At 46.7% G+C, this 144,179-nt stretch overlaps 2 protein-coding genes and 2 long non-coding RNA genes across 9 annotated transcripts; 2 read left to right on the top strand and 2 right to left on the bottom strand.

Annotated features, from left to right (window-relative positions):
• Positions 1–50,116: 50,116 nt before the first annotated feature.
• LOC112871736 (uncharacterized) lies at positions 50,117–52,189 on the bottom strand. The gene is made up of 2 exons (XR_003224625.2): positions 51,426–52,189; positions 50,117–50,483 (listed from the first exon to the last, which is right to left on the bottom strand). It is a non-coding gene; the product is annotated as an uncharacterized LOC112871736 (long non-coding RNA).
• Positions 52,190–52,391: 202 nt separating this feature from the next.
• Positions 52,392–81,076, top strand: KCNA3 (potassium voltage-gated channel subfamily A member 3). Of its 2 annotated transcripts, XM_086717800.1 has the most exons (3): positions 52,392–55,958; positions 75,889–76,070; positions 79,426–81,076. In XM_086717800.1, the coding sequence occupies exon 1, from the start codon at positions 52,577–52,579 to the stop codon at positions 54,320–54,322; it is 1,746 nt and encodes a 581-aa protein (XP_086573926.1). In that variant the 5' UTR covers positions 52,392–52,576; the 3' UTR covers positions 54,323–55,958; positions 75,889–76,070; positions 79,426–81,076. The 2 variants fall into 2 exon arrangements, with proteins under 2 accessions (XP_086573926.1, XP_025783619.2); XM_025927834.2 differs by lacking the exons at positions 75,889–76,070; positions 79,426–81,076 and adding an exon at positions 68,788–74,768.
• Positions 81,077–84,752: 3,676 nt separating this feature from the next.
• LOC147578234 (uncharacterized) lies at positions 84,753–86,893 on the bottom strand. Its single transcript, XR_015254975.1, has 3 exons — positions 86,730–86,893; positions 85,379–85,559; positions 84,753–85,296 (listed from the first exon to the last, which is right to left on the bottom strand). It is a non-coding gene; the product is annotated as an uncharacterized LOC147578234 (long non-coding RNA).
• A 31,236-nt stretch (positions 86,894–118,129) lies between these two features.
• KCNA2 (potassium voltage-gated channel subfamily A member 2) lies at positions 118,130–132,355 on the top strand. 5 transcript variants are annotated; one of them, XM_086717797.1, is made up of 3 exons: positions 118,130–118,254; positions 120,315–120,653; positions 121,105–132,355. In XM_086717797.1, exon 3 carries the CDS (start codon positions 121,267–121,269, stop codon positions 122,764–122,766), a length of 1,500 nt encoding a protein of 499 aa, XP_086573923.1. In that variant the 5' UTR covers positions 118,130–118,254; positions 120,315–120,653; positions 121,105–121,266; the 3' UTR covers positions 122,767–132,355. The 5 variants fall into 5 exon arrangements, with proteins under 5 accessions (XP_086573923.1, XP_086573924.1, XP_086573921.1 ...); XM_086717798.1 differs by lacking the exon at positions 118,130–118,254 and adding an exon at positions 118,376–118,520; XM_086717795.1 differs by lacking the exon at positions 118,130–118,254 and adding an exon at positions 118,708–118,866.
• The last annotated feature ends 11,824 nt before the right edge of the window (positions 132,356–144,179 follow it).

Below are 144,179 nucleotides of genomic sequence, written 5' to 3'. Positions count from 1 at the left end.
AATTTAAAAAAAAATAAAAAATAAAAAAAAAGTACACACTAGGTATACAGTAGGCTTCCTGGTAGGAAGGTTTTGTCATTGTCCCTATCACTGCCACCCATGTCTGACTACTTCCCAAGAGGTCCTCCTGGACGTTTGCAGGGACTCTAGCTCCTTCCTCTACAGGTTCCCATCTTCTAGTGCCAACAGCCGTGCCCCCCAGGTCCCAGCCACCCTGCCACTCAGTGTGCCCTGGAACACATGCCCATACACCCTCTGAAAGTGGTTCCAAAACTCCCACCCCCACCCCAGCTCTGAGCCACTTGGGCCAGAGCACAAACCACCCTTTTGCATGGCCAGTACCCGTTCTCTGTTTTCCCTGCCACTGTCTCACCATCTCTGTGGCCCATCTTTGCAGCTGCAGACAAAAAGTACCTAAAAGCATATCTTGATTGAGAAGAAATGAGGAACTAAGGACATCAGGAAGGAGAGCTTGCAGGATGCTGACCAGAGAACCCTAGGTCACCGCACAGGGATGTAGACTCAGGAAGAGCATCAACACACCGTTATGAGCTCTGGGCCGTGGGGAAGGGCAGGTGAAAGATGGCTTAAGGGCTGGCTTTGGCTGAGCAGGCCTGGACTCCCTTCTAAAAGGGGCTGGAGAGGACAGGGGGCTGGGGCATCCCTCCCTGGAGCCAGTGTCCTCCACAGTCTAAAACCAACTGCTTGGTGCTGCCATCCCACTCAGTGTCCTTTCCTGCTCTTTTTGGATATGACCTGGGGTGTCAAGATGGACAGTAAGCAAGTGATCAAAGGGTCTTTCTACTCTTTTCAGTGGTGATGGAGATGGATGAGGGGAAACTGAGGCGGAGAGAAGGAGAACTTTGACCCTGGACCCCCCCCCCCCCCCCCGACAAGACTGTGGCTGGGCATTCTTGTCCTGATTTACATCATGGAACTCAGGCAGCCTCAGGAGGTAGAGAACTTGGCTCCCATGGCCTTGGTCTATGAATCTAGCCTTGATTTCAGAACTGACCAACCCTTGCCCTGTGGGGTGGTAGTTTCCTGTAGGAGCATCCGGTGGGGCTATTGCTGCACCAATCACAGTCTAACCCTGGCAGCCCTTTAGCCTGAGCCGGGTTTCTCTGAGTGTCCCTGATCCTTCCTGGGCCTCTGAGCTTGGCCAGACCTTGGGAAATCAAGGGACCAATGACCAGGACCCAGTCTTGGCCCTCCCCATCCAACTACCCATGCCTAGCAGTGAACAACAAGGTACATGGAAGGTAGATTTCACACTTACAAACAGTCTTTCTGGCCCCAGGCGAGCTTCTAAGTCTTGGCTGAGCTAACTACTTGTCTGCTATCTGGGATGTATCTGCCTTGGGAAGAAAACGGAAGGAAAGGGGCCGAAGTCTTGCTGGGAGTCATAACTCCCCATTTTAAAAGCCCTCAAGCACATTTATATAAAGATCCACAGAAGAACTATTTTGAGGCTTTTTCTCCATTTCCTTTCAAAGAGAGGCTGTTTGGGGCACAGAAACTGAAGCTACCCCAAAAGGCCAGAGATGCCATGAAGGGTCTCACCCTAGGGGGTGATGCAGCAGCTGAATAAAATATTTGGGAAGAACTGCTTGAGGTGAGCATGGAGACTGAAAGTAAAATTAACCATCTCTCCCCACCCTCATCCCTCCCTTCAACCTATGCTAGTTATTCCCAAGATCCTGGGATGATGAAGGAGCAACACCTATCACCCCGCATTGTATGGGTCAAACCGGAAAGAGGAGGAGAGAAGTAGGAAGAGGTAGGAGGTGTCTAGAGAATGACTGGAGGAAGAATCGGAAGAACCTTGTGAAAGGGAGCCTTGTTAGTGATTCAGGCTCTGAAGTTAGAGAGATGTGGGTTCAAATCCTGGCTGTGAAGTAGTAAGCTTCCCTTTCCGCATCTGTGAAATGGATTATCTACCTTATAGAATGCCTGGAGGGGTCATCTGAGATCACATACTTAAAACATCAGGTGCCAACAGCGAGTATTTGCCGTTGTTATTACCTGAGACATAAAACCTGCTCTAGACCTGAAACCACATAAAGTATACAGACGGAGCACTGAGGAAGAAGGCCCCGCATTAAGATCACCAGTAGGTTTGCTGGTCTTGAGGTCTTAGGCCCTGGGGAGGCAGTGCTCAGAACTGTCACACGGAGAAAAGCCAGAGGATCTGAGACTTTTCTTGCTTTTCCATTTCCCATCAAAACTTGCTTTGATGACAGCTGTTTACATGTAAGTCAAAATTTAAGCGAATGCGTTATGCCCCTGGGGCCACATGCATGTGAACTCCTTGGTGTTTTGTTTTATTTTGGGGTGGAAATAAAGGGCTGGTCAATTATTAGAGAAACATAAGGTAGGGAAATCCTAAGTTGGGAAGAATAAGTAGGGAAGATATTTGAAGGCAAGGAGCATTCCTTCACTGAATGCTGTGCTGCCTGTAGGAGGCAGGGTTTGTAGGACCTGAGACCAAAAGAAGGTAGACCCAGATGCCCCAGATCAGGAACGGCACCTCTCTGGCCTCATTAAAGGTTTTAAAGATGGGGAATAGTGAGATGGGGAAATCAGACAGACTCCGTCCCCATTACTACATATCACTTTTCCTCTCTTAACCTGGTATCATCCCCCCTTTCATTGTGTTCCTTTTTTTTTTTTTTAATTTTTTAATGTTTTACTTATTTTTGAGAGACAGAGCACGAGCAGGGGAGTGGCAGAGAGAGATAGAAACACAGAATTCATAGCAGGCTCCAGGCTCTGAGCTGTCAGCACAGAGCCCAATAAGGGGCTCAAATCACGAGTCGAGAGATCATGACCTGAGCCGAAGTCAGACTCAGTGGGAACCCAGTGACCGACTGAGCCACCCAGGTGCCCCCATTGTGTTTCTTATCTAATTTTCTAACCAGTGGCTTTAAAGTTACTTTGAAAATATTTTTCAAATCTCATTAGGCAGCAAATCCTTCTCTCTGCCCACTGAGTGAGCATTGGGCTGACATTTCTCAGTGCTTTCGATGCCCTCATCCGTCCTCCTCGCCCCTGAGCTCAGAGAATAAGCATCTGCCTGCAGCAAACACAGACCTGGCCTCTGTGGACTCAGGCCTGTGGACTGCGGGACAGCCCTATGTGAGGCAGAAAGAAAGGAGGCTTCTAGGTTCCTTTTAGGGTTTCCTACCTAATTAGTAAACACTTTGGGCAGGCCGGAGAATCATAGGAGATTGAAGGAAAAATCACAACAGGAAAAAATTTCACTACCTTGTATTTAAATAGCATGTTCTACCTTGTACATTTCTTATCTATGTTGCTTTCATATCTGTACGCTGCCATAACAAAGCACCACAAACCGGGTGGCTTCATACAACAGGAATGTATTCTCTCACAGTTCTAGAGGCCAGAAATCTGAAACCGAGGTGTCAGCAGGGCCAGGCTCCCTCTGAGACTCTGGGTAGAGCCCTTCCTCCCTTCTTCCTGGTTTCTCATGGCCACCAACAATCCTTGGCATCCTCGACTTGTAGCTTCATTGCTTCAGTCTCTGACCCAGTCATCGCATGGCCTTCTTCCCTGGGTGTATCTCTGTGTGTTTTTTCTTATAAAATCACCAGTTGTTGGATTTAGGGCCCTTCCCAATCCAGAATGACCTCATCGTGGCTTGTTATATCTGCAAAGACACTGTTTCCAAATAAGGTCACATTCTGAAGTTCTAGATGGACATATGTTTTTGGGGAGACACTACAATATTAGATTGCAATACTACCCCCAGAGCTCTTGTCTTTAACTATCTCCTTTTAGGCAGGTGTTTAGCTGTGGATCATTAGAATGTACCAATCCCTCACTTCCCTTCTACGACCTCTGCCTCCAGCTGCTCGGTGGTGGAAACTTCCTCCTTGGTCTTGCAGGTCCCATTCAAATGTACTTGCTGCAGACTGCATCTTTTAAGTTTGCTTCCCCTCGAAACAGACCCTGAAACAAAGATTTGATGACGAGCAGTTTATTTGGAAGACCACCCCAGGAAGTACCTGTATGGGAGTGGGGGACAGGAAGTCAACGTAGGGATCACTATTACCCAGGAAGCTGTGGGCGACTGGAATTCTCTTCCTCTGGGAACCTCTGGAAGACCATGTAAAGCAACCCAGAATTGTTCCAACTGAGGGGTGAGGAAGTTGAGGTGTCTATAATGCCCTGACTTCCGTCTGTCATTAGTTGAAGACTGCCCCCAGGAACACTGGCTCACCATACTGCAAGCCTGCCCTGTGCACAGGCTGAGCATGCCTCTGCCACCAGAGAAAACCCTAAGGCAGAGAGTCACAAATGCTGCCAGGAAGGAGCCCGTGGCTTGCTCAGGAAGCAGGCATTCAAGGGCGTGTGGACATAGGCACCAATTGTATCTGCTACAACTAGGAAGACGTCGATTTCTTCCTAGGACTTTCCAGGTTCCTGTTTCATAGTAGGTGCTTAGTAAATATTTGTTGGATTGAACTGGCACAGGTCATTTGAATAAAAGAATAAAGAACAAAGAGCATTCACTCAGTTACTAAGCAATAATTCATTAAGCATTTACCACATTCCATGCACTGCGCTAGACCTTGAGCATGCCAGCCTTGTGTCATTCTGAGCTTGGTACAGAATTATTACCCTTAACAACCAACCACCCAGACCTGGCCTTCGTCCATTACCATCAGCCAACAACCTTGAGGTCTTCCAGAAGAACTGACCTTGGCTGAATCAGCAAATACAAGCTCTGTGTGTCTCTGATGGTGAAAATTCTTTGTAGAACCTGGGGATAAAGCTATCCTTCTTTATGCTCCCTCATTAAACTCTTCTTCTTCCCAATCCTCAGACTCACAGAGCAGAAAAGTCCCATCTGGACTGGGCCATCTCGACCAGCTGTGACAAACAAGTCCCAAACATTTGCTGGCCTCTGTCCCAGATTTTCACCAGTTTAGGAAGTGAATTTGGTGAATCTGAACCTCACTATTGGGTAGACAGCAAAAGAAAATTTTGGTACTATTGACATCGGGATCTTATCCATCCATCTTCTCTATGCCCCAAATCATTCCAGACCGATGGGACTTAATGCTCTTCTTAATGAGATGTTACAAAAACTCTTCCTGTCACCCCACTCCCTTACTCTCGAGAACCAATTATTCTCTCAGGGTCTCCCTAATACAGTTTCACTCTGCTGTCATTTTAGAGTGAGCCAAGCCCACCGTTCAGACAATCCCAGAAACACCCCCTCTCCCACCAGCAGAACAGTCTAGTGAGCAACATTCCCCAAGGGCAGGCTTGTCAGAGACCAGAGCCGACTCAGGCTGTGGATCCTGTCTCATGTCAAAGCCTGCCCTGTCCCTGCCTCCCTCGGTCCCTTGATGTGTGCTTTTAATATTCATCTCCTTCTCCCTCTCTTGATGTGAATTAAAAGAGCAACTTGCCAGGCAAACAAGAGGAAAATAACAGATTGCTGCTGTTCATTAAAGCTCCAGCTCAATAGAGTCTGATAAGAGCTTTGAGATTGGTTCTTCTCCCAGTCAGGGGAGGGGTGTGGGGGGCACGATGATTACAGTTCCTCGGATCTGCTGTGAGCTCCAGGGATTCTGTGGATGGAAATGCATGTTTCTTCCTGGAGCTTTCCTGTCTGGTGGAACCCCAGAGTTTAGGCTTATCTCTCTCATTTTCCTGACAGAGAATCTTAGAGAATTCACTTTACCTTTTTGGGTTTCATGTTGTTTCTCCTAGAAATGGAGGGGGAAGAAAAAAAGACAGATAGCCTCCTATAAGTGGTAAGGCTAAATAAATGAATAAATCTGAAAGTATTTTGGAAGACTCATTTTCTGTATTCTGTCCATCTCTTTTCCATCAGCATTTAAACGTACTTAACTATCATCTTAAACAAATAAAGCCCTCCTGGAACCACAGGCCCCACATTAGCTACCACCTATTTCTCTCCTCCCCTTTGAAATCCAATGTCACGAAATGTCTACATTTATCTTTATTTCCCCACCTCCCACCCCCGCCTCTCAGCACCCTGCAATCTGGCTTCTACTCGTCACTCCCCCGAAACCGTTCTCACCACAACCAACAATGACCATGTCACTAAATCCAATGAATACATTTTAATTGGATTAAGATGCTAATATATTAGTCATTACTTAATTTGACCTTTTTTTTTTTCTTCCAGCTGTTTGATTCTTTCCTGGAGTACTTAACTCTCTTTTCCTGGCATCCAAGCATTACCACATCTGGGCTTTTCCTCCTCTGTCTCCACCAGCCCTCCCGAGGCAGCTTCCTCAATGCCCAGTAAATGCCAGCATTTCCCAGGCCCTCTCCTCATCACCGATTTCTCTGGGAGTAACCTCCGTGTCTCTAGTCCCTACTCTAGCTCACTTCTGTTTCCAGAGCTTGAGACCCATGGACCCAGCCGCTTACTGGATGCCTCCCATGTCCCTCAAACTTGGCATCATTTTCTCCCACTCCATGTTTTCCTTTCCTGTTCTGACTCCAGAGACCAGCAATGCTGTGACCCGTCTTCCCAAGCCAGAGGCCTGGGCATGGTTACGGATTTCTGTCTCCCTGACTCCTTATCAGAACCCAGGTCTAGCCATTCTGCCTCCACTCCATCACCTTCTTTCCCCCCCGCCTTGTAATCTGGCCCCGCTGAAGGCCACCCCTCTTATTTATTTGCCCAAATGGCTACACCAGTTTCCCACATGGCCTCACTGCCTCAGCCTTAGCATCTCCCAATCTGTTCTCCACAGTGCTTCCAGAACCATCTTTCTAAAGTCCAAATCTGATTGTGACCCTCCCTTCAAATAACTCCATGGTGCTTCGTGGCCGTCAGGATAAAATCCAGACTCATGAGCATGGTGGCCCTTCCTGCTCTCCTTCCTGCACTTCACCCCTGCAGTCTGTGCTCTGCACTCTCTCTTCCCCAAGTACACCACACACGCCCACATGTGCACTCTCCTTTAAGCCATTGCACCTGTTCTTCCCCCTTCCAGGAGCGATTTTTCCCTCTTGCCCTTATTTCCATGGTCTGGCAAACCACTTCCTGTCCTTCAACACCCACCACATTTGGCTTTGAATCCTGAAAGCTCCTCAGCATCCTCATGGTTCCCTCCTCGTGACACTATAGCCATCTATTTCCTTGTGTGTCCCCGGTACTGATGCCTGGTCCGATGCCTGGCATGATATAGGCCCTTGATAAGCACTTGCTCAAATACCGAACACATGGTATGCTGAGGACAGATCACTGTCGCTGCAAAACAAGCAGCTAAAGACCCCATTTTCCCATTTGGTTGAAAAAAAGGTTGTGGCACCAGAAAATTAAATAGTGTTTCTAGCAAGACTCCCACTCTGCAGGGTCTAAGTAGAGACCAGTGGCTATTTTCACAGTCACACAGCACAGGCTTGCTTCCTTTCCTATTCTGAAGCCCACACCCCTCCCTGAATATGCCGTTTCTCCCCCCAGGCAGATAAATATCCTGGGTGGGTAGGATTATCTGACTTGTATATGCTCTTTTTGCTTCTTTTTATGTTTTTATATCGAGCATGTATTATTTTTAATAAGCAGCATAAGTAACTTCATTTGGGGTTTACAGTCAGTGGTGACACGGAGTACTGCTGATAAGCAGGAGCTGAGCGATGGTACTTTCGGAAGGAGATCACAGTTGGGAACGTGGAGGGAACAGTGACACGGGGATAGTCCAGGTTAATGCTATCCACAGGCCCGGATCACCTGCCAGGCACAAGATAGTCCTGCAGCTACTGCAGGAGATAAAAGTGTGAGCGAGGCATGGGGCCCAACCCCCAAAAGTGGGAGAAACATCTTTTGGGGAAGCTTTTATCCAGTGCTGGGACGCGCCAGGCAGCATGCTTGGCGCTTTGCTGATGCAACTTCTTAAAATCTTCACAACTACCCTATGAGGTAGGCATCTGAATTCTGTGTTTGCAGATGGGGAAACTGAGGCACATAGACTTTTGGTTTTGCTTTTGTTTTTTTTTTTTTTTTAATTGCCTCCAGATCACAGTTAATAGGACAGGATTTAAACCCAGATGTCTCGTTCTGTCCTCTTCGCACTACATAAAACTGGCTTTGATAAGTATCTCACGAGGCAGGTATGAGCTCAACGGGGCTTTTAATTGCAGATCAGAAACTTCGATGTGGGCCAGCCTTGAAAATAGAGCTGCCAAGATGGGAGAAAGGCCATAATATAAGCCTCAGGGAGAGGCAGAGCCCTTGGCAAATACTGTGCGGACAGCATAGGAGTGAAGCAAAAGGCAGTCACAGCCTGGATAGGGTCCAGGAGCCGGGGGGTGGAGAGAACTTCTGAGCCTGTTGTGTGTTGTGTGTAGGTATAAGCAGAGCAGTGGGGAGAGCTGACCAGAACCAAGAGTTCCCCGGGCTGAGGAGGGAAAACAGGAACCAGCACCAGAGAGAGGACACTCCAGGTGTCAGTTGCTGACTGATGACAGAGAACAGGCAGGACAAGCAGAAAGCAACAAGGGTACAGGCAGCAAGGTGCTGAGTGAGGTCCGTGCCGAAGATCTTTGCTCCTGTGGGCCTGGCCTCCTGAGCGCTGGGAAGAGCATTCCAGCCAGAAGGAAGAACATGAGCGAAGCGTATTAAAACATGGAACAGTTTGTGATTTGCTAACAAGAAACAGAAGTGTTGGATGTAGTGGAGTGTTGTAACAGCTGTGAGAAGAAAGACCAGAATTTCGTGAGAGTTACATTCTCGACTTCCCCGCCCATGGCCATTGACATCCATATCTTAGAAGGGTTGCTAAACGTGTGGGGGTGGCGACCAAGACTCGTGTTCATTGGAGGCGGCTAGGTGGCTCAGTTGGTGAAGCGTCCAACTTTGGCTCAGGCCATGATGTCGCAGTTTGTCACTTCAAGCCCCGCATTGAGCTGTGTGCTGACAGCCCGGAGCCTGCTTCGAATCCTGTGTCTCCCTCGCTCTCTGCCCCGCCCTTGCTCATGCTCTGTCTCTCTCTCTCTCTCTCTCAAAAGTAAATAAACATTAAAAAAAAAGACTTGTGTTCATCAAATGATTGACGACTCCTCCCTGCTCTTTGTGGCCCCAACACTATGTTTTGGCACTGGCCATTCAAACACAGCCAGCCCTCCCACCTGGGACCTGCTGCATTCTTTGCAGAGCCCAGTGTAAAAGGACAATGCAGGCCCCCCCTCGTTCCAAACCCAGGGGGGAAATGCTATTACCGGTCACTATGATTTCCTTTCTGGGGCACCTGGGTGGCTCAGTTGGTTGGGCATCCGACTTTGGCTCAGGTCATGATCTCATGGCTTGTGAGTTCAAGCGCCGCATCGGGCTCTGTGCTGACAGCTCAGAGCCTGGAGCTTGCTTCGGATTCTGCGTCTCCCTCTCTCTCTCTGCTCCTCCCTTGCTCACACTCTGTGTGTGTGTGTGTGTGTGTGTGTGTGTGTGTCTCTCAAAAATAAACATAAAACATTTTTTTTCAAAATAAGTAAAAATAAAAATTTCCTTTCTTCCATTATCTCTCTTTTGACTTGTCATGGTGTTCTCCATTTGCTATTTAATATCATTCTAAGTAAAGACAATTTTTAAATGTTAACTCTCAGTATAGATTTTCCATTCTTCTTGATATCTTATAATGTCCGTTTCAAACAAAACTGTAAGTGCATTTAATTCATATGTGGAATCACTGAAATTAAACCATTTGTATTTCCTAGTTCTTCATGCATATGTATTTCATTACTACCAGAACAGGAGGAACATTACACAAAATGAAGTCAACGGTTTCATTTTACTTCTTGATAACGTGCACATTCTATCAACACTCTGCCTTCAGCTTACTGATGAGCAAGAAAGGAAGAGGAACTATTGGTTGTCCTGTCCTTTCTCTCCTTCTACGTCATCATTTTCAGTGGTTCGTTGATACAGGGAAGCCAAATGAGTACCAAAGGAAGTGAACAACTCAGGAGACTATAGATGCTGGCGAGGATGTGGAGAAACGGGAACCCTCTTGCACTGTTGGTGGGAATCCAAACTGGTGGAGCCGCTCTGGAAAACAGTATGGAGGTTCCTTGAAAAATTAAAAATAGTCCTACCTTATGACCCAGCAATAGCACTGCTAGGAATTTACCCAAGGGACACAGGAGTGCTGATGCATAGGGGCACTTGAACCCCAATGTTTATAGCAGCACTCTCAACAATAGCCAAATTATATAAAGAGCTTAAATGTCCGTCAGCTGACAAATGGATAAAGAAGATGTGGTTTATATATACAATGGAATACTACTTGGCAATGAAAAAGAATGAAATCTGGCCATTTGTAGCAACGTGGATGGAACTGGAGAGTGTTACGCTAAGTGAAATAAGTCAGGCAGAGAAAGACAGATACCATGTATTTTCACTCATATGTGGATCCTGAGAAACTCAACGGAAGACCAGGGGGGAGGAGAAGGGGGGACAAAAGAAGTTACAGAGAGGGAAGGAAGCAAACCAAAAAACTAAGGGTTGATGGGTGGTGCGGGGGAGGGGAAAGTGGGTGATGCGCTTTGAGAAGGGCACGTGTTGGGATGAGCACTGGGTGTTGTATGGAAACTAATTTGACAATAAATTTCATATTAAAAAATAAAAAAGGATATGATAGTGTTCCTTGGCCATTTGTGTTTCTTAGAACACTGCTGCTGTCTTTCCACACTGGAAGCAAGTTCTGGTTCATGTCCTCAGTCACATATGCAACATGTTCACTGTCTACTCTCTGTGAGTCCCTTGGAACTCCACATATCATGGTTCCATGGGAAGTTTGTGCTCATGGGACACCACAAATGCTAAACACAAATGGGTAGGCAAGGAACAGAGGTGGACACTCCTGTCACACACATCTGTGCTCACACACATGCCCCATTGTCCATCAGGCAATTGTTCCACCACGAGTTGGAAGATAGAATTACTAGGAATTTCAAGGTGGTGAACAGAGCATTACATCAAGCATGGTCCCTGTGATGGCACAGCCCTGTGACTGGGCAGGATGTGTGCCCGTGAAGCCAGCCCTGCTCCCAGTGGTCATGCTGTAGCAGATACACACAGCCAGGTCTGGACAACTACCTGAGGCCGTCTGCCCCGGACTGTCCCCCTGCCCACCCCCCCCACCCCTGGCTCCTGGGCTTTCCCTCTTCCTTGAGCATATCCTTGTTCTCAGTCTCCAGCTCTTTAACTTTGGTTTTCGGTCTGTGTTTCTGGCCATTAGGGTTTGGGGGCTTAGTCTAACATCCCTCTCTAGGAAGCCAGCTCTCTGCTTGACTCTTGGATCCCCATTTGGGTATCTCTTTCAGTGTCAGCAAAGAGGACCCCTCCTTCCATTTCTGCCCAACAGGACCTATCAGCCACGCCAGCATCCACCCCCCCTCAGCACCACCACCTTCCCATCGAGGAAGAATTCAAACATCAGCGTTCGGTATTCAGGAGATCACCCACACGCACGCTGTTTCATTGCCTTTCCATCCCCATCACTGTACTAAAACCGCACTTTTAAAGATCATATTGCAAATCCAACAACTGTTTACATCCTATTTCCTTGATGGCCTTGGGGCAATTGCTACTATCAGCTAGAGTTTTGCCTCTCAAAATCCTCTCCTTTGGCTTCTGTTGCACTGAACGATTCTTATTCCCCCAGTTCTGTAAGCGCACTTTTGGAGTGTGTTTCTCTCTTTTGCTCCTAGCTATTGGTTTCCCTCAAAACCCAGGCCTTAGCTATCAGTTCTTGCTCACTTTCTTAATGCCCGCCTTCTCTCAGCCCCTGGCTGACAGTCCCCAGGCCTGCATCTTCCAGGCTCACTCCTTCCCAAGCCCCTTTCCCCCTGTGGGTCTCAGTGCCCCCATCTGAAATGGGGAGTTTGGACCGAATGGTCTTGTGCCATACCCCAACCTAAACAGTGTCTTCTCTCACCAAGTGATTCCCCATCCCAATTAGCCTAATTCCCCTGAAACCTCTTCAAACAGAGAACACCAACGTTCAGGTCAAGTTCCCTCTTGTGGTTCTCACTATCCAAGAAGGTTAAGAAAGGGGGTTTCTTTTACATTAGGAACTGAGACCACAGCCTCGGGTCCTTGGTGGGTTTTTTACTCACTCAACAATTCAGAATAAAGAATACCCAACAGCAGGAGGGAATCTCAAGTCACAACATATATCCCAGGAGGCAGAGTACAGGTCTGTAGCTTAATCCAGTTTGACACATTTAATCAATAAGACTGTGTTTATACAGTTGACCCTTGAACAACATGGGTTTGATTTACATGTGAGTCGATTTGCGGGTCGATTTACATGTGAGTTTTTTCAATGTATGCAGCGCAGTACTGTAAATGTATTTTCTCTTAAGATTTTCTTATCATTTTCTTTTCCCTGGCTTACTTTATTGTAAGAATATAGTATAGAATACATATATCACACAAAATATGTGTTAATTGGCTGTTTATGTTACTAGTAAGGCTTCGGGCCAACAGTAGGTAATTAGTAGTTAAGTTTTGGGGGTCAAAGTTATACGTGGATTATCCGCTTGCACAGAGGGGGAGTCGGTGCCCCTACCTCTGCATTGTTCAAGAGTCAACTATACTTGACCTCTTGGTTTTCTGTTTAAGTCTAAGTTTTCTGTTAAATGGGAAACATGATATATAATCCCAGGATTGGGGGAATGATTAGGTTGGAGAATAACGCTAAAGTATTTTAGTGCACAGTGCTTCTAAAGCAAAGCAGTGTTAAGCCCCTCTTCTTAACTTGTGCTCCCCAGGTTTTTCTCCTGACCCAGGACGGAGTCTGCCTGTGTGGCCCTTAAGATGTCTCATGTGGGTCTGCCTCATCTCTGTGGCCTTTTGAAGGTCGGGGCCATGATTCATGGTCTTTGCAATCCCCGTCAGGGCACGCACCAGGAACTCAGCAGATATTCATGTAGTCAAAAGATGACTGTGACTGTGCTATGGCTGTATTGTGGCAGGGGTGTCTGGGGAGCTTCCCCCTTGGGCAGTGTTTTTCTGAGGCTGATGTTTGGGTGAATTTCCACTTCCTGACTACTTGCTGACCAACCCGGGTGTCAGAGGCGGCAGAGGTGTGGGATTGGGCTGTGAGGCAGGGAACGTGAGCCTGGGGGAAAAGCATCAGTTCTACGTGCTCTTTATCTTTTGCTTGATTTCAGGTCCCTCCTCTGACTGAGAGTTCCCCAAATGAACAGCAACTCTTTCCCCTCCTTCTTCTTGGTCCCTCACCAACACCCTGCAGCACATTAATAGGCCATGCGTTGTTTGGGAAGAAAAGCCTGCGTTATTTAACACGGTACATAGTTAACAGGATCCCTGGGGTAAAAGGACCCCTCTTCGTGACCCACATGCCTCTCTTCCAGAAGGCCGTGTGGCAGGGCGGAAAGACTGCAGGCTACTGCTCAAGACAGTGGTTCTAAGCCATGCCCTCACCGGATGGCTGCCTTCACGTCCATTTCTGTTTAGTGATTATGTCAAGGCACAGTTTAGGCAAGAAGGTCCAGTCAGGAAAGTGCCTCCATGCCCCAAAGTTCTGTAGAAGGAACTTAAAAAGGGGGGCCGGTATTATAGGTTGTAGAAGAGTTAAAAAAGCAAACAGGTGCATTTGGCAGCCCCAAGTTAGTAACTGTAAGAAGCTCCTTTCAACTCTAGGCTGGAGACAGAGGGAGGCCATGATGTCACCTTATCCCAGGCGCAAGACCATCCTGTGGGAACTGGAACTAAGGAGGGGCTGCCCATTGGAGGCTGGGATCACAGAAGAGATGTAGAGTCTCCTTGAGGTGCTGCTCAGAACAGCAACCAGGGAGAAGCACTTGGCCTTCCAGATTCCTCTTGGCCTCCAAGTTCCTGCCATCCTGCCAGTTCTTCTCATTCATTCGGAAGCCAGAGGATGAGGGAACCTGGGAAATGTCATTTTCAGGGTTGGCCCCGTGGTACAGAGCAGAGCAGGGGAAGAGTATTGAAAGACAAGTGTCAAAGATCGTACAAGGGAGTTGCGTGACCACCCCCATTATCTCCACCAGCCCCCACAAGCCACCCCAATAAACAATCTAATTTTAAAAACGCTTTCTGTGTGGCTTCATCATTAAAACTCTGCCAGCGCCTTCTTGCAGTCGAAGTGTCACCCTTGGTTCCTCCATAGAAGTTCTAGAGCTGGTGCCTCCCCTACCATCGCCAGCCTCACTCTCCTGGCTTAGAAGGTAAGCAGGATGGTGACGCCTCAGGACTCTGATCTCACCTCTGCCCCAGACCCCTTCTGGCTCAGCCATCACCGCCTGGCTCTGACAAAGAGCTCAGTTCAGAACTCATTTGCTATGTGGACCTGGATTTGGCCAGTCCATTGCTTTTCACCCAACTTTTGAAGGTCACAGAAGTGGGAGGTTTTCAATTATGAGCAGGCTGTGAGGTTGGGGCAGCTGCCAGGAAATGACAAGAGGTAGACACAGTCTTTCCAGGCTGGGGCACGTCCCAGCTACAGTGATGAATGAGTTCGGCCTCCTTTGGTTGGCACCAACCTGTCAGTCCTTGATAAAGAGCTCACCAAACATTGTGCTAATACGAACAAGGATAAACAGGATAGGGTTTCAGCTCCCTTTGAAACACACTGGCTGGGAATAATCTGAAAAGGGAAGGTGAGGAGAGAGGCCCTGAAGGACAACAGTCCCCTAAGTGTCCTTCCTGCTGTCTCAAAGGAGCTCGGCTACTCCATTTCCTGAAAGTAATCAGGTCTGGTCATCTCAGCAGGAAGGCATTCTTTGGGGAAGGAATGAAAAAGGAGCAGTCTGGTGAACTGACCCTCCTCAAGCCCAGAGCAGACACCAGGGGGCGACTCAGATAGAAACAGACCGTGGTGGCCTTGAAAGCCATTTGAAGAAGTTGGGTGTGTTTCTGAGAACAGGGGAGCCATCAGGTGCTTTGAAGGAGGGTAAGGACGGAAACCATGTGATAAACACAGTTATTTCCAGAAGAGAAATCCAGTGGGCCCATGTTCCCAGGGTGGACTGTAGGGACTGGAGGTGGAGACTGCAGAAGAAGGTATTTTGTGAATACAGCCACGTGGTGAGGGAACATGGCCAAGGTAGGGATGGTGGGTGTGAGAAGAAAATAGTGGGAGACTGTGGATGTTTAGGAAGCATGGTGGTTTCAAAGATCTCAGAAAAGTTTTGAGGTCCATAACTATATTGACTAACAGAAATGGGAGAGAATCTGGTTCATTCTTCACGTTGCGTGCTAGACCTGCTGGGTTTAGATTGGCAGTGATATCTAAGTACATGTTTACATCAGGGGTGGGACCCTAACATAAGAGGACAGAACTAAAGAAAGAGATTTCCCAGTCTTAGAGGGGACAGTTAGTTGATCCTATGATCTTCTTAATGAAGGCATGATAGAGGGAAAAAAAAATTAACCTGGTCTGGTCCTCAGCGAGAAGAACAGGAAATATCTCCATGTTCTTTGATTCCTAAACTGATACATTCAAGCTACAAAAAGATTCTTGAGATTCGTTGTTTTTCACCTTCCAATCCCTTCCCTTTTGCTCTTCATCTGGAGATGTGAGCCACACCATTACTTAGGATTGCTTAAGGGGGAGGCCTTGGCAGGGTGAGATGCTCCATTTGGGCCTCCCAGCATTAAAAAGGGGATCCTTGGGGCGCCTGGGTGGCGCAGTCGGTTAAGCGTCCGACTTCAGCCAGGTCACGATCTCGCGGTCTGTGAGTTCGAGCCCCGCGTCAGGCTCTGGGCTGATGGCTCAGAGCCTGGAGCCTGTTTCCGGTTCTGTGTCTCCCTCTCTCTCTGCCCCTCCCCCGTTCATGCTCTGTCTCTCTCTGTCCCAAAAATAAAATAAACGTTAAAAAAAAAAAAAAAAAAAAAAGGGGATCCTTCTTGACGCGACCTGCCTATGTGGCCAGGTGAATGAAGGCAGGGCAAAACTGGCTTCCTGAGAAGACTCACATTGAATGGATAGGCATGAGTACGAGCTGACCTCGTGTCATTCCCTCTTAGGCAACAGGGAGGTGCTGTCCAGATGCCAGGCAACAGCCCGCTTCCTCCCCTTCCCGGGCCGAAATGTTGTAAGTCACTGATCACATCTCCGAGTAATCAGAGATTTCAAGAACAAGAGGGAGAGGATTTTAATCTTATGGGAAAAGAAGAAACCAAACAGATTAAACCCCAAATCCCTCTAGAGGGAACAGCATGTTAGAGAGATCAAACAGCACTTGAGATTCAAGGAAACTGTTCTGCTTAATTCAGGGAAAGGATCCACTAAAAAAAATTGGTTTGCTGTCTCTCTTCTGGGTGGTTTGTGGACTTACCATTAAGTGGGTTGAGTGCGTAGGAATGAGCGACCTTGCTAGGATTTTGTAGAAGAAGGGAGACCAGTGCTAAGCAATCTGGAGGCACCTCTGCCTGGTCTGGCTTCTCTCAGAGTTTTTCTGGAAGAGTCTTCACTTCCATCCTCTTTTTCTGATGGGCAGACTCCTACTCGTCATTCAGCATCCCTGGAGCCAGAGTGCTCCAGTTCAAACCTAAACTCCACTTGCTTGTGTGTCTGATTCCCCAGCCAGACTCCCGAGTCCCCACAAGGAACTGATTACATCCTGTTCTTCTTCGAATCCCCTGGAGCCTGCACAGTGCCTGGCACCTGGAGGGTTCTCGCTAAATACCTAATGACTGAATGATTAGCAAGCTAAAAGCTTCAACACTGGAATCAGGCTGCCTCGATTTGAATCCTGATCCTACCATATATTGACTGTGTGACCTTGGGCAAGTGTCATAACCTCTCTGTGCCTCAGTGTCTTCATCTGTAAGATAGGATAATAAAACACTTATCTCATAGGGTAGAAGTGAGGGTAGATGTGAGTCCATGTGTGTATAATGTTTGGAATGTTTGGCAAAAAAAAAAAAATACAAAACAGTGATTGGCACAGAGAAGGTGCTCGATAAAAGTTAGCTACTATTACTTTTAGCACTTTCACTGGCACCTCAGATGGATTAGCGGCTGTCTTTTCTCAAAGTGATGCACCTAAAACAAAACACGTTTGTTAATAATTTCTCTCCCACGCCACGGTTTGTGGGGAATTTGCCATTAGATGAATTAATGATCACACAAACAAATTATAATTCAGGATTTCCCACAGTAATTTGGCCCAGACAGAAGATGAACTCTGGAGAGCCAAATTGGCTCATTTATCTCTGCTCCGGGAAGGCCCCACAGGAAAGGGAATCATTCACCAAGAAGTGCTATCAACAGGGGACTCTGTTTTCGAACAACAGCGATTGGGCTGGTTTTCAACCTCAGCTTCAGGTGATGCGTTTTTATTTTGTCTCAGGCTGACGAAGAGGAGGAGGTTTTAGAAAGTAGTGTAGGAAGTGGCAGAAAGTGAACATTATGGGATGTGTGGGAAGTGAGTGCCCACTGGAACTGAGGGAGTGAGCCACCAGATCTAGGTCATGGCCGGGCTACCACCAGCAGCAGTCTTTAGTTCGGGGAGTTTAGGGCCAAGGTTGCAAGGAAATCCCAGCTATCCCAGAATAAGATAACCCGACTCGTGGTCCATGCCACGCTGCCAGCTATGCACATTCATACAAGCAGCTCGAGGTCGAGGATCAAGTAAGTTCTCTGTGTCTTCTGTTGAAATAATTATCATAGCTCATGCCAAACATTATGCTAAGTGCTGAGCATAGATTGCCTCATTCTGTCCTCACAAAACAGGCAGGAGGCAGATTCCAAGCCCTGTTTATGGAAGAGACAACTGAGTCACAGCGCCTTGCCCTGGGAACACCGCTAATCAGGTTTTGCAACTAGAGAATGTGATCCTAGGACTTGTGTGTTTACACACTAAACTTGCTGCTTTGTATAGGACATACTATACAAGCATCAGCTGCTTAAAAATTGCTTTGTTTGATGGATGAAGGAAGGGAAGGGAGGGAGGAAGGGAGGGTGGAAGGAAGGGAGGAAGGAAGGGAGGGGGGAAGGAAGGGAGGGGGGAAGGAAGGAAGGAAGGAAGAAAGGGAGGGAGGAAGGGAGGGGGGAAGGAAGGAAGGAAGATGGCTGCTGTAGGATGGAATCTAGAATTCATCCCTAGAATCTCTTCTCACTGGACCCTGGACTCCATATAGGACCCTGGTCCTATAGTGACCTAAGTCTCTGTCTTTTCCGGGCCTTATTTTAGATGATTAAAACAATACTTTGGTTTAGTGTGTCCTTGGACTGTAGACCCACCCTGAATCTGCCCGTGGCTGGGTTCACTAGCACGGAGGTAGTGGCCCCAGAAGGCCGGGGAACGCCTGCTGGCCTGTCATCTGGGGTTTCACAGTGACACATGTTCTAGACTGCAAATCCATCTAGCAGCCGTGCAGTTCTTTACATTCGGCCTCCTGGATCTCCTCTCTCATTTCTAATATGCCACCATTTTTGAGAAAGCCAGAGAACCCTTAACCTGCTCCGAGAAGCTGTGTTGCTCCTTTGCTTATGGGAACGAGAACAATGACTTTCAAGTTCTTTCACGTTAATCTCCAAAGACATAATCGCCGACAGAGTCTGAGTGGGCCAAGTAGAAAGTAGGTCATTAGGACCCAGAAGCCCTGGCTAGAATCAGTCGGTCGCTCTGACAGATAACCTGACAACAGCAAAGCCATAGGATTCCTGGTGAGAAATGAAGACTCACCGGGGCTCCCCTGCCTCCTGCATCATGAGCAGCTGTGTTGCGGATGGTCCTGTGCCAGGGATGCCCCACTCCCCTCCCCCAGCCCACAGCGAACAAGCATCCGGTCTCCCCACCGTGTTGGGGAGGGGTGGGCAAGCCCCTCTCCTGCGCTGGAAATTCACTAGCCGGAGAATCACGGCTTTGTATCAGCCTCATTTTCCAGGGCTGCACAGATTTGTTCCTGATTACATTCCAGCAATTGGATACAATCTCTTTCCTCGGCGCTGAAAATGATTTGGGGGGAAATAAACAATAGGATTTGCCATGTAATATTCTCTGCAGCCTGCAGGGTGTGGGAGGCATACTAAGCACTGACAAAAGCTCGTCCACCCAGACTCAGGAGATGATCTTGGGCTGTAAAGGGTGAGAATGAGCTAGTCTAGAAGAGAAGAAATCCACCGCGTCCCCCCACCCCCAACTCACAGCCACCTAATCTCCTCCCTCCATTTTGATTTCTGAAGCTGGCCAGAGAGAAGGAGCGGGTCCTCCCGGCTGGGGTCTCATAGTGATGGAGCCCTAAGCCTCAGACTGGAGGGAGTATGAGTCAACGCCTCAGTGCCACAGAGGAAGTGTTTCCAGGCTATTGAAAAGCTTAGTTGTGGGGCGCCTGGGTGGCGCAGTCGGTTAAGCCTCCGACTTCAGCCAGGTCACGATCTCGTGGTCCGTGAGTTCGAGCCCCGCATCGGGCTCTGGGCTGATGGCTTGGAGCCTGGAGCCTGTTTCCGATTCTGTGTCTCCCTCTCTCTCTGCCCCACCCCCATTCATGCTCTGTCTCTCTCTGTCCCAAAAATAAATAAAAAACGTTGAAAAAAAAATTTAAAAAAAAAAAGAAAAGAAAAGCTTAGTTGTATTAAGATTGGCTATTTACTAAATATCTACCATGAATCAGTCACTGGGTAAAATCCTTCACACATATTTAGTTTTAAAGTTACATGAATTACAAAAGAAGTCCATGCTCGTTATTTTTAAAGTAATATAGATGAGCAAGATGAAAATAGAAATACCCTGGAATCCCATCTCCCAAAGGTAATCGCCCTTGGCATTTTGGCATGTGTACCAAACAGCAACCCTATGAGGTGTACGTATTATTTTGCATTTTGCAATTGAGGAAATTCAGGCATAGAGAGGTCAAGTATCTAGGTAAAAGCCACGGTGCTGGTAGGGTCAGGATTTGAGCTCTGGGTCCTTCATTTGATAAATCTTTATTGAGAACATAAGCACTGTTTGTTCTGAGAGATGGGATTTCAGGTCTATAAGGAATAAGACAAAGTTTTTGATGCTGCGAAATTTCAGTCCAGTGGGAGAGCAAATCAACACTTACTTGTGTCAAAAATGGCAAGTGCCATGAAGAAAATGAAAATAAGTCACTTTCATGGTAGTGACTGTCATGGGGTAGCTAGTAACATGGAATGGATCGAAGAATAATTTTTTGAGGAAATATTTTAATGTTTAAACACTTACACAGAGTTTACTGTGTGTGTGTGTGTGTGTGTGTGTGTGTTTAAACAAATGTTAATGCATTTAATCCTCAAAAACTCCTGTGATATAGGTATCATTATCACGCCTATCTCAGGTGAGGAGACTGGGGCACATAACGTTTCCAAGGTCACACAGCTAGGAAGTGGTGAAGCCCAAGATTTAGATCCAAGGTGTTTGGCTCTAAAGCCATGCTTATCACCATTATCCTCCACTGCCTCGGGGCTGGGATCTGAATACTAAGGCATCATCCATGGAAAGATCTGGAAAGAATACCCAAACAGAAGGGACAGCAGGGCCAAAACACTGAAGTGAGAATGTGCTCGGTTTGCCTGAGTGTCAGAAGGAATGCCATTAGCCCGTCCGGCTAGGTTACACACGGCCTTGTACACCAGAGGAAAGCCTTTGGATTTTGTCTTCAGTGCAGTAGGAAGAGATTGGAGATTTTCAGCAGACAAGTAACTTGATCAAATGTGCATTTTGAAGACAATGCTTTGCCTGTTGAATAGAGGACAGAACTTAGGGAGTCAAATCAGAGAGGAACCAGGGACTAGGTAGGGGTCCAGACTAAAGATGAAGGTGGTTTGCACTAGGATAGTAGCCAAAGAAATAGAAACGGGGGCGAGGGAATTGGACCATCCAAACTTATACTTTTTCCATGTAAAGCTCACTGCCTTAGAGAAAAACATTTTGGTAAAAGCTCTTAGCTAAGCAAGGGACCACCTTGTGGGGTTGGATGGGAGGCTGGTCCTCTATAAGTCATGAGCTGGAATCAATGATGGAGTTTATTACAAGGGTACAGAAAATAATAATACTCCTCACTTAATGAGTAGCTAACGTGTTCTGGGCTCCATTCTAAGTTCTTGCCATATGCCAACTCATCAAATCCTCACAACCAGCTGATGAGGAAGGTGTTATTATTATTCCCACTTTACAGACAGGTCAAGTCAAACTCCTCAAGGCCACAGTGCCAGTGAGTGGCAGAGCTGAGCCTTCAAGCCAGGCAGGCTGACTTGGAGACCATGGCTGTTAGCCACCTCACTGACCTGCTTTTGAAAGACGTCTCCTAATCCTACCAGAAGCCTAGGGAGCTGCCAGATGGCAGATGAGCAAGCCCCCAGCAACGGCAGCAAGGGCCTTCCATTATTTCCTAACAAGAATGGCTTCTGCATTAGGAAAAAAAAAAAAGGTACAGACAGTCCTTCTTTCAGGGCTGGATTTCACATAAAGCCCATTGGTGCAACCACAGCTCATCCCACCAGTTCCACAACCACTTTCAGGAAGGAGCAGGGGGTAGTTACTGGAGGCTGGCTGCATACAAGGCTTTAAGGCCGAGCGTCTGGTCAACTTAAAAACAAAAAAGCTTCCAAACCAATCAGTGTATGATCGTGGACGATGACAATTATAACCTAACATATCACTTTGAGCTGAAGAGCTTACTCATCGGAGGCAGCGTATTAGCCTCTCTCTGATGGAGATGACATTTCCATCAACAGATAAGGGTTGCAAGTGAAAGCAAAATCTTAGTGACTAATAAGAAATACCTTTGAGAGACATACATTTTGGAATAAGTGTGCTTAGCAACAGCCATCTTCCTGTTTACCTTTTGCCTTAGTTGCTGATGAAAGTCTCCATATCAACGAGGTAGTAGATTTCTATTCATTAGATGACCTGTTTCGAACGTGTCTGTATTATGGTGTCAGCACATACTGGGGAAATGATTCAGAGGAGATATAAGGACATTTAATATTTAATTCTTACCACCTAGAAACTCATAATCTAACATGACAATAATTTAACATGACAATAAACAGTATACGGTCATCCATACAACTCAAGGGATTTTGACTCATACTGTAAATGATAATAAAGGCCAAAGGGGGACTTATCATGGCTGCTTGGGCTGGTCAGGCTAAGCTTCTCAGAGGAAGTGGCATTCCATTTGGACCTTACAGGATGCATGGGAATTTCATAAGGGAGAGGGAAGAGAGGGATTTCCAAGTTGCGAAAACACAAGCCATGTTCCTGGAATGATGGCAGAATGACCTGAACAGAGTGAGAAGTGGGTTTTTATGGGCTAAATTGTGCTCCCTCAAAATTTACCCGTTGAAACCCTGACCCCTAATACTTCAAAATGGGACTTGCATTTGGAAATAGGGCTTTAAAAGAGGTGCTTAAGTTAAAATGAGGCGGTTGGGGGGACCTTATTAAAAATAGTGAAAACTTGGACATGCAAAAGAGGCACCAGGGGTGTGGTGCCAGAGGGAAGATCGTGTGCACACAGGAGAAGGTGGCCATCTGCAAGCCAAGGAAGAAAAAAGGCTTTAGGAGAAACCCAGCTGGCTGCCACCTTGATCACAGATTTCTAGCCTCCAGAGAGTGAGCAAGTAAACTTCGTTTAAGCTGCCGGGTCTATGGCAGGCCAAGCAACTAACACATGGACATAAGGAGGTGGGGGAAGAAAAGGGCTGAGTTTGCTGATTTGGGGAAGATTGAGGGCCATTTGGCCTTGCTTCTCACCCCCCACTAGATACATGTCCCACTCCTGCATGCTGCTGGGCACAAGATGGCACCTCAGGAGATGTGAGTGCCTCCGTTTAATAATAAGCTGGCAATTATCCAACAGGTGGCCCAGACTCCAGCACGTGGGAGTAGCTCTGTAGACGTTTCCTGAAACAATGAATAAATGCATGAAGCAGACGCCAGTCAAAATTGCCAATGGCGAGTGATACGAGATTCCCTCTTATCCTTTTACTTTCCTTTAATTTTGTCATACCTCTTGTTGTCACGTAACCTCACTAAATGTGCATCTTGTGTGTGCGTTTGTCTTTCTCTACTAGATTCAACCCGTCATGCGGGTGGGCCTAGACTTTGTTTTTTTTTTCACCCGGCACTTAAAACAACGACTATAGCACATAGAGGACCCTCAGTGAGTGTATGTTGAGGGAAGGAAGTGGAATTATTTAAATAGATCATCCCTTTCACTCTTCACAACAGTTTTGCCAGGTAGACAGAGAAGGACCTAGAATAGGGTCCATTTTATAGATGTTGAAGCGAAGGTTCAATGGGTTAAGTGTGCTGAAACTCACGCAGGTACAGTGGCCTCAAGCTTAGTTCTTCTTATCCTGTCCTCTTCACCACACCGTGCTGTCTCTGTCACAGCTTTACTGAGTTATTATTTAATAATTCCACCGTGAGTCAATAAAAGAAATAGCTCAACAAAGAATGTTTCTGTATTACCTGCTGAACTGCTCTTGAGAACATTACATACTAATGAATCAGAGTCCTTTATATCAGGAACCCAAGGGAATTTAGCGCCAAGAACAATTCTGGGTCTCCTGAAAATTGCTGTTTCCTCTTATCAGACAGAACCTTATAAATTATGGGATTTCATGTCTTGTCTTGGCTGTCAGGAAGCACAGAAATTGAATTAGTGCTTAATTACAGTAATAATCTAATTTCTGGTCCAATTGCAATCCTCTCCTCCTATACATGATTCCTGATCTTTATTTCTATTTTAAGCAATCATGTATATGGATGGACAGTTTTGATTATTAGCTATAGCAAATCCTTTTTAAAAATAGCTGTGGTGGAAAAATCTAGAAAACAAGCAATGACTAGTGTGAATCAAATGCTTGCCATTCGCCAGGAGCCATCTCTGCCCTTTACATGTATTAACTCATTTCATCACCAAAAAACCAAATGTGTATACTGCCAGGGAAGCCAAATGCTATAATACAGTGTAATGAAAATAATATTCTGCCTTAGGAAAGAACAGGAAATGTGCCTTCTCCTCACTTCCTCCAGCTCCTCTCACCTCTATTTTTTTCAATACTCTCCCCTAATTAGATTCCCTGCTTCCACCCTTGCCCCCTTTAGTCTGCTTCTCAATGAGTGGCTAGGAATGTCCCATGAAAACAAGACTCAGGGGGCACCTGGGTGGCTCAGTCCTCAAACATCTGACTTCGGCTCAGGTCATGATCTCCCACTTCATGAGTTCAAGTCCCACATCGGATGGGCTCAAGCCCCGCTTCAGGTAAAAAACGTGAGCCCCAGGTGAGCCCCACTTTTCTCTCTCTCTCTCTCTCTCTCTGTCTCTGCCCCTCGTGGGATTCTCTCTCTGCCCTTTGCTCACTGGCGCCCTCTCTCTCTCTCTCTGAAAGAAAGAAAGAAAGAAAGAAAGAAAGAAAGAAAGAAAGAGGTATGTCACTGCCCAAGACCCTCCAATGACTTCCCATGTCACTCAGAGTAAATGTCATGGACTTGCCTAGGATGTACAAGGTCATACAGGATCCGGCTCCTGTGACATGTCTGGTGCTGTCCTGTCCCTCACTGCTCTGGGGCCACACAGGCCTGCTTGCTCTTCCTTCAATATTACAGGTGCTTTTTCACCTTGGGTTCTTTGCATTTACCATTCTGAAAGTCTGAAATGCTCTTTCTTCAGATAGCTGCATGGTTTGCTCCCTTGCCGCCCTCAGGGGTCAAATGTCACCTCAGGAAGACCTTCCTTGTTCACCTGCTAGCCCCTCCCTCAACTTTCTTGTTCTGTTTTTTTTCCTGCCCACATTTAACTAACATGCTATTTATTTTCACTTGTTTATAGTTTATGTTGACTATTTCTTAACAATGTAGACTCTCTGAAGGCAGGCATTTTTGTCCATCTTGTCCTTTGCTATGTCCCAATCAACTAGACCAATGTTTGGTATATCATAGGTGCCCAATAAGTACTTTCTGAAATAATGAGTCAACATGGGAGGAGGAAGCACGTTCTGCTACAAACATACCATACTTTGCAAGTATACAAAATGTACAAAACGAGAATATTCACTGTAATTATTAAGCAATTTTCCCAAACTCCTTCCTTCCGTCCACATACTAACTCTAGTAGGTAAACTGAGTTAATGTTTGACTGGTAGCATATGATAGACTACGACTGTTTATGTGATTTAGGTAAGTGAATTTTTCAGACGTACAGGGGATCTGAGCTGGTCAGACTGGAGCTCTAACACCGCTACTTCGCATAGCTCCTTTCTGCCCAAAAACCTTTCCTAAGCTGAGATCAGAGATCTTTTCTTTTTTTAAAAATTCCCTGTGCTGTAATTTTCTTCCCTGTGACTTACTCATTCCATCGCTGAAATGAAATCCTTTTCATTTCTCAATATCTATGAGAACTTCTGTTTTGCAACTGAGGGAGGTAGAATAATTGGGTTTGGAGGGATGGGAGCTAGGGGCAGAGGAGGGGAAAGAGGAGGACACGGATAAAGGCGGGGACCAAGTCTCTGTGTTCATTATTGCACCCCCAGCTCTGGAACCAGTAAAGATTGGTTTGTTGAATTGCTCATGCGGCCTCTTGGTCAGAGTCTAAATGCATAGAGCTGGAAAGATGAAGACTTGAAGTCAGAATTTTTTTCTTGGCAGCTTTTTGAGATTCTGGGCAACAGATTCTTCCACCTTTGCCTAGAGGACTGGCATCTTGGGAAAATCTGAGAAGTGGAGCCCCTGGATGGATGCTGACATCTAAGAGTGAGCAGTGCAGTAGCGATGCTCCTTCAAGGATATCCTGGGCGAGTGGAAAGCATCTCATGGTCCGTGGGTTGGGGCACACATGATACACCCGTTTGGAAACTCCTAAAAATAATGGGGGCATTTTGAAGGAAGCAGAGCATGTAGCCACGTCAGCATCCGCAGGCTGGTGAGGCTAGTTTGATTTATATGGCATCGCAGAATTTAGATTTGGAATGAGCTTTAGGACCATTTCAATTAGTCATTCCTCCCAGAAATACGTATGTCTTTCCTTTTCGTGCAAGAACAAAGCACACGAGTTCAGCATAATTTATTCTCTTGTGCCTCTCATGTGTTTGTCTTTGAATTTATCCAGATTATTGAAAATCTGACCCCCCCCCCCACCCCTCTCCCACCCCATACCTAGCAACATTGAGAATTGCCTTGTCTCGAACTTTCTGGCTCTTTCTGGAGGTGAGTGCTTTTGTTCCTCTCCACTTCGCGTGTGCCTTGCTGCTGACACTCCTGCCAAGTGTCTTCTCGCAATTTTAATTGCTAGTCTTGGTATAGGGCGGCTCTCCTTCCCCTTTAGAAGAAAAAAAGCATTCATTTAATTTCTAACCCAATTAAACCATGAGCTCATGAGCTCATGCTCTGTGGGCCAGAGCGATGGGCCCTGCAGTCATAAGCAGAATAGAAATTGCCAACATTAACACGATTCCCTCTTCCCCATCCAGGAATGACTAACACAGGGTGAGAGTATGTTTGTGCTCCAGTAGCTTTTTTCAATTAATTAATCAGCAGGTACAAATCCAAAAACACAATCTCCTGAAAATGTTGAGGACTTGCTGGCATTTTTGGGAATGCCGGGGCAATCACTCAGGTTCAGGGGAGCTCTTAAAGTGCAGCCCAGCGGGGCGCCTGGGTGGCGCAGTCGGTTAAGCCTCCGACTTCAGCCAGGTCACGATCTCGCGGTCCATGAGTTCGAGCCCCGCATCGGGCTCTGGGCTGATGGCTCAGAGCCTGGAGCCTGTTTCCGATTCTGTGTCTCCCTCTCTCTCTGCCCCTCCCCCGTTCATGCTCTGTCTCTCTCTGTCCCAAAAAAATGCATAAACGTAAAAAAAAAAAAAAAAAAAAAAAAAAAGTGCAGCCCAGCGATTCTGGTGTTGACCCTTACCAATTCCCTGACTTTGTAGGGATTTCACTCAGCTTCACAGAGCTACACGGATGACAAATTGGCCTCAAGTCAGCAGATCTGAGTAGAAGGTTATGCCTGCTCTGCCCCTGGTAGAAATAGAAGGAGTACTCTCCATCAGCCTGAGGTTTGGGCTGCAAAATGGCAAGTGGCTATAGAGGGACCAATGAGTGGAAGAGGAGTGCTGAGCCCCCAGAGATGGGGGCTGCTGAGGGGCTTACCAGCTATAAGGACTCGAGTCAGTCTCTATATCCTACGGTCTTCAGGTTACTTTTCTGTGAAATAAAATGGCTATGCCAGAGGCTCTCAAAGATCCCAGTGGCCTTGACTCTCTCTGAGTGTATCAGTGAATGGCACTTAGGCACTTGCTGGGGTTTGCGCCTTTCTCTTTCTTCAGTCTACCTCCCCTACTGCTTTCTATCATGCAGGATGGGAGCATTAGGAAAATGTTTGAGTTCATTACCAAGGCAGCTTATCTTGAGTCCAAGAGATCTGAGAGCCAGGGCTCTGACCAAGATTCACAATAGGGAAACAGATATGCAATCTGGTGCACGAAAGAATGATGGGTGGGCTGGGGGAGTAAGGCAAGAGAGGTGGAGACATCTGTATTTGGTGGAATGGGCAAAAGCAATAAGAAAGAAGGAAAAAACGATAACCCAACCTCCAATAGGAGGGCAAAATAGGATAGGATGCCAAAATTTCCCAAGCCACAAGAATCAGAGCCCAGAAGATACACCAATGGACTGAAGAGAGGCAATGAGCCCTGTAAGGAGCTATTTAATGCTGCAAACCTGTCACCAGGTCTGAGTAATGTGAAGGCTCATTTGTGTCTTCCCACAACTGATTGCGAGGGGTTCTTGAATCCCTCTCTCTCCCTTTCGTGCCCTCTCCCTCTCCCTGTCTCACATGCACACACTCACACAGTAGGGATCAGGTGTGTTCTTGAACCCACTGCATGCAGTTTTTACAGTGGATAGTGTGGAAAGGCTATGCTGACAGAGAAGAAAAATGTGAGGGTATGTTGTTTAATGGTGAAATTTCCCCCACTCCTTACTATCGGGTACTAAGAATAAAAAAGCAAAGTAATGGTAGAACATATTGTAGAAATTCAACAAATTCAATCTGTTTGAATAATGAAAGAGGGAATTCACGAAGGAATTAATTAAATTAATAAGGGAATTAAAAACTCATCTATTTGTGGGATTTGTTCTGTCCTTTGGTGGAGCAAATGCCCTGTTCTCTAGCAGCATGTTTTACTAGCTTTTTTTTTTTTTTTTGTCCCTGGGACATCTCTAAATTCATTTCTCTGTGAATAAATCAAGGAAGCGCATCTCAAACATTTACACCATCAACTTAGAGCCTCGTAAGGAAATCGAAGGCTTGGAAAAGTACTGTCTAAAGGCTATTTCACTCTGTGTTGCCACCAGCCAGCGTGAAATGCTGAAAAACAAATGTTCTCAATCATTTTGTATAGTTTAGTAGGCTCATTTTCTCACAGCTGTGTGAGATAAAAACAAGTAGCTGATTTTTTCCTGAGTAAACCAAATTCCAATTGCAGAGCCTATACCAGAAAAGAATCCACTGAAATGCACATATTTTTGTTTAGAGTTCTTTGACATGCACAAGTGAAAGACAATATTCCGTTATTTTGTCTTGCTTTCTCTCCCAGGAACTAAGGCAGACAGCTATGGGTGTGTGTGTGTGTGTGTGTGTGTGTGTGTAAATGATTCCCATATAAAACTATCACCGTGTATTGCTGACTAAGGTTCTTTAAATAAGTCAAGAAACTCAAAAATCAAAGTTCTCCTAACCACATTAACTTCTCTTTTTGTATAAACATTTCCCACCCTGAGCCTTATCATTGCAGATTCCTATATTTCATTTCCTGGGTGTCTAAGGATGACTCTGGTTGAGAAAAGAGTGTCTGGAAACATTGCAGAAATGGTAGTTGTGCCCTCTCAAGTGTGCAGACTTTAGAAGGTCAAGAGAAAACAGGCCAGTGTCAAAGCTGACCCTCTCTGTAGATGATATACACTAGGTTGGAGGGATTGGACATAGGTGCCCCAAATGGTAAAAGGCAATGCGTGCCCACTCCCAGAAGTCACCTGAGCTGGTCTACAGGGAGAGGGTACTTACCACACCAAACAATAACGGACATGAAACATCTGTAGGAAGGTAGTAAGATGGAGAACATTATATTCCTGGAATTTTAACACTTCTGTAAAGGCCCTTGGAGTAGAGGGACTGAATTGCAAGAGTCATGCTCATTTGCTAACTGCTTTTCAAGGGGCAGTCCATTTAGCTCCAGGGCTTTTGTTCTGCAAGAAGGATGAGACTTTGGGGCCAAAGCTAAATTGTCCAGGACAATTGAGGATATGTGCTGTCTGCCATCAGGCACCTTCTTTCTCTGCCTTTCTCCATGGGGCATTAATCCTCTCCTTTAAATAAATGATGAGGAAATATTTAACAAATATAGGTTTCAAGAATAGCCAAATTATTAGCCTGCAGTCTGGTTGATGCTGGGCATGCTTCAAGGCAGGGAGTTTCCTAGGTTTACTATCTTTCCCTACCTCCCACTCATCACCTTCCTCCACAGCGGGTCCCTGTGGTTCCGGGTTCATGATGGCTCGCACATCCCCTACCTTTGGTTTGGTCATTTTTATCCAGTCAGTCTACAGTGAGACACATTGAAAACTCCATAAGATGCCACAGCATGGCCGCCAGGCTCTGTGCTCAAAAATTTGGCTTCAAAGTCTCCAGTCCCCAAAATACCCTAGGTTGATCCCTAAACGCCATATACTATTTGAACAGGTAGATCAGAAAGCAGGGCTCAACACAGAGAATGAAAGATTGGAAATCAGAAGATCTGATTGCCAGTTCTAGTTCAGCCATAAACTAGCCAATAACCTTAGTCCCCCATATCAGAGTAGTGCTCACCATAGACTATGGGATCCTCTACCTTCCCCAGCCCCCCTTGCAATTGTGTTAGGATCATGTGACTAGCATTTGCCAATGAAATATGAATAGAAGTGGCCTATGTGGCTTTCAGGCTAAGGTAGTTTACGAGCCAATGTGCAAACTCAGTTCCTCTCTGCTGTGACCTTGGCGGCCTCATGTTCCAGACAGCGTAACTACAAGATGGAGGAAGACCACTGAGTCGCATCTAACTATGACATGAAAAATAAACTTTTATTGTGTTATGTAACTGATATACTGCAGTCGGTCTGTTAGAGCCGACATTAGCAACTAATACAGAAAGCCTTTCTATGACCCAGCTTTCTCATCCAGCTCCAGTGCATTGAACCCCATTAAAAGAAGATGAAATGACATCTCCAGAGTTGAAATTGCTTCAAAATAATAAGTCATTTTGAGTATTATGCATTATATTTTAAGATTATGTACTATCATTACCTAAGTAACCTTGTCATCTCTTGAGTGCAGGAACCACTCAATTCAAATGGCCTTTATTTAATGCGAGGTGTCCTCACCCTGTGTGGGAGTCTCCAGTGCTATGTGATGAGGCTGCAAGGCAGTCTTCTTTCTTGGTGAACCCCACAACTTCTGCAGAGTGCCTAACTATGGTGGGACACAACAGATATTTGCCACGTAACCAAAAGGGGCTACCCTTTTTGGTCCCCTCCCCTAAGTCATGTTAGACTTAACATTAATTTTCTGTGATGGTTGCCAAAAAGCTGACCAATAGGTTGAGAATAGTCCTGGTGGAGAGTTTCCTAGGCCACCAATAGATGATGATCTTTACAAAATTCTCTAACATGGGGAAATAGGTTCAAGAATTCCTTATACTTACATAAATGGGTTAGAAGAGAGCTTAGGGTGGAAAGCCACTACCACATGGCAAAAACACCCGAGGTTAGCTAGCAAGCTTTGTAAGGGGATCATGAGTAACTTGTTATATCACCTGCCGGAAATTACTTTCTTCTGACGCCAATATACTATTGTACTTTGATCACAAACTCCACTTGCCCCCCCAGACTCTTTGCTTCTTACACACACAAGTTCATGATTACTGTCTGATTGTTTTCTTCATGTTCGCCTTGTGTGTAAGATCTTGTTTTCTTCATGTTCACCACATGGGTAATATCTTGTGAGCTCAATAAATACGGAGACGAAACCCCTGTTCAGGGCTCTTGTCTCCTCCCAGACATTAGCCTCTCTCATATTCAATTCTGCGTCCGCTGTCTTGCTGGACCAGAGAGAACTCCAGACTCATAGTCTGCGACACTCTAAAGCAGCTGCTTGGAAATATAATCACAGGATTTGGGGTTAGACAAATTTTTAGAGGCCGAGGTCATGAATATATATGGTAATTTTTGTGCTTGCCGTGAGGGAGGTCTCATCTTCCCGATAGAAATTCCATTCAATTAGTGCAGTTATAACAAAATAGCCTTCTTTATTTCACTTAAATAATTCTCCTGCCTCTTCCTTCTATTGTTTAGGTGTCTGATGTTTAGGACAATGCAATTAAGTCTATTTTCTTGTCCACATGACAGTTTCTCCAGTACTTGAAGACAATTATTGACTCCCCTGTTAGACTTCTATTTTCCATGTTAAATCCACTCAATTTCTTCTATAAGTCTTTATGTCACATTTTATTTCATTTCCTCAATGTATTTATGCACTACCTCTTTCCCAAAAACATTTAGGGTGCAGACAAAAAGAGGAAGCAAGTACACTAATCTAAAGGGTTAACACATTTGCTGGATTTGAATATCAGATATGGCTCTGAGTTTCCTAGTAGCCAAGAAAAAAAAAAAGGAAAATAGGATGAGTTTACATAGCTCTCAACTTCAGAATGAAAAAGCATACATAAAGCTGTTCTCTTCACCATTCTTACCATCTTTCTCTAAAAGAATTAATTCTAGGGGCGCCTGACTGGCTCAGTCAGTTCAGCCTCTGGCTTTTGATTTCAGCTCAGGTCATGTTCTTACAGTGTATGAGATTGAGTCCCACACTGCGCTCTGCACTGACAGGTGTGGAACCTGCGCGGTCCCTCTCTTTCTGTCCATTCCCCACTCGTGCACACTCACGCGCTCTTTGTCTCTCTCTAAATAAGTGAACATTAGGAAATAATAATAAAAGCATTCGAGCTCACGATTATCTTCTTTCACCAACCTTAAACAGAAATTAACATAACCCTTCAGATACAGTTTTTCTAGAAAGGGCTTATGAAAAAGTATCCTGGACTTAAATAAAAGGAATTTCCTGAATTTTTTCTGTGGACCAAGAATGTGCAAGGTGCTTTAGGTACAGTATCTGTAATGCTCACAACAGCCTGGAAAAGTAGATGTAACTATTGCCACTTCACAAATGAGTCAAGTAAGAAATTAAGTAACTTATCCAAAGCCACACAATTATTACAGATCCAGGTCTGTCTGGATCCGAAGGTTATATGCTTTTCATGAGTAAACAAGTTCTCAACTGAAAGAAGTGTATCATTTCTAAAGGTGCCTCACTGAAAACCACAGGCACGTTGAGTCAGAGGGAGAACACGGTTGAATGTTTTGGGTCTGACATTTTCTTAAAAAACCAACACTGGCAACCGTTTTCATCTTCCTCCAGCATCTTAAGGAATCACAGAAACACATGTGAGTTGGGGGTGGCTTTGTTTTGTAACTGCAGCAGTTACTCATTTTTTGGGAAACACTCAGTGCAAACTGGATTTGGATCCACTTGGCTTTGTCAAACACAGGTGCTTATGCACCAAGTCAAGTTTGGGTTGGCAGGATCATGTTCAGTGGGGGAGATTTACATCTCTAGAATGCATGAAAAAGATACAATGGGAGAATGGGGGAATTTTCTCTCTATTGACTAGAGGCCTCTCAAATCAAGCCTTTCCCCTCCATTCCCACGGCCACTGACTTAGACCAGACCTTACCATCCCTCATCTTCAATGGGCAATAGCTTCTCAATGATCTCCTACTGCCAGCCTCTCTCCAAAGCTACGCCATCTTCCAGGTAGTCCCAAGAGTTTTGTCCCTAAAAATATCATGTCTACTTTCCTGTTTACAAATCCCTGTCAATTTTCATTGCCCAAAAAAATCAAATTAGAATTCTGCACCATGGCCCATGACACTCTTTACCATCAAGTATTGATTTGACACTCCAGCTCTATTTCCCTTCCTTTCCTTCTGATACTCCAAGCCCTAGCCATATCAGACTTCTCAATATTCTCTACTGTGCCTTTTCTCAACCCTGTATCTCTGTGTGACCTGCTTGCTGGGCCTGGAAATTTCCCTTCCCTTGAATGTTCACTCATTCTTGAAGACCAACCTGAAAAGTTGCCTTCTGTATGAAAAGTTGCCTTCCCTAACTTGCCTGGTCAAAATGAGATGATTCCTCCTCTGAGTTCTCACAGTCCCACCTCTATTAAGTCACTTGTAAGTTGTGTCACACTTTTTTCTCTCCCCACCTGACTCTTTAGGCAGTAACTATATATTATTCAAGCCAATATCCTCACAGTCTGGCACAGAGAAAGTCCTCAACTGACAGCTGTGAACACCAAAACTGAAATTAGGATTATCTCCTGTGAATGGCGTTAGCGAAGATCAAGCAGTAATGGATGACAGTCACCATTTATAGAAGTAACACAACTCCCAAATCTGTATTTTTTTTAATGTTTATTTTTGAGAGAGAGACAGAGCACGAGCAGGGGAGGGGCAGAGAGAGAGAGGGAGACACAGAATCCGAAGCAGGCTCCAGGCTCCGAGCTATCAGCCCAGAGCCAGACGTGGGGCTCTAACCATGAAACATCTGAGGCAAAGTCAGATGCTTAACCGCCTGAGCCACCCAGGCCCCCCCACCTTCCCAAGTCTGTATTTAAAGACAACTTGTAATGTCCCAGATACAACCTCAGAGAGATTCACCTGGGTTGTGACTTTTATAATAATGTTTATTTGATCCTTCTTATAAGAAAATCAATATATATTTTTATGATAAAATTGTTTTAAATATGTAGACAGTAAAATGTAGTAATTGTAGAATAAAAACATATAGATAAGTAAAAAAGAAAAGAAAATCATTTGTAAATCAATCATCCAGAGAAAATTCTGTTAACATCTTAGTGTATCTTCTCTCACATACACAAGAATTTGTATATATGTTTATATAGATGCCTTTCACTTAGTATATTATGAATATCTTTCACGTATTTAAACTGTGTTCTAACACACAACTATATATCATTTCATTATATGTGCGCATATAAAATAGTGATTTTATCTACCTCTATTGGACATGAAGTTTGCTTCCAATTTTTCAGCATCAGCCAGTAGTAGTGGGCCAAGAAGCATACTTGTAGCCATTGACACTTGGCGCTAAAAGGTCCTCCAGAAAGATCATGAAAATTTCCTGGTAACAAGCCGAGCATAAGACTGTTTCTTTAAAACCCTTGCTAACTATGGGCATTTGGTTTGGACTATCGCTAGAAAAGGGCAAAGGTAATCAGCTATATTGTATTTTTTTTATCTCAGACCCAAAATGGAGGTTAGCCCCCCCAGACTGTGGTTCCCAAAGTTACTGCCCAACAGTATCATCTAATTAAGTGGTTTTTAAAAAAATATGAGCTTCTAAGGCCCATCTTTGGAGCTTTTGATTTGGGAGGTCTAGGAGAGGTCCTAGGAATCTCTATTTCTTAAAGCTCTGTGCACAGCTGACTCTGATGTAAGCCAAAGGTTGAGAACCACGGGTGGAGGCCATGATGGCCCAGCCAGTGTCCTTATCTTTCAAGTGATGTCTGGGAAACCAGCTGGCGCTCTCCACATGAGAACCTTTGTTTCCCTCTAGGTCATCCTCAAATGACTATACACAAAACCAAAACTAATAGCAATAATATATATCGAGTTCTTACCGTGGTCTGAGCACTTTTCAGACATGAGCTCATTCTGTCCTCACGTTTCCATGACTCCTAAGGCTCAGTTTCCCTATCTCTAAAATGGAGACAACAACTTACATTCCAAATATTTGCCAAAAAATTTCCTTACAACATTGTTTTGCAAAACACTGACCAAAAGGTTCCTACCCTTTAAGCCGCTCGTAACTATTATAAGTAGTAATATTGTTTCAGTCAAAACTATGATCTTCATGACAGCTCTAGGCCCAGCTGTTAAAAGAAGCAACAGAAGGGGAATGCAGCGGTAAATGATTCTAGAGGGCATTTTCCCAAACGGGTCAGAATCAGATGTGGGTCCTCTAAAGCAGCTGCATGATGTACAGTAAGATTGGGGAAAATATGGCCTAAATGATGGAACCTCCTGTTGGAAAAGAAGAACATCCCACCTCTCAAGAACCTTTTCCTTCTCCTGGTTTTGCCCCCTCCCCCGGTCTGTGGATGCTGGACACTGCTGTTCCTGCAGTTCCTGACTGCTTCTCTAATGGCTGAAGCCATGGTACCATCTGTGAGGGTGGTACTTGGTTGGAGAACCTCCAAGCCTGGCCAAAGCCAGCTGCACACTGCTGAGCATGGGGAAGGCCCAGTCAAGGCCCAGTGCCCAGCCATAACTTCAACTCCGAGCCAAGATGCTCATGGCTCCAGAGATAACTACAGAGAGAGATCCAGAATAAATCCCTGGATTATGCCCTGATCAGGAAAGGGGTCCCTAGATCCTTGAAAAGATGAAGACTTCAGAGAGAAAAGGAGGTTTGGGGCAGCAATATAGCAAGCAGAGAGAAGCCGTGTATGTTACTGTAGAGCCACAGAGCAGGGCTACCTTTAATCTGCTTTGACACTCTCACAGAGCAATCAAATGGTCTGGAAAATACCATCTCAGACAATTCCACCGGCCATCATTAGACTGTGTGTGGGGCCTCACAAGATCTTCCTTTGCCTTAAGATGGAGCTAGGGACACTTCACACGTTCCACTGGACCCAGTACATACCCTATGCTGAAGGAGTGAGAGCCCCCCACTTGGGTTGGGTGGATGAATCTACTGTCCTGCACAACCAGCTTGTCCCCAGGACCAGATCGGGACTAGAGCTGACCTACCATCAGGAGTATCAGGCTCATTCTTGCCTTAGACCTCACTCCTAAGGATCCTGGGAGCCCTAGCAGCAGAGGAGGTTTTGAAAATAAGGGATGGGCCCCCTGGAAGGTCCAGAACAAGCTCACAAGGATGCATGCTAAGCTCAGAGGAGGAGCCACACCTGCAGGGAGCATAGTGGTGCTGCCCCTTGCTGCCAGTCCCCCACTGCCATCCCTCCCACTGATCCACATCCGTGGATATCAGAAACTGCCTCTTGTTAGACTCCTGGTTCCCTCCTTTGTCCTTACATTAGCCCCAGGAAGCCTGGGAAGGCAGGGGATTAGAGCAGAGTCCGAGGAGGGAGAAAGGTGGGGAACCAGTACTGAGCTGCAGAGAGATTTACTTTTACAAGTGAGAAAAAAAAAAAAAAAAAAGATGTCAGTGACAGAGTAGGCAGAGACGAGCAGATTGATGAGCTCTGTTGGTGACTAAGGACAGCTGTAAACATACTTATAAAACCCAGATAATTTGGAGTTTGTTTTTCTGTCTCAAAAAGAAAAAAATACATATTTGGACTTATTTTTTTTCTCTTTCTGGCCATAGCATTAGCTGGCTTCCTCCACAATAAGCCCCCAAATAGAATGAATGTGTGAGAGGTGGGAGCATTGAGGACAGCCCAAAACTAAAATTAGAACCAAGTCCCAGGAGGCAGCAGAATCCTAGATTTTTCACAAAATCTGCTCTCCAAATCTGGCTTCAGAAACATTGCTCTTTTGCTAAACCGGCAACAGTTGCCATTGAGAACCCTCAACAGTATCTCACACTCGTCAACAGTGGGTTCCTTGGCAATGAGTCAACCTGGTGTGAAACTGGAATTTGCCACATATCCCAGCCCCCTTCAGCCCTCCTCCCAAGACCGCTTTGATTTCTCCTTCACTTTCCTTCTCCTCTTTGTCACATGTTTAGGAGGCCACCAGCCTTGATTACAAGGGAAAAGGAAGGCAGGGCAAACACTGCTTTTATTTCCCAGCTATGGACTGTGTGGAGCACATCATCCTTGAGCAAGACAGAAACAACTAGCTGAAATGGACACTTTGTAGAGAACCACCCTCCGGCGGGCTCCGATCTTACTTCCGTGCTCAGTGTGAATCTCCTCTCTCCAGACAGGCCCTGAGTGTCAAGGCTCTTTTCTTGTTCCTCTGATGGCATACTTCTCAGCAGCCGGCCTCCTTCGATTGGAAGTGACCTCAGATGGGAGGAAAAGTTTTCCCAGTCACTTCCTGCTGGTTAGGCAGCTCTTCAACCCAGGTGGGATGAAGTTGTCCAGCTCAGCAAATCCAGGGAATCGGGAGTCAAAGATGCTGCCACAGAAGTTAATCGAAAACAGCAGAAATGTCTGGGTAATAGACAAAGTACTGTGTGGGCACTTAATAGTCATTGACTCATATTGAATTAAAGTGACCCAGGGCCAACTGTTGATACACAGCTATCTGTATCCAGTGGCCATTTCATCCTCTGGAGTGAGAGGTGATTTTACCTCTCGAAAAAATGGGCAAACACTTTCACAGCATGTCAGATTAGATATATAAGAGGCATTGGGCGAGGTACTTTAAAGGCCTTATTTCACTTAATCCTCAAAATCACCTTATAAACTGGTTGTTATCATCCTCTTATACAGAGGAGGAAATTAAAGGCTCACAGAGATTTAGGAATCCCGGGACCTAAGATCCAAACCCTTGTCTCTGGACTTAGAGTGCTGAGCATTTCCTACTAGGCCAGAGCTCCTCCAGACTTTTACCTGCGCATACACTGAGTCGGTTTCAGACCATCAAAGCTTGGAATTGGAGGGGACCCTAGCGAAATCATCTGTCAACCAACCAACAGCAGGAGCATAAGCATTAACTAAAAGAAGCATATAATATCTTATTCCACCACATTAGGCAAAGTTGAGAGTACAAAATTCTGTCCATTTTTTGTTTTTGTTTTTTTTAATTTTTTTTTTCAACGTTTATTTATTTTTGGGACAGAGAGAGACAGAGCATGAACGGGCGAGGGACAGAGAGAGAGGGAGACACAGAATCAGAAACAGGCTCCAGGCTCTGAGCCATCAGCCCAGAGCCCGACACGGGGCTCGAACTCACGGACCACGAGATTGTGACCTGGCTGAAGTCGGACGCTTAACCGACTGCGCCACCCAGGCGCCCCCATTTTTTGTTTTAAGCAATTTATGTCAAGAGTAAAATTAGAATATGTTACGGCCATCACCAATGAAGGTTTTAGATACTTTTGCTTATAGTTTTTAGCATTTTTAAAAAAGATATTATAAAAGAAGATGCTTTTCTTCTTTTTTAATGTGTTTTTTGATGTTTATTTTTGAGAGAGGGAGATAGAGTGCGAGCAGGGGAGGTGCAAAGAGAGAGGGAGAAACAGAATCCAAAGCAGACTCTAGGCTCTGAGCTGTCAGCACAGAGCCCGATGTGGGGCTCAAACCCACGAACTGTGAGATCATGACCTGAGGTGAAGTTGGATGGCTTAACTGAGCCACCCACACACCCCCAAAGAAGATGCTTTTCAAATTGCCTAGTGAATTTGGGCTTATAAACACACACAAACACACACACACACACACACACACACACACACACACACACACGGGTGCCTGGGTGGCTCAGTTAGTTGGGCATCTGACTTCGGCTCAGGTCATGATCTCACAGTTCATGGGTTCGAGCCCCGCTTCAGGCTGTGTGCTCACAGCTCAGAGCTTGGAGCCTGCTTTGGATTCTGTGTCTCCCTCCCTCTCTGTTCCTCCCCTGCTCATGCTCTGTCTCTCTCTCTCCTTCAAAAATAAATAAAAAAATTAAAGACAGATTTTTTAAAAACACACACACACAAAAACAACAAACACAATGTGTAGTTGGAGATGATGATGTCAAAATAATGCCCTAGCACATAATCCCCAGTGCGTACTTGAGGATGATTTAATTGTGCTGTAGTATAAAGAGGACCTGAGAATATTTAGGACTAGCCGTAAGGAAATGTACTGGAATACATGCAAATTTGCCTATCCGTCCATACTCTGTGACTTTTCATAAAAATAATACAATGGAGTTGATTATTTCCAGAGTAGAAATGTCACAAACATATATGCAGAAAAACAAGTGTGGTGCTCTGGCAGAGATGCTGGAACAACCATGGAAACTTAGAAACATGAAAGAGAAGCCCGTTGTCTTTACAACTGAGGTGGCTTGCCGTGTCCTACTCAATGTCAGGAGACTGAGGCTCTGCACAGCTTTGGGTCAGTTCGGAAGATCAGACACTCATTATATTTTTAGGGAAGGTTTGTGCCAAAAATAGAATACTATAATTATACTAGGCCAACAGGAACCATGTATAAAAATGATTTAAGAGCTCCAGAAAACAGTATTAATATATTATTAGTAATAATATTCTTAGAAAAGTATATATTTATATATATATACACACACATATATATTTGGATATAATATATATAGGCATGTATAGATATTACATATATATATATACACTGTAGATACACAGACAGATGTAAGCCTGTATTGTGTGAGGTGCTTTGATGCTTTCAAGCATATTCTTCCTAATCCTTTACATTTTAAACAGCTAGTTGAGGATTTTGATGAAACCAACTCCCTCCAAGGGTAGCTCTAATGTTCAGGTCAGTTTCCCCATTTGTAGAATGGAACTTAAACCTTTCTCCGAAAGCAAGCGTCCACATAAGCCATCATCGCAACTTTTAAATGAAATAAAACCTGTAAATACTAAAATGTATCAGTACCTCTTGCTGATTATTCAATTTTCAGGAGACGTGACAAATATCACATTTTAATCAACCATTAATTTAAGTATGATCTTGGTTTTTTTACTTCTGTAACAATATACCTCTTCTCACATTCTATTTTATATTTATTTGTTATGCTAAATACTTGGCAGATGCATAATTGACATATAAATTGGTCCTCATGTTGCTAGCCAAAATTATTTCTGACAGCCTTTATATCAGGCAGAACTCTCCAACAGTCTTGTTTTCAGAGCCAGAGGCAACATTTAGGAGAATAAATCAGATAAATATAGCAATTTACAATGATCCAACATATTTATTGTGGATGTTGCTATTCTTGGCAGTTATGTTAATACATTTAAGCTGTACAGATTTATATTGGTAAGAACTGGAAATATTTAATCAGGATTTTTTAATCTCTTGAGCATCTTTTAAAACATCATGCCGAAATTTAATGGCGATGAGCTTAGAAAGCACTATCAGCACCGAGGATTATTATAATGTTAATTGAAGTTCCATTCCTTCAGCTTAATGCAGTTTCTAGGGAGAAAAATGACTGAAGTCAGACCACAAAAAGAAAAGAAATCACTACTTGGTAATATTATTTCATAAGCCAGATAAGGATAGGCTAACAGACACGTTTATCTCCTGCCAGAGACAGCTTCTTTGACCAGCTCACATCCTAATCTCAGTTTAGTTCTTAACTGTATATAAGGGTTTCCATTAAGAGCTCAGAAATTTCACATACATTAGTTGATGTTGTAGCTGAGGACAAAATTGGCCCCATCGTATGTTTGTGTGCTGCTAGTCTCTGGTTGATAAAATGCAGCAGCCCACGGGAGTTAGTGGTCATGCGTCATTATCCTTCATGCTTTCTCTGTCTTCTTGTCCCCTAAGAAAGAGTGGCAGCTGATGGGTTTTTTTTTTTTTTTTAGCTGATGTCACAGGTCCAGAAACCTTCAAATATTGCATCCTCAATGGGCAGCACACCAGGGACAGTATTGCAAATCAATTAGATATATTTCATATTTGAAATTAAGTTACCTGATTTCCAACATGTCTTCTGTCCTCGAAGGATGATGCGTTTATCTCTCTGGTTATTTGGCAGAAACTGGGCTGATGGGGGTTGAAGGCTGTTTTCTGACTTTAAAGAATTAATCTGTCTTAGCAACTGAAACGCTTTATATGCTAGCCCCAGAGCAGAAGGGTCCTGCTTTTCCCTACCCTGTATTGTACAGGAGTGTTATGGATTGTACTGCATTTATGCAAATTCCATACTGTGGATAAGGGCATCTAAATTGGTAATATCTTACCAAAGCTGCTATGTATGAGGTCTTGGGGAAGGGTGGGTGGGGATAAAGATGTAGGGAAAATTATTACAAATAGATATCAGTCTGCCTTTATATTATCGTCATATTGAAATGCATGGCTTGAAACCCATTACCTTATTCTCCTGAGGGTTCTATTTGGGTATGAAAGAAGCATTAACCTGGCACATCACCTAGAGCTGGAACATGATGCAAATTATAAGTATGTTAACATGGGAGGCACCTGGCTCAGTTGGTTAAGCGTCTGACTTCGGCTCAGGTCATGATTTCATGGTTCGTGAGTTCGAGCCCCACGTCAGGCTCTGTGCTGACAGCTCAGAGCCTGGAGCCTGCTTCAGATTCCGTGTCTCCCTCTCTCTGCCCCTCCCCAACTCGCACTCTGTCTGTCTGTCTCTGTCTCTGTCTCTCTCTGTCTCTCTCAAAAATAAATAAACATCAAAAAATAAGTATGTTAACATGAGAGGAAATTATATAAGTGGTTGCAGACCATGCCAAGACTGCATTTAGGCAGGAAAACATTATATTAAAATGTATCAGTGTGTTCCTTTGGTCAACATAGGAAACGAGTAATTCATTAAACATTCTATGAATATCTGTGGGGCTCTACTATGTAGAAAGCACTGTACTGGACACTGAGGAAGGTAATGATAAAGAAGGCATGGCCACTGCTTCTATGATCCAGATGGAGAGGTTACAAAAACAATCTATTTTGGAGTTTCCTAAACATGTTGCTTTACTGAACCCAGAAATCATTCATCAGGTGAAGTCAGAAAACCTGGCACACTGAATGTACCACGTTTCTTGGCCTGGCCATCAATTTTCCATTCCCATGCCTGTTATCTTAGGAAAATAAACTCAAAAGACCCCATTTACAATATATTTTACATGGCATATCATTTAAGTTTTTTTTAACCTCCAAAGCCTATCTGGATACAGTAACAACTGTATTAAAAGTAACAACTGACCCAAAAAAGGAATATTCCAGTATTCTAATCCGCCTCAGCTTTTCCTCTGACTCAGGCATGTAGCATTATAAAAAGTAAGAGCTGTTCAGTTTCTCAATATCTGGGGTTGATAATGTAGCCAGACCATTCACGAAGCACTAGAGTACTGAGATGCACTTAAAACACTCTCAGATTACATATTTGAATTGTGAGCATCTGGAATATTCTTTTTAGTTGGCACCTTTGAATTTATTCTTCATGCTGAGGTGGGCCCAGAGCTCTTGTGCTTCAGAATTATGGATAATTGAGTTTCAGCCCATTTGTTTAGAAATCAACCTTACAGTAGGGTGTCAGGAGTACTGAGCAGTGCATTATCTCCCAAAGCTATGAGCCAGTGTTTTCTGGGCACTTATATCCATTAATAATATGTATTGCCACAGCACATTCACTTCCTACCTCTCTCAGATGTTGATACTCGGGAATTAAATCTCTCTTTTCAGATTTTGCTGTTTTATTCTCCTTGTTGCAAGAAAGCAATGTTCCCTGTGCCCATCTCTGAAGCCTGTCATCCTGCTAGGGTCTGGCCTAAAAGGGCATGTCCTTAACGTGGTTGCAGAGAAAGAGGGACCAGCTACATCCATGGCTTGAAGAACTATGTCCAGTCATATTCTCACTGGGATTGATGTAGCAGCGGAAATCCAGGCAGCTTGACATTGGCTGGGCAATGAGGCCATGGTTTTAGGAGGGTGGCCCTCAGCAGGATTCAGGCAGCAGTTGGTGACCCAGGTAGCAGAGCTGGTCTCTCAAGGAGAAGCGTGGTAGATGCCGGTAGGGCATGGTGGGAGGACAGGACAGGAAGTGGGACAGACGGCCATTGGTGCACACGCAGATAGATACATTAGGGCTCACCACGGTGTACCAGGGGGTGCACCTGGGTGGCTCAGTCGGTTAAGCATCCGACTTCGGCTCAGGTCACGATCTCGCGGTCCGTGAGTTCGAGCCCCGCGTTGGACTCTGTGCTGACAGCTCAGAGCCTGGAGCCTGCTTCCGATTCTGTGTCTCCTTCTCTCTCTGCCCCTCCCCCATTCATGCTCTGTCTCTCTCTGTCTCAAAAATAAATAAACGTTAAAAAAAAAAAAAAAAAAAAGGCAGAGGTCGGCATGTTCTCCCCAGCAGGTGATGTGTCACCAAAAGGGCAGGCTCTCAAGCTCCACTTGGCCTCTCACTGCCTGAGGATTTAGGGAGGGGTCCAAAGTAGAGGAGTTCTGGGTAAGAAATCCTGCTTCCTGGGTGAACTGATAAGTCAGGAAACTGCAGAAACTTTGTAGGAGTGAAAAGGCTGAAAGAAAAGGAAGGGAACCCAAGATCTAGGCAGAGAAGTCGGCTAATGCAAAAAAAAAAAAGGGGGTCCAGCAGGTGCTATCGGTATAGGCAGGACTGAGGGTGAGTCCAAAGAGGTCAGGTGAGGCAGGATGTCACAGGCACATAAAAGCAGCACACACATCCCGTTCATCTTCGATGCCCATGTGTGGCATTAAATTCTATTCTGACTCTGTCACTAAATGCTGGACTTTGAATGGAAGTTCCTTATACCTTGAGATACAGATATTATCATTCTATCTGTAAAATGAATGTATTAGTCCAGATAGTCTTTTTTTTTAATGTTTACTTCAACAAATATTTTTTTGAGTGACTACTAAGTGCCATGCACTGAGTTTTGAAGAAACAGATGCGATAGTACTAATAACCAGGGAATACCAGAGTTCTGATTCTAAAGGATGCCCTTTGTTCTCTGACTAGGTTTGTAAGCCCTGCTAAGTGTGGATGCTATTGGGCCACATTTAATTAAAGCCAGAAGTGAGAAGCCTGTCCTATTTTGAGATACAACAGATAAAAGACTTGCATCACATGTGGCCTTTTGCAATCAGAAGTATGAACATTTTAGTGCGTCTCACCCACTCCCCCCTCTTGTGCATTTGTGTTGTGTGGAAAGTATGAGTGAACAAACAACGGAGAACCTACTCCAGGCAAGACCAGTAATTGAGTACTTTCCGCATATATAATCTCACTTAACTCTCCTAGCATGTGACTCAGATATTATTTTCTTTATTGTATGGGTGAGAAACTGAGACAGAGGTCAAGTGGTTTTGTCAAGGGCACTTTATTTTTTTTTAATGTTTTTATTTATTTTTGAGAGACAGAGACAGAGAGAGAGAGTGGGGGCAGGGCATAGAGAGAAGGAGACACAGAATCTAAAGCAGGCTCCAGACTCTGAGCTGTCAGCCCATGACATGACCTGAGATCATGAGATCATGATCTAAGCTGAAGTTGGACGCTTAACTGACTGAGCCACCCAGGCGCCCTAAGGGCACTTCAACTCCAGATAGTTTGAATCCCAGGCTAAAACGCTTTCTGCTATACTACAGCACATCTTAACATTAGCTTGTTCTGAACAACATAATGGATAAACACACTCAAATAGTAGGCTTTTTCTGAAAGCTAATCTTTGACAACAGCATTTGGGAGGAAGTTCTGTTCACATGCGTGTTGAGATTGGTATCCTACATGTGGATTCCTAAATTCAAATGGAGTGTGATGGGGGTGGGAAATGAGGACATTTTATCTATCTATATCTATTATCTTACCTTAATTTACATTATATTATATATCCCCAATCTACATTTACATGAACTGTAAATAAACTGATATATAGTATATGTGATTATACATCTGTTCATTTCAGTGACTATATAAACAGTGTGCTTCAGTTGAAATTGTTTTAGCATTTCTAGCTGTGCATACCAATGTATGTAGCTCAGTCATGAGGCATTCTAGGACCTCAGTAGACTGGTAAGGATATAAAGGGAAGCCAGGAATGATGGGATTTGAAGCTGGGGGAATAAATTCAGCTTTAGGACAAGTCCCAAAGGAGGGGGGTCAACTTGTAAAATAGTAAAGTTCTAGGGGAAAGAATGAAATCTGGGTACAAGCTGGGGAAGCCTCATTATTCATGGGGTCCAAAGATGCAGGGAAGATGCAGGGCTACAGGACGGGTGATGGCAATCCCGGTAGTCAGAGAAGCTATGAAGTTCCAAGAAACCCATATGGCATAAATAAGAATTCCAGCCTCTGGCAGGTTTCAGACTTTGGGGAGCCTACTAAAGGCTAAAAGGACAGAGAGAATCTTAAACAAGCCAGTTGGGTTTCAGGGTAGGGCTTCAGTCTTAAAGAACAAAGTGGAGAGAACAGTAGCAAGTTAAGGTAGAGGCTTGATCCTATTGTCATGCAAAATATAGCAAGGGTCCAGAACTAGGCTGAAGGTGTGTAGGCAATGGGGGGATGGGGGTGGGAAGGGCATCCCAGTCACCTTGGGCTTAGGACAACAAGGTAGATTCTAGACCCACCACCATGAGTAAGGGTAAGGGTGAGATTTCCTAATATATTCTGACAAGTTTGCTTAGAATTGGTTCAAGAACTGAATTGCCCTAGTGGTAAGCTTGAATGGGACCTGAGGATTGGGTGGTAGCAATGCAAAATGTTAGTTTCCCAACTAGAGTGGCGTCGTTATGGTTACTACAAGAATACACACAAAACACACTAAAGTATTCAAGGGTGATAGGCAATTTAGTTTTGAAAATTATTGGCAAATAATTTTGGCAACTTATTTTCAAATGGTTACGATAAGAGTTCTTTGTAGGGCACTTTTAACTCTTTGAAAAGTTGTAATTGGATCCAAAATAAGAAATATATAGAAGTCACATTGTCTAGTTGGGGGGGAAAAATAACTGAGTTATCCTGAGTGGAGACTATAAATAAAGATTTTCAATACTTACAGCTATGTTTCGGTCGGCAAAGTCTGACACATCACAACATGTTTTAGTTTTAGTTGCATTCATTTTATAACCAAGTAATATATCCATTGCATTTTCTTAGGTATGATGAAGTCCCCAAAGAATTGCATTCATATTCTTTTGTCATTACAGTACTCAGTATTATTTGGTTCATCGTGGGCCTTTATATGCTTTCATTAATATCATCACCATTGTCATGAAAAGTCAATAAAATGGTAATACCATTCGACAGACATGTTGAGTTGCTCTGTCAACATCACTGCAAAACCAATGACAAAGTAATCACACTGTAACATTTTGTCTGTAGATTAATAAAATATGCTTTGGTTTGCACCAGATTGGCAATACAAAAAAAAAAAAAAAAAAACCTTGCTCAAAACCTCGATCTATTTCAGTAGATTCCTGTAAATGTCTGCTGAAGTTTTACAGTTGCATGTCAATTTATGATCAACAGTTCACATTAATATCAACTCAGTCATGTGACTAAAACCACCCCTTTTATCTCTCCAAATTAATTTTATTGTGGTTCACCCGTATCCTCACAACAAGTATTTCACACAAGGAACGTGAAGAAACACAAGGAGTTTTCCAGATATTTTTAAACATTCTTCAGGGCGCCTGGGTGGCTCAGTCGGTTGGGCGGCCGGCTTCGGCTCAGGTCATGATCTCGCGGTCCGTGAGTTCGAGCCCCGCGTCGGGCTCTGTGCTGACAGCTCAGAGCCTGGAGACTGTTTCAGATTCTGTGCCTCCCTCTCTCTGACCCTCCCCTGTTCATGCTCTGTCTCTCCCTGTCTCAAAAATAAATTTAAAAAAACGTTAAAAAATAAATAAATAAGCATTCTTTATCACGTCCACTTTGAGAAAAACCACGGTGAAAGTATTACGTGTAATGGACCTCTTGCTAGAAGAAAGTTAATACGTTTGGCAGTGATCTAAAACCATTCAATTGTCTCTACAAATGTTAAGATTCCCATCTGCCAACAAATAATTGGTACATACAGAGGGCTCTACTGCTTGTCTCATTAATTGCACAGCTCATCTATGATTAGGAGTGTGACTGCCTGATTTTTCAATACATTAACCAGAACGAGCAAAAGCCATGCAGGTATTTCAGTGTCTGTACTCTCTCCTACCCGGAAGCTTAAGAAGAAACACGGGACTTATTTAAATGCTTGGCCTAACATAATACTTGTATCTCTTCGGCTGCCATACTTTCTGACAGAATTCCAGTCTTCTCTGAATAGAAGTTATTTTCTGAAAATCACCCTGCCATGTGAGAACACAGACTAGACTGCTGGTTCATTCTGAGAGCCATCTTAACCCCAGGCAGAACCTGTATCTGCATCTATTCTAGAATAACCTCTTCCCTGTGTCTAGCATCTTTCTTCTTAAAAATGGTACAAATTCAAGAAAGCGCATTTTATAGCCTTGGTGTTGAGGTACAGGACTAACACCTTCGTCACGGTCTATCCATCAGATTTTAGTGAATAAGCATTTATGCCTCGTGATTGTTTTTCTTAAATTATATTATTCAAAAATCATTTATCATATACCTGCACAATATCGGAGACTGGAAATACACAGATGAATGAGACAAGCCCTCTAACCCTCGCAAAGGTGGTCTAGGGATGTGGACTTCGTTCGAATCCTGGTTCTGCCATGTCCTAATTCTGTATGATCTTGCAGAAGTGACTTTTCCCACCCTACACTATTTGTCCAGGTGTAGAATAGTACAGCAGTCATATTGCCTACCCACAGGGCTGTTGGAGATTACTGCATATAAAGTGCTTAGCAGAGTCCTGGCTTATTACTGTGTGTTCACTGCTCAATATGTTAGCTATTAATAGGAGTTCACACTCTCATAGGGACACAGATCATCACATACACACTAAATATAGTACAGTAAAGCCCTCTTATGGAACTCTGAACAAAATGCGATAGTACTTCTGATGAGAAAGAAAATCATGAATTCCTTTATAATCACTTTTGCTGAGTTTCTTTGAAGTGGTAAACATGGCTGACCGGGAGGGTGGGGGTGTCAGAAGAGTTGACATCTAAGCTGGGCCTTGAAGACTGAATTCGCCAGTGGGTATAAGGTGGAAAGGGTGTCCAGTGAGCTAGAGCATGAGCAGATGCATGGCTGTGTGCAAGGGGGTGGCTGGCATGTCCAAGGACCAGTAAGTGGTATGGAAAGAACACAGAAGATGGCTGCCAGAAGGTCAGGTCAGCACCAGGGTTCAGCCATCATGGCAGCACTAGAGAGCAATGTGACCAAATCTATGTTTTACAGAAATAACTCAGCTACTTCCCGGTATGAAATACATAAAAGAGAGACTGGAAGCAGGGAGCTTGTTATGAAATGGAGAGCCTGAACTGGGACAGTGGCAGTGAGAATGAAGAGGTGAGGACAGAACTTGAGAGGGACTTGGATGGAGAAGAGAAAGCACTTAGTGACCAACTGGATGTGGGGGGCAGAGGAGAGATTGAGGGATGACTTTGTATTCTAGCATGAAGTATGAAAAACAGGAAGAGGAACAACGTTGGAGAGAAAGATAATGAGTTCAGTGCTATAAATATTAAGTTTGGGGTCTCATCAGGAAGAATATCTAAGTAGGCAGTTTAGAATAAAATTCCAGAGTTCAGGACAGACCCATCCAGGAGGGTAGAGAAAGAGGAAGTGACACTTAAAAAACAAATTAATGCATATCTGCACAGCCTAGTTGGTTCTGGGAGAGAGAACCAGAACTGGACAGATAATTCTCCAAAATAACCCCTCTATACCAGCAAACTGATTCACTCGCTGGACCTTACTATGCCTCGTGCGTTCGCTCTGCACCTTTCTTTCCACCATTCAACACATACTGATTAAGCGCCTCTTGTGTGTCAGGTATTAGTCTAGATTTTGGTGACATACAAGTAAAAAAGTCAATACCCTGCCATTGGGGAGTTTATGTTTTAGTGCAGGAGATCGTCAATAAGCAAGTGACCAAATAAATGGAAAATATAAATTCAAAGAAATAAATAGAGTAAGGAAAAATAAAGCAGGTAAGAGATTAGAAAGTTACCAAGGGGGGGAAGGAAAGGGAACTCTTTGAAATCAGCCGGTTGTGGTCTGGGAAATTATCCCTGATGAAGAGACATTTTCTTTTATTTTTTATTTATTTAAATTTTATTTATTTTTGAGAAAGAGAGAGAGAGTGCACAAGCAGGGAGGGGCAGAGAGAGAGGGAAACACAGAATCCGAAGCAGGCTCCAGGCTCTGAGCTGTCCGCACAGAGCCCGACGCGCGGCCCGAACCCAAAAACCACAAGAACATGACCTGAGCTGAAGTCGGACACTTAAGAGACTGAGCCACGCAGGTGCCCCAAGATATTTTACGTGGAGACCAAAAGTAATGGAGAAAAGCCATGCGAATACCTGCAGAGTGTTTCTGGCAGAGGGAAGAACAAGTACAAAGTCCCTTGAGGTAGGAACCAGTTTAGTATGAATGAGAAACAGCCAGTAGCAGCTTGGCTAGAAGGGACCAAATAGTCACAGGGCAGCTTGTGACATTTCTGGCACAATGCGGTTGTAAAGATTTCACAAACTTGTATCCTGTCTTTCCAACTCCATGTAAGTCTTTTGAGGGCAAGCTCCTCATTCAAACTCCATACTCCGATGCCTTGCACATAGCAGGCGGGGTTTCTTTTTCATTCATTTATCTATCATTGTAATTAGTGGTAACTTCTAGACCTGCCTTGCCCCACTCTCCAGCACTTCTGGACTAATTCCAGAAGCTGCTAACCATCTGGCAGACCGTCGACAAGCTACTCTTAGTACTGTTGTGACCAGTAAGAAACTCAAGCTATGTCCAGAGCAACACAGAAAGCCCAAACCAAGATTCACCCTTGCTGCTTGCAAACCTGATGGTTTTATTTAGGGTCTACTATTGAGGACTTGAAATATGAGGAAAATCTGCACATGCTCAGAGACGCTGTTGGCTTTGCCACATTTCTATGCTTAAACATTGGAATAATATTATTATTATCCCGCAGGGGTGTCATGTGGATTAATGAGACATTTTCAAATCACTTTGAGCTACTCCACTGGGGGTACTAAATAAGTGGCACGTATTCCTCCTGAAGTGCTATTTTTGACATTGATTTGTTGTGATGGGTTCTGCTGTCCAACAGGGCTGGAATTCGCCCACCAACTCATTTCCTATAAACAATAGACCAGCTGTCAGAAGGCAGTGGTTTTCGGTTCAAATAAATATGAATTGAAGTGAACTAGTCAGCAATCAGAAGCAAATAGGCTGCTGTTAGAAATCTAATATTTATTAAGCACTCACAGTGATCAACTCAAGAGTTTCACAGTGTGATACAGTAGGGCGAACACTGGATTTGGAAATGGCCCAAGATTTTAGGCTCGGCTCTGCCCCTAACTAGCTGTGCGGGCTTGAACAAATTGCCTGACTTCTCTGGGCCTCAAATACAAAGTAAAGGCTGTCCTAAGAAGCTCATGAGTCTTCCAGAGAAGGCAAATACATGAAAGGAATGGAAAGAGTCGTTTCTGAAGGAAAGATACTTCACAGCAGGGAGAAGCTTATGACCATCCATCACAGGACCATCCTCTGTTCTGGTCTCCCTTGCCATTGATTAATATTAATTCCAGTACTGATTCCTGCAAATGGAGAAATAAATCACTTTCTAGGTCAGACACAGAAGTGCATGAAACATTTGGTCTTTAAAAATAGGGTCCTTGCCTTTCTACGAGCCAACCTTGCAGCAAGCCGGCTGTCTTATTCTTAGCTTTAAATATACGAATGATTGATTATACCGCTACCCTAATCACCAGCTCAAAAACAGTGTTCTAGTTTTGTGAGACTGTTTTACCTAGTTGTCTCCTTTTACCATCTTGCAACACATGTCACCGTCTGCAGTGCCTAGTACTGACCTAGAGGTGAAGTCAAAGATAAAAGGCCAGTAAAGAACATAAATGCTTGTTGTACCCGGAAGAGGCAGAGGTGGAATCTACAGCTCGGTAGATTCTCTATTACTCGGTGAAATAACCGAGTAATGTACACCTCGTGAGCTATTTCCCGTCACTCTTCATCCCAGGAATCCCAGTGGACCTGGGTTCAGAAAGGAGAAATGTTGATACCCCAGAGCAGACAGAAATGCAAAGAATTGCTTATTGGGGAGTTCAACAAACATACTGAGTTCCTACTATTTATCAGGCACTTTGGTAGTTGCTAGGGATATGAACTGGGTAAGACTTCGTCTCTGCCCTAGAGAGCCTGGGTTGCAAGCGGTGGTAAGTAGTGACCACAAATCGCAGTTACTGGCGGTAGAATTATTAGCTAAGGTATGATGGGTGAGGGAGTAGTCCAAACAGTTCCCTTTTGTAAATGAGTCGAATGATACAGTAGAAAATGCATTCTAAAGCCTAGGGTCGACTCTAAGTTGGAGTTGCTAAAATGTCTAGAAACAGAACAATCTCAAGAAAGAGTTTAGGCTCAAAGGGGATAAAACTGTTGTCCCCAGGCCAAAATCAAGTAACAGAGATACAAATTGCAGGCTGAATGTTCTCCCAGTGTAACAACTAGAGCGTGGCAAACCCTACCACAAAGCCAGCAACGTGGAACATTAAGTTGAGGGGTCTAGGTACCCATCTTGCTCCAGTCCTTCCCGCGACAGACTTCGGAAGAGATGTGAATTTCTCTTCTCCTCTTCCTCTCCTGTGCCCACCGACAGGAAACCTTGCTCTTCTTTAAAGACCTCTCTGCCCTTGCCAATCGCAACCAGGAACTTGGTCCTTGATTCTTCCCAAGGGCTGAAATCTCAGCCTTTAACATTAGTGAGAACTAGTCTCTCGCTACACAGCAAAGTCCCTGAATGCCTTTAATGACTCATTTTCTTCAGACTCCGGGTGCGAAACTCATCAGCACCCATTACTCCGTTGGGCTTCTCATGCACCGAGGAGCTAAATTGTTCAGAGCGCTCCAGGCCTGGCGGTCTTCCAGCTTCAGTGGGCTCAGGGTGTGGGCAGCAGACTGGCCTCTTCCCCCAGGGCGCCCACCGGGCCTGTCACTCCCTCGCTCCACCACGCTCCGGGCCCGGAGCGCATCTCCGTCCTCCCTCCTCGCCCGCCCCGGCCCCACGGGGCCCTCCTCCCCGGGCGGGCCCAGGCGGCGCGTGCAGGACGAGAAGGCAGCCGCTCGCGGGGCGGCGGGGTGGCCCAGGCCGGCCGAGAAGCCTCGCGGGCCGGACGCGAGGGGAGCACTGACCGGGGGCCGGATTCCCCGAGGGCCGCCTCGGCCCGCCGGGGGCTCGAGGGCACGCGGAGGCGCAAAGCGAAGGCCACGGGCGGCCACAAGGGGTGAGGCGGCGCGTGGAGAGGGGCCGGGCCCGCGGCCGCGGCGCGGGGGGGGGGGGGGGGGGGGAGCGGGGCGCGCGCCCGCGCGGTGGGCGGGCATCCTGAGGGGCCGCGGAGGGGCGGGCACGCGCCCCGCGGGGGAGGGGCGGGGAGCGGCGGGGGGGGGGGCGCGGAGGCGGGGGAGGAGGAGGAGGCTTCTCCCGGAGGAGCCGGGCGGACCGCGCCAGAGTCACACTGAGCCTCACGGCGGCAGCAGCGGCGGCGGCGGCGGCGGCGGCAGCAGCAGCAGCAGCAGCAGCAGCAACAGGCGGCGGGCCCGGCTCGGGGGCGGAGGCGGCGGAGGGGCGGGGAGCGCGAGGAGGAGCGACGCGGCCCGCGCAGCCGCCTCTTCCCGCCGCATGGACGAGCACCTCAGCCTGCTGCGCTCACCGCCGCCGCCCTCCGCCCGCCACCGCGCCCACCCTCCCCAGAGCCCCGCGAGCGGCGGCGGCGGCGGCGGCGCCCACACCCTGGTGAACCCCGGCTACGCCGAGCCCGCCGCAGGCCCCGCGCTGCCGCCCGACATGACGGTGGTGCCCGGGGACCACCTGCTGGAGCCGGAGGCGGCCGACGGCGGCGGGGGCCCGCCGCAGGGCGGCTGCGGCGGCGGCGGAGGCTGCGACCGCGACCGCTACGAGCCGCTGCCGCCCGCGCTGCCGGCCGCCGGCGAGCAGGACTGCTGCGGGGAGCGCGTGGTGATCAACATCTCCGGGCTGCGCTTCGAGACGCAGCTCAAGACCCTCTGCCAGTTCCCGGAGACGCTGCTGGGCGACCCCAAGCGGCGCATGAGGTACTTCGACCCGCTCCGCAACGAGTACTTCTTCGACCGCAACCGGCCCAGCTTCGACGCCATCCTCTACTACTACCAGTCGGGCGGCCGCATCCGCCGGCCGGTCAACGTGCCCATCGACATCTTCTCCGAGGAGATCCGCTTCTACCAGCTGGGCGAGGAGGCCATGGAGAAGTTCCGCGAGGACGAGGGCTTCCTGCGGGAGGAGGAGCGGCCCCTGCCCCGCCACGACTTCCAGCGCCAGGTGTGGCTGCTCTTCGAGTACCCGGAGAGCTCCGGGCCGGCGCGGGGCATCGCCATCGTGTCCGTGCTCGTCATCCTCATCTCCATTGTCATCTTCTGCCTGGAGACGCTGCCCGAATTCCGCGACGAGAAGGACTACCCCGCCGCGTCGTCGCAGGAGCAGTTCGAGGCGGCCGGCAACAGCACGTCGGGGGCGCCCGCCGGAGCCTCCAGCTTCTCGGATCCTTTCTTCGTGGTAGAGACCCTGTGCATCATCTGGTTCTCCTTTGAGCTGCTGGTGCGGTTCTTCGCTTGCCCCAGCAAAGCCACCTTCTCGCGAAACATCATGAACCTGATAGACATCGTGGCCATCATCCCTTATTTCATCACTCTGGGCACCGAGCTGGCTGAGCGACAGGGCAATGGACAGCAAGCCATGTCCCTGGCCATCCTGAGGGTCATCCGGCTGGTGCGCGTCTTCCGCATCTTCAAGCTCTCCCGGCACTCCAAGGGGCTGCAGATCCTGGGCCAGACGCTGAAGGCTTCCATGCGGGAGCTGGGCTTGCTCATCTTTTTCCTTTTCATCGGGGTCATCCTTTTCTCCAGCGCGGTCTACTTTGCCGAGGCAGACGACCCCACTTCAGGTTTTAGCAGTATCCCGGATGCCTTCTGGTGGGCAGTGGTAACCATGACAACAGTAGGTTACGGTGACATGCACCCGGTGACCATAGGGGGCAAGATTGTGGGGTCCCTCTGTGCCATCGCTGGTGTCTTGACCATTGCTTTGCCAGTCCCTGTGATTGTTTCCAACTTCAACTACTTCTACCACCGGGAGACAGAAGGGGAAGAACAAGCCCAGTACATGCACGTGGGAAGTTGCCAGCACCTCTCCTCGTCGGCGGAGGAGCTCCGAAAAGCAAGGAGTAACTCTACTCTGAGTAAGTCGGAGTATATGGTGATCGAAGAGGGGGGCATGAACCATAGCGCTTTCCCCCAGACCCCTTTCAAAACGGGCAATTCCACTGCCACCTGCACCACGAACAATAATCCCAACTCCTGTGTCAACATCAAAAAGATATTTACTGACGTTTAATATATGATACAAGTGACATGCTGTGCTCAGTATTGTGTGGAACGTGCCCCCTTGGTCTGTGTATGCCCTTGTTTTATACATTTCCAGACCATTCATCAAGGAAAGGACATGAAGAAGTGGAAAGCACACTTCATTTTCCCTCTCCCTACTGCTTCATACTGAAACAGGTGTCTGTTTTGCAAGTGGGCTGCATTCTCTCAGCTCTCCATTGTTTTCTCCCCCTCTCTCTAATATTGCAAAGAACAAACTTACTTTAAACTTGATTTCTAGTACACACCCTCTAAAACAAACAAACAAACAAACAAACAAACAAACAAACAAACAAAAAGCAGCTGTACATCCTGGGAGGAAATGAAATTAAAGAACAGTTAGAGTAACTGCCTAACCTCAGAATTAAAAGACACTTGTTTCTTTACTAAGTAAAGCTGGCACGTACTTAAAGGATGCTTCAGTGTGATGGACTGTTCAACATTATTGAGTATTTAGTTCAATTGCCTACGCTGTGGATGTGTGGATGAGAAGTCTGATTAGAAAAATGACTTGTAAACCCCCCGTGAGTTTCTTTGGTTTTTTGACTGGGATTTCTTCTATTCGGAACCCTTCCCGGAATTTTAAAGATATATACAACTTTGAACAAAGGGAAATGCCTGAGATGTCCTGATCTGACTAATCGGTTGCAACTCTTTGGGGCTTGTTGAGCATTTCGAAAGGGGTAGACTAACAGATTCCTCTGAACTTCTGTGTGTGTGTTCCAAGCAACATCTACCAAAGTGTAGAAACAGATGTTTTCAGCGCTGCTGAGAGAAACAAACAAAATTCCTAACGCGTCTGCGAGATAAGCTTCTGCAGTATCACAAGAAGATTAAAGTGGCAGACACTCCTTCCAGCGGAAGTTACTAATTCGGACCTGACTGATGCAGTTCCCATAGCAACCCATGTTTCCTGGGAAACCCGAAAAAGGTTGTCATGGCATCTCTTGCTCTGTAGCCCCACCCCCTAGCCCCTGCCGTTTCCACAGTAACCTTTCCAGATGGTTCCTACTTACAGGATGTCGGAAGGAAAACCACTGTTTGAATAAACCGCACAAATAAAGTTATGTCTGAGAATCTGAGGGTGGTGAAATGAATCACAAAATGCGTTATTTTTTTACTACAGAAAATCATTGATATCATCTCATAATGACTGAATCGAGAAGGAAAATATTGCCTTTGGAATGTTAGATATACACCACAATGAGGCATGATTTGAATTCAATGCCAACAATTAGGCAATAATTTAAAAGGATGCTGTTTTCTTCCTCCAGGAAGTTTCAAGCCCACAGATGAAATTTAAAAGCAAATGTAAAAGCGTTCTGTACATAAGCATATGAAAGATCCAATCAGTGTACCTGAAACCTTACTGCAAGGGACCTTGAGACTTCCTCTTAAAAAAAAAAAAAAAAAAAAAAACTCCAGATCCCACAAGAGCACTTGAAAAGCTAAGTAAACTTTAAAAATATAAAGAATGCACGCTTCTTAACTGAGGGAATTGCAGACAATCAATAAAAAAAGACGGATGGGAAGTAACCAAATCTTGGGGAAATACCTGCAAGTTTCAGCCACACACCAGGGTTGCCAGAAGACACACAGAGAATCAGGTGAGCACTGTGGGGGCACTGAGAGCTCTCCCTCTTTGTACAGGGAACCAGGGAGATGCTGTTCCTGTTTGGGTTGGTGCTACTTGCAAACCCAGTAGTTTCATATTAATTACGTGCAAGTGCCTTTTAATGATCAGTTACAACATCTTTTCCATTTGATTTCCCTTTTGTTAACTGTCCTTTGGTTTCTGTTGTTTATGGCAAATGGATGGCACGGGGGAAGTCATTGCTCTATAGAATAACCTTCACCCAAACTGAAATGAAAATGATTCCATTCCTTCTACTAACCCTCTTGGCTACTGCACAACCTGTTTCCCCTTAAAAAAAGGATAAAAGGCAGAACCTACTGCTGTTGGATTATTGGCCCAATTTTAACTTACACAATTAGTCATACGCAGCAGTACGGTTCTTTTCAATAAAAAGTGGTTAAGGTTACAATATGGGTAACAAATGTGTTTAATGTCTTTTAACAAAACCATTTTAGTTTATATACATTATATGTATTATATGTTATACATTGTCCACAAGTATACGTTGTCCACAATTGTTTCTTGATATTGATAGGGTATGACTAACTATTCCATCTTAGAGTAAATTAGAGTAACCCTGAGTCTAAAACTCATATTTTCAGGTAGTCAGAAGCCTACTTACTTTATTGTTTGTGTATTTAAGACAGTGAAAAAGAATGAAGACTATATGAGGGGGAAGAGGAAGGAACAGACAAATAATAGAGGCAGGAAAAGTATATACATGTTCATTGCTTTCTCTGTACGTGCATGCAAATAGGACTCCTTTATCTAGTTTCCTTTGCTACTTGTTAGAGCTGCTTTCACCACTGATCTACCTTTTGATCAAACTCTTGGTGTTCTTAATGACCAGACATTCTTTTTGTGACCCATTTTGGTGGTAAACTGTTAGACACACTATAGTAATAACGTAAGAATAATTGTTGTGTCTGTTCTTAAAAGATCTGGACGTGAAGATGAACAAAGTGCAGTGACCCTTTATTCATTTTTTTATTTGAAAATATAGAAACCTTGCTTTGTTCTGTGAGTAAATTACGGTTGTACCATAATTTTTAGAATTGTATGATTATTAATAGTAATATGAAGAAGACCTTTTTCTTCAATCCAGAGAAATAGTGGCTTTTTGAATCATAACTTTGGCATAGTATAATTATGTTCTAGTTGCCAAACTAAAAGCTCCTTAAAAGGTATAGGTTCTGTATCTTGACAAAGTTTTGGATACTAGTGTCTACCACAAAATGTAGCACTTTCTATGTATTCAGTACATATTTGACGAGTGAATGGCTCTAATCTTACATTAATGTTATTTTAAGGTTTTTAATGACGTGATTTAAAGCATAAGCTCTGCAGTCAGGCTGCCAGGGTTTGAATCCTGACTATGCTGTGTGACACTGAGCAAATTACTTAACCTCTCTGTGCCTCAGTTTCCTTATTTGTAAACTGAGGATAAGAAATGGTACCTCGTAGAATTGTGAATATTAAATGTTGATACAGGCATGATACTTAGAAAAAAATAATTGCATGGTATGCAGCAGAGATTTTGCCAAGAGATTACGTTATTATTGTGATTGTTACTTACAAGCATTGTATAATTACTACTGAGGTTTGCAAATGATATGACATACATAAATAATCGGTGTCTTCCTATTTACTTTCTGTGTAACAATAGTAATTACCATTTAATTACCATGTCCTGGATACTCTCAGCTCTGCAAGGTAAGTGGTATTCACCCCACTCTAGGAGGGGAAAAACTAGATGGCTATGGTTAAGTGATTTCCCAAAGACTTCCCAGCTAGCAAGAAACCCAGCTATGATTAAAGCCAGGTCCTTCTGGCCCCCAAACCCATGTTCCTTTTATTGGGTGACTTGAAAGAGATTGAGAAAATAAATTTCTTATGCTTTTAGGTTTGACTTCAGCCCATGTTACTAATTAGTGAATTTCTGTAAAGAATATGTCTCCAGAAACCTATTTTATGCAGTATATTGAAAATTAACCCTTTCTAAACATCAGATACTTTTAACCATAGGGATCAAGTATCAGGTATTTAAATTGAACAAAGAGATTGACTTTTCTAGTAAGAAAAGATCACTTTCTTATATTATTGATTTGTCTGGATTTAATATTATACTCAGAAAGTATAATTAGTCACAGTAGTGATACCTGCTAGGGCAATAGATACTTTTCAGTTTTAAGATTAATTTTCTATTTTCATGTGCTTTAATCTACAATCGATAGTACTATGCAAATTGTTATTTTTTCCATCTCCTCATATTTTGCCTAGGTTACTGAAGCACGATGGCAGCAAGTAGTATAAATATTTTGACTCTCTCTTATTGAGAAAGGAGGAATTACTCAGAACAAAAGGATTGAAAGCACAAGGAGATTGCCAGCTCATTGAAATTTGTGACATGATTGCCTTACCTAATAACTCCATGGATCTTTAAGAGCATCTGTGCTCAAAGAAACAATAGAATATAATTTTGGCCCACATAATAGCTGTAGCCCCTTCTCTAAGGTCCTAAATCATTTAGAAAATGAAAATGGATAGTGATTTGGGCTTACAGCAAAATGCAAATGAGTCTAAGTCCACATGTATCAGTCAGCTTTGCCAAACCACAGGCTTCACTGTGGAGCTCAGTGCACGTCTTAGATGTTGAAAAGTATACATACGTCTGTGTGTACAAAAGATTCATGAGAGGAGGTGTGACTGGAACAGGGCACATCCATCAACACCCTGGGAAAAATGTACATACCCCACAGCTGGTGAATCCAGAGATGAAAATAACAGCATTGCTATTTATTTCCTTTATGGTGCTTTTAAGCTGATATTATACCAAATTTTAGTGCCCACCAACTATTATAACAAACAGCTACAAATATGAGGAGGCGTTCTATCAGTTATTTCTGAATTTTGAAATAAAACTTCTGGGATTGAAATTTTAAATGCAGAGTATGAAGCAATTTAAAGTTATGGTTTGTTTATATGAAACTGGTGTTTACCTCTTTGGCATAAAATGTACTCAAGCAACTGCTTGAGCGATCGTATCTAAATTCAATATAAAATACCAATCATCTATTCCTTTGAGAACCATAACTATAACTTAATGACTTCTATACATTTAAAACTTGAACATTTTCTATAGCAGTTCCAAGTCCTTCCCACCTCTCAGCTCTGAATAACCCCTCCCACTAAGAAATGCAGAGAAGTACACCTCCCCCATCAATTCGAAGACTTATGGAAACACTGTGGGATAGATGTGAGGAGCACAAGAATGAGACAGAGGATATTTAGGGATTGCATTTTAGGGTGGGGCTTTTTTTCCTTTTCCTTTTTCTTTTTCTTTTTTTTTTTTTAATTATTTCACCTTTTGAATGGAGGGTAAGACTGTTGCTTTGGTGCTACTAATTTTCTGTATTTTGTTTTATATATATTAATGAAGTCACTGAAGTCACTTGTTTCTATAACTTGCAGGGAGTACTTGAAAACCTTTGAGAGAGGGCAAATCAGAAAAGGCAGGAAGAAGGGAGGGGAAGCCATGCAGAGCCCAAACCCTGGGCTATCATGACTCAGCTCCTAACCTCCTGCCAGAAAATGGCCATTGCTATAGAGTACATGATAATAATATTCTTTATATACTCACATCCACCTTGCAAATTTCATTTAAGCGATTCAGAGAGGTCAGGAAGTTCTCAAATATCTGTCTTCGTCTTCAGTGATGCTGCAAACTAATTTTGTCTTCAGAACTGTAAAGAAAAAACATTTTACAGAGAAACGTTTTTGTGGTTTTCCTCTTTTTCCCCCCTTTTTTGTACTGGATGTGTTTTTCCTTGCGTTTCAAATTTTGCACCATAAACCATCAAATACATTAAAGAGGAGATCTGGAAAAGAGGCTCCATCATTTCCTTGGGAGCCATTTTATTATTGCTGCAACCTAAAGCATGCAGAATAGGAGCTCTAGCCTGAAAAGTAAATCCTGGGATCCTGGTTGTGAGAAAGATGGCACTTAAATGCACGAAAAATGATGTTTCATCATGTCTGGAGAACGTTATGAATAAATATGGGCATGCAGGGCTCTGACTCTGCAGATCATGCCCCCAGCATGGAGGTTGGGAGTGGAGAAGAGCTTTTTCTTTTTCAGTGAGTCCCCAGCCTCACCCTTACCCCTTCCATCAGAGCACAAAGGCTCTTGGGAATCTCTTTTGAGATTCCCGCTAAATTTCTAGAATGAAAGCTAGCATTGCACTTGTGTGTTACATGTCAGTCAGCATTGGTTTTGTTGTCAAGTTTATTTTAAACTCCTGTTCTTTATGGAAATTCTCTCTGAATCCTAAAGTTCTTATTTTTATACACTTAAACATGTTCCTTAAGGGGCGCCTGGGTGGCGCAGTCGGTTAAGCGTCCGACTTCAGCCAGGTCACGATCTCGCGGTCCGTGAGTTCGAGCCCCGCGTCAGGCTCTGGGCTGATGGCTCAGAGCCTGGAGCCTGTTTCCGATTCTGTGTCTCCCTCTCTCTCTGCCCCTCCCCCGTTCATGCTCTGTCTCTCTCTGTCCCAAAAATAAATAAACGTTGAAAAAAATAAACATGTTCCTTAAATTAAACGTATGATTTAATTTGGAAAAGAATCCAGTAAGGGTAATTTGTTATACACACACACACACACACACACACACACACACACACACACACACCTCACCTGTTATTTTCTGTCCTAAGATATATTTACTTTCCGTCCAGAGATCTAAACCATATAAAATTGGTGAATTTCCAAAATACTGGTTTTCATTCATATGTGCTGCAGAGACATTTACAAAGCATTTTTATTTTTTTATAGCCTTGCTTAAGAGGCAGATTTTTTGCCTAGTGTTCTCAATGTGTTTATTAATGTAATAGTAGATTCATATAAGTAAATACATTCAGTCTGTCACTGAGTTTAATCATTTCACTTCCTAAATACCCCTAAAAATAATCTACTTTTCTGCATCACTGTCACCACCACTTTAATCCACACTACTCTCCTCTCTATCCTGGGTAAGTGCCAAGGTCTCTTGACTGGCCTCCTTACATGTCCTGTGGCCAGTCTGACCATTCTCCCCCTGGTAGCCAGAAGAGTCTTTTTGAGACTCAAATCCGATTACATCACCTGCCCCTACTTAGAATTCTTTGAAGGTCTTTTTCTTGTTTTGGGGATAGAGATCCAAAGGTTTCACATAGCTTTCATGGCCACACATGATCTCTCTCAGCCCTGATCTTCATCCACTTATGGATTAGTTCCCTTTCCCCCTTCATCTATGGGGATCTTTGCAGGTGTTCCCACTGCTAGCCCCCTCCTCGCTTTCTTAGCTTCTATTTTTACTTCAATACTTCCAAGTTATCTCTCATGACTCTGGTTTTATCAATTCCCCATTTAGGGTACCCTTCATCAAGTTTAAGGTCCCTTAACCACCACTATTCTATGTGCCATTAAAAAAAGAAGAACTGCCAATTATGAGGAAAGTACCAGTGATTTTAAGGTACATCCTGATTTCATAGGTTCTCAAATCTGAAAAAGTGTGTCTTAGAATTAATTGAATATACGATGTGTTCTTGACATGGCTGTCATTTTATATTTATTTGTGTTATATGATTAATCTTTTTTTTTATTTATATATGAAATTTATTGTCAAATTGGTTTCCATACAACACCCAGTGCTCATCCCAAAAGGTGCCCTCCTCAATACCCATCAGATTAATCTATCTCTTCTATGAGAGCGGGGACTGCATCACTCTTCGTTCATCATGGAATCCCTTACCATTCGCTCCCAAGTCTGCTCCAAACACTTTCACCCCTGTCACTTCTGAAAGTGTACTTTTCAAGGTCATTGGTGACCTCTGATAGCTAAACCCAGCGGTCATTTCTCAGTGCTTGTTTCATTTGACTCATCAGAAGCCTTTGACACTGTGGAATACTTCTTTCCTCCTGCAAAGAATTGCTTCATTTGACTTTAGGACCCAACACTGTGTGTTTTTTCACTACCTCTCTTCTCTCTCCTTTTTAATCTCTTTTGCTGGTTCTTTCTCATCTCCCCTGAGTCTTCATGTTTGAGAGCCCCGTGGGCCACAGCTTAGTCCTTAGACTTCTTTCTATATCCCTTCTTACTCTCATAGCTTTAGACTATCTATATGTAAATTTCTCTCCCCGCCCCCCCAGACCGTTCCCCTGAACTTCAGATTGCATTTCCAGCTCTCTACTTGACATCTTTACTTAGACATCTGATCTCTCAAACTTAGTATGTCCAAAACTGAGCTTCCCTCTCTTGCACCACCCTTGCCACCAGTCCTGTCTCTTGCCCTTTTCCCCCTCTCTGTGACTATAACTTCAATCTTCCCGTTATTCAAGCTAAAAAAATCCTTGGAATTATTGTAGATTCCTCTCTTTCTGTCATACCGCTTTTCCAAGCTATTGGCAAATCCTGTTGGCTCCTCTCTTAAAATGTTTCCGGAGTCTTACTTCTGCAACCACCTATTCTAAGCCATCATTATCTCTCACCTGGATTTTTTTTTTAAGTTTATTCATTTATAATTTCTGAGAGAAGGAGAGAGCACAGTCAGGGGATGGGCAGAGAGAGAGGGAGACACAGAATCCGAAGCAGGCTCCAGGCTCTGCACTGACAGCATAGAGCCAGACACGGGGCTCGAACTTAGTAACTGCGAGATCATGACCTGAGCTGAAGTCAGACGCTTAACTGACTGAGCCACCCAGGCGCTCCTCACCTGGATTTTTAGAGTACCCTCCTGACTGTACCCCATCCTTCATCCTTTCCCCTGCTGGATTCTGTTCTCAATGTAGCAGCCAGAGAGAACCTTTTAAAACATTTGTCAGATCATGTCACTTCTTGGCGGCAAAACTCCCATCTGGCTCTCCATTTCCCGCAGACTACACACTAAAAGCCCTCACGTGGCCTGCAAGGCCCTACCTTTTCTACCTCGTCTTACCCTTACCCTTCTCACCTCATTTCTGACTCTTCTCCCCTTTGATCCTCTACAGCAGCTGTGCCGGCCTCCTTGCCCTTCCTCAAACACACCAGGCACGCTCCGCCTCGGGTCTTTGTACCACTGTTCCACTGCCTGGAACGCTCTAACATCTGATCTCTGCGTGGCTGGCTCCGTCAGCTCCGTAGCTGTCACTGCCTCAGTGAAGCCTTCCCCAGCCACTCTGTTTAAACTTGCAGCCCCCACAGCACTCTCCTTTAGCCTTTCTCTGCCTTGTATATTCCCTCCTCTAACATACTAGATATCTTACTTGCTTTTTGTGTATTGTCCATCTTCCTTTCCCTTCCATCAGCATAAGTGACCTTTGTCTTTCGTTGCTACTATATCCCCCAGGATCTGGAATATTGCCTGGAATAAAGTTGGTGCTTAATAAGTCTTTGTTCAAGGAAGGGATGAGAGGAAGGAAATTCCAATTTGAGTGTTTTTAAACTATAAGCAAAATTTTCATGTTGTGTATCTGTGCTTCAGTGTATCACTGTGAGGCTTATACCCCTTATCATGCTTTTTTGTTTTTTTATTTTTTAACATTTATTTTATTTTTGAGAGAGACAGAGGCAGAGCACAAGTGGGGAAGGGGCAGAGAGAGAGAGAGAGAGAGAGCGACAGAACTCGAAGCAGGCTCCAGGCTCTGAACTGTCAGCACAGAGCCTGACACGGGGCTTTAACTCACGAACCTCAAGATCATGACCTGAGCTGAAGTCAGACACTTAACTGACTGAGCCACCCAGGCGCCCCCTCACCGTGCTCTTTTGGATAGAATTTCTAATAATTGGTTCACTGGGGAGGGCTTCCATTTGGTAGAACATGCTCCAGCAGGTTGTACCCACAAAGTACTACCCAATTGTGGGGGTAGAGTTCCTTAACATAAATAATTTAAATATAACATTGTAAGAGATATCGCTCCTAATCACCATGGCTACCTAGAGTTGGAATGCTTCACAAAGACTGTGTTTCCTACCCTAGCCAGTAATAAAATGCTGTTTATAAATGATACTCAATATATATTTGTTGACTGATTGGCTTACATAGTATAGCAAAAATCAGAACACGTAAGTGATATCTATAGGAACTTACCTATCTAGCCAACATTCTAAGAAACCTTTCTGTAAGTTCACTCTTGCTTTCAGTTAATGGTGAGTCTTAATATATCCATGGGATTTCCATTACTCTGGAAGCTGATTAAATAAGGCATTAGATATTTCATCAGTGAATCACCTTGAAGAATTACATTACTGTAGTTGTGACCTTACTGAGTAAAATAATTGCTTTTACAAAGTAAATTTTGATGTAATTGTCAAGTCACATGGTAGGCTCACAAAAATCGGTTATTTTTTTAAAGGGACTTTTTCATATATGAAAGAGAAGATGGGGACATTGAATCCAAGAACAGTAAGAGCAGATTCTCCGAGTGACTGTTATTTTTTTTTTAAATGTTTATATTAATTTTTGAGACAGAGACAGAGCATGAGTGGGGGAGGGGCAGAGAGAGAGAGGGAGATACAGAATCCGAAGCTCCAGGCTCTGAGCTCAGCACAGCACCTGACATGGGGCTGGAACTCACAGACCGGGAGATCATGACCTGAGCCGAAGTCGGACGCTCAACCGACTGAGCCACCCAGGCGCCCCTCAGAGTGACTTTTATAGTGGCAAAACATAGGTCATTTCTAAATAAAATAGGTGAGAGGCACCGGTAGTAGCACATGTTGGTACTGGGAAATTCTTAGAAGCTTTGGAAAACCAAGGTGTGTAGTATGGAATTACTGAGTCTAAATGAAAGCATTGCTGTAAAGGAGTACCGCAGAGTTGAGGTAATAGTATTGTGGGATTTTAGGTAATCTTGTAACAGAGGCACTTCCCTGTGTAGTAGGAAATGGGGACTCTCCAGATATGAATAGAAGGGAACCTTTTCCACACTGCTCCTGGATTTGCTCTCCCTGGATTTCTCAGGCACATCCGACCGGAACTTGACTAGGTGTTGCCTCTGTACCTCTACACGGAACAATTTCCTCACGAAACATGTCCCTAAATTAAAGAAAACTGACGTGTACGCTTCAGATTACATATGGAGACCAACAGAAGACAGAAACTCTGTTTGCCTCCATCACTTTATATAATGAAGCTCACAGAGGACAGAGATCATTCTTTTCTGAGGGCACATTGTCAGGACCTTTTAAAGGAATGACACAAGATAGAGGATTGGAATGAGTAATTTTCATTTCTTATTTTTTCATGTTTTTTTCTGGTTTGAAGAATTATTGTTGATATATATATATAGTATATATATTAGCCTAGTGTATATTAACCTGTACAGGTTAATATAATACTAAGTTAATATTATATATATTATATTAATATATAATAATTATATAATTATTATATATTATATATTTATTATATAATTATATATATTGTATAATTATTATATATTATTATATAATATATTATATATTATATAATATTATATTATATATTGTATAATATTATATAATTATTATATTATTTTATATTATATATATTATTACATATAATTATATATTATATATTATTGTATAATATTAACCTAGTATTATATATATACATATATACATATATATATATGTATATATATATATATATATATATATATATATATATATATAATATTAACCTAGTATGGGTTTTTACTGGATTTTCTGTTAAAAGCTGGAATGGCCAAGGTATTAGAAATTATAAGCGGCAGCCTCACATACCATTACATTTTATATTTACCTCATGTATGACTATAGGACAAAAAAAATTCAGGTATTCACCAACAGATTACCTCTGTAAGAAATTATAATAAAAAGTATGTTAAACAAGAGTGACACTGTCCTGGATTTCAAAAGGTAGTGGGTGCCTAAAAACCACAGACAAAAATAGTTTCTCCAGGGAAGAACTGTGTTTGAATTGCTTTACACCTGTATTCTATAAATCTTTCACCTGCAACCATTTTAACTTATTCTAAAAATCAATTTATTTTACTAGGTCACAATGGGATTTAAGGATATTTATTATTAGCAGACCTAAATATTTCTGTGATTATACCTCACAGCTCATTTTCCCATGACTTTCCAGATTTTTGACAAAGCTCATGTCTTTTTAAAATTTTTTTAATATTTATTTTTGAGAGAGAGAGAGCACAAGTTGGGGAGGGGCAGACAGAGACAGAGAGACACAGAATCCAGAGAGGCTCCAGGCTCCAAGCCGGCAGCACAGAGCCGGACGCAGGGCTCAAACTCACAAACCACGAGACCATAACCTGAGCCTAAGTCAGACACTTAACCAACTGAGCCACCCAGGTGCCCCATCAAAGCTCATGTCTTAACACATTAGCAACTCTAATGACTGAGTTTAAACTTTTTTTGCTTGCCAAGAGTACATAATTTCCAAGAGGCCGATCAGAGAATTATGCATAATTGAACAAGAAAATTTTCTAGTCCTTTGGCTAAATCATTACCATTTGGTTGGCAGAATTCATAGAGCTTGTTGGTGTGCAGCCAACTCTAAGTTATTTAATAGATGTCAAAGTATAAACACATAAAAACAAAGTTCCCATAAAATAAAATGATTGTAACCCTTTCCTCATGAAATACAAATTAGTAAGGCTAGCAGTTAGGTAAGTTGGGTTTCTGTACCTCTTTTGTTTAGGCCTTGGTGGAGGTATTAATTACTTTTTCACAAGCTTGATAATTATAGAAATTTGACTGTTCTTATCCTCTTTTCTTGCTTCTTTTTTTAAAAAAATTTTTTACATTTATTTTTGAGAGACAGAGAGAGAACACAAGTGGGGAAAGGGCAGAGAGAGAATGAGACACAGAATCCGAAGCAGGCTCCAGGCTCTGAGCTGTCAGCACAGAGCCCAACGCGGAGCTCGAACTCACAAACCATGAGATCATGACTTGAGTCGAAGTCAGATGCCCAACTGACTGAGCCACCCAGGTGCCCCTCTTGCTTCTTATGTTAAATCATTTATTTGGTCAAATATCATCAATTATAAGTCACCATTTTCTGTTATACTTCCTTTCCCTGTTTTTGTAGACTTGATTTTGATACCTAAGTAAGCCCTTCAACCCATTTCTTAGCCACTAATGTAAACATGATTAGCATCCAAATATCACTTTGACTTCTTGTTTCTGTTAAATTGCAACTCCCTCCACCCCTACAGTCTATTAGGATGCCGAGCTATACCTTACTTATTTAATAGTCCCAAGAGCCTTGAGGCAGGCACTGACACATGAGGCATAGGGGCGCCTGGGTGGCGCAGTCGGTTAAGCGTCCGACTTCAGCCAGGTCACGATCTCGTGGTCCGTGAGTTCGAGCCCCACGTCGGGCTCTGGGCTGATGGCTCAGAGCCTGGAGCCTGTTTCCGATTCTGTGTCTCCCTCTCTCTCTGCCCCTCCCCCGTTCATGCTCTGTCTCTCTCTGTCCCAAAAATAAATAAACGTTGAAAAAAAAAAAAAAAAAGGCTGAACCTTTCATATAGAAAGGATGTAAATAGTAGCAAGACAAGACTAGCTTAATAGAACCATCTCAAGATAATGAAAGCTACAGTAGCATTGAGCAGAAACTAGGCACTTAGGAAATGAAATGGATGCCAGATCATTCATGTTACTTGTAATTTCTTGTAATTGGTAGTCATTACTAGCTATTAGACCATTGTAATTTTCAAACGCTCATAATGAAAATTAAGAATACTGTGATGCAAGAGTGTACTCTTGCTATTTGGCCAAAGATTAGTGTCAAGAAGTTCTCTCTTTCATGAAGGATGATCCAGTATAATCCAGGCCAATAAAGAAAACTTTTCATTAAATGATTGCCAAGTACACAGTAGGCATATGATATTGGGTTTTGTGAGTTGATGATTCTTCCACAAAAAGCACATTCAAGTTCCAGATCAACACTGGTAGGCATTTGCCACTGGATATCAGATACCTGCTAAAACCAGGAGTATGTATGGGAAATAATCTTCTCCTTCCCTCCCTCCCGCTGCTACCCTCACTCCTCCACCCCCTTTCCAGAACCCTGAGCATGGGATTTCCATTCACTTTAAAAGAGTTCTCATCTTAGGTTACAACAGTGGGATATACAGCCAGGAAAGAAACAAACCCTTGGAAGTACATTGAGAAAATTAATACATATATTTTCTTTAAAAACAGGCACTCAGAACCTTTCAGATGGTTGTAAAGGTGAAGGTAAATTTTTATGTTGAAAAAGCAAACAATCACATTGGTTTAGACTACATTTCAAAGTGGGTATTAATAAGGATAAAAGGGGGGAAAGGGTGCCTGGGTTAAGCATCCTACTCTTGAACTCTTGATTTTGGCTCAGGTCATGATCTCATGGTCGTGAGATTGAGCCCCCGCCATCCCTACATTGGGCTCTGATCTGGGCACGGAGCCTATTTAAGATTCTCTCTCTCCCTCAGCTTCTTCCTTGCACACACGCTCTCTATCATAAGTGATATAGATAGATAGATAGATAGATAGATAGATAGATAGATAGATAGATAGATAGATGTATGTAAGGACAAAAAGCTCATAATTTCAGCATACTCTGAAATTTCTTCTAATTTATAAATTAAGTGCTTTTGATAAGTTTAGAAAATTAAATTGGTTGAACTTTTCAGGGTACCTGCAAAAACCCCCAAATTTTGAAAAGTATAATGAATAGAATATTTTATATTGACATAAAGTCTATAATTTTTTAAAAAACTAAATACACAGTAAATTATTGTGTTTACTCTGTCCAACAGATACCTGAAGAGTCCCACATAGAGAACTGTATTGCTGCACGGACCAGTAGGATCCTCATTTTTAAATTGCCTACATCAAGAATGCTGTGTTGGTCCTGTCGCTGATGGGCAGTGATCTGTCTGCCAGTGCATATTTTTGTTTCAGTTGACATTAAATAACATGTCTCTAATAAATGCTTTATATAAAGGAAACAGCTCTAAAGCTGGAGGATTCTCTTCGAATTGTGTGCAATATTAAAGATAGTGATAGATGAAGAAGAACATTCGAAAATATCAAGGGATCATTTCAGCCTTTTGACATTTTGGTGAAATTGAATCACTCAAAAACTAGTCAGTACTGCTGATAAAGAAAACCTAAATGTTTGCTTCCAACAAGCCAACTGGTACTGTTTTCTTCTTTCAGTTAATCACTGGACTGTATTGAATCATGAGATATAGTAATGTTATCTTCTGTGTTCTGGCTTATGTGCAACCTTATTTGTGAAGGCGTGTTTTGTACCAAAGGCTCTCCTACATAGATCGGCCCATTTACACATAAATAAGTGAAATCTACACTGTGCCCAGATGAATGGTGTTCAAGACAGACTGGCCTAAAAGAAATGTGCCTTGCTTGATTCAACATCCTTTTATTTTTTTGACTCAAAATGATAGATTTGCAAATTTGTCTCGTAGGTAGGTTTTAGCTGAGCATAAATTTAAAAGTATGTTAGTACTTATGTTTAAGTTGTCTATTTTAGCTAAAATTTTAATATTTGGTTATAGTTTTCAGCAGTTCATAGATATTATAATCACTCAGTTTAGTTTTCGTATGATGTTTGGTGTGGTGAGACAAAGCACATTCTTAAAGATATATTATAATATTTCATCTAATGTATAGAATTTCCTTCAAAATTGTACCTGTAAAAGGTTTCTTGACTCATCCTCTATTTTTATAAGTTATTCCTTTAGAAATGGAACTTTTTTCAATAAAATAAGCAAAGTTTTAGTTGGAAAAGAGATTTAGGAGGTCATGAAGATGATTTCCCTTTTGGGGACATTTCACTTCTGTGCCATTATTAATGTATTTACTGTGACATTTCAGCAGAATGGTAGCTATTTGTATATTATTTAATAAGCCTTATGGAAAGTCAAACTGTGAACATTTGGTATAATGAAGACTTTTTTTCACTTTCATATTTTATTTTTGAAACATACCTGAGCAAATGCGTAAATAACCAATTTCCTGTTACTCAAATGCATAGCGACGCTGTTCTAATAAGAGTGCTTGTAGAATTTTAATGATATCAAAATATTTCAGTAGCAAAGCCAAGATTATAATACTTTTTGATGCCATGTAAAAGGAAATACAGGTAATGAGTTTCATTGTTAATATCTAAGAATCGATAACTAAACAATCTTATACCTGTTAGCAGCAAAGGATGTAGGAGATAAAATCCAGGTAATTTTCTTTGAGTCAATGCCTACAATGAATTTTGCACAATCTGCTGATAATTCTTCTGTGGTCAAAATTTTGAGACCAGATCACTCTCGGGAAAAGTGAAGTAAGTGACTGATAAGTATCTCAGATTTGAGCTATGTGAACCTCCCAACTGAATGATTTGTAATTAAAGTGAAAACATAGCCAAAGCCACCACCATGTTTTTGTTCTGTTAGCGCACATAGAAGAGACGCTGGCCCAGAGAACTGTCAATCCATTCGAGCCACCTAATACTCATAACTGATGTTCACAGACTTGTCAGCAGTTAAAGTAATTCACATCAACTATTGGGATGATTGAAACAAACCAATTAAATGTCCTATAAGGGGTTTTAGACATTCACATGTTTTAGTAAGGATCGGTAGGCATTACAAAAATAGACACAGGTACTACCTTCAGGAAACACCAATGACACAACCTTAAGTATTACGTATACTTAATATCATATCTGCATTATTATTACAGGCCACGGTTTCAAATAAAGACAAAACCTGGACTTTGAGATAAAAGCACAGAATGGCACCAGATGAGTAAACTGTCATATCTGATATGGTTCACCAAATGTGTAGTAAAAATACAGTATTGATGTAGATATCATGAGACCAGAGTTCTCACCCACTTTCTACCTGTGGGACCCTAGATAAGTCACTTACTGTTGCTAGGCTACAGTTTCCTAAGTTGCAAGGTGGTTGTGCTGGGTTAAATGATCCCCAAAGCCCATTCTCAGCCCCCAAATCCTCACTTATACACATTTGAAAAGTCTTTGAAGAATACTTAAAGTACTCAGATTTTTCTTACGCATCTCCAAAGGAAAGAGTAAATTGAAATAAGATTTAAACCTTTAAAGTGTCATAAATATACCATTCTTCAAATTGATTGTGAGAAGAGGAAATAGGATGTTTTTTCTCCTCTAAGAATTGTCACTGGCCTACAATGGGATCATGAAAATGTAGAAAACCCACTGTGCAGAATGGAAACAGATTAATGAAATAGCTGCAAAGGAAGAGGAGGTTATTTGTTCAATTTAATTAGAACTTAATGTGATTTGAAATTACATATGAAATGCTAAAAACAGTTCCAGAGCTGTACTGCACACTCAACATTATAATCCTGGACTAGAAAGTGGGAAAAGGTTGGAAGGATGGGGATGTTTGCCTTATGATCTCTTGATTTTTTTTCCCCCACAAGAAGCAGTTTGGTAGAGCTTAAGCAAGTGTCTTTGCTTTAGTGCTGGCTCTGCTAATAATTTATGTGCCCTAGGAAAGTCCCTTTGACTTCTCTGAGCCCTAGTTTCTTTATCCGTGCAAAGAAGACTTTAAATTTAGTAATAATCTGTACGTTTCTTTATATCTTTGAAAATTCTATAATGTTTCCAGAATATTCTGATATGCACATACATGTTGCTCCTCTCCAGGCACTAAGATGCCACAGATCTCTGTTCATATGACTGAACAGACTACAAATCCAAATGTTCATATTTCTAATTGACCTCAGCAAGACATTAAAAAATGTAACTTTTAATTTGGACCATGGCTTAACTATTATGACTTATCATTTCATCCTTGAATGGTGGGTTAGTTACTATATAAACAAAGTTTCCGTGCAAGTGAATCTCCCGTTTAAATCTTTGTAGTTTAATAAACACTTAGCAAACCAGAATTAAATATATTATGCTTGCCAGTGAACTGTAGCTGATTGCAAGGTGCGTTTTTGTCACATTAAAAAGGTAACGCCGTTTTTGGTCCCAGAATTCAAATGACTATAATTTGAAATAATATTCACAAAATGTTGTAAACTTTTGTGAATACAAAAGAGGCCTGATGGAGCCATGTTGTAATTAGTTTTGCTCAGGAGTGAGAAACGAAATTCAGGGATAACCCAAACGCTTCTGTTTGGCTTTTGTGGACAGTTGGAAAAAGAAGGGTTATAGCTTTTGTACAACATAGATAAGAGATAATTATACCCATTGAAAACCAAGAGTATATTCTGGTTGCTGGTTTTATGGTAGAAAGAGATTAGGATAGAAAGATGCTAAAATATGGACACTAGGGAAATTGTTAAAATGATAGCAGTCCATTTGAATAATCCAGAAATATTTTGTCATAACAAGATTATTTGTCCAGAGGTTTAGTCTTATATCCTTCCATTCAGAAAAGGGGGCAGTTTTTAAAGGCCTCTATCACAATAGGAAATGTATATTTTGACTAGCGGAGCAATTCATTAAAACATTTAATCTGATAATTTTTGGTCTTGTGAATCTGAATTTTCACTTGGGTGTAATTGAGTCTCTTATATATTCGTGTTAGTGATATTTGTGAAAAGTAACTTTATCCATTTTTTTTAAAGTTGACGAAATTTGCTCAATGGTGATTCTATCAAATTGTGTTCATATTGTATCTTGCAACAATTTGTGAATTGACCATACAGAAACAAACCATAGTAGTATCTCTTCTGGTGAATTGTATCCATGGTGTGATCTCTTAATGCTGGGTTTGGGGCGGGAAGGTTAAGTATTTAGTTGACTTAAAACTAATTGTCAAAGTGTTTTTAAAACTGTAGGACTATAAACCAAATAGGAATATACTCTTCTTTTGTTCAGTGTAGACCATTTTTGGAACTACCCCATACAATGGCATAATTTGGGGTAAAAAGTTCCTCTATATGTATACAAGGGAAAGCAAACAGTGTATGTAGTATTTCCATGTAGTATGTTAAATGTAATAATAACAATAATCCATTTCTGAAATCGTATACAGATAGTAATTATGCAGACATCCAAATACGATTTTTTCATAGCAAAGTCTAACATTTGTTTATCTCATACTTTGCAAAGATCATTCACATCTTATTTAATCTTTAAAATATCCATATGAAGTAATAATAGCATCTGAAGTTTAGAGATTAACCAACCAGTGGAAAGATCAAGTGACTTGTTCAAGACCATATGGCCATCAAATGGCTCCAAATCTCATTTTCTTTACACTGTTCTCCCTTATGTTATTTTGCCATTAGCTGTAAAACTGTAGCTGAAATCTAATTCTACATGATATGTTGGGAAATTTCAGAGTTGGAGAACAAGGCATTTTTTGCTATTAACAGACCTTGTTAGATACTTCCAAAAGAGAGTCCTCCCACAGGGTGATAGCCAAACATTTTCCATCTAGAACATAATTAAGTCCACCAACCCTGATCATAGACACCAAATCCACGTGTTGTCATAATGTTAGACAGACAAGTTATCTTCTTCCCTAGCTTTCTAATTTCCTTTTAAAAAAAAAAAAAAAAGTCTACCATAGTAACTGACTTCTGAACAGTTGAAAGCAATAACCCAAGAAATGGCCAACATTCTGATTCAGAGAAAACGTACCATCAGACCAACCACTGTAACCAATTTCCAGCCCACTGTCTTTCGTCACATGTATGCTGTGATTAGCAGAGGACAGGGAAGGAGGAGAGGATAGAAAAACTGTCTTCATTTTAAGAAAACTCCTTATTCTAACTATTCAAAAAGAATTGGTTATCAAATATTAGACTACAGGATTAATACCTGCAATCTAATACATGTTCAAATACATGGTAAAGTTTATCCCCATATTTAAAAAGTAGGTAATTTCCCTGATAAAATTAAAATCTGATGACTGCTCAGTTTGAATATAGAGAAGATTCATGTGTTAGTTCATGACATAATACAACATTTTTATTCTTTTTTTTTTTATTTTCAACGTTTATTTATTTATTTATTTTTTGGGACAGAGAGAGACAGAGCATGAACGGGGGAGGGGCAGAGAGAGAGGGAGACACAGAATCAGAAACAGGCTCCAGGCTCTGAGCCATCAGCCCAGAGCCCGACGCGGGGCTGGAACTCACGGGCCGCGAGATCGTGACCTGGCTGAAGTCGGACGCTTAACCGACTGCGCCACCCAGGCGCCCCTGTTCTTTTTTTTTTAAACAACAGAGAGGCACTGTTAACTGCTTTCCCTTGTAAATCAACAGTCTGTGATACGTTCTGTACTTTTACTCACTAGCAATGCAATGTTACTGTGCATAATTAAGTGGAACATATGCTATACTATATCAGAATTTAAATTTTGCTAACCTTAAATTTAGTTCTCTTTATCAAACAGGTAAGTCAATCAAGTATTATTTTGTATGGAATGAAATAATCATTCTCAAATAATGACGTAGTAACAAATAATGGAATTCTGAATAGAATGTAAAGTCAAAACTTCTTTTCTATATTCGTCTTCCTTTGACCTTGAATTGTGTTCACTTATCACTTATTAATGTAAAGTTTAAATAAGTTTTTATGCCGTGTTCTTGGATGTTCTTGTCATAATACATTCGAGCCTTCTGTTAAGTAAATACGGTAAATACCTGTGAGTTGATTATGTGATATTTTTATCTGACCCATTTTTTAAAATTTGTCGTCGTATTTAAAGTATTTTCATGGCAAATGTTATGTGCGGAATTCAATAAAATACCCCCCAAAATCCTGTTACTCATATTAATTAGCTCCAACTTCTTTCTTTTCTCTCTCCACCTGCCTTTTCTCGTTTTGGTTTTGCAAAACAGGAAACATCAAAACCCGAGCTGTTGTTAACAGCTTAAGTATCACCTATCTTTGCAGACAGTTCTGGGTCTTCCTCCATGACTTGGCAAGTCTTTTGGATGCCAACATTGCCCAGGTTTCTTCCGTTGCTCCCTGTCTTACGTTGTTGAGGGCCCAGAAAAATCTCAGGGAAGAAGAAAATTAGTTGTAATAAGTATGTACCTTCATACTTGATGTAAGTTATATGGGAAAATTGAAGCAAATGTCTGAAGGTGGATACAAAGATGACCCTGCTCTCAGAGAGCTTATAGTCTAACAACAGGGGAGGGTAGAATTCTCATTATTAGACCCAGAAGAGTCAAGTGTTAAATAAGGGCATTTTGTTTTCCGTATGTATTCTCTATTATGTCCAATATTTTTTTATCCCGGGACAGACTGTAATTTCTACTAATCAGCCCGCACATACCCATTGTTCTTATTTTGTGCTCAGCAATGTGGATCCTAATTCTTTTTCCTAATAGCAGCTAGTTACTCAAATGTGTTTGTGCTTTTGGAATGTCAGCACATGCTGCGTCACCAAAACAGAGGCCCTCTTGTTTCCATCTGGAATTTTACTTCATCTAAAAAGAAAAAAAAAAAAAGTGCAGATTTAGGCTGCCTTCTACCTGTAGTAATTAGAACAAACCATATTTTTCTAAGCCTCCGGTTGATACAAGAAATAACTGTTTCTGAGTTTTCTGGTCATGCAAATTTGGTGGTAGATTTCCACGAGCCATAATTTGTATTTCATGTTCAGGAACTAAATCTTTAAATCCTTTGCGAACATTTACAGAATGAATTAAGAGATGCGGGATTACAAATAGCCTCTTAGAACCATGCCTTCCTCCAAGAGAATTCTCTTCCTCCAAGAGAATTCTGTTGGACTTAGCAGAAACAAATTAGTACCTAATGCTCACTGCTGCACGCCTTCTATGGGCTGTGGGGTATGTATGGGCCCACTCAATCCTCAGCTCACCCTTCTGTACTTTCTTTTATATTAGAACCTTTATCAATATTGTGCCTTTCTCTCCCTTAGGCCCATTGATCATGTATTTAGAAGTTCCATTAATCGCAGCCAGATGGGGCACATTATTATTATTTTTCAATCCTTCTGGATTCACTCTGCATGATACCTGATAACTTGAGTCATGAGAGAGGAGAAAAAGCCAAATGGAGAACTCCGTCCTCTGGGGACAGCACTGTCTTTTAAAATCTAAGGTCAGTGAAATCATTGTTCTGGAAATGAAGCCACAAGAGGAGGGACAAAGCAAATAACCCAGAAATCTGATTTCAAAGCGCACCACTGTCAGGGAATTGAGTGTGTGTGGACCGTCCCTCACCCATGTCTGGTCCAATTCGGCAAAATAAACGCCTTCAGATGAAGATAACACAGGTTGATTCGTGGGCACCATCTCATTAGCCTTTACGATGTTGGTGAGACGTAGATGCCAGGTAGTCCTGGTTTAATTTATACCTATTCTGCTAGCCATGAAAACAAACATTTCCGCATGACCTGAGTCAGAAAGCAATCAGGCACCGCGTGAGGGAAGTTAGTCAGAGGGCCAGAGAGGGATCAGGAAGCCGAGCTAAATGATGTTAACCGCACCTGATGTCTTCAGCGTTCATTTGGTTTCTCCAGAGAAGCTGAGGAACTCTGCAGAGGAAAATGCTTGTGTTGCCTTCTGGTTTGTGGTGATGGAGACGGAAGTAATTTGGAGAGAGAGGGGCAATCTCTGGGGGCAATTTATAAAGCTGTTTGAACTTTATATGTCTAGTCTTGAGAAAGTAATGAGTTTGTGATTTTAATATGCCTCTCCCTGCAGGCACTGTCTGTGCCCGCGGGAATGCTGTGCGCTCAGGCCAAGCTCTCATCATGTGTAGTACCCCCAGAAGGAACCTAGCAAACAGTACTCCGAGGCCATGCTGTGCATGTATGGGCAGTCAGACAGGATTAGACACATGTGCCACGGGGCACACTGCACAGGCAGCCCGCATCTCTGGAATGCCTGGCGTATGAATTAAGGGGCCTTTACAATATTTATGATATTTTAAGAAGAGATAGAGCATATATATCACATATATTTATTTAAAAACAATCTGTAAAATCTGTAATCTATAAAATCGGCCGAGGAGGTACCCTCACACACTTTGCACAAATGAAGAAACTACACGCATAGTTGTGCGATTTGTTTAAGGTGGTGCGATCAGGAAGCCCTCTTGCCTTAAAGTGAGACCCCAAGGGCTATAGAAACCTCAGTTCTGCAAGTTGGCTCCATCACCCCTCCATGAGTCTATTCATTTGTTATTCACAAATATTTATTTGGTGCCTCTTACATTTCTCCCTCTTGCTTCAGTGGAAACCGTGTCCCAATCTCTGGAGCTCTGGTTCATGCTGTTCAACCTTCTCCCAAACTTGGCTTCACCCAACATTATCTGTCTTGGCCATGTACTCAGTATCTTCCCACCCTGGAATCTTTTTTTTTTTTTCTTTCAAGTTTATTTATTTATTTGGAGAGGGACAGAGACAGCATGAGCAGGGGAGGGGCAGAGAGAGAGTAAGAGAGACAGAGAGAGAGAGAGAAGCCCAAGCAGGCTCCACATGGTCGGCACGGAGCCCGACTCGGGGCCCGAACTCACGAAACTGAGGCCATGACCTGAGCGGAAACTGAGAGGCTGACGCCCAACTGACTGAGCCACCCAGGCACCCTTCCCCACCCTGGAATCTGTGATTACTAAGTAAATGCTTCCTCCACCATGGGTCCGTCTTTAGCTCTATTTGCCCCTTTCCATTCAAAGTCAAGCTTTTTAGACAGAAGTTGTCTCTGCTCCCTGACCCCTCATGTATTTGATATTCTACTTCCACCGCATCCTACCATCATCCGGCTTCTGTCTCCATCTCCTCACTGAATATTCCCTCACTCCTGGTTTCCTTGTCAGCCTTTAGTTCTCATCCTACCCACTCTCTGTGGAATTTGATGCCCTTTGACCGCTCCCTCCTTCTTCATTTTTGTGATGCTATCCTTCTTCTTACCTTTCTTTCCATCTGTTCCCAGTCACGTTCACTGACCTGCCTTCCTTCTGTCACTTCTTAAATCCTGCTGCTCCCCAAGGTTCTGATCTGAGCCATGACCTTCTCTCAGCATCTAAACTCTCCCTGGGTTATCTCAGCCAACATCTTAGATTTAACTGCTTCCCCAAATCCTTCTCTCCAGCCCAGATCTATCTCCTGAGTGCTATTCATACTGTAGTCCAGGTACCAGTTGTTTTCTCAGGAGGTACATTTCCTTCTGCTCACATTCCATCCTTAGAGAACCTGCTACCCACAGCCTAGAAGGGAGAGCCCTAGAACCCACATAAACTCCTTCTCTATCCACCAGCGGTCACCTCACCGACCCTCACTGAGCCAATTAGGTTTCTCTCTCCCTAGAATTTGTCATTGAGACTGGAAGACCTAGAGACAATTAAGCAGAGATCTAAGTCTTGTAGAATTGAGCTAAGGTCAGTCTCTTGATGACCCTAAATCCATGTAATCCATATTCTGGTAGAGCCATAACTAAGCCTAGAAGAGAAGCACAGAGAATGAAATGGACATGAAACAAAACAGTCACACTGCTTCAGTGAAAGATGGTAACTACTGACAATTTTCCAGTATGTAAATTTCCCAACTCTACCTCCTGCTCCTGAGTTTAATGAGATTCTTCTACAACCTTCCAGTAAGCCAGGATTTTGTTAGCCAGCCTTATGGAATTTTCTGATCCACACACAGATGATCTCTCTTGTATATACCAATCTCTTTGCTAGAAATATCTTATTAGATGGTCTCCAAACTATCCAAGGGACCTCACACTCAACATGTCCGACCCAGAGTGACTCATTTCCTGCACTCAGAACCACATCACACCCTAACCGTATTTCATAATTTGGGGAATGGAACCACTTCTCCTTAATCCTCCTGTTTGGAAGACTGAGGATCATCTAATCTCAGACTTCTTCTCCCTCGCTTTTTACAGCCAATAAATTCTCGCCGCAACGTCCACCACCCGCTCCACCTCTGAGTGGTTGCCGTATCTTATAATTTCTTGCCTATTTTGCTGCAGTAGCCTCGTCCATTTTTCATGCTACAGCCCAAGTGATGTCTGGAAACCACAAATATGCTAATGACTCTCCTGGCTAAAATACTTCAGTGACTTGCCCTTTATCCTTTGAGAACAAAGCCCAAACTTTCTAGCATGACATCCAAGGCCCTTCATCATCTAGCCCCTGTTGACCTTTCTAACCTCATTCTTTATCCCTCTCTAACAGGTGCTGTCTGCTTCCGTCACCCTCAGTTACTATGAACTCCTTGCATGTAATGTGCTCTCTCTACTCCATACCTTCACATTTGCTGCTCCCTCTGCCCACGCCTTTTTTATGCCCCACTCCACCCATCCACCCTCTTCTCCTCAGCTGGACCGTCACTAGTTACTTTCAAGACTTACTTTAGGTGGTCTTTCCCCTCGAAGATCTTTGGGAAGTATCCTTCTTTTTTTTTTTTTTAATTTTTTTTTAACGTTTATTTATTTTTGAGACAGAGAGAGACAGAGCATGAACGGGGGACGGTCAGAGAGAGAGAGGGAGACACAGAATCCGAAGCAGGCTCCAGGCTCCGAGCTGTCAGCACAGAGCCCGACCCATGAACCGGGAGATCGTGACCTGAGCTGAAGTCGGACACTTAACCGACTGAGGCAGAAATTCAGTCTTGACAAGTATGTAGAAAGAACTGAGTGCAGCAAATGAGGAGGGGAAGGGTGTTTTCAGCATCCTGCAGCCCAGGCCAGGTTGGTTGTCCTCCACAAGTTGCAAAAGCCGTGACACTTTGAGGTACCTCTGTTCAGAGGCTCTCAACTCTAGATTCGTAAAACGAATGCACTCCAAGGAAACTGGATCATTGACTTAGCAGTGGAAAGCCCTAAAATAACATGTCAAACTTTTGCAGTGCTTACAAATATTTTGGATTCAATAAAACCCCAAATATGTCCCTCTCTTGGAAATTTTCCCTCTTAATTTTGAAACACATGAGTCGTGTTGAGGAAGTTAATCTGTGCTTTCAAGTCAACCACACTTACCTCATTCACTTGCTGTTTTAGAAGATCTGTTTATTATTCCAGGAATCTTCAAGGTCCTTATTGTAAGCTTGCAGGCTTAGAAACAGGAAATCAGATTTTATCTCAAGTGTAATTTTAACCTCAGCACTTAAACATTTCCAGTAGTTTCTAGACTTCATCAGAGAGCCACTTCAATCTCCGATCCTTGGAAGTATTCCACTTGGACAAGAGCTCTTGTGCCTAAACTGTACAGAATTTGTCTGTTCGTATCTCTACGAACCCTCAGTCAAAATGATTCCCAGCTCAAAATTACCTACACATCCTCTTATCTGTGTGGAATCTGCCGGAAGCAAGCCTGAAGAAGGCACCAAACTTAAATCATTGCAGTCACTAAGAACCATTCACTTAAAGCAAGAGTTTAGCTGCTGATAATGCCAAGCACACTTCTTTTTTTTTTTAATTTTTTTTAACGTTTTTATTTATTTTTGAGACAGAGAGAGACAGAGCATGAACAGGGGAGGGTCAGAGAGAGAGGGAGACTTAGAATCTGAAACAAGCTCCAGGCTCTGAGCTGTCAGCACAGAGCCCGACGTGGGGCTCGAACTCATGGACCGTGAGATCATGACCTGAGCCGAAGTCGGCCGCTTAACCGACTGAGCCACCCAGGCGCCCCCCAAGCACACTTCTTAACAAAACTTCAAATATGGATTTTCCTCCTTGCAATAACAGAGAAAGAACATATTTACTGGAAAAGAAAAACTAAGCCTAAGGGTTGCAAATGGGTCTCGATCCATGTTATTCATTGCAACTCCTTCGGGCCTATTAAAGGGGAATTTAGGGAACCAGAGAGTAAGATATAATTAATGTAACTTGGTGTTGGTGATTTACTCAGTGACAAATTATAAGGCTGCTACTATAACAGGTTCCCACTAGCTCAGAAGGAACAAAGCTCTTCTGTGTTAAGGAAGGGTCATAATAGCAATTCTCAGATACATGTCATTTCATCTTTCCCAACGGTTGTACACCAACTGAAGACACTTTCATCTGGAATCCTATTTGTGTGGTCTCCACTTGAAAAGACTTTTAACATCTAATGCTCTGGAAAAACTTTGTATTTTGAAATATAGATTGTTGTCCATATCTGCCATATTTTCCTGTCTCCTACCTGGGTTGCTATGAGCTGACCGTGTCCGCGTCTACAAGGGTTAAATCTGACACTAAAGGGACACTTCCCTCCTTTTTTTTTTTTTAAACATTTGCAAAACACTAGCTCTATTCAAAATAAAGAACCAACCTGATTTAAATGTACAAACCTTTTCTGAGAATATACGGATGGCGAGTGAGGATAAGAGAACATGTTCGGTAGTCCCATACCACACAGCCGGAAGCCACAAAACACTTGGATGCAAATGTCCCTAGCAGCTTTATTTGTTTTCCAAAAACCAGAAACCAATGTATAACGGAATGGATAAACAAAATCATAGTACGTTCACACGATGGATACTACTTGGCAAAAAGGAATACATGGTTCAACCTGTCAGAAACTTAATACCAAACGAAAGCACCTTGAGGGGCGGTTCCTTCCTAGCTGGCATCAAGATACCTAGCTGCTATCTTGATCCGCGGGCCTTTTTGAGAGATGATGCAGATCTTGTTTAATAAGCTAGTAGAGATGACCACACAATACTGCCTTGCAACAAAGGGGGTAGATCACATCGCTAAAAGCCTAAATCCAGTTGAGATGATCTTCTTAGTAGAATGCACAGACATGTTCTTACCATGCTCTTCTGAATCATGGCGATCCAGAATTTAAAGAACTACACTTCACATTTTCATATTCCTTTCTCCCATGTCATGTATTTCTTCAAAGAATGCCCGTTCTCCAAGGAGAAGCTCACAATCACTGGGATTTTTAAGTCACAAAACTGGTAATTGTGAGTCATTGGCTGATTCATCTTCTAAAGTAGCTAACCCTCTCATCTTATAACACGGACCTTTAATCCCTCCACTGGTAATTCAGAAGTGATTTGCAGCTGCTCTATAGCACCACTATTGTTCGTTGTTAAAAACATGTCAAGAGTTAGAGGTGTTTTCAAAAAAAACAAACAAACAAAAAACATAACAAAAAAGAAAGCTTCAACTGAAATAAGAGATTGCCAGAGATTTATAGTAGGAAAGCAGTGCTTTTAGGTAAGTGGGAGTCGAAATTTCGAGTTAATATTTTAATAATTATGTCTTTGTTTGGCCCAATTTCACTTGGATTTCAGTCCAACAATCCTCTCTTGAAAATATTCTGGGTAAATCAGTGTCTCCCCCCCCATTCTAAAATGCCACCCTAAAAATGATGGGCTTTTTATTGGGTTCTGAAAACACTTGAAGGACAAACCAAAGTGAATAATCACACTCATAAAGCAAGAGGAAAACCCTTATATAATGCAGTCAGACACCTCTGAGCTTTCTGGCCAAAAGCCAGACGATTGCATACAGCTTTACTTAACTTCCTTTGTCAAAAAGACCTCAGGGGACGGTGGGGGGAAAGAAGTGTCTAGCTTTCACTGATCATTCTTAATCTCATTCCCTCGCGAGAGCCCAGCTCTACTAATATCGGGTGATTCCAGCTTTGTATGTGGGTAGGAAATGGGAGGAACCCCTTCCTCTAAACCCACACTTCTATGCAAAGGCATCTTCGGGAAGAGCTGTATTCAAAAACCTCATAATCTCGCTACTTACTGGTCCCCAAGGACCAGCGGCATCAGCATTACCTAAGAGCTTGCCAGAAATGCATAATCTCAGACTCCACCCCAAACCTACCGAATTAGAATCTGAATTTTAATAAAATCTCCAAGTGACTCATAGGCACATGAAGGTTTGAGAAACCCTGCTGGGGCGTCTGGGTAGCTCGGTTGGTTGGGCGTTGACTTCGGCTCAGGTCACGATCTCACAGTTTGTGAGTTCAAGCCCCTCGTTGGACTCTGTGCTGACAGCTCGGAGCCTGGAGCCTGCTTGGGATTCTAGGTTTTCCTCTCTCTCTGCCCCTCCCCTACTTGTGCGTGTGCACTCGCTCACGCTCTTTCTCTCTCTCTCAAAAATAAATAAGCATTTAAAAAAGGAAAATGAGAAGCACTGCTATCAGAGTGCTACTACATCACCTCACTCACCTTTGAGCCATCAGAGTGGATAAATAATATCTTAAATTCAAATCAGACTTAAGCTAAAATAATCCACCTTGATTCCATATAAGTTTGTTTAGCAAAGAATGCATGTTTTTACCCATGAACACTAAGAATTGAGAAGCAACCATCCCTCAATAGCTATACAGTGCTTGGTAAAGCCCCAGGTTTGGACTAGTCTTCATGAGTGTCGATAAACTGGGGAAATAGTAGCTTTCACGTACTAAATGCCAATAATCAATGACAATAGCCATTTTACCAGGCACTGTTCTAAGCCTGTACTGTATTAACTTGTCGAATTCTGGAAACCACCCTGAAAGGCAGGCTCTATTATTATTGCCCCCATTTCAAAGATGAGAAAGGTGATTGATGGAGAGGTTGAGTGCCTTGCCTCAAGTCATAAAACTAGAGGTTGGCAGAGCCAGGATCCGAAGCCTACTCCAGAGCCTAGAGGCTTAACCATGAGGCCATATTACCACCAAATGCCTGGAGTACGATATCTCTGCCCCTCACAGCAGCCCTACAAGGTAGACAGTATACAATTGAGAACACTGAGGTCTCAGAGCTAGCAAACGATGAAGTCTGTGTGTTCCCCCACCCCCAGCCCCACCATGATTCCATGCCGGCTTTGAGCCACCTTCAGTGTTGCAAATCCCAACTATTCCTGGCAGGCTGGCTACATCTCAGCCTGGTACGATCAGAGCCCAGGACTTCAGTTCCTTCTGTCAGTGTAACAAAGGTAAGAACGCCTTATCTCATGCCTTCCCCCCACCAGCCGAATTCAACCTGTATGTTTTATCTGTATTTAGCGCAGCATATTTTACAAGGCTGGGGATTCAGCCCTGTCCACTGTGGTTCTTCATGTATACAGGTCAAACCCTGGTCCCGAACACATATGTCTAGCAACGTGCTTGCCCTGGAAGGCCCCCGCCCCGCTGCCTCACTGGAAAGCCATGTTTTAGTCATTAGTATTCTGGTCAGACGGGAAATCTCCCTTGCAGAGCTGCGGTGGAGGGGAATGAAGCTTTGCACACTATAAATAGTGATTTTATTAAAATGTAGAAAAATTGTTGAGAAACAGAAGAGAGGTGGGGGTAGGGGGTTGCCACGGCAACTCAACCCTCCCTCAGTTTTCAAAGAGCAGCGAAGGCTAAGGAATAGTAAATAGAGAAAAGGAACCAGGTGACACGTGATCACAAATGGAATGCGACAATCGGAGGGACGAGTTTCAGACTGACTGAGGAGCTGGGAGGCAGAGGGTGGGCCTCAGGAGGAGATGTCCTTCCTCCAAGTGCAAGGAGCCTGGAGGAGGTAGATCTTTGTCACCACCCTTACCGCATGGCTCAGCCACACAGGTCACCAAGCAACAAGGCCGTGGACAAACGATTTATGGATAAATGAGTATCTCTCACGAAGAAGCAGGAATTCTCCTGGCATCCTCCCAGGAGCTATCCCCCATGACCTCTGTGCGTATTTCTAGGTATTGGCTCTGGGACCCCCATGTTTCATCCCCACCCGTTACCCCAGGATTGTTGATTGACTCCAGGCAGATCAGGAAAGATCAAGATGGTCCAGAACTCCACCGACTTATTTGACATTAGATAAATTCCCATGTAACAAATTCAAAGTATATTATTGAGGAAAACTAGGATAAAAGGATAACCTTCATTCAGGACTTACAGGTTACCTCGTATTTGCATATTCTCTCATTTAATGCATGGGAGAGCAGCCCTAGCAATCTGGGATTACTCAACCTTACAGTAGCCGACGAAACCCGGTATGCAGCTGAGACTGAAATAAAGTGATTACTCTCTCTGGCCCGCAAGAATTTCCCATCTCTCCTGGAGAACGGAATTCATGCTGATGGCCTACCTCATCTTCAGGCTGGCTTCTTCACACATTGTGACAGTTTGAACAATGCACTATCCCCACTAATTAACACGTCAGCTTTTGGGGGTGGGGAGGGTGGAAGGAATAGGGGGAGAGAGAGGGAGAAGTCCCTGTAGATACACACAAGCTAACGCGTGTGTATCTTTCTGCTAATGGAGAAGAGCAATGCTGGAGATAAACAAAAGATTGTCCAAAAGTCATTTTGAAGACTGAAATGCATGAAGTTACTTTGTAGCGGAGCTTGCCAGCGGCTGTTTCAGTTAATTTTTCAATGAGATTGCATTTCCACCCCCACGCACTCTGAAAGAGATAGCAAGGGGAAGGTAGTTAAGGGGAAAGTAGTCTGGGATTCAGAGCTGGCCCCAGATGACCCACAGCTCACCTTGCAGCACGGCGAGCCATGCCACGTGACACCTGGGGTTCAGCGTTCACTCTGCCCGCCTCCCCACCGGTCAGACCTCATGCACACGAGGCAGGGCTCAGGAACTCCGACATCGTGGCTGAAGGGAGGAGTGGTGCCAAAGAGAAGCTGCCTCATGAGGCAGGGTGAAGGCATCCTTGGACTGGAAAAAACATGATGCAAAAGAGGGAAGGTTCTGGGTGAGATCAATGCATACTTGATCACCATACCCCAGAAGAGCACCCGCTTGGAAAGGTAAGTTCTGTAAGTCCATAGACAGTCAAAATGGCGCATAGTAGGTCATCATCAGAGAGGAGAAAGCTGACACTTGGAGAAGGTAGATCATGAATTTGAGCCAAACACCAAATCTTTGGGGCTGATGCTCTCAGTAGTCCTCTCATTTCTTGAGGTAGGGGGCAGGCAGGAGGGGAGTCTGTAGGCATTGCTTAGAAGGGCATTGCTACAAAGTCGAAATGAGAGAGACTCTAGACTATATGTTTGCAGCCTTGCCTGGGGAGTTGAAAAGGGGCACCAATATTCACAAGCGCAAACTGGGAAGCCACAACTTGGTTGGGTTTCCGGTACTGAAGCCAACTGTGCAGTGGCTCAGTGGCGTCCATTTCTACCAGTCATCGAGTGCGGTCTTTCCCTAGTTGTACCATACACACACACACACACACACACACACACACACACACACACACTATTATTTCTCTAGTCTCCCCCTTCTCTTCCCTTTTCTCTTTTGTGAAGTCACATACAATCATTCGTTTTTATATTAGCCGCACTTATCTATCCAGGGCAAGTGTTAGCATTTGTCCAGCTAAATCCCGGGGCCCCAGTTGCCAAACGACTCCCCCCGAGACTGCACTAACACACAGCCAAGAAAAGCTTATAGCAATGATAACCAGTATTTACTGAGCACCTGCTTACAACGTGGAAAACGCTGGGATAACAGCTCTCATGCATTCAGGTTCCTGAATGTCTCATCCAGTCCTTAGGACAATGCAACAACCTTGGGAAGTGTTACCATCCCTACTATGCAGGTGAGACTCTGAGACGGAGAGGGGTCAGGAACTCCCAGAAAGTCACAGCACTGATCAAGGACTGGGTTGGAGAAATATGACCTGCTTCCCCTTTGCCTCCCCAGCATTTCAAATATATTTAATTTCGTCTAAGTTGCGTGCCTTAAGAATAAATGTTTTCTGTTAAGCTATCTTAACTGGTTCAGTATTCAGTTCATAATCAACTGATTCTACTTTGTAATTAATCTTTGTTTTCTCAGTGATGAGTTTATATATGCCTTCTCCCATTCCCCGTTTCTGCCACTCACATCAATTTCTTCATATTCTGGTATCCGGCAAACCATCCAGCCTCCTTCTCTTGTTCTCTTTTCTGATCTTAGTTTCCTGCATTAGGAAGGTAGGCGGGACTGAGTGAGCTCACGGCACGTCTTTCCCTTCATTCTACAAAGCACCTCGGGTTTCCCATAACCCTTTGAGCCACCTCCTCCTTGCACTACCTTACTCTCTCACTCCTTATTTTCCCTTATTCTTAAACGTGTGGTCCTCACACAGTCTGGGGGTTTTTTTCCATATAATTCAAAAATTATTTGGACCCGGCGATATGGCCTCATCCCAGAACTATTTGCGGACGCCTCTCCGAGGTCACTGGCTTTTCTTGGGTCTTACCCTCTTGACGTCTCCATTTTTGTTGGTTTCCATGACACGGAACTGCCTTACTTCTCCTCATTAGTAATTATTCCTCTTTAGCCTTCCTCAGGCTCCTCTTCTTCCATCTTTCCCATCAGTGTTCTGTTGCCAAGGTCTAGCCTTAGCCCTCTTCCCTTCTCCCTCGGTCCCTTCCTGTGCCATGATACATTCCCATTCTATGACTGTCTTTGGAGCTAGCTCCTAATCCATATCCTTGTCCTCAGCCTCTCTCTTTGGCACCTCCACTTCCAACAGCTAGCAGGTCACTGCCACTGGGATGACTCAATGACATTTGCCACCAAAACTGTCCCGGCAGAGCAATTTCTGTTACTGAACCAGTCCCTTTTTCTGACTTGCCTATTTCTGGCAAATATCACCATGTCCTCAGTCACCCAGGTAGAAAAATATGTTGTAATCTTGGACTCCTCTGTCTTCCTTACCCACTAGATTCTCTTAGCTTTAAAATATAACAAGATTTGACCTCCAATATCCCCATTTAGGTACCTTTAGTGACCCTCTGTTGCCTGTCGACAACGTGCCAAGTCTCACCTTCGTTTTTCATTTCCTCTCTCCATTGGTAGCCCAAAGCAACCCTTCTTATCCTAGTTTGCCCCAACCAAATTAGACCCTGCCCTGTTCTCACATAAAGGTGAAGCTTTCCTGCCTCCCTGCTCTGATCCATACTGTTCCTGACACCTGTAACACCTTCTCCTCCAAAACACACAAGTCTTTTCTGACCTTCCTACCCACAACTTCATGAGTCTTCTTAAGTTTTGGTGGTGTTTTTCATGCTCTAAGACTCTTTGTTTTTCTCTATTTGTTTCACCTCCTGAAGCACCCTGTGGATTCCATGCCTCAAGGATCTCTGTTTTCCCATCACCCTTACATGATGTGTGAGTGGCAGATTCTCTTGTATCCTTGATGAATGGAATGGAGTCGGGGCTCAGTGGCTGTAAGGGAAGAACCAAGTTGCCAGGACCTTCTCCTCTCCTAAACCCAAGCACATATTCTTTTAATTGTCCTACTTTCTCATCCTACAAATGAGCCTCCTGTTCCCCCTATGGCCTGAATGACTGCCATCTCCCTCTGTGAGCGGTGAGATCTTAGGAGTAATGGCCACGACTATTGAACACTCCCATGTGTCATGCACCATTCTAAGCATGCACCCGTTTTAACGTCTTTAAACCGCTAAGAAATCCTGCAAAGTATAATCTCTATTTTACAGATGAGGACATTGAAGCACAGAGAGGTTATGTGGCACGTATACATTCCAACAGCTAGTACGGAAGGAGCCAGATTCTCACCCAAATCCTCTGGCTCCCAGAGCCCATGTCAGACCACAATGCTACGATGAAATGCAGATTCAAAGTGGGGAGATTTTACTTGTAGGTTTGGATGGCCCAAATCTCAAAACCTGGATGGGTCTTTCGTGTGTGGCCAGATATGTACAGATGTGCATCTGATCATGAGTGTACGTGCAGTGGAAAGGGGGACGCGTGTCTGTCTTCGTACTCTGCTGTTCAGCTGGTGCTTGTGTATTTGCTATCGTTTCCCCAACACAAACTTGCTAAGAGAAGCCAGTACCATCCGTGACTTTATTCTGCCACTGGAGTCTACTCCCGGGCTTGTCACATAGTTTATGACCCACAACTTGAGGGCCGAATTGTATTTTCACGTATAAAATGTTCAATCCACGCATCTCTGTTAAAGCTTCCGTTGTCTGCCCCCACTTCTCCCAGCCTCCCGACTCACACCCACTCTCTTACAAAGCAGGTGCAGTTCAGCAAAATGTAAGCAACTCAGCTCTGAATGTCAAAACACGACTTTACTCAATTATTAATTTGGGAGAACCAGGAGAACAGCAAATAAATATCCCAACTAGGTCATGCTATGAAGTATGTGAAATCCTTTTAGATCTAATATTTAATTTACACTCTACTGCCTGAACAAGTTTCCAGCCCCCCAGATTCAAGCCAGAGGCCAGGAGACATGGCGTCAGATGATGACGCCAGATGACGTCAGATGAAGACTCAGCAGCTATAGAGACCCAGTGCAAAGGCCAACACTAAATGAGGGACAGCTTCCGAGGAACAGGTGCCCAAAGGGCAGAGGCAAAAATGCTTCTCTAAACAGACCAATTAGCTCAAACACAGGAACGAGAGCTTGGGCCCTGACATCTGGATAAGTCGGGCTGCAGGTCAGGGCTTGGCCTCAAGATTCTGCAGGCAGCCAGGTTCTGGGCCAACATCAGCCTCTTGCCGCTCTGTGCTATTCAGGCCAGCCAAAAGGGAGATCCACGCATGTGAAGTGCCACCTAGGGCTGAAGCAAGGGGACAGGTGCCTGACAGCCGTTCTCCGGCTGTAACACTATGTAGGTGTTGGGGCCACAGCGAATACCAAAGAGGAGAAGGGAGGAAGAATGGAGAGGTGGAGAAGCAACAAAAGAAAGAGACTCAGAGAGTGAATCCCCTGCTCAGTCCACTCACCCTGCTTCACCTGCCATCCTTTGTACCCATGTCTACAGCCATCGTCCCCTGATCCCCACAGGCTGCCTTCCTGTGGCCTCCAGACTTGGGGGGTCTGCCCCCCATCTCTCCCAAGCTTCTGCCCAGGCATGTGTGGCACACATGGACTGTTTCCCTTGTCCTTCTGTGCTCATGAACTGGAGATTCACTCTCTCCTCTCCTCTGATACCTCCCAGAGCAAGGATATGTCCACTCTTAGCTCAGCATCCCAAGTACGTAAAGCAGGCTCAGCTTCTAGAGTCAGGAAATGCATGAAGGCTTAGGATACGGAAACAAATCTTTCAGTCACCTGTTTCAGCAGGGGACGTCTCAGGGCCTGGTGGGAATCAGCTGTCAAAGTATCTTTCATCAGACCTCCCGAAGGGCACCCATACGGCTCGGACCCCACCCAGAGGGAGACCCAGGTCCCAGACAGGTCCTGACATACCGAAGGCTCTATCACAGGGCTAAGGAATAGGGAGGGATGGGTTTGGCTGCCCCGGGGCTGCTCAGTCTGCAGAGCTGACTGATGACCCTATGCCAGCTAGTGAGGGAGGAAATGCTACCAGTGAACTCAAAGTAATCCTGCAGCAGAAAAGGAAGTGGCAGCTAGAGCCGGAGCCCCACCCCACCCTGAGCATGCAACAGCTTCCCAAGAAGGTGCAGGTTACTCAAAGTAACACATTCGTTCTGGCTCCTCAAAGTCCCTTTTAGACAAAATCTGATTTTAATGAGCATCAAGGGCAACCCTAAACCGACACCTTTGACTTGGTCATTGGGGATGGTCCATGGAGAACTGGCACATGACCCCTTTATTTCAGAGATCTTTGGTGGCTTTTCTCTTCTGCAGTCCTTGACTTCTGCAGGTCTGATGTTGGTGATGGAGCCCCAAGACTTTGTGAGAACGCCCTTTCCACTGTTGGACAGCTCCCGGGCAGCTAATAGTTGGTGAGCTCTGGTCAAGTGCCCCACTCTGCGTTAGCCACTACCCATGAGTTCTCTAACCCCACCAGGTCAGTATTGTTATAAATCCCATATTCAGAAAAGGAAATTGTGGCTTGGAGACGTTGACTCACTTGCCTAAGATCACGATTGCTTGAAAGTGGCAAAGCCAGGACTCAAACCCTGAGCTCTTAACTAGAACAGAGTTGCAAACTGTAATCCCTCCAAAGGGCTGGGTACCTGTGAATCAGTGAAAGCCATGCAGGTGTAAGAAAGGTGGAGGAGAGTGGCATCTGTGATGACCTGGGAGGGGGCAGCTGCCATCCTGGTACCGTTTATTGTTCCATGACAGAACATGAACCTGAGTGATCAGCCCTTCAGGTTTTTCAAGAGAGGTTATAAATACAGATGTATAAGCATAACTTAATTTGTATTGCTTACTGATGGAATTTTTAAAAATCGTGGTGCAAGCCAACACCAAACAGGTCTCGTAACCACATCTGTGAGCAGGTTTGTGGCTACGCCCATTGTAACGCTGCTCTAGAGCCCAGGGTGTTAACCACCAGGTTCTGTTGTGTTAAAATGATCAGACAGGTGTATCTCTGGTGGTTTGCAGTTTTTCTTCCTGTTATTTCCGTCTGCTGGCCCCAGTTCCGCCATCTGGAGCAAGAAGTGTTCCAAAACACTCTCCCGTTCTCTTTTCTAGACTAAATATCCCCAACGGCCCCAAGCATTCCCTTCCTGGTTGGTTTGTAGGACTTTTGCCATACTGGCTGCTACTCCAGGCAAGCCCCACACACACTCCCACCTGCTCACATCACTCCCCAAACCCACTGCTGGAAACTGAGCCATACACTTGAGGTTTATCTGCGTCACACAGAGCAAGGCAGGCTCCCTGACCCACCAAGACTCAACCAAACATGGAGCTCAAAGACACTTGGCTTACTGGGAGCTCAGGTTAAGTGAAGAGATTCTGGTCCCTCTCCCCAGTGAAGGGCTTCTCAGTCTCCAAGGTGATTTCACTGTCGTGAGGAATGACATCCCCAGCCACCAGCCCTTCCCACCATGGTCCCAAGTAATCACCCCAGTCCTCGCAGGGACTGCTCCAGGGCTAGCCCACTAACACGTATGGCTGTCAGGCCCACACCTGGCTGACATTCCCTTCAGCGAAGAGAATTTGCACACGGCACCAAGGATCCATCCTTCTGTGTTGTGAAACAAACCTCACCCTCCTCCCCAGTTCCTCTCTCCCAGTATTTGGGGAGACTTTCCCCTGATTCATCTTGCCCACCCAAGAGTCACCCCCATTTCCTGACACTCACTGCCCCAAGCATACCACGTGGAGACTAAAAGCCTGGCTGTCACCACCTGTGGGTCAGAAGCAAAGTGGGGGGACAAAGGTGAGAACCCAGTGGGTCTGAGGAATAGGTCCAACAGCTCAGCCCAAGCCCTCCACACTCCGTAGCTGTGGGCCTTCCATCTGCCTCTTTGGTTCCAGTCCCACCTCCTAACTTCCCTTCTGAAATCAGGAAATGCAAATCTGGAAAGCCGCTGTAGAAACTGAGAAAAACAAAGTAGCCTATCTTCGACTCTTGCTCTGCCTGCTGGCCCTTCCCCATGGCCACGGGGCCCGGGACTGAGCAGAGCAGCTGGGTTTTCCCCTGAGCAGTGACTCACAGCTGTCGTTTCTCTGGCACAGACTCTCACGAAGGTCCCAGCTGGGAAGGTTGCCTGGTGGCCAAGTGATCCCTCACAGCTGCCAGCCCAGTGACAAGAGATTCCAGCTGGTGCTAGGTGACGAAGAACAGGTCTGGGCTTTGTCCCTTGGCTACAGGACCTGTCTGTCCCACTTGCTAGACTCAGGATGTAATCCATCTTCGAGGTTACTGAGCGCCCAAGCCCTCAGCCCATCAAAACCACTTTAGTAAAATTCGATTTCTGGAAGGGCACCATGACCACCTCAGAAGAGCACTGGCTTTTCAGTGGGCTCAGGGCAGCGCTCTGGAGCTGCCCAGTTGCCCGCCAAGTGCCTAACATTCAAACTGACAAGGGTCCGCAGATAAGGACGCACCACCAGGGACACGCCCTACAGCACACAACAGCAAAAGGCTCGTGCAGGGTAAGGGCCAGGCAAGACCGATTTTTTTTTTTAATGCTTCTTTATTCTTGTGTGAGAGAGACAGAGCACAAGTGGGGGAGGGGCAGAGATAGAAGGAGACGCAGAATCCGCAGCAGGCTCCCGGCTCTGAGCTGTCAGCACAGAGCCTGACATGGGGCTCAAACCCATGAACTGTGAGATCGTGACCTGAGCTGAAGTCAGACACTTAACCAACTGAGCTACGCAGGCGGCCCTGGGCAAGACCAATTTTAACATTGCTTTGGACAGCTGAATCCTCGCTCCGCCCAAAATCTCCTGCAGAACTGCAGTACTCAGATCCAAAAACAGCTTCTCAGGTGGAAACCAGGAGCCCGTCCCCACTCAGACTCCCCTCAGTCCTGCCCCCGCGTTGGGGGCGGGGGGGCTTAGCCTCTTCCAGGGAGTCACTCGGACTCCACTTGACATGCATGGTCGAAAACCCACGGTTCAACCCCTCATTGCACAGAGGCTCGCAGAACATGCCACGCGTTTCCCTAAGTCACACGGTGACTACATATTACAAATTCAACCAGCATAAAAGGGCTTGCAGACCAAGCTTTCAGCGAACCGAAACGTCCGTCCAAATGGGCAGCTCGCGCAAGTAGGAGGAGTAAGAGAATCCACACATGAGAGTAATTTTAATTTTTCTCAGCCACTTTCTAGCTGCCTGTACTCAGGCAAGCCACTGTATCTCGGCGGGCCTGGGGCGAGGACTAGGTCCAGTGCCACCAACTCTCCTCGCCTTAAGGAGACCTCACCCTCCCCTGCAGGCACTTAGTCTGCAGCTCTTTCATCACCATAATGTCAGGCTCCTGTGCTCTGTCCATCCAGCACCTCTACCTCTTCCGCTCCGGGATTCCACATCCGGGCTCCACTTGGGGTCCCCAGCCAAGGGCACATCCAGGACTTTGATAAAACCTGCCGCTTCTTGGGAATGTTAAAGACTCCAACACCCCATCTCACCCAGCCCTCAAGCTCTCCCAAATCCCCCTGCGGGGCTCTGATAACTTAGCAACACCTTCCACCTTCACTCTCTTTTCCCCCAGCCTATCCACCTCGTCCTGTCTTCACTCCTGCCAAGAGGTGGCCCAGAGCCCTGGACTGTTGCCTTGAGTACTTTCTGGCTAAATTCTCAACTCCAAGAACCCTTACTATACTGCTATCACTCTCCAGCTCCCTCTCCAGCAAATCATACCCCAGATCGGGTTGGGGACTACGGTGGCCTCCTCGCTCCTTTCCCCAGACGGTAGAGTCCTGATGGAGAAGATCACAGAGCCACGAGGACAGGAGCACTGCCCCATCCTGCCTTCCCACCGCACTCTGCTCAGAGCTCAGTCTGCCTCAGTGGCCTTCTTTCTGGGTCCAGGCTCCAGAGCCCTGACTCCACCAGTCTGATTCTCAGCAAAGCCCGTCTCCTTCTCTCTCATCAAGTAAGGGCCCCAGGCCTTACCTGATGGCTCTCCCTCCACCTGTACTCTGATGTCCTCCCTCTCTGAATTCTCTTCTCTTATTTCCCCTACATCCCTAACTACTCATGCTGGACCCATTTCCCTCCATACATTTCTTCCATCCCAAACCAAAAAGTCTCAAACAAACGAGACACTTCTTTAATCTGACATTCCCTTCTATCACCACCCCTTTTCATTAATTCCTTTATATTCAGATTCCTTCAAAGGGCAGCCCTGAGTCTTTTTCCTGTCTCATTTCCCGCTCCTCCTTCTGCCTATGGTCTCAGCCTCTGCCCCACACCGTCCCATTGAAAGCATCACCCCAGTGTTGCTGACTCCAAATGCCTGAGCTCAGCTGCCTTTGACTCTGCCACCTGCCGCCACTGGGGCTTCTATGCCATCACTGCCCCCAACTTACCTTCTCTATCCATGACCCTGCCTTCTCCATTCCCCTTGTGGCTTCTCCTTCTCTTCTAGGTCCCTAGATGTCCCTGCTTTCCCCTCTTCTGATCCCCTGCCCCTAGTGTCATCTCCTCTATGTTGGAGGCCTCATCCATGCAGACTCCAGATCTCCTTGGAGACCCAGCCCCAGCCTGTCTCCTGAACGCCAAGCAACATCCAAATCCCCCTGAACTACCCACTCATGTCTGCCATGGACCCCCTCAGAGCCTGCAAGGTCCACCCAGGTCACTGAGCCTGTGACTGTACCCCTAAAGTATCTCTTACCAGTTCATACCCACATTGTGTCAGCTGGGACAAGCAGTATCTTTCCCTCTGGCCTCCTCACCTTCTGTGTCACTTGCTCCCATTCTGTCCCTCAGCAGGCAGAGTGATCACCCCTAACAGGAAAATCCAATCATGTCACCCCTATGCTTGAAAGCCTTCCAGGCTCTCTACCTCCAACAAAAGATCCAAATAGCCTTTGCAGAACCTTCTGGACAGACACTACGAGATCTGGCTCCTGCCACCCTCTTCACGCACCTCTCCTGGATCTCCTGCTCAGGCGGCCCCCGTCATAATGAATTGCTTATAAATCCCTTGGCCTTCCATGTTGTCTTCCCTTCATGCTTTCACAAGTGCTGGTTCCTCTTCCTAATTCTTCACATGGCTAATTCCCACTGGCCCTTCAGTGCTCAACTCTTAGTCACTGATTCTGGAAACTTCCATGGCCTCCTCCAGCCCCTCCCTTTCTGTGCTCCCACAGAGCCCTGCACTTTCCTCCTTCGTGGCACTTCTCCTGTGCCACAGTAATTGGCTGTTCACTAGCCTGTGTCCCCATTAGACCTTGGGGGTTTTGAGGACTGGCATTGGGTCTATCTGTTATGTTCCTGGTACCCACAGTCCAGTCAATGCTCAACACATTGTTCTGAATAAATGAATGAATGAGTGAACAGAGAGGTTGCATTTTCTCAGTAAGCCTCAGAAGGCACTTGATTTCCAAGAAGACTAAAAATCTAATTTTTCTGGGACTTTTGCCTTTTACAGTGTCCTTCCCATCCTGATCAACAAGGAGCCTTGGGGACAAAGGGGATCTGGATTGTTTCATCTGAGCTGCTCTCCAGGGCACCCTCTGCCCTCGTCCCCACACACCATTGTGTGGGGACCTCCTCCTCACTCCCTTTAGCTCACCAGTAATGATTAAGGGCTCAATGAATGCAGGGCACAGACCAGAGTAGGGAAAAAGGACTTGTTTTCCTTTGAAGAGAAAGACCTATTCTTGCCCTCCCTTGCTGGGGTGACAGGAAACACCTGAAGATTGTTGATAAAGCATCATGAAAACAGGTCAACCACCAAACCTGAAGCCCAGAGAGCACTTACCAAGAAGGGAAATGTTGATAGGGTACTCAGTAGAGTGAGCCTTCATCTGGTGCCAAACCAGTGAAGACTTCCTGGAGATGAACTTTGGCTGGGTCTTCAAGAGGCTGAGAGAAATAGAGGGGCAGCAGATATGAGCATCGATGGGTGGGTATTAACAGACAGGAATGATGTGAACAAAGACAGACAGAATGGGAGATGCCTCGCGGGCCATGCCGAGCAGTGACAGGCATAAGACGGTGAACTTTGATGGGGACACATCTTAAGGGCCCAACGGGATTCTGAGCCTTCACAAAAAGCAACATGGGGGTCTGAAATGGAGTGAAGGTGAAGGGAAGGTGCTCTGCGAAGGATTCTGAACAAGTACCCTGCAGGTGTAAGATGACCCCGGGGCAAGAGGCTGGAATCTGTTGATTGAAAATTGAAAGGAAGAAGCCAATATCAAAGCACCAGTTTTGACTCCCAAACAGCACACCAAGACCAGAGGGGCAAGGGTTAGTCCCCTCCTTCTCCAGGGTTTCAGAGACCCTGCACTGCACAGGGCATTGACCTGCCGACCTTACTTAGGCCAAGCAGCCAGAGAGCTCTGTGCTGCCATCTGGTGGTGGTGGAGTGGAAGCCCGGTCTTGGTCGGTCCAGGACTCACCATGGCGGGATGTGGCCAGGGAGGGTGTTGGGAGTAGACTCGGGAGTTTGCTGAGACTCTTTGGGGAGCGTTGAGGTGGGAGATGCTGACAAATCCTTACTCTTTGTAAAAGGTGCAGTTTCTTTGCTCTTTCCGTTGCCTCTTTTGGGCCCTTATGTAGCATAGAGGCTGGCAGAGCAGGCATTTTCTTTTTAATAGTAATAATGAAGTAACAGTTGTTGAATGCCAACCATGCACCAGGTACTTATATATATTATTATCTAAATTATTCCTTATAGCAACCCTGAATGAGTATATTATGAGTTTTTTTAATAAAAGAAGGAACTGAAGCCATGGGCAATCCTCTGAGTTACTGGGTAAATACTTACTGAGCACCATTGTATGTCGTGCTGTGCTAGGCACTGGGGACGTGGTGGTGAATGCCAGGGGCAAGGTCTGCCTTCCTAGAGCTAACAGCCTGGAAGAGGAAAAAAGACATTGTGCATATAGTACCTTAGTAATTAACTGATTTTATTGTGATTCATACACTAAAAAGGAGAAGAGATACAGAATACTTACAGATGTTAACTAACTTTCGAGTCCTTTTAATAAAAAATACGCATGCCTCTTCCAGCCTGACTCGCATTCTTCTGCATGACGTGAATGCATACTCTTTTCTTCTTTGGTTTTTACTCCCCTACTTTGGATTCTGTCTCCTCATGGAATCCATATTTTTTTTCCTCTCTCTTCCTCATTTATTCTTCTTTTCTGCCAATATTATCCCTTCTATCCTTATTATCATTTGTTGAATGCATCCCTGCATAAGTGAAAGAAAGAAAGAATGAATGAATGAATGAATTCATGGACACAAGTATTGCACAAACATGCGTCACCCATCCACTGTGGGTCAGACACTTAGTGTGCTTATGAAAACACGGTTCCTGTTCTCGAGTTGCTCACAGGCTAGTGGGGACAAAAACATGGCAACGAATAATCACAATACTGAATAAGCACACAGAGGAAAGAGAGGGCACCAGGCTGAGGTACTTAACTGAGCCTCCTTCTCAGGGTGATCTGTAAATGTTAGCAGCATCTGGCCAAATTCTGGCTGTCCCAGCAGATCCTTTGCACTTTGAAAAAGTCCTATGATGGTTAAAACCCATTTATGTTGTGTCAAAGGTATGGGTGCCCTCCTTACTTTAATTTACTAGTTTATTGGAATACCTCCCAAACAAGTGGTTCCAAAACTTAGTGGCCCTTGGGATCGCCTGGGGATCTTTGCAAATCACTGATGCCAGGCTCTTACCCATCCCAGACATTCTGAAATGCAGCCTGGACACCAGGAATTTTTTTAACTCCCCCAGGAGATTCTAATGTGCCGCCACATTTGGGAGCCAGGGACCAGCTCCTGGGTTTGAAGGGCACAGCCATGACTCCCAGAGGAAATGGCTCTGCTGGGCTCTAAGTCAACGAACAACATTGTGAGGTTGTGTCCACCATTTCACAATCATTTCGTGCTCACTTTGTACCTGCTTTGAGCACGAGTCAGTCCATCTCTGCTCCCAAGGATCTGGCTGAGGGGAGATGGGTCTAAAACATACGAGAGACTCATGTATGGTTGCTAAGGTGCAGGATGTCCAGGGCACCACAGGGGCACTTTGATGGGGTATCTAATCCGGACTCCCACCCTTTATGTCATCTGCTCTTTTCCAACCCTCTGCAGAGAGAACTTGCCCAATAAAAATGTCCGGGGCATCCGTTATACATCAGACAGCAGGTGCCAGGCAGTGCATGTGGCCCCTGAGGCAGGACAGGGATGAATAAGATAGATCCCTGCCCTCAAGGAGCTCACAGGCTGGGGTGAACAGTCTTCCCCTCTTCTTCCTCTCATATGAAACAGCTTGGGGTGGACCCGTCACTGAGTAGAAACCAGTGCTGTGGAACACAGAGGATGGTCAGGTCAGCTCTGACATCTAGAAGGATCCTTCACAGCCATCCTTAAAAGATGGGTAGGATTTCTGAGGGTGAAAATGGAAGAAGGGGAAAATGTCTCACTCCTCACTTATTCTGCTCGACTCAGGACATGCCCAGGGTGGAGGATAGAGTTGAGGCTTGCTTCTGGGCCTCGCATGACCCATGCTCACTAGTGCTCCCAGGGGCACACCACCTTCTCCCCACATCAGGGCACACCAGCAGCCTGTGATCGCTGAAAAGTCTTGTCAACCACCACCATCATCTGGAAACAACAAGGCTTTATTGGGTAAGGCACTTGGGAACTAGCCGTGGCTTTTTGCATCGCACTTCAATCATCTATATCTTATTGAATTCAAGAAAAGGGGAACTCATCATTGCCCAATAGCAGCCTCTCTAATATAAATGTTTCCTCAATGCATGGCACTACTCTCAATACCTCTTTTCCCATTCCTATCCTTGATATTTCACTTCCTGTCCACCCCATAGAGGTTCCTGCCTCTCTCACTTCCTCCTGAAATCAAGTCTGGCACTAATGTTTTCTTTAATTGAACTCATCCCTTTTTTTTAAGTTTATTTATTTTGAGAGAGAGAGACAGCATAAGAGGGGAAGGGGAAGAGGGAGAAGGAGAGAGAGAGAGAATCCCAAGCAGTGCCGAGTCCGACGCAGGGCTCAAACCCATGAAACCATGAGATCATGACCTGAGCCAAAACCAAGAGTCTGACACTCAACCAATGGAGCCAGCCAGGCACCCCTTAAACTAGTCTTTAAGATTTCCCTAATTTTATTTTAGTTTTCTTCTTCTACCTTTCTTCCCCTTCCCTACTGTCTTCCTTCAGACTTAATTAATCATTAAATTTTTATTGAGCATCTATTAAGTGCCAGGTTCAATCATGGGGTATCCGTACAGAGAAAGGCAAAGCTAGTCCTGGTCTTGAGCCCTTGCAGTCTAACTAATGACACATGGAGGTGGGTAGAGATAACATGGCATTAGCTGGCATAGTGCTGCTGGTAACACCAAGAGGCTCAGGGGGCTGGGACTTCACATTTCAAGGGACAGAGACTGTACATGGGGGAGTGGATAGAATCTGGAACTACAAAGACTTTGTGCCTGGACATTAACTAAACACTTACTATGTGCCAAGCTATGTGTGGAGTGTTTCCTTCCCAGTGTCTCATTTAATCCTTAGTAACTTCTTGAAGTAGGAATTTTTATTATTCCCATTTTACTAATGAATACATTAAAGCTTCTGTAGATAAGGTAGCTTTCCAAAATCACAGAACTGGGAAGGAGCTTAGTTGGGAGTCTAAGCCTGGACCTATGTGACCCCAGACATCAAGGTTGGGTCACTGAGCTGAGCCATCTCTGGGAAGGGTTTCCTGTGTGTGACATAGCAATTCCTCCTTCACTCAGTTGGCGGGAAGATTAAAAGACATGCAACCAACCACCTACTGCAGTGCCAACACAGAAGGCTCCTGGTAAACAGTGGTCAACACCATCATCATCACCATCATCATCACCATCATCATCACCATCATCATCACCATCCTCACCATCATCATCACTATCATCATCATTGTCACCATCATCACCATCATCGTCACCATCATCGTCACCATCACCATCACCATCCTCACCATCATCACCATCATCATTATCACCACCATCATCATTATCACCATCATCATCATCACCATTAGCATCATCACCATCATCCTCACCATCATCGTCACCATCATCATCACCATCATTGTCACCATCATCGTCACCATCATTATCACCATCCTCACCATCATCACCATCATTATCACCATCATCATCACCATCATCATCATCATCACCATTATCATCACCATCATCATCATCATCTCCATTATCATCATCACCATCATCCTCACCATCATCATCACCATCATCATCACCATCATTGTCACCATCATCGTCACCATCATCATCACCATCATCGTCACCATCATCATCGTCACCATCATCATCCTCACCATCATCCTCACCATCATCATCACTATCATCGTCACCATCATCATCACCCTCACTTACCATCATCCTCATCATCACCATCATCATCACCATCATCATCATCGTCACCATGATCATCATCATCATCATCCTTATCCTGTCTTCTTATTGACAGGATATTATTGATAAGAATCCTTATAACATTCTTCTTATTATTAAAGCCTCCCAGGGAAGTGGGAGAGGGCCCTAGACGTTATTGATTGAAAGGAAATGGCATTCCATGCAGGGAGGTGAAAGAACAAGATTCAGGTTCCAGAAAACCTGGTTTGGCTGGAGCCTGAGCCCTGGGCAGGGCTGAGGGGGAGATAAAGCCGGAAAACTGAGTCTCTTAAGTTCAGGCTTAGGATCTTTAATATCCACTAATAGCAACCTTTGAAAATAGGGTTTTGTTGTTGTTGTTGTTGTTGTTGTTTTGAAGGGCAATGTTTTGTATAGATCAAAAATCAAAATAATAAAGATACACATTGATATGTCTCTTCTCATTCTGCCCTGACCACCCCATTTTATAAGCCCTGGAGGTAACCACTGAGTTTAATTTCTTCTGTATCCTTCCAGTATTTCTTTGTGAAGATATGAACACATACACATGTGTATTTGTATTCCCTTGACTTCGGTATTCAAAAGGTAGCATACTAAATATGCTGTTTTCCCCTTGCTTTTTTTTTTTTTTTTTTTTTTTTTCACTTTACATCATTTTACTGCCTTGGGGCCTCCATTTTTTTCTCAGGAGGAGTCAGCTCTTAACCACGTGCTTCTTCCCCTGTGTGTGATGAGGTATTTTTCTCTTGCTGCTCTCAAGATTTTCTCTTCATTTTAGCTTTCAACAGTTTGACTATGGCATGTCTAGGTGCAGATCTCTCTGCGTTCACCCTATTTTGGGTTCGTTGAGCTTGTCAGATCCACAGATTCATGGGTTTTTTAATCAAATTTGAGAGGTTTTCAGCCACTTTTTGTTCAAATATTTTTTTCTGCTCTTTTCTCTCCTTCTGAGAGTCTCATGACACATTTGTGGGGCACATTTGGCATAATACGAAAGATATCAGAGCCTGTTCATTTTTCTTCCATTTTTTTTCTCTTTGATCTTCATACTGGACGGTTTCTATTGATTTTCATTCAAGTTAACCAGTTCTTTTCTTTTTTCTGACATCTCAAACATGCTGTTAAGCCCATTTAGTGAATTTTCCATTTCAGCTATTATACTTCTCAATTCTAGAACTGACATGCGGTCCTCTTTTTAGAGTTTCCATTCATTCTTTTAGATTCCCTACTTGTTGAGCCATTTTCCTAATACTTTTCTTTAATTCCTTAAACATGCTTATTTCTTTAAACATTTATAATAACTACTTTGAAATCTTTTTCTGCTAAACCCAAAATCTGGGCCCACTGAGGACCATTTTTAACTGCTGTTTTTCTGAGTATGGAGTACATTTTCCTATTTCTTTGAATGTCTTATAATTTGTTGAAAATTGGAAATTTTTAGGTAATATTTTGTAGCAACTCTAGGTTCTGATTTTTTTTCCCTCTGAAATTTTTTGCTGCTCTTGTTTGGTTGGGTTTTGTCTTTTGAGTAACTTGCCTGGGTTTTTTTTTTTTTTTTTAATTTTTTTGTTAACGTTTATTTATTTTTGTGACAGAGAGATACAGAGCATGAACAGGGGAGGGTCAGAGAGAGGGAGACACAGAATCTGAAACGGGCTCCAGGCTCCGAGCTGTCAGCACAGAGCCCGACGCAGGACTCGAACTCAGGGACCGCAAGATCATGACCTGAGCCGAAGTTGGCTGCTTAACCTACTGAGCCACCCAGGCGCCCCTCTTGCCTGTGTTTAATCTGTGGTTATTTGTCTCTCTGCAACGTGCCTCACTGATGTTCCTGCTTATTCTTACTCCCTTACTCCCTTTTTCTTTTTCAGCCTGTCTTTAGAGAGGTTGCCTCTGGTCTGATAGCTTAATGATCAGCCAATGATTGGCCGGAGATTTGTACCCAAGCACCTTGAGCCAGTAAAGCATCCACCCTCTATCCATGGATCTGAGTGTAGGCAGGGAGCGCATTCAAAGTTCGGGCAGGTTTTAAAGTCAGCTTGTATTTTCCACCCGGAACTTGCCTCTGCATGAGCTCAGCCTCCCAGTCAACCAGAGATGTGTGGAGAGCTTATCTAGTCCCTCTGTGACTATCTTATTTCCAGATGTTTCTGTTACATTTCTGAATACGCTACTGGTCTGCTGCCCACCCCAAGCGACATGAAGCATCAAGCAAGCAGGGCTGTGGGCTTTCCCATTTGTTTCTTTCCGCGTTTGCTACTTTTACTGAAAACTCTCCTGAACGTGGGCTTTTGTCCTCCTCTCCAAATCAAGAGAGCCTTCTCCATCAGTGAAGCTGTTGGTTTTCATAGCCAGACACCCTCTGGTAGCTCTCCCTCTCCCAAGCTTGGGGGGTAGGAGGGAAGCTCTGTGCACTAACTCCACAGATTCCCATTGTGCAGACCAGAAGTTCGACAATTTTTTATTTTTATTTTTTTTAAATTTTTTAAACGTTTATTTATTTTTGAGACAGAGAGAGACAAAGCATGAACGGGGGAGGGTCAGAGAGAGGGAGACACAGAATCTGAAACAAGCTCCAGGCTCTGAGCTGTCAGCACAGAGCCCGACGCGGGGCTCGAATTCACGGACCGCGAGATCATGATCTGAGCCAAAGTCGGCCGCTTAACCGACCGAGCCACCCAGGCGCCCCAACGATTTTTTAATGAGTAAACATTTCTCAGTGTGTTAGTTCGTATTTGATCGATTTTCAGAGCCCTGAAATGATTTTGACAATTCTGTCCAGTTGAGCATTATTTTTGGATGAGAGGATTTGCCAGAGTCCTCACTCTGCCAGAGCTGGAAATCTCACCAGTTTTTTTTTTTTTTTTTTTTTTTTTTTAAACGAAGTTATAATTTTATGTTCCAGAGACACTTGTATTTTATCGGGCTAAAGCATTTTGCTACGTGGAAGGGCTATAGTCAAAATTAGCCTAGTGGCCCATTTTTTTTTCACGGAAACTTATAAAAAAAAAAAACTAGGGGCGCCTGGGTGGCGCAGTCGGTTAAGCGTCCGACTTCAGCCAGGTCACGATCTCGCGGTCCGTGAGTTCGAGCCCCGCGTCAGGCTCTGGGCTGATGGCTCGGAGCCTGGAGCCTGTTTCCGATTCTGTGTCTCCCTCTCTCTCTGCCCCTCCCCCGTTCATGCTCTGTCTCTCTCTGTCCCAAAAATAAAAATAAATGTTGAAAAAAAAAAAAATTAAAAAAAAAAAAAAAAACTAGCTAATGCAGCCTTCTTCACCCAGGAAAGAACAGCATTCCAAGGAGTGGGACTCTCAACGGTGAAGTTCGTTCGTGTGAAGGACAAAACCGAAGCCAGTGTCCACATTCAGGACTCTCCAGAGACTTGGCGTCCCAGGGGCAAGACTGTGGCACTCTAGTTAGAACTGCAAAAAGCCTGAGGAAAAGTCACACCTTTCCCTGTAACAGGGCTGCCCAAGCAAAGCAGAACGTCACGTGGCTTTACTTTGGGCTGAATCCTCACCCTTGAGCGAGGCAGTCGGCAGCCTCCCATGCGGGCCAGGAGCTATGCTCGCTGTTACAACGTTCATGCTGCTAACAGTGGATACTCACACTCATCGTTACGTAATACAGGCAGTTTGTTTCTCAGGCAAAATGATCCCACACACGGGGCTCCTGGGGGCGGGGGGGGGGAGTGGGGAGGATATTTTAAAAGGAATTTTCAGTGGGAATGACCACAAAGTGGAGCCGCGTGGAAGACGGGCTGACCATTCCCACCTCAGGCGCAGCGCAGCCCTGATCCTGTACTCAGCTCCCACCCACATCCTGTCCTCGGGACGTCGTTTGGTTAGACCAGCAGCTCACCGCCTCCCTCCCTCCCTGTCCTGCCTTCCCACTCCCACTCGCTGGCCCGCTGCCAAGCGAAAGCCCCATTGTCAATGGCATCACATCCAGCCCCTGAGAAGGAGCCGCGGGACAGACGGGCAAGCCCCATGAGCAGCCGTGCCCAGGAGAGAGAGTTTGCTTACCATCCAGAAGACATTCCGTCGGTCCCCGTGGGCCCAACCACACCTGAGGACCTGGAAATGGGGATGGAGGTAGTAAGCGGTGGGTTCCCAGCATGCTGGAGGTGCCCAAGAAGTGGTGAGGTGGTGAGGTAACCTCCAAGACACCGTGGCACTGAGGGCTCACCTGCCCGCACGGGATTGGCCCGGAGGGGACGGGAGGGTCTGGAGGAGAGACAGTGATGCGTGAGGACAGGGCGTGGGTCTGGATGCTACAGATGTCAAATTCGGTCTGGGGTCTGAGAAGTCTGGTAGCCTCCTGGCTCTGGGTCCTCACCAAGTGAGTGCTTAATCCCTCTCTCCCTCTCCCTGTGTCTCTCTTTTTCTGTCTACCCCCCTCTCCCTCTCTCTCTCTCTCTCTCTCTCTCTCTCTCTCAGGAAGCTCCCACAACTACAGTTCAGAGCAGCACTTGCAGTGGGAGATGTCCACAGGGACCGGTGACCTCCTGGGAGAAGGTTAGGCCGGAGTCAGCCTGGAGAAGCTGCAAATGCTGTCCCCAGAGGCCTGGCTGCTTAAACGGGTTGGTTGGGCAGAGGGGTTTGTGTTCCTTAACCACACTAAAGCTCCAGTTTCTGGGGTCTGTATTTGCAGAAGGGAGACTGGGGTGGGGGGGGGGCACTGCTGTCAGCAACATGACCTCCGGTAACAGGAGACGGTGGGGCTTGGCGTTTGACAAATAAGTGGAGGGAAAACCCATTTTTAATCGGCAAGGTCTCACCTGCCTGTTTCTAAGAAGGCCTCAGTTAGCAGGTATGCGGGGAGCCAGGTGCTGGTTCAGAATGCCTACTCCCCATCTCTCCCGTGCTGGGGGAGGGTTAGGGGCCTGGGGGACTGGGGCAGGGTGGCTCCAACGTCCCCAGGCTGCTGCAGTGGCAGCGTGTGCCGCAGTGTGCCCTTGAAGCTGCCTGTGGCGCCCTCTGGCGGCCATGGACAGTGCATGCATCTGGTGCTTTCAGCGGGGCTGATCGCATCTTCTCAGTGTAGGTCCAGTGGAACCGCCGAGAGTGGGGGGCGGATTTCATGGCCAAGACAAGAGAGCTTTGGCCAGGCTATTATTCCATGCTGGTTATTAAGTTCTTCCTACGTGCCAGGCACCTCCTAGGAGACCATGTGTAAGCAGAGACCCCAGAAAGGAAGCGAATATTGAGAATGCTCTGGGTCAGTCTTCCAGGGGGTGGCGACAGTCAACGCACAGGCCCTGCAGCAGGGATGGGCTTGCTGGGTTTGGGGACAGGCGAGGAGGCAGCTGGCCCAGCTGAGTGAACACGGGCGGGGGTGGGGGGTGGTTGGAAATGAGGTCAGAAAGGTATCCGGGGCACAGATGGTGCGGAGCCTTCCAGGCCACAGAAAGAGCTGGAGGTTTAGTTCTAAGGCCGGTAAACAGCTATTGGAGTTTGAACAAAGGCATGATACAACCTGATTCACATTAAAAAAAAAAAAAATCACTCTGGCTTCTCTGGGACCATGGGGAAGAGCAGAGAGACCTGTTGGGAGCCCAGGTGAGAGATGCGAGTATCCAGTACCTGCCTTGCTCCTTGGAGGAATCTGAACCAGACTCAGAGTACATTTTGAAGGTAAGACAATAGGATTCGCTAATGGCTTCCTAAAAGGCTGTCTCCCAGGGTTTGGGCCTGAGCAATTGGGTGAGCGCCGACGTGGTTCTAGGACCAGGTTTGGGGGGGAGGGGAGCAGAAAGGAGAAGTCCGTTTGGACATTCTAAGTTTGAGCTGCCTGTTGGACGTCTAAGGAACGATGTCAGGTTACCTGAGCAAGGCTCTCTATCCTTCTTGTCCTCTCCTTATGTTTCTTCCATCACCCTCCTGGGTCTCTTTCTCACCGGAGGGTCACACGTCCCCCTCGCCTCCTCCCAGAAGGAAAGTCCACCCAGAGCAGTTATTCCAAACAGAAAGAACAACAGGCATCGCCGATCTTCCGGGGCCACGCCTCAACTAAATGGCAAAGTCAGAGAAAAGCTTGGGATTCTGGGCTCCTCGGATCCGCCAAAAAATACTTAGCTGACAGGTCTCTCTTGGGGTGGCTGGGCTCATCCTCCTACGGGAGTGTGGATCTGTGCACCCCAGAAGGGAGCAGGTGGGACCCTGGGTTCCAGGGCCAAGTCCCAAGTCCTCTCTGTCCCAAGTCCCCTCTGTCCCAAGTCCCCACCCCTACAGCCACCTGGCAGAGTGGTCTCCCGTGGGTCCCATGGCTCCCATCGCCCGACATCTGCAAGTCTGTCTCCCCTGCAATCAGTGAGCCACATGAAGGAGATGGCCACCACGTCTCCTAGAAGGCACAGTGCCCAACCCTGCCCCCCAGGTATTTCCAGGTCACAAAGCCTGCTCCAAACTCCTCTGGCTCCCCTTCCCCAGAGCCCACATCTGGACACTGGGTCCTATCTCTAGACCACAGTCTACCCTTCCCAACAGATGAATGGGAAGGACAAGGCTACTTTGGAGAAAACTCTAATGAGGCTTTGCCAGTGTTTTTAAAAAACTATCTTGGGGTGCCTGGGTGGCTCAGTCGGTTGAGCACTCGACTTCGGCTCAGGTCATGATCTTGCGGTCCGTGAGTTCGAGCCCCACATCGGGCTCTGTCTGACAGCTCAGAGCCTGGAGTCTGTTTCGGATTCTGTGTCTCCCTCTCTTTCTGACCCTCCCTGTTCATGCTCTGTCTGTCTCAAAAATAAATAAACGTTAAAAAAATTAAAAAAAAAAAAACTATCTTACGTTTAGCTCCACAGATACCACTAAGAAAGTATTTCTTCCTTCTGAAGAATTGTTGGCCCCAATGTAGCACGAACATTGACCCTAAGTAGGGACCCTGGGATATCAGACCCTGCCATGCCCTGTGCTTCTGTGTGGGAACGAGCGAGGGGGCCATGGGGCTCAGATGCCATGGAAGTCCCATCAGTGGGGGACGTGAGTGTGTCAGCGAGGCCCTGGCCCAGATGCGGCTGTCTGGGACACTGCTCTCAGGCCCTCCGGCCCCTCTGACCATGACTCCACTGGCTCCTTCCCCTCCACTGTCTTCCTTTCCCCATAAAGTGGGTTGTTCTCTTCTCATTCCATCTAACTCTCATCTTGGAGGATCTCGTTCTCCCCCGTGGCTCCAAATACCCCAGCCCCAGCCTCTCTCCTGAGCATCAGGCCAGCATTGTCACCTGCCTAGGTGACAAGGACAGCCTGGCCGTAGCAGCCCCGCAACCCCCCTCTCTGCCAGAACTGCCCTCCCGTGGGCTCAATCCCCCAACACCCACGTAGGCTCACATATGCAGGCGCACACCCACCTGACACCTTCCTAAATCCCTTGCTTGGCCAAAGGCACCGCGGTACTTTCTCCCCCTCGCCCGTCTCACTGACCACTGAGTCCTCTTGACTCCCCCTTGGCAGCACCCCGTTGATCTTTTCTTCTCACTACCGGGACCATCTCTTGGTCTCTTCCTGCCTGTCACCTCTCACCGGGAGGAGCCACCTCAGATCATCCCTCACGCTACGTTTTCATGACAAATTTCGTTACAAATCATATCACCTTCCTAAGTTATCTTTCTAAAATCTAGTTGGATCCTGTCTCTCTCTTCCACAAAACCCTCAAAGGTTCACTGTCATCTATAGGACAAAATAAATCGAACTCCTCCGCATGGCATTCGAGGCCTTCCCCAATCATCCTGAACAACCTTTCCTGTCTCACTGTGTCCTTCCAGGCAGCCCGCTCCAGTCCTGCCGTATGACTCGATATTCCTGGGGCAGGCGACACTGCTTCTGTGCCCTGTCCCTCTTGTCCCCGTATCCTGGAATCCACTCATGCATTTAGACATCTATTTTACAAATATGTGTTGACTACCCTTAACACCCCAGGCACTGGGGGTATAAGAAAGAGCAAAATCCTCAAAATCCTTCCCCATGGAATTTGTATTCTAGCAACAGGGAATAAGAGAACAAGCAAATATGTAAATAGCAAAGTGACGGGTAGAGATAAGTGCTCTAAAGAGAAATACAGCAGGATAAGGTGCAGGGAGGGGGTCGCTGCTTAGGCTGGTGGGTTTCTGCAGGGAGTGAATGCAGGTATGCAGAAAGCCCCAACCCTCCACAGCCCTTTTACGGCCTTTGGACATTCTTCTTAACGCCACCTCTCAAACACCCCGTCTTTTATGAAGGCTTCCCTTGTCTCATGCACTTTTGTACTTTATTCGTCAGCTGAAGCCATTTCATTCTGCCTCGAGTCAGAGTCAGTTACTGACAACTTGTTTCCCTCTCCAGCTCCAGGGAAGGATCCACTTTGTTGAGAACCTCCTCCTGGCTGGGCTAGGGCCCCGTCTGGAGCTGGGGCTGCTGAGTCGGACAGACCACAGTCCAGCTCCTGCCCCTCGCACCTGCTTACTGGCCATGCGGCCACCGGCTCGTTACTCACCCTCACTAAGCTTCGGTTTCTGTATCTGTAGAATGAGAATGAAAATAGGACCTGCCTCCATTAGGTATTGTCCTTATCACATACTCCTGGGCAGGAGAGTTTCAAGGAGACCCTCATTCCCAGGTTCTATTGTGTTTTTCTCAGGAATTGTGCCACCTTCTTCACGACCCAACTCTGGGGTCCCACGTTTCTTAGAGGAAGAGCTTCTGTCTCTTTCTTAAAAGCTCAGGGACCCCGGGGAGGGTGCACGAGAAGAGAAGTGGAATGCAGTCTGCCGGGAAGTGACTTGCAGCCCCCTTCCCTGCTGCCCTAGAGATCGCACTGTGCCAACCTCACTGCGACTATGACCTTGACCGTGACCAGATCAACCCAAGGGGAGGGCCAGCTGGCCCTTCCTCATCCAAGAAAGTGGGGCTGGGGGAAGGGCTGCAGACATCCCTGTCTCTTCAGGTCCTGGGGCCTCCAGATTAGAGGAACGTGGGCTGAACCCAGCAGATTCCAAGTGCCCCGGCTGAGAGGAGACAGGCAGTCCTTTGGGGGGTGTGGACCACTACAGAACAGCTCTTCCTAGACCTAGAGACCTGTGGGGAGCCCTGCACCATATCCTCAAGGCAGGAAGAAACGCAGAGCTTTCTCTTTTTCTGCGCGGCTGGGTACTTTTCCTCTTCCATCTAATTTCAGCTTCCCTGGGCACCTCTCTGCACCTCTCCCACATGGCCACTGGGTGGCACTGTTGGATGATCCCGGAATTTTAAGCTGGGGACCATCAGGCAAGCCAAGTCGCCGCTGGGAGTGTGCAGGGGCAGGGAAAAACACCGGTTCCAACTCTCTGTCCCTCTGTCTGGCCCTCCCTCATCTCCCTGGGCCTTTGTCGGCTTCCCTTCATTTTTCCGGGCGCATCTTGGCTCTGCAACACCGGGAAAGTTGCCAAGATGGCTCCATCACCTCCATTCTCTGTCTTCCCTTTTCCCTAATTCAAAGTCGGGTCAGACAGGCTGAGTCATCCAGAACCTCACATCTGAGCTCCCCGGACAAGGCCCTACTACCTCTCCAGACCAGAGCTCATTCCGTTCCACAAACACATTATCTGCCACCTGATACTTCCCTACCCAGTCTTGAACTCACCTGACTCACCTGACTCTTAGCATTCTGGGGAAGCCCATACCTAAGAGGTGTGTGACAGTCAGGCCGTGTTCTTTAAGATATCCTTGGGTCTCATAGTTCATCAAATGTCCCATAGTTTCCATCACTATCCCTCTGCCACCCCCCGCCCTCACCCCACCCCACCATCTACGCAAGCTCTCTTGCTGAGGTATCAGCCTGTCTTCTCTCCGTAGGGTCTCAGAGCTGAAGAATCCCAGAGTTCCCCTTGTAATGACCCTTCTTGGATTCAGAGAACATCATTAAGATGCGCTGAGCATCAAGTTTGCACTGTTTTGAATTTTTTTCAGGACTCATTTCACAGTGATTTAGCATCTCCAAAATTCCTTCCTTCCTTTTTAAAACAGGCACTGATATGTGATGGGGGCTGCTGACTTGGGGGTCAGAGGGGCCTGGGCCCAAGTCCCAGTTCTGCCACTCCCTAGAGTGAGCCTTGTGACCTTGAGCAGGTCACACTCCTCTCTGAGGTTCAGGGTCCTCGAAGCAAAGTAGTTCTAATAGGAACACTGATGATACAAGCTAATGAGATACATGCATTTGTTTGCACGGGGCTCCCATCCCTTGGCTGGGTAAAGTCAAAGAACTAGTCCTAGAACAAGACGAGGTCGTATAGATCATGTTGTCCAGCTTTCCCGTTTTACAGATGAAGGGGCTGAGGCACAAAGAAGACACGTGATTTACCCAAGGTCACACACCTCAAGGTCACCCAGGCAGTGGCAAAGCCGGGGCCGCAACTGCCCGGCCAGCGGACTTTCCATATCAGGTTCCTGCTCGTTTGTCTGCTCTAGTCCGCTTGCGTATGGACTAGGCAGTAAAGAGGTGAAAAGGAGGACACAGGGGTCAGAGTAACAATCAGGCCCAGACAAAACAGTCACAGGACATGGACACGAAGGGTCAGTGTGTGCTGTGTTCGTGTGATAAGAGCCGTGCTGGTGCCCCTACCTCTGGGCTGATTGGGCCACACCCGGGCCAAAGGGCTCTTCTCTGGGGACCTCCGAGTGAGACACACTTAAAAGTTGGAGTAATTGGGGCGCCTGACTGGCTCAGTCAGTTAAGCATCCGACTCTTGGTTTCGGCTCAGGTCATGATCTCACGGTTCATGGATTCGAGCCCCGTGTCGGGCTCTGTCTGCACTAACAGTGTGGAGCCTGCTTGGGATTCTTTCTCTCCCCTCCACCTCTCTCTGCCCCTCCCCTCCTCTCTCTCTGTCTCTCAAAAAATAAATAAGCTTAAAAAGAAGTTGGAGAAATTTTCAGAGAATGTCATGAGGTGTTAAGGAGAACAGAGGGCCTGGGGATGATGGCCTCAAAGAAGAAAGGTTGTGGGGTTCCCAGCTTCTCTCTGCAACTGTGTGAAATGCTGGTGTGTGCTGGGCGTGGGGGTGGGGCATCGTGCTCTATGGCCACAGGTGGAATGGAGACCTCTGAGTTAAGACTTCAGGAAGGAAGGTTCAGGGGTGGACACAAGGCAGTGAAAACGTTGGAATGACCGTGGTGGGACTCACGGTGTCCCGGTGCAATAAGCCCCGGTCCCTGATGGCGGGTAACAGCCATAGGTGGGGAAGCATGAGCCAAAGGGTCCTTAGGAATCCTTGCAGAGCTTAACGCACAGAGTGACCGGCGGACAAGATCTAGTCCAGCCCGCAGGATGCCCGGACGCTCAAGCTGTGAGACAGCACAGCAGAAGGGCAAAGGGCATGAATCCTGGAGCCTGAGTTCAAACCCTGGCTCTTACCTGGTTTAGCTGTGTGACCTTGAGCAAGCTATCTAGCCTCTCTGTGAAATAGACAGGGAGCCAGCCCCCTCGGGGGAACCATTCTACCCCTTCTGTCATCCTCTGGCACAGGGGCTGCCCAGGTGTGTTCCTCCCGGGGTAGTGGCTGCTGTGTGACCGGCCGTCCTTCTTGGACCCTCTCTGTGGATTAGGCAAGAGTCGGGAACAGGTCCTAGCCGGTCCTGGGGTGACTGAGGGTTCTTCAGAAGCAGGAGCCTTCCACACATCTGCCAACATCTGCCGGCTCACAAATACAGCTCTGGGCCTGGCCTGGACCAGACACGCAGTTGCAGGTGGGAGACACCAGCACCTGCCCTCAGGATGCCCCCTGCCCAGGGGAAGAGAGCATGGGGACAGAGACAGACCCCCAGAACTCAGTGTGATGGGCCTGTTTCCTGGGCAGCGTACAGGCATTGCATGGATGAGCGGAGATCAGGGAGAGGGTCCAGAAAGGCTTCGTGGAGGACGTGACATGAGTTGAATGTTAGGAGTCACTGGGCTAATGGGGGGCGGGGGGAGCAGGGTGTTCTGGGTGAGAGGCTGTAAGCCAAAGCAGGAAGACCTGGAACGATCTGGAAGTTCATATTTTTGAGCCCATCCTGCAGGGGAGCCACTGAGATAAACACCCTGTGCACATTATCTCCTTAGGTCCTCAGAATAAGCATTAGGCGTTAGTCCCATTTTACAGTTTGGAACTCAGAGAGGGAAAATACCCCAGCTGAGGTCACGTGAGTGGCAAGCAGCAGAGCCAAGACTCGACGCCAAGTCTGTCTGACCGTAGGACTTCATTTAATGTGTCTGTATTAAGCCAGGTAGAGCTCTCAAGACCGTTTGGCCTAATGCCAGCATAGACTTTTAAGATGGGCACAGAGGAAGGGTGGGGGAACACCAGATCACGAAGGGCTCTGCTTGTCTTTCAGAACACGTAGTCTGGGGGGCGCCTGGGGGGCTCAGTCGCTTGAGCGTCCAGCTTTGGCTCAGGTCATGATCTCACAGTTTGTGGGTTCGAGCCCCGCATCGGGCTCGGTGCTAACATCTCAGAGCCTGGAGCCTGCTTTGGATTCTGTGTCTCCCTCTCTCTCTGCCCCTCCCCTGCTCATGCTCTGTCTCTGTCTCTCTCTCTCTCCTTCAAAAATAAATAAAAACATTTAAAAAATTAAAAAAAAAAGAACACGTTGTCTGGGTCACAGCAATAGGGAGCCAACAAGGGGTTAAGAGGTAAGTGGCATGACGGGATTTGCTCTTTTGGAAGATCACTGTGGCAACTGTGGGGAGAAGGGACCAGGGAGAGCTAGCCTGAACCGTAGTGGCTCAGACCCCCCTGCTGGTGGCTGAGACTAGGGTAGCAGGAGGGAATCGGAGAGAAGTGAAGAGCTACCAAGGCCAAGTGAGGGACTGCGTGCAGGGGATATCGGGGTGAGGGAAGCAAAGAGAGCCGATAGGGCTCCCAGGTTTCTGGTTTGGGTGACGGAGTAAAAGGTGGGCTTTCTCCAAACCAGGGGAGTGCGAGGGAGACGCGGTCCTGGGAAGTGAGGCTCCGGAGACAGGCCTGGGCTGATGACAGAGCGCACAGGGAGCCAGCCGTGGGCAGGGCCCGGAGCTGGCTCAGCTGCCTGGAGCACAGGCCCAAGGAGGTGGGTGGTCAGGACCTTGACCTAACCCAGGCCAGCTGGCTCACGTGATCGAGCTGATTACCTCTGTGAGCCACTGGGGCTCTGAACACATGGGAGGCTGGGACATTCAGAGCTGCACCCCCACCCCCACCCACCAATATCCGGGCCACCCCAGGCCACCTGGGCAGGCCACCACGGCCTCAGAAAGAGTCTGGAGCCAGAAAAGCCGAGAGACACAGTGACTGATGGGGACACCGCCAGCGTGCTCAGAAATAGGCAGCTCCAGGGGCGCCTGGGGGGCTCGTCGGGTAAGCGTCGACTTCAGCTCAGGTCATGATCTCGCGGTTCGTGGGTTCGAGCCCCACGTCGGGCTCTGTGCTGACAGCTGAGAGTCTGGAGCCTGCTTCGGATTCTGTCTCCCTCTCTCTGTCCCTCTCCTGCTCACACTCCATCTCTCTCTCTCTCTCTCTCTCTCTCTCTCTCTCTCTCAAAAATGAATAAACATTTTAAAAAAAGCATAGAAAGAAAGAAAGAAAGAGCTCCACAGGCAGCTGAAATCACAGGTGGTCCAGGGGATGTGGTTTGGAATACCCAAGGCATCCGTGTCACGGCCCCCCATCAACCTCGCCCACTTCTATTCCAAACAGAGAGGAAAAAGGTGATTGCAATGCTGAGGGTGGTCTGCCAAAAGTATCACTTAGTGTGTGCTCCGGGATAGGCACTGTTCTAACTGTTTTACATCCCCACCACACAATGAAAGTTTACAGGTGAGGAGCTGAGTCACAGGGCTACAACATGGCAGGCCGGGGATTGGGTCCTACACCTGCTGGCACGAGCGGTTGTACCTCAAGCGTGACGCCATTCTGCCTTTGGGTGCTAACGGCAGGGACGAGAGGGTGAGACCACCAGCATGATGCCTGACCCAGAGGAGTGGCCCCAAAAGGGGAGGGAAGGTCCACCCCCTTCACCCATTCCTTAATATACTCTTTTATGTGGCCAAACTTTGCAGTACAGGAGCCAAGGCCCAGGCCTCCTCACAGGAGTTCCTTGGAGGCAGCGGGGAGTTAATCGCAGAAGGCTTCCTGTAGGAGGCAGCGCTTAGGTAAGTAGGGCACTGGAACGATGCTCCTACTTTCCAGGGGAAGTCCTCGGACGTCAGACATGATGCACATGGGCAGGGCACAATCATGACAGCAGCAGCAATGGTGACGGGACCAGTGTCCTCTTCCACACGGACCAGGCTTTCTGCTTTTCCAAGCACATTCACATCAACTCTCCTCTGATGCTAACAATTGAGATTTTTAACACACACTAAAAATGAATGCTAATTTCCTTCCTTCTTTTTTTCCTTCCTTCGACTCTCTCTTGAAACCCTACAAAGCAAGGGGAGCCAGGGGACAAATGCTACCCTTCCTATCTTACAAGTAAACCACAGCACAGAAAGGTCAAGCCAGTGACTTTGGGTCACACAGCTCTGCATGCTAAGACTAAAGCTCTGGGGTGAGGGAGGCTTAGCCCTGTGCCCTGCAGATGTGACAGCCATCAGTCGAGCTGCTCCAGGCAAAGGCACAGAGGGGAAACTTCAGGTCCTGAATCTTGTACTGCTGTCTTGACTCCACCAACAAGCTTCCAAAACAGACATCCTGGCAGGTTGGGCAACCTCCACAGAATATATGGATATGTCCTAAGGGTCTAGAAGGTCTGCTGGATGGGATCCCTGCCCCTAAGACCAGGAAGTGAGCCCAGAGGCCTGGCACCAGGCTAACGGTCGAAGTGGGCAGGAGAATGAACAGTGATTTGTGGAGTCAGACATCTTGAGTTCCGTTCCAGCCTCACCACTTACGAGCTAAATTGCCCTGGACAGCGACTTGTCCTCTCTGAGTATCTTCATCTATAAAATAGAGATAATGGCATCTTTTCCCTTAGGTGGTGCCAAGGAGTCAATCAAACAACCCACGACGGCTGTCAGCAGGCGCCTGGGCCCACATTCCCTGTTTCCCTGGCCTGCTTCCTGCGGGCTCAAGGGGGCTGTGCCACCACAGTGGGCCCGAGGGCTGGTGGGGGACCAAGCCTCAGCAGAGGTGACGGTCATGCAAGGAAGGAGAGCCACTCCTTTGGAAGTGACACCAGAGAAGGGCGCTCCTGTCTTCTACATTCATGAATCATGGCGGGAAAGACGAAGAGACCCTCCAAGAGACCACCAAGGTACCCGCAGTGCCTTGGTGTGTGTGTGTTGGGGGCTGGGGTTCATGGATGTGCCCTGTCATAACTCCTTTCAGTGACTGTAGTCGCAGAGGGCAGGAACTGACAACTTCAGGTCACTGGCAGGTCACTGCTGTGACCGTCACCAGTATTTCCCTCTGCCGAAGACAAGGCACGGCCCCCAAGCAGGACACCCGACTGAAGGATAAAGCAGTGGTCTTTGGGGGTCTGGCCGGCCCTAGGGAGGGATCAAGAGGCACCCCAGCTGTCCTTTCGTGGCCCAGAATAAGAAATGGTGGCCTCTAGAGGGCTGGAAAGAGAGCTAACAGTGATCAAGCAGCTAGGTTAAGCTGGCTGGCTGGCCACTACACCTCAGTTCATCCTGCCCCCCACCCTGCGAGCCACTCTGCTGTCCCGCCCACCAAAGGAGAAACTGAGGCCCAGAGCAGTTTAAATAACTTGCTCGAGTTTACACAGCTAGCAAACGCCAGAGGTAGGAACTGGGCCCGTGCTCTTTTTCTCACACAGCCCTGCCAAACCAAGAGGGACCGTCCAGGGTGGGAGCCACACCCCACGTGCCCTGGCACAACTGATATTATGCTCCTTTTTCTTTCTTGCCTTTTTTCCTTCATTTCTTTTTGCTTGTTGTTCACACTTAGGTAAGGCTTTGAGGGGGGTGGGGGGGTCGTGGAGTAGGACGACATACCCCTGAGCCCGATCAGATGGGACAGGGGTCAGAGGAAGATCCCAAAGAGGGAAATGAAATTCTGGGGCTGCTCCAGTACCTGAGCAGTGTGGCGTGGGGGCTAAGGGTATCTGCCCTAGGGTCACAGACACCCGATTCAAGTCCCAGAGCCACCACTCAGGGACGTCGGGCAGGTTGCTTCACCTCTTTCTGCCTCAATTTCCTTCCCCCCCCCCCCCGGAAACGGTAGTGATGTAGAAACTAGCTCTGGGAGCTGTGAGGATTAAGCCTCCCGCTGAACTGGACGTGCTTAGCACAGTGTCCGCCACATGGTGGGCACATGTTACCAATTAGCACAATTATGAATTCTCCCTCAAGAGCGTTTTTTCTGTCCGCGGCTTTCATTTGAACAAAGGCGGGCGAAGAAAATATATACAGGTGGTCAAATGGATGTGTGTTGTGCTTCAATTGACATGAGGACCCCCACGGAGCCAGAAGGAGAAACAGAGCCTTGCAGAGCTGGGAGGGGAGACTTTCCAGTAGGAGTGCAGAGCCCAGACCGGCAGACTGTGTGCTGAAGGAGGTGGGAATGGCTGAAATCTCAGGGGAAGTGAGGGGTGGGGCACACTGGGAGGCAGAGAGAATAGGCCAGAAAAACCCCGTGATCGGTGATCGGGAACTTAGAGAAAGAGCCACAAGCCAAGCTACAGGCTGGGAGTTACGGCGTGTTTCACAGGGAGGCAGAGTGGAGAAACCATCATTTGTGGAGCGTCTGCTGGGGGCTAAACTCTTTACATAAGCAACTTAACCCTCACAACAGCTTGTGAAGTATCCTCATTTTGCAGATGAGGGCACCGAGGTCCAGAGAGCTGAATTAATTCACCTCCTACCCAGCAGGGATTTAGGTCCCAGCCTGGCTGGCTTCAAAACACCCAGGTCACCCTCAGGCTGGGACATGGATGGCTCAAGTTCTAGAAGCCCTAGGCCAAACCAGCCCGCTTTATGTGTCATCCCCAGAGCTCACTAAGGTCACTTCCCTCCCAGACCATGCCCTGTAGCTCTGGGTAGGCCCCCAGTCTTAAACCATACCTAGCAGACCACCCTGACGGCTGTCAGAACTTCCATCACAAGGCTACAGGCCTAGAGACCGAAAGTTCTTAGCAAGGAGGTCCCAGCAGGAGCCTCCCTGGGATTGGAGCCCCTTTGCATCTAAGGCTCCTGGTCTGCCCCAGTCTGGGGCTCGCGGAATCACTGTTTGCAGCCATGATTCTGACAGAGATCCAGATGCCAGAACTCCCAGGGGCATGGGGCTGTAATGTGGTCATGAGCACCCTGGACCCTCTCACATCCACCATCTGAGCAGAGGGTAGGCTGGGCTTCCCCTACCCTTTCTTCCAAAAGCAAAGGCCTTTCTCTTCTGCCCACACCCCAGGGTGCCAGGGCGCCGGGAGCTGGACTCCCATTTTCAGAGTTCCGTGGGCCATCCGGCCCTGTTAAGGTCTGTGAGGAGACCGGTTTTGTGAGTGGCTGGCCTCTCCCTAGGGCAGCAGCACGGCCCAGAGCCTTCCCTGCCCGGCCCTGGAGGGGAGGGGAGCCTAGAGGGCCGGCTCTGCAGTTCTGCCCGTTTCCTGGGGCTCCTTGGCAGGAAACCAACCCAGTGAGTTTCAGCTACACTGCGGCCCATACCTGCTGCATTCCCGTGCGAAGCCAAAGCTTTGGCAGGGTAAGAGGGAGGTGGGGAGGCAGAGCTGGAGGAGGGGGCGAACGGGCGCGAGAGGGGGTCTGCAAATTCTGTCTGGCAGCTTCGTAAAAATAGCAACACATCTCCCGCGGGGCTGGATCCCTCCTCGGACCCGGGATGGCTGCTATCGATTGTTTCCTCCTCGCCTACTTCATTCTGTTGGCCGGAGCCTCTCCCGACCGCCCCTCAACTTCTGTCCCCCTTCCCCGGGCCCGGCAGCACGCAGCTGAGCTCTCCACGAGGTTCTGGTTCGTAAGCTGGGTTCTGCCAAAGCATGGGTGTTTTCCTCGCAGGGTGGGGGCCGAGGCCGGGGGAGGGGGGGAGGGGGGCGCAACTCAGCGGCCACCTGCTCGGCTCTGGCCCCCGCCGGCCCCTTTAATTCGAGTTCGCAGCCGGGCCAGGTGCGGCGCTGCGTGGCGCGGTGCGGCGCGGTGCGGCTGCGGGCGGCGGCCGGGCGCTCCGTACGCGCCGCCCGCGGGACTGCAGAGCCGGCTCCCGGCTGGCCGCCCGCACCCCGCCGCCGCCCGCCGCCGCCGTGTCACGGCGCTCGCGGTCAGCCAGGAACATGGAGGCCCCGGGTGCCCAGCGCGAAGGGTAAATGGGTGTCGGGGCGGTGGGCTGCGCGGGCCGCTTCCCCTGCCCGGGCTGCGGCGCGCAGAGGGGCTGCGGGGCACCGGCGGCGCAGCCCGCAGCGCGGCAGCCTCGGGCTGAGTCCGGCCCGGGCGGGGGGTGGGGAGGGGGGGGGCTGGCGCCCTGCGGAAGGAGAGGGCACGGAATGGGCTCGGGACCCTTGGGCTGCGCGCGGCGCGGGCGGTGGGCGCAGCGAGGCGCGCGGGCGGGTGATGGGAAGTGCAGCTGACAGCAGAACCGGGTCTGGCCGATATCGCCGGTTGGTCGGACCCGAGCCACTTGGGACGCCGGCCTGCATTCCCCTCTCCGGCTCCAAATCAAAACGGCTTTGCGGCGGGGCAAGGCTTTTCCGCTTTCCGGGGGCCGTGCGTTGCGGGGGAGCCCCCGCGCTTAGGAGGAAGGGGAGGTCTGGGGCAGCACCCTACTCCCCACCCCCAGAGTTCGGGCTCCCTTGTTTTCGGGTGGAGATGGACCCCAGGGGCGAGAGAGCCGGGTTGCGTTCGGGCCCGCGGGAGCCGGGCAGGAAGGGGTTAAGGCGGCGCTCGCAGCGGCGGCCGGCTGGTGGGTCCGGTCCGCAGGCGCGGAACCGAGCGCGGGGCGCGCCTGGCGGAATCCCGGCCGGAGTCCGGGCGGTGGGGAGAGGGCCCAGACCCCTCCCCGCCCTGGGGGCGGCGGGATTGGGCCGGCAGGGGGCCAGCCCGGAAGCCGGCTTCCTCCAGGCTCCCCCTCTCGCCGCTGCCAAGCCGCCTCGCAGCCGGGCTGGCCGGGCGTTCGTTCTGCGCTCCCTGCCGAGACGGGAGGGATTTTCTCTTGGGGAGAAATCGGTGGTCGGGCGCCTGCCCAGATCAAACGCCACCCTGCTCGGAGGGAAGCCTGCAACCTAGGCATCCCCGAGGGAGAGTAAGTCCTGGGACCAAGCCAGCCAGCTTTTGTAGAATCGACCTTTCCGTGTGAGGAATCTCCCTAGATGGGCTTTGAAGGAGTGCGTGTTGGGGAGGTGGGGGGAGGGGTTCTTCCTCCTCCGGGACCCGGTCGAGGTCAGAGCTTACAGTCCGGCTGCCGTGGAGGAAGCCCTCCCCTTGGGAGATGCTGTGTTCAGACCTAGGGGCTGGAGGGCTTGGCCCAGAGTCCCTCCAGATGGCTGCTGAGGACCAAGGGAGATCTGTGGCTCTGCCCTGGGAGGCCCCTAGAGGAGGCAGGCCCAGCGGAGCCTGAAGGCTTGTTCCCTGGGAGAAAAATGCTTCCAGCTGATGGAAACCCGCCCCGGAGGAGGCTGGGAGGCTGAGGGGTAGCTCTCAGGTGTGACACCAGCATGGAAGGTGGGCACGGAAGGCAAAGCCGCCAGAGCCCTCCTAAATCTTGGCACCAGCCACCCAAGAGCCACGGTTCCACCTTTCTGCTGTTTTTTCCAGGCAACGTCACACCTCCTGAGGACAGCCAGGAGGACTCTGGCTTTTGCTGAACTTTGCATCTTGCCTCCTTCCTTCCAAAGGCTCCGGACCCAAGTTCAGCTGCCCTGGAGTCCTGCGTGTCCCTGGCCAGGCCCTCCACTGCCCCTCCAGGCCAGCCCAGTTCTGGAGCTCACCTCCAGGACCTGGAGCCTGCCCTCCTGCCCAGAATGACTCACCATTATTTCTCGCTCAAGTGAGAAGGCGTGATGGGCAGCCGGGCTGCCTATTTGTGTATCTAGGATTCCCACAATATCTGATCAGCTCTGCGAGGAAGAGAGCTTCAGGTTCCTGCCTTGCCAGGTAAATCAGTCTATTCTTTAATAACAGCCATGCGTAGAGTCATTGGAGTGGGGGCGATGCGGGAGACCCAGGCCCCAGATGCACCACTGTGAATAGCTCCCCGAGCGGCAGGTGTCTGCAAACCACGAATTCAGTGCCTGGGAGCGGGCTCCCTTCCGGCCTCTAGTATGGGCTTGTGCTCCATGAAGCCCGTGCGGTGCAGAGGGGACCCGTACCAGCCACCTTCCCCCAGTGCAGGGCAGTCCGGAGCTTTCTTGAGAGCCTGCCACCTGCTTTCCTCTGATCCCCAGCCAGGTTACAAGGTGAAAGTAAGTTCTGCTTTTTGGTGGTGGTGGTGGTGGTGGTGATATTTCTGAACTCTTGGCTGAGAGGTAGGAGACAAGGAGCAGCAACCGAGGTCGGGCTGCCGATGCCGAGTGGTCTCATGTCCTTAACTGCCTCTGTCTTTCAGCCAAGCGAGGCTGTCTCTCCAGCTCTCAGAGAGCCCACGGGCTCTCCTGCAGGAACCCAGGCCAATGCTTCTGTGTTTCCTGGGGCCATAAGCGGTACCCTGAGCTCCCTGCCGCCAGGCAGCTGGAAGGCATAGTGTGAGGCCCTTCTCTCAGCCCCAATTATGACAGTGGCCACCGGAGAGCCAGCGGACGAGGCTGCTGCCCTCCCCGGGCACCCGCAGGACACCTATGACCCCGAGGCAGACCACGAGTGCTGTGAGAGGGTGGTGATCAACATCTCGGGGCTGCGGTTCGAGACCCAGCTGAAGACCTTAGCCCAGTTTCCAGAGACCCTCTTAGGGGACCCAAAGAAGCGGATGAGGTACTTTGACCCCCTCCGAAATGAGTATTTTTTCGATCGGAATCGCCCCAGCTTTGATGCCATTTTGTACTATTACCAGTCTGGGGGCCGGCTGAGGCGACCTGTGAACGTGCCCTTAGATATATTCTCTGAGGAGATTCGGTTTTATGAGCTGGGAGAAGAAGCCATGGAAATGTTTCGGGAAGATGAAGGCTATATCAAAGAGGAAGAGCGTCCTCTGCCCGAAAATGAGTTTCAGAGGCAGGTGTGGCTCCTCTTTGAATACCCAGAGAGCTCGGGGCCTGCCCGGATTATAGCTATCGTGTCTGTCATGGTGATCCTGATCTCGATCGTCAGCTTCTGCCTGGAAACACTGCCCATCTTCCGGGATGAGAACGAGGACATGCATGGCGGCGGGGTGACCTTCCACACCTATTCCAACAGCACCATCGGGTACCAGCAGTCGACCTCCTTCACTGACCCTTTCTTCATCGTAGAGACCCTCTGCATCATCTGGTTCTCCTTTGAATTCTTGGTGAGGTTCTTTGCCTGTCCCAGCAAGGCCGGCTTCTTCACCAACATCATGAACATCATCGACATCGTGGCCATCATCCCCTACTTCATCACCCTGGGGACAGAGCTGGCCGAGAAGCCGGAGGATGCCCAGCAGGGCCAGCAGGCCATGTCGCTGGCCATCCTCCGTGTCATCCGGTTGGTAAGAGTCTTTAGGATTTTCAAGTTGTCTCGACACTCCAAAGGTCTCCAGATTCTAGGTCAGACCCTCAAAGCCAGCATGAGAGAATTGGGCCTCCTGATATTCTTCCTCTTCATCGGGGTCATCCTTTTCTCTAGTGCTGTCTATTTCGCAGAGGCCGATGAGCGAGACTCCCAGTTCCCCAGCATCCCGGATGCCTTCTGGTGGGCAGTCGTCTCCATGACAACCGTAGGCTATGGAGACATGGTTCCAACTACCATCGGGGGAAAGATCGTGGGCTCCCTATGCGCGATTGCAGGTGTGTTAACCATTGCCTTACCGGTCCCCGTCATCGTGTCCAACTTCAACTACTTCTACCACCGGGAGACAGAGGGAGAGGAGCAGGCCCAGTACCTGCAAGTGACGAGCTGTCCAAAGATCCCATCCTCCCCTGACCTAAAGAAAAGTAGAAGTGCCTCTACCATTAGTAAGTCTGATTACATGGAGATCCAGGAGGGGGTAAACAACAGTAACGAGGACTTTAGAGAGGAAAACTTGAAAACGGCCAACTGCACTTTGGCTAATACAAACTATGTGAATATTACCAAAATGTTAACTGATGTCTGATGGAAACCCATTACCATACTCGCAGCTCCATGGAACTAATGCAGATCTTGCGTAATAGCCTGCATTGTAGTCAGTGTGTTCTACAGTGTGTATCTGGTTCTGCATGGAAAGCAATAGTCGTGCAAGTGACTTTTTGATCTTTTGATTTTGGATTTAGAGCACAGAGTATCTGTCCATGGCTTTCATGCAAATCTTCATCATCGGCTTAGGGGTTTCCAAACAGGGGGGATCACCCATGGAGCCAGAATTTCAGAAGGACACATTGGGGCCACCTCATATCAAATACATAACCCACCACCTCAATGCCACCTTCCCTTCCAAGTTAGATGCACACGGCACCCGGGAGATGCACCCCTCCCCCACCCCAGCCTCCGGGTCCCCGGCACCATCATCCCATATGAGCCCACCTCCCCCATCACAGAGGAAAACCATGGTGGCTTAGCTTTAAAGCGCTGGTAATTGTGCAAAAGGTCATTCCCGTTTTTGCATCGAAAAGCACGCACAGGCCTGTGTATTGGAATTACTTTCTGTGTCACGGGCTGGGCTTTGTGAGTTGCAGTTGCCAAGTGGATGGTCTGGAGGCTTGTGTTTCGTAACGGAAAATGCTGCATTTGGTTTTTCTCTGCAGTGTGGATGTGAGGGAACCCCAGGGGGGAGGGACGGTGAGTATGGCCGAATATGAGTTGTCAAGTTTCACATTTGCTCTTAGGCCTATGGGGAGAAGCTAGCAAGCCAAGGGACCTCTCGGCTTCAGATCTCACCATTTTTGCAGGCTTCAGGGTCACACAACACGTCTGATTTCTTCGTTACACTGGAGTTTGCAGACATCTGCTTTCCTAGTGCCGTGCCAGCGGCACTGACACCGCAGTGAAATTACCAGTGATGCGATAGAGCTGCATGGGTGTTTCTTGCATGAATCTCAATATTTAAAACACAGGAGATAACCTATTTTCTTAGTAGCCTACACAGTATTCATATTTAGAGTATTAATAGCCCCAGAGTGGCATTGAACTAGGGTTTTTTCCCCCCCATCGGAGGACAAAAGCCCTCAATCAGGAGAAAAAAAAAAAAAAAAAAGAGACTGTTTGGCACGGGGAACCAAAACTTCTGGCTCTCCAGCCCACGCCATCCCTGTTCTTCCAAGCTGGGGCACAGACCTCTGCGAAGCCAGGAAAGTGAGCAGGGAACACAGCGCCTGAACACCTCACATAACTGCACCTTAGGAATTAACCTGGTCATGGGCATGACTCTATAGCTGACCAGGGCATCTGGTCCCGAGGACAGGCGGATTTGTGGATCCAGTGTATATAAATATATATTGAGTATCTCTTTCATGAGTTCCTCTACCTAGCTAGCTATAGGAAAAAAAAAAGTTGCATTTGAACCTTGTATAAGCTTATGCAATATTTTGGACACAGGGCAATTTATGCATGTGTTTGACTATGTGCACTAGAGTATGTATGTATATACTATGTATTATATACATACATACGTACGTGTGTGCATATGTTTGTGCACACACGCACACACACACACACACACATATTCATTCTCTGGAGTTCAGGTTCAGGAGCAAATCCACTGCTTGGTGGGTTGGTCGTCTGAGAGGCCTAATGGGTTAATTTCTCTCATCGGTAACCCGACTGGGCCTGGGTTTGCTGCCATTGCCTCAGACACTCCAGTTTCACGGATTCTTCGATGTTACAGTTGTCTCTCTGCCCTCCATGTGCTGCAGCTTCAGTTTCCCGGGGCTGAAGCTTGTCTTACCGAGTGCACAAGGGCCCACGGCCCTCCCAGCTCCAGCTGCCCTGGGCCAGACCCGCCCCAGGCCTTGTCTCTACAGCACATCATGTTAAATCATCTCTGTTGTCATCTTTCCCCGCCCTCTTTGGTCTTTATTGTCACTTGGCTCTGCATCAGTCACTTTAAATGAACCTTTCCCTAAAGACCCAGCACGGATTGCCTGTTTCAGAGCAAGGACACCAGGAGGAGGGCTTCTGGGGACCCGAGATGCCACAAGTCTGGACTTGAAAGGGAGCTTGCTCTACGTGGAAATTTCTGAAGTCCAGGACCAAGGCATGGAGACCCTAGATGACCCACAGTCGTCATGTGGATTGCCAGGCTCAAACTCTCTCCTCATTGAACTGGCAACCAATGGGGTGGATAGAGACTCATTCCCCACCCCCAGGACAGACTGAGAGTGCATGAGCACCGCACGGCCTAAAGGTAGAGTTCAGGCTGGCCCTGGAATGGGTTGAGGTGGGGAGGCTTTCGCCTCACAGACTGGGCTTCTTCCTTTCAACATAATGGCTTAGATTTCCCAAACACAGTGAGTTGTGCGGTCGGGCTGCCCAGTCGTGGCTCCAGCCCTAGCCTCGCTGTTGGCTATTGAGCACCTACAGTTACCTGGGGGGAGTGGGGCACCAGCTCAGGGTGCTAGGCCCAGGGTGCTCATTAGTTCCTGGTCACCCACGTCCCCGGGTATCTGCAGGACACCCCATGCCCAGCGCAAAGCCTCTATGCTTCTCTTCCTCTCCTTCATGGGAGGTGGTGCTGAATTCCCAAGACATGGGGTGGGGAGGACACAGACCTAGGGGAACAGATGATAAAACAGTCCATACCTAAGGCCTCTGTCAGGGGGTAGTCCTTTTATCCCAGTGTCTTTGACCTGGGACCATAAAATGTTCACAGGTGCAGGCACACATACGTGCACGCCCAGCCCCAAATCGATAGATACACTGTTGCCACACACAAATGCAAAATGCACACGCACCAATTAATGAAAAGGGCACACACAGGTGATACACAGCTACACCCGTATCCAAAGCGTGCACATTCGGCACAGACCTGGAATGCACTCACCAACACAGAACACAACACAAAAGACCAACACCATGTGCAAAGACCTACCCGCAACTCAGATGCAAAATGCATAAAAACCACACGGACACGATGGGTATGGATGTGAAATATACCAAGGACACTTTATGTTGTTTATGCCCACAAAATACACATAAACTCGGTTTATACCCACGATGCAGTTACTCACACGAGGCACAGAAGATACAGCACACACACCCAAGCACATCCACTCATGATTCACAGGGAGCGTGCACATATACTTAGATCCATTTCTCTGCCCCCAGAGCTGCAAATTAATAGACACAAACAACAGATGAAATTGCATCACTTTTCCCTAGCCTGCATCTGTACCTCTCAGTAGCCTTCAAGAAGCCTCTTCCCCTACCCTCTTCTCTTTCTCCCACCTCCAGATTTCAGAGAAGTAACCCCCAGGTTTGAAGCAGAGAGATGGGCCCCCGTTGTCAAGCAGAACTCTGATTAAGACTGGGAGTCTCAGAGGGCTTCTACTCACTCACCTTCCTCCCACCAGAAACGCGGGTGTGGAAGGACCTGGGACAGCCAGAAGCCTAACACCTTCACCATGACCTTTCCTTGGGAGCAAGTCCACACGGGCAGCCCCCTAGCCCGGGCTCCCCTGCTCCCAACCCCTAGGCTGTCTACATTCAGCTCCATTCTCTTGAAAGCCGTTGATGGCTCAAGAAACTGCAGGGACCTGGGCCCAAAACCAGAGTGAAGATGCCCCCCAACATCCACAGACCTTCCTGTCCTTCCATCCCCCAGTGGCTTTGTCAGGAGTGGGTCAGAAAGTCGAGACCAGACGTAGACTTGTCTCTTAAAATGAACCGCTTTTCCTTGCTTGTGGCATCTCACTTGCTCCTGGGCATCAGCCCAGTGGGGTCAACTCCTGAGTCCCTTCTGTGGGTGTTCAATCCTAGGCATGCTCCTTTCCTTTGCTGGGCCCCTGCCCGGATGCCCCACCTCCCATCCGATGGCTGCGCCTTGAGGAAACGCACACAATTAGTGTGCTTTAAGTAAAACACGATTAAGGATGTGAACCTCATGCCGCACAAGCAAACAGCAGTTTTTTAGAAGGCCTGATTTTTACCCTATATTCTAAGTCCACGTTTGAATGCTTTGTGAGACTCCTCACTGTCTGGATTGCGCCCCAAGCTGCTGCTTCCCACCGCTAGGACTAGCTGAGAGCTGGGTGCTTTTTAGCAAAGGCTCCACCTCAAATGGAAGTTGGGAATGGAAGTCAGGTGTCAGGCTCAGGCATCTTAGTCTCTACTCCTGTGGCCGTCCCTTGTCGCTTTCCTCCGAATGACAGAGGAAGCAACAGCACCAGGGAATGGATGGGGGGAGGGGTTCAAATTTGCACACTTGGTGCAATATGCTGGCTCTTTCCCGTATTCCCAAGTCAGGGCAGCAATTTCCCCCTTAGCTTCAGCAGGTGTCTCCGTGAGCTCAAATCTTCAAGAAAGTTGGAGTTTGCAGGAGGCTAAAGAGAAAGAAGTCCAGGAAAGGTGGGGGAGATGGTCAGGAAGACAAGGTCAAATTTCAGAGTAAACTTTGCAGGAGCTGAACTTAACTAAGGACATAATTAAGGCTCTCTGCTTCCCGAAGCTTCTGTGGTGTTTGACACACTGTCTTCCTTCCTCTCTGCTTCTCTCTCTCTGAGCTGGACTTCTGAGGATAGACAAGGCCTGTCAACAGGAGGTTAACTTTTTGGAAGGGGCCCCCAGGGAGTGTGGCTCTAGACTCCATTGGCTTGATGTGGAAAGGGCTCCGTGAAAGCTTTGTTGGCCTGAACCCCAGCCTGAGCGCTCGTGCAGCTGCTTCGTGTGAGGAGGGTTGCAGGACTGGCTTGTCTTATCTGCTGTCCCTGGATCTCTCATTCCATTGTAGTGAGGACTTTGGCCAACTTACTTCGTCATAGTTAGCCGTAAAATATCAGTGTGAACTCACGCTGAGAGAGGGCGGTGCTCTCCGAAGAAGTCTCCAGCTGGGGCTTTAGTGCAGCCCACAGTAGTGGCGAAAAGAGGGCGAGGCTGACTTTCCCCAAAGGAGACTAGAGGACAGTTTGCAAATCGCATAGCCCCCGTGGCAGACAGGAGGAGCATGGTGCTTTGAATGGCTTACCCAGGAGTTGGGATGGTGAGCTCTGCCCAAGCTCTGGCTCTTCTGGGTCCCATTATCATAACAGCCTCCATCTGGGTGATGGCTGCCTGGTCTGAGAGGCTGGTCCACGTAGGCTATAATGCTGGGGGTGCTCCTTGGCTATACAGTGGGGGTTCCCCAGCCTCGGCAAAGTGTCCACCGCCAGGCTTGAACTCACGACCTTAACCCCGAACGTCATTAGCCACCTGAGCTAACCTAGCAGAGCGCTGGATGCTGGGAGGTGTCCACATGGCTAGTGTGACCATCATCTGTATCTTCAGAGTCTTCCCTTGTTGAGACCAGCTCTTTGTCCTCATCAAAGCAGCAAGCAGGATGTGAAGGGTCCTCTACAAGCTGGGATGGGTTTCTTCTTCAAACTAAACCGGTTCACTTTTCCTTTCTTTCTGCTTCCCTTCCCACCAAAGCTCAGTTCCATCTCTCATGGTTTGTGTTTTAAAATATTTTTAACGAGGAAAAGTGCAATAAAATAAATGGCGACTGTTTTCTTTAGCAATAGCTATTTCAAAACCACATTCTCAGGACTGAAAAGTGATAGTACTTGGATTATCAGATAATGCCCTTGGCTTCTGAGCGTTGTTAGTTCACTGTCTGTGGTTCCCTCTTCTTCCCGTGTGTTCACGTGGCTCCTGTCCTCTGAGGCCCTGACCCTCCTTTGGAATGTAAACGTATGCAGAGGTGCAAGTATGCACAAGGAACCCCCCCCCCACCACCACCAAAGGCTTTCTTTGTCTCTGTCTTTCTCATGTGTACTTCCCTCTCTGTTCCTCTCTCCCTCCTGCCTGCCTCTGTCTGTTAGCTCTCACATGTCATTTTCGCAACCTGTAGGCACTGAAACCTTGAGTTTGAAGTGACCTCACGGCAGCCCATCTCGTTGACTCTCAATCTGGCGGGGTGTAATGGAACCCTGCAGGAAAGCACTTACCAATAGATAAGAATAAAGCATCCTGAGCCATTACAGAAGATCATTTCCATGCACTAAAAGCCATTACTTGATCCATTTGTCTCGCCTCCTCCCCTCCCCAGGGGGAAGGATGCTGGGGGAATGTGGCCTGGAGGTTCGTACCTGGGATGGGTAGCCTGGGCAGATTTGGGGAGTTGCCCTCTGGCTGTCCTTCTAAATAAGCTGATTTGCTTAACCAAAGGGACTGCGTGGGGTGGAGGTCTACAGGGACAGGAAGTGGGTGCTTAGGGCATGACAGTAGAGAAGCAAAGGCCCCCCAACCCACTACCGTGTGCACTTGCACAAATATTTGCACACATAACTGGGGACTTCAGAAGAGACCCCCTCTGCTGAAGAAAAATCTGTGAGGTTAAATATCCACACTGGACAATCAACCCCAGGGTCCCATTCCATGGCTTCTCAATCCACGTTTCTCTCTACACGTGTAATACAGCAAAACCTCAGTAAACTGATGGGGAAATCCTCAGGGAAGGGGGCGGCTTGGCTGCTTTACAGTTATGGTTGTTCGTGTGTGGGAACCTTCGCTATTGAAAAAAAAAAAAAAGAAAGAAAGAAACCCATTTCCTAAGTAGGTTAGTATAAACTTTCCTGCCTTAGCAAGTAGAGTGTTTGAAGACGACAGAAGACCTTGCATTGCTCAGGGTCAACGACGTAAACCTCAGTGCTCATCGTACAGAAATACAGGCGGAGGAGACCAAAGAGATAGGCTGAATGTATGCTGGCCGCGAGGCGTACCCAGAAGTTGACCATGTGGGCACGTCCTGGCTCAGCAGAGAATGCCCTGGCTGTCATTTGCGTCTTTCTACCGAAAGTGTAGTAAGAAAACGTAATTCTTGTGTTAATCGAGGTTTGGGTTAATTGGTCCCGAGTTATCAGAGGTTTTCCATATATACATATATCTGTGTGTATATATGTATAGTATATGTATATATGTATACCATTGTTTTGAAAATTATACAGTGACCGATCCCCTTAGCTTCACTAATGTGGAATACGTTTGGCAATCCAAGGAATAAACTGCGTTTCTTTGAATTTTTAAATGACCTTCCTTTGCATTCTTGCCACCTCCCCAGTTCAGCTCTCTTTCTTCTGCGTAGGAACCTCTCTAGAAGGCACTTCTTTCATAACAAATGATCGGGCTCCAGGATCACCTCTTTCCTTTCCCTCCCAGGTGGCTGCCTGACTCAGGGATAAAAGGGAAGTCTGATCTAAGGGCCAGGTGCTTTATCCTTTGTTCTGCCTGCCCTGGTTGGCTGTAACCTCATCACGGAAGCCAAAAAAGTTATTCCAGACTTTTTGGCTCTTAGGGGTGGGAGCCCGATGATGCAGCAGCACAGGACTGATCTGTTAGGCTTTCCCTTTGTCATGGGTGGCATCTTAGGCTTGAATTTTGACAGATCTACAAGTAATGGTGTTGATGAAGATCTAAAGAACCCCTCTGCCCCTTGGAAGGAAAGTTGTGTGATGACCAATAGAACTAACAAACTCACCCTGTCGTTCTGACCAAGTGTAGGTTGCAGGTTTGGGCAGGAGAGCAGCTATAATTCAGTTGCCTCTTTGGAGAAGCAGCTGGCTCTGAGCTGAACCACGCTCTCATTCTCCATCTTCCCCGGCAACACCTTAGATGCACGATAGAGAGCTCCGCTTCACGTCCTGCATTTGATTGTATGCAGTCTACCCGGACGAGGGTGGGTGGGAGGGATTCCCCACTGCTACCTGGGATAACTGAGGAAGTGCGGGGGTGCCTGCCACCTCCCTCTGCTCACAGCAGCCCTCCAGTCCGGCCACACTGGCCACGATCATGTGGTAGAAGCCCATAACCCAGACTTAGCCTGATGAGCGGTCAACGGGGCCAGTCAAGGCAGCCTGTCTGGATGGCCACTTCTTACGTTGAGTGAACCCTAGCGTGGAAACAGATGAAACGCTTTGTGCTCCTCTGCACGCCTAAAATAGTCAGGTATGTTCCAGATGAGTTCGCAGCTGAGAACTCCCCGCATCATTCCCGTGACGGATGCACAGGGCGGGTGTGGTTACATAATACCGTGCACAGCTGCTGCAACATCTAGATAGTCGAGGGCAGCATCGACGTGGCTGTGTGCTAGGACCTTCAGTCGCTACCCAGAGGACTCAATCCCGTGTCTCTTCTCAGTCCTTGTGAGAGGCTCCAAGCCCTGCTTCTCCCTGAAAAGGATTCCCTAGACACTGGCTGCCTTGTTTGTACAAGGGCGGCTAGAGAAAGCGAGAGGTAGGGCTGGGAGGGAGGGAGGGAATATCCAGGGCCTCGCTTTGCTACTAAGCAGTTTCCGTGTCTGCTGCTGACGTTATTGCCTCTTTTGCTTCTGAAGTGCAGGGCAAGGACTGTGACCTGCCAGGTAGGGCTGGAAAAGAGCAAACAGCTGCAGGCTAGGAAATGGGAGAGAAGAGCAAGAGTGGCCTGGCTGGCTGGCTGGCGTTGGCGAGGGTGAGTGTCAGCTCTGGAGGGTCTGAACATGCTCTGTGCTTGCCCCAGTTCTGCCTTCACGTGGGATCCGACGACCCAGTTTCCTTTTGTTGTCGTGCTTGGATGATTCCTTCATTTGAAGGGCCCCAGGAAGCTGGAAAGTCCCATGATCGAGCTCCAGCCTGCTGAGCAAACAATGCCCTGGCCAAATTGGCCTCTGCCTGGGTTTCTGCATTCCTGCACCCCTCTCTCCGCTGAGGGTAATCTTGGAACAGTCGGAATTAATGGTGCCAGCCATCAAGGAGGATTCTCTCCTTTTCAGCAGGGACGCATCTGTAAGGCTCATGGGTGCAGGATGCTTTCTCTAGACCTGTGTGCTTGTGTGCTGATATAGGCTGTCTCTGGAGATTTTATATATTACACACATATGTATATAAAATGTGGAAATGGCCGCTCACTTAGGCTCATGCAGCACAGACTCTAATTAGGGTTTGCTCGGGCTTCCTTGCTGCTCATACATGACTCCGCAGCTGCCCTCCCGTGTTCTGTCTCTGATAATTGCTGTAAACTCAAAAAGCAGAGGCAGATAAATAAGCCTCCCTGGGATCAATAGGAGAAGGAACTCCAAGGCTGATGGTAAAGCTTCGTAAGGATGATGCCGAAAGGGAACCGGGGTCTCCATGGTGATAAGAGGCTGGGGACCAATGGGAGTTGAAGGCGGAGCAGGACTTGTGGGGAAGACTCATGGGAGTCGGGAGGCATTTAACTAGTTGTTTGCTTCATGAAAATTTAGACACCAGCTGTAACTGCATCGCACAAGATATATAGGTATTATCATTCTTGCTGACATATTCTGGAAGCTTTCGGCCCCTCCAACACTGCCCCGCCCCGGACTTCTGCAGCTGAGAGTTCCTGTGTCAGTAGGGTCTGATATTTGTACATAGGTTATACATATGTGTGTACATACATGCCTCGATGAACATTGTCTGTCCCCCTGATCATGGGTGTACATAGACCTCATAGAGCACCACCATCTTTTGTAACTATCAACACAAGTAAATAGGTATATAAATATATATATTACTGAGGATTTATTTTAACATCATTCTGTGTGAAATGAAAACATAAAATAAAATTTTTGACAGACACGGATTGTCTCCACCTTCTTTCTTGCTTGACCGGATTATCATCCCTACGACATGCACGCGAGCTTGCCCCGCCGTCACTCTGGTTTCTGCAACTGCGAGGGCCCCGCCGGAGACCAGGGCAGGATAGGCGAGGGCTCTCCTGGGTGCATCAGGGGCCACCTGGGCCATGTGCCCATTTGCCCTTGCCTGAGGGCCCAGTGCACACAAAGCAGAGAATGTGGATGGGACACTGGGTGGGGGTTTGCGATCTCCTCTCACATTATATGCGTGTTTCTTGCATCTTCTGTGGATCTGGGGCATGGGTGGGGAAGGGGGACCCTGTTTGAAAACCAAGAGCAGTCAGACCCCCTCATTTAGCTCCAGCTGCACCCACCTTTGAGGGCCCGGTTCTCAAACTCCCTCCCACTTCTGCCCATTCCTGCTGGTGCCCAGGGGTCTGGATCAACCATGCTGTCAGCACTCAAGTGAGGAGACCATCTACCTTTGCCTGCCCAGGAGGAGAGGCCTGGTTCTCTAGCAACTCACTGATGCAGTGGCACCTCCTTGGAAAAGATTTGATACACACATGCGTGCACACACATGCGTGCACACACACACACACTGCGGAGACTCATCTGTCTGATTGTTTCTAAGGGCTAATCTGGTCCATAGCTGGACTGCCCAGCATTCATATGGCTCAAAAGGAGCCAAGGTGTGGGGTAAGAGAAGCCCTTACATTCAATCACCAGCAAGCACACTCCACTCTGCTCCTAGTGTCTTGTTAATGATGTCCCCTTCACGGTCTCTGCCATACTCCCCCGCTGGGAAACTGACCCACCAAAGCAGCTGGCCCCCCAACCCTGCTCGCACCTGCACAAGGTGCTGTTTCTGGGTAGCACCTACTGAGGTGACAAGGGAGAGCATGATAGATGAGAGCCTTTGAGGACAGCTGCTGGGGCAGGGGCATTTCCTCCGGCATGGAATGGGAACTGTGAAGGATGCAGAAGAGCTCTAGGCTTCTCCGAACAGCCCCAAGCAGACTAATGATGACTAATAGGGCTCCTTGCCCCCAAAGAAATAGGAAACTGAATCGGGCTCCCAAGGTCCAGTCCCTCCTGCTAGTTTCTCCTGTGACACATGGCGCTCCCACCTCTGTCCTCTAAAGAGCGGAGGGATGGGAGCCGGAGAGAGTTTTGTCTGGCCCTGACTGTTTAGATTTTGTTAGACAAATATATCAAGGGGAAAAGGGAAAGGGGCCGGGGATGTGTACAAGCTACAACACCAAGGTCCCACTTCTCTTCCCCATTTGTGGCAAAGGCGACTGAGCTAGTTCAAGTGTAGGCCACCGGTGCCACTTGAGCACGCTGGACACTTCCCTGCCTGGCCTGGGGTGCCTGCCCTGTGCCCTGTGCACCACAGATCTAGACCAGACCCTGCTCCCAGGACATCTCTTTCCATTAATCTCTGCCCTGTGCTGCAGCTGTGCTTGGGCCTCAGCCCTGAAGAAGTCTCCCAGGCTGGTTTAGCACAGCAGTGGGGAAAAGACCTCATATTCTGATGTGAAATCAGTGCTATTTCAATGACATGCAAATGAGGCAAGTCTGCATCTCTTTGACCAGAGGATCATCGGACATTTCCGAACCTGTCAGCTCTGATTATCTCTCCCCTTTGTCCCTTTAGACCACCCCTCACACCCGTCCCTCTCCCTCTCGTAGGTCAGTAAGCAACACACCCACAAGTGATTGGCTTATCAGGGAAAGATCAAGGCTTTGGGGCCCGGACCTATTCCAGACTGGACACTAGGCAGGGCTCCATGCTTATTGTGAGAAGGAAAATCTTCCACCTGCATGGAGATTTCTATTCCATGGAAAATCAGCCTCTTCCCAGGCCTGTTATTTTTTTTAATTTTTTAATGTTTATTTATTTTTGAGAGAGAGAGAGAGACAGACACAAGTGGGGGAGGGGCAGAGACAGAGGGTGACACAGAATCCAAAGCAGGCTTCAGGCTCTGAGCTGGCAGCGCAGAGCCCAATATGGGGCTCGAATCCATGAACCGTGAGATCATGACCCGAGCCAAAGATGAACACTTAACCGACTGAGCCACCCAGGCGCCCCTTCCCAGGTCTGTTCTGATGAACACTTACACTCTTTTCACTGATCATTTGGGGACCTAGCAACAGCCATGTGAGAAGTAAAACCACAGCCATTGTGCTCTGGTGGCTTCTGGCACTTTCTCTCTCCCAAGCATCTTTAAGTGTTTTGTTAATCTCTGAATCCCCAGCATCTGAGACAGTGCCAGGCACAATAAATATTCATTGAGTCAATGACTATTTACATCACATCATCACAATGGTGGCCAAGATATCCATGCCATTGAGACAGCAAAGATACAGCCATGTTTCGGGCTCCCTTACTTCTGTGTTTCTCTCTGGTCCTACAAGAGACCTCTAATCTCCACTTCTGGGGTCAGACTGACCTTTAGGTACAGGTGGTCCGAATCACGACGCAAATGGTCTGCAGTCAGGGTGCCATGCACCTCCTAATGTCCTGTCCACAGCACACATTCCTACAGAGCCCAGAGAAGTTGCCCTCCAAAGCCTGCCTGGCACCACAGCAGCCCCAGGGCCACGCCTTTCCCATTTCCCAAGGGCCGAGAATCTAAAGGGTTCCTACAGGCTTCCCAAATTCTAAGACTGAGGAGACCTTGGCACCTTAGAAAATGTTGGGCCTTGGAGTCAAGGTTGGGTTACACACACACACACACACACACACACACACACACACACACCTCTGTGAGGTCTTTGTCACTATCTCAATTTTCAGATGAGGAAACTGAGGCTCAGAAAGGCAAAGTAATTGCCCAAGCTCACAAAGCCAGTACGAGGCAAATCTAGGACTCAGACCCAAGACAGCTAGAAGCCATCAAAACCTGGCCTAACGCCCTTGATATGACACCACAGCCCCCCTGGTGGGGTCAACTCCAGCTGGGGTCTTACAGTGACATTGCAGCAAAAATCACCAAGGGCTCCAGCACTGTCCCCTGAACCTCTGATCTCTGGGAGCCTCCAGGAAAATAAAGGAATGAAGCATACTGGGGAAGAGTCAGGAAGTCTTGGGATTAGGAGGTGCAGTGGACTGGGATCACCCTCCTCAGGTATTTTTGTCAATGGGATTCACGAGGCTGCGAGGTGTGAATGAGCAAAATCGCTATATTAAAAGTTCCTGAAAAAGCTTTCCTCCTCTGAGCCTCAGCTTCTGATCTAGAAAAAGGAGGAAGCCTAGGGGGTCTGCAACCCTCCCCCAGCCTCCGTCTCCAGTTTACATTTTCTGGTCAGAAGGTGGCCAAAGGGATTGCCTTCACCCTGCTTTTCCTCCTCCTCTTTCCTCCGTCCTCCCCTCCCCCCACAGCCTTACCCCTGTCTCCTCATTTATAAAGCAGGGATGGGAATTAGGGATACATTCTCTTCACAGGGCGCCATGAGGATGAAATGCGTATTGGAACGAGCCTAGTACGATGCCTGGTACACAGTAAGTGCTCAATAAGTAATACCTTCCACTCTCGGGGGCGTGGGGGGGGGTGGCAGGAAGTGGCCCAGGAAGCAAGGAGCCTCAGCTCTGGACTGGCAGGTCAGCCTCAGAATCCCAGCGCTGGTTTCTGTCTGGGTAATGGAGCTCGCTGAGTCCCAACGTCCTCATCTATAAGATGGGGTGATAACACCCACCCTGCGGAACTGTGGGGATAAGAGCCTTATGCGAAACCCTTGCCAGGGAGCCTGACAGGGAATCAGTATTTAACAGACGCTGCCCAATGCTGGGGCCTCCTTGCTGCTCATCAACTCCGTGAATATTTGCAGAGCCTGATATGGGCCTGGTACTATGCTAGGTTCTGAGGATCTAAGGTAAATAAGATGTCCTTCTTGTGCCAAAAATATCTCATGGTAAGACCGCTCCTCCCCTCAGAAGGGAAAGGTGGAGGAAAAATTAAATTGGGGAAGGGAAGGAGATGAAGCTGTAAGAGAATATGAATAGGCTCTTGATCGATGCTTGCAGAATGCATTCAGAACGAATGAATGATTCCATGAATAGATAATAAAAGCAAATGTTCATATGGCACCACTCTGTGCCAGCCCCTGTTCTAAGCACTGTACATATATTAACCGGTTTAATCCTTGTGACTACCCTGGGTGGTAGACGCTAATTATCCCCATTTTATGTACAAGGGACCTGAGGCTTAGGGAAGCTTTCATAACGTGCAGGATCAGGATCTGAACCCAGGCCTTGTGGCTCCAAAGCCCATGCTGCTAAGTCTCCCCCCCCTCCGCTTTTTTTTAATATTTATTTAGTTTTTGGGAGAGTGCAAACAGGGGAGGGGCAGAGAGAGGGGAACAGAGGATCCAAAGCAGGCTCTGCGCTGACAGGCTGACAGCAGCAAACCTGACGCAGGGGCCGAACTCACGAACCGTGAAATCATGACCTGAGCCGAAGTCGGACGCTCAACCGACTGAGCCACCCAGGCACCCCTAAGTCTCCCTCTTATTCATGATCTAGACTCCAGAGCAATTTTTCAGCTATTGAGCCTTATGATACATCTAGGTGCTGGCCGGCCCCGCAGGCATCATCATCTCCAGTTTACAGAGGAGGAAACCAAGGCACGGAAAGGATGGTGACTTTTCAAGGACACCCAGCTGGAAGCAAAACGGAACCCACATCTATTGTCACCAAGAGTGAGGTGAGGGGTGAGAAGGTCGAGGGTGATAAGATCCTGGATTGTCAGATCTAGAAAAGGTGTTGGGGTCAGCTAGACCAAGTGCTTCGTTTTATAGATGAGACGACTAAGGCCCAGAGAGGGACAGCCTTTTCCCTAAGGCTACACAGCAAATTGGTAACTGGAATGCTAGTTGGCCAACTGCCAAGCGAGCCAAGTGCCCCACGTTTTTCTTCAAAAGATGTCAAGAGCCGTGACATTTGGCAAGGGAGATGCACACAAAGTCAGGCAGCATGAATGAAGCCCCTACCCTGCTCCAATACCTCCCTTGGTTTTATGAGGAATGCAAAGAACTGAACGCCCTTCCTTGCTAGTCTGAGAATGAATATACATCAATAAACCAATTAGTGAGAGCTCCTGCTCTCATGGGGTTGAGGAGATTAGAGAGTGATGGTAGGGGGCTCTCGCGCACTGGGTCATCAAGGAGGGTCTCTTGGATAAGGTGGTATCTAGGCAGAGACCCCAAGGAAGCCAGGGAAGTGGTCATGCAGATTGATGTGGGAAGAGCATTTCAGGCTCAGGGCATGGCAGGGCCAGAGTGCTCCAGGCAGGAGAGGGCATGCCTTGGAGGCCAGGGCAGGGGAAGCCAGCAACACACGAAGCCAGAAAGCTTGGGAATGGGGATTCGGTGGCGGCTTGTAGATCCCATAGGACCCTGTCGTTACAGAAAAGACTCCGGAATCTATCCCAGGTAAGGTGGGAAGCCACAGGAGGCTTTTGAGCAGAGGAGGGAAGTGATTGGACATGTTTTTCTGTGATCACACCAGCTGCTGTGTGTAGAATTCATAGCGAGCAAAGATGGAGACAGGAGGAGGACCAGCAAGAAGGTGCCGTGATAACACAGGTGAGAGAGGCTGGTAGCGTGGAGGGCTATGCGGCAGAGGGGCTGGGGAGAAGCAGGTGGATTCTGGAGTCCACCTAGGCAGCCAACCTATACATCCTATGTATGAAGATGGATGCAAAGAAACGTATGGCCAACTCGTCTTCGGCAAAGCAGGAAGGAGTATCCGACGGAAAAAAGACAGTCTCTTCAGCAAGTGGTGCTGGGAAAACTGGACAGCGACATGCAGAACAATGAAACTAGACCACTTTCTTACTTTATGCAAAAAAGAATAAACTCAAAAAGGATGAAAGACCTAAATGTAAGACAGAAAACCATCAAAAATCCTAGAGGAAAAAAACAGGCAACAACCTCTTTGCCCTCGTCCGCAGCAACTTCTTACTAGACGTGTCTCTGGAGGCAAGGGAAACAAAGCAAAAATGAACTATTGGGACTTCATCAAGATAAAAAGCTTCTGTGCAGTGAAAAAAACAATCAACAGAACTAAAAGGCAACTGACAGAATGGGAGAAGATATTTGCAAATAACATTTCAGATAAAGGGGGTAGTATCCAAAATCTATAAAGAACTTATCAAACTCAACATCCCCAAAACAAATAATCCAGTAAAGCAATGGGCAAAAGGCATGTTTCCAAAGAAGACATCCATATGGCTAACAGACACTTGAAAAGATGCTCAACATCACTCATCATCAGGGAAATACAAATCAAAACCACGATGAGATACCACCTCACGCCTGTCAGAATGGCTAACATTAACAACTCATGAAAAAACAGATGATGGTGAGGATGTGGAGAAAGGGGAACACTTTTGTAATGTTGGTGGGAATGCAAACTGGTGCAGCCACTCTGGAGAAGAGTATGGAGGTTCCTTAAAAAATTAAAAATAGAACTACCCTATGACCCAGCAATTGCACTACTAGATATTTATCCAAAGGATACAAAAATGCTGATGCAAAGGGGCACATGTACCCCAATGTTTATAGCAGCACTATCGACAATAGCCAAAGTATGGAAAGAGCCCAAATGTCTATTGACTGATGACTGGATAAAGAAGATGTGGTATACATACAGTGGAATATTACTCAGTGATCAAAAAGAATGAAATCTTGGGGTGCCTGGGTTGGTTGAGCATCTGACTTTGGCTCAGGTCATGTGAGTTCGAGCCCCATGTCGGGCTCTGTGCTGACAGCCCAGAGCCTGGAGCCTGGTTCAGATTCTGTGTGTCCCTCTCTCTCTGCCCCTTCTCCGCTCACGCTCTGTCTCTCTCTCTCTCTCTCTCTCAAAAATGAATAAACATTTAAAAAAACTTTTTTAAATTAAAAAAAAAGAATGAAATCTTGCCATTTGCAACAACGTGGATGTAACTAGAATGTATTATGCTAAGCTAAATAAGTCAGTCAAAGAAAGACAAATATCATATGACTTCACTCATATGTGGAATTTAAGAAACAAAGCAGATGAACATAGGGGAAGGGAAGGAAAAATAAGATAAAAACAGAGAGGGAGGCAAACCATAAGAGACTCTTAAATACAGAAAACCAACTGAGGGTTGCCAGAGGCGTTCTGGGTGGAGACTGGGCTAAAATGGGTGATGGGCATTAAGGAGGACACTTGGTGGGACAAGCACTGGGGGTTACGTGTACATGATGAATCACTAAATTCTACTCTTGAAACCATTATTACACTGTATGCTAACTAACTTGGATTTAAATTTAAAAATATATATATAAGCAAGATGGAGCCAGCAGGACTCGCTGGTGAACCGAATGTGCAGTGTGAGAAAAACTAAGGCATCCAAGATGACCACAAGCTTCTGGCCTGAGCATCTGACACAACAGAGCCGCCCTTTCCCTCGAGCTAATCAGGAGACCACTTGCCCAGGTGCTCATTTAAGAGTCTGCACCTTCTAGCCCTGCCCCTTCCCTAGAGTCCTAGCTACGGGCAGCCAGGCGCTGTTGAGAGGGCCCTTCTTAGCCACGGATGGAACCACAGTAGCACCTCTCATAAGACACCCCATTGTCCCATCTCCATCCAACCACAAAGCCTCCGCTCTCTCAGAGGCAAACGCTGGCCCGTCCTGGGAGCCAAGGGCCAGAGCCCAAGTAGGGTCAGAGCCCAGATGGTCAGCCAGGCCTGGCCCTGATTTAATTACGAGATCAATGTGACCAGCTGCCCTGCCAGCAGGAGTGCCCCTGGGTCTCAGCTTGGCCAGCCCCTGGGGCACGGCTCCTGGGCTTGTCAGAGGGAGTTAGCCTCACTTGCCACTCCCTGGGTCCCGTCCAGCAGGCCTGGCTGGCCCCACCACTGGCCACCCAGAGCGTGAGAAGAGTGCAGGTCAGGCCAGCCCGAGGCCATGGGGTTTGGGGAGCAGAGCCTACTGGGGCCCTGACTGATATGGAGGGTGGGGTGGGATAGCACTGAGTGCTTTCTTCCGGCTCCTTCCCCCAGGGTTTCCATTTCAACAGGACAGCAGTGAGGCCCTGTCACCCGTCCCCCCACCCCTGCTCCCAGACAACAGTTCTCATTACTCCAGGACACCCTTACAATGCAGCTGTGATGTGCCCTGTATCCTTTATCTCTTCATAGTATTCAATACCTATAAAACCTATAAGGTAGGTATTACTGTCCTGTTTTAACAGATGGAGAAACTGAGGCTCAAAGAGGTTCATGTAGCTAAGAAAGTGACGCATAGAGCCTTAGACCCAGATATGTCTGATGCTGTGAGCTGTGTTTTTTTTCTCCATGACACATCACACGTCCATGGCGGGGGTTTCAGGTGTGAAAGCCAGTTAGTTGCCCTGACAAGTTCACCTCAGTTCCTTCTCCTGGAAAATGAAGGGCTTAAATATGATTTCCTACAGGCCCAGAGGGTTAATCCTTAGGGATTTCTATGAGGAACAGTATGGTCGCGATGTTTTCTGAGTCTATGGACAAAGGGCCTTCACTTACATGGGCCCTCCCAAGGTCCCTTCTTTTCATTCTAGACCAGTATTCACTTTCTTACCAAATGTTGTGTTCTTATAAAATGTTTGTCTTAAAGACCCCCCTCCTCTATCCTCCTCGCCCCTAGCCTCCCCAAAATTGAATAAGCTTCAGGCTCCACAAAATAGGATCTGCCTTGGGAGTCAGACCGAACTAGACTCAAATACATTTATAAGCTGTGTGATTCTGGGAAAGTTGCTTAACCTCTCTGGAATTGAGCCATCTCCTCTGTAAGGCATTGTGAGTGTTCACTGGCTCAAAGCAGGGGCCCCAAGACTGCTAGATTTCCTCTGTTCCTTCTGGTTGTACAGAGCCAGGTACAGATCCAAGTCCAATCTTCCTCAAGGTGGGAAATGTAGGAAGGACACTGACTTCAGCCAGTCATTTGCACATCTTTGGAGAACTGGCTTATGAGACTCCGTCCCCGCCCTCACCTCAAGAGTGGCTCCAATTTAGTCCCTGGCCAGTGTGTCTTTCCTCTGGGCCCCGGTGTTCCCCACTGGTTCTCAGAATACAAGCCACTCTAGTGCATCTTTCCTCTGCGGGCTGCCGGGACGTGGGGGTGAGCGTGACCCTAGCCTACGCACACAGCCCTCCGTTTCTATCAGGCTGCACAGTGATCCCCCTTATCCACGGGGGATGAGTTCCAAGACCTCCAGTGGATGTCTGAACCCATGGATAGCACAAAACCATACGGACATTGGTTTTTTTTTTTTCAATACATTCGTACTTGTGATAAAGTTTAACTTAGAAATTAGGCACACTGGGGCGCCTAGGTGGCGCAGTCGGTTAAGCGTCCGACTTCAGCCAGGTCACGATCTCGCGGTCCGTGAGTTCGAGCCCCGCGTCAGGCTCTGGGCTGATGGCTCAGACCCTGGAGCCTGTTTCTGATTCTGTGTCTCCCTCTCTCTCTGCCCCTCCCCTGTTCATGCTCTGTCTCTCTCTGTCCCAAAAATAAATAAACGTTGAAAAAAAAAAACATTTAAAGAAATTAGGCACACTAAGAGATGAACAACAATAACCAATAATAAACTAGAGTATCTGTAGCAATATACTGTGACAAAAGTTATGTGGATGTGGTCTCTCTCCCTCAAAATATCCTATTGTGCTCTACTCACCCTTCTTCTAGCGATGATGTGAGATGACAAAGGGCCTACACGATGTGATGGAGTAAGGTAAATGACACAGGCATTGTGACTTAGCTTTAGGCTACCGTTGACCTTACAATTTGTCAGAAGGATCGTCTGCTTCCGGACCACGGTTGACCAAGGGTAACTAAAACCACGGAAAGCAAAAACATGGATAAGGGAGGGGCCACTTCACAGTCTTCCTCTCATCTGCACCTGACAATGACACCGAGGTGGATATTCTTATACCCCTTTGGCAGATGAGAAAACTGGGGCTCAGAGACAAAAAAAACCTGTCAAGGTCATGCTGCTGGTTGGACAAGAGAACTGGTTGGAAGAAGAGCTGTTCAAAGCACTTTCCTACCCTGATGTGTCACCGCCATCCTGGGAGGCAGGAAGAGGAGACGCACGGGGACCTCGTGTATTGCCTGACCTGCCAAGGTCGCCAAGCAGCAGGTATGAGAGCCAGGCCCAGAACCAGGCCCCGGATTCTTGACCTGTTACCCATATCTGCCATCCCAGGCTTGATGGTCTTGGGGTTAGCCATAGAGGGATTCGACCCAACAGCCTCACTGCCAAGAGCGATGCAGGCCCCAGGCCCAGATCAGAAAGTATCGTGACAATAGGAATAACATGCATGACAGGGACTGTGTTGGGTGCTTTACCTACACTGTTACAATTCTCAAAGCCCACCTCTCAATGGAGGTATCATCACTTCCTTTTCACAGATGGCAGACTGAGGCTCAGAAAGAGTAAGTGACTCGCCCACGGTGACAAGGCCCAAAGGTGTTGAGACTGGAACCCGGAGCCGCTGGATGAACCCTCGCCAGGGACACTGTTCTGTTTTCAGCTTTACTGGCACCATCCCAGGTCCTTCCTAAATGGCCCCCTTCTAGGCCAGGCTCCTGGTGTCCTTGGTGTCTGCACTCTATTATCTTCTGAGCATCTGTCGCGATCTGAGCATCTGTCGGGATCTGCGATTCATTTCATTTCTTTATTCCCCTGTTTATTTGCTGACTCTCCACCAGAATGTAAGCCCCAAGAGTCCCGACACCATGTCGGTCTGGTTTTACCGCAGAATCACCAGAACGGAGCTTAGCGCCCAGCAGATGCCTGCCATGTACTGATTGAATGAATGAATGAATGAATGAATGAAGACTCTCAACACCGGCCCACAAGACCATGGCCAAAGTTCAGGGAGTCTGACTGAGCTTGGGCGTGTGAAGAGGAAGCTCTCCTTGGTCTAGTGTGGTTGAAAGAGCATGGATTTTGGAGTTAGCCCCTTCCTGGCTCAACATTTGAGAGTAACCTCAACATTTACTCTCTATGTGACCTTGGGCAGGCTATAGGTTTTCTCATTGATTAGATGGGAACAGTAATACTCTCAAGAACTGCTGTGAAGATTCACTGATCTTAGAGAATGAGAACCCAGAATGGATCCTGGCATATCTAGCCTCCAGTATGAGCAGCTCCCTTCCCCCTCCCTGCTAACGACAGGCCTTGGGACTCCAGGCTGGGAAGGGTCCAGAACTCCACTTGCATTAAAAGCCAGGCCTCAGAGCCTGTTACTCCCCACCCCGTGCATGCAGCAGCCAATTTCAAACTATGTAAATATGCCAGACTGCCTCCTCAGCAAGGGGACAGCTATACTTAGTGCAATTTGCATGTATTTTAAGCTGACTTGTTCCAGGCAAAGAAGCCGATTCATGAATTTAATAACATTCATAGATTCCCAGAATGTCAGCTCTGGGAGAGACGTCAGAGACCAGGCAGCCCAGCCCCTCACTGGGCAGAGGAAGATGCCTGGGGCAGCAGTGTGTTCAAGGTCATGCCTCCGGGGTGACATCAGCCCCTCGGCCTCTGATTCCAAGCCCAGAGCCGTCTGTATTTCACTGCGTCCCCTCCCAGCACGCGTCCATGAAAGGTATGAATTTGCAGCCTTCGGACCCTGGTCCGCCTTAGCTCAAGGGGGGCAGTAGGCCCTCCAGGACTGCCCTGCAGGCAGGGGTGAGGGTGTGGGTGTGGTCTGTGGCACGCTGGGACTGGCTGTGTGCGGAGGGCAGTCTAGTGGGTGCCCAGTCCCTGCTTCCTTTCCTGCCAGGGCACCGAGGGACCCATAGAATGAAGTC

Source organism: Puma concolor, chromosome C1 (assembly GCF_028749965.1).
Source record: "Puma concolor isolate L17-30 chromosome C1, mPumCon1.1.hap2, whole genome shotgun sequence".
In the NCBI taxonomy this organism is placed as follows: Eukaryota; Metazoa; Chordata; class Mammalia; order Carnivora; family Felidae; genus Puma; species Puma concolor.
Note: the sequence above shows the minus strand (reverse complement) of the source record. Positions and strands in the feature narration are given on the sequence as shown.

Excerpts from the sequence above, each read along its gene's own strand:
- KCNA3 (XM_086717800.1), top strand. The coding sequence starts at position 52,577 with ATGGACGAGCACCTCAGCCTGCTGCGCTCACCGCCGCCGCCCTCCGCC.
- KCNA2 (XM_086717797.1), top strand. The coding sequence starts at position 121,267 with ATGACAGTGGCCACCGGAGAGCCAGCGGACGAGGCTGCTGCCCTCCCC.